The sequence below is a fragment of the Anopheles funestus genome, unplaced genomic scaffold (genome assembly GCF_943734845.2).
Source record: "Anopheles funestus unplaced genomic scaffold, idAnoFuneDA-416_04 scaffold_15_ctg1, whole genome shotgun sequence".
Lineage (NCBI taxonomy): Eukaryota > Metazoa > Arthropoda > Insecta > Diptera > Culicidae > Anopheles > Anopheles funestus.
In genome coordinates, this window is record NW_026045320.1 from 391,023 (window position 1) to 499,598 (window position 108,576).

The window sequence follows — 108,576 nt, forward strand, 5'->3', positions numbered from 1 at the left end:
TTAGCCAAGACACCTTAGCCAAGACACATTAGCCAAGACACCTTAGCCAAGACATATTAGCCAAGACACATTAGCCAAGACACCTTAGCCAAGACACCTTAGCCAAGACACATTAGCCGAGACACATTAGCCAAGACACATTAGCCAAGACACCTTAGCCAAGACACATTAGCCAAGACACATTAGCCAAGACACATTAGCCAAGACACCTTAGCCAAGACACATTAGCCAAGACACATTAGCCAAGACACATTAGCCAAGACACCTTAGCCAAGACACCTTAGCCAAGACACCTTAGCCAAGACACCTTAGCCAAGACACATTAGCCGAGACACCTTAGTCAAGACACCTTAGCCAAGACACCTTAGCCAAGACACCTTAGCCAAGACACATTAGCCAAGACACATTAGCCAAGACACATGAGCTAAGACACCTTAGCCAAGACACATTAGCTAAGTCACATTAGCCAAGACACATTAGCCAAGACACCTTAGCCAAGACACCTTAGCCAAGACACCTTAGCCAAGACACATTAGCCAAGACACCTTAGCCAAGACACCTTAGCCAAGACACATTAGCCAGGACACCTTAGCCAGGACACCTTAGCCAAGACACATTAGCCAAGACACATTAGCCAAGACACCTTAGCCAAGACACCTTAGCCAAGACACCTTAGCCAAGACACCTTAGCCAAGACACCTTAGCGAAGACACCTTAGCGAAGACACCTTAGCCAAGACACATTAGCCAAGACACATTAGCCAAGACACATGAGCTAAGACACCTTAGCCAAGACACATTAGCCAAGACACATTAGCCAAGACACCTGTGAGAAACCTCACGAAACCAGTCGTGCGAGATTGTTTCTTTCGCAGAATCTTTCCGGATTCCTTTAAATACGTGTAACGCGCGCGATGATCGGTTAGCTACTGTGTTTTCATTTGTCCTTAAGTTCATTTAAATCGAGTTCATTTCCTAATCCTAATTGTTTATTAATCATTGCCCTCGATCGGTTGTCATAATTACTCCTCTAGTGCAGTTTTTAGCTATGGTCTATATTGCATGTTAATATCCGTGAAATATTTCAACTTAATTTTAATTAATTCAGATAAATCTCAACATTCCGGCCACCAAAGAAAGTATTTCATTAACTTCAATATTGGCTTATCTATAATGATTACATGCAATTCACTGCTCTAAACCTATCATGTGTGATCGCTATCAATGTGATCTCATGCCAAGTGAAGTGTATGTGTATGTGTATGACACTTGTATTGTTTGTTTTGTTTTGTTTTGATCGAAACCGAATGATCCCTTGTGGCTAATTATCTTCAAAAAGATTTGGATTCGGAAGAATAGCTAATCTAGCTGCTGCACGTACTATTTCCTTCCCTGCACCTGTTCTCAAAGTGACAACTCGAACCGTATTATCTTTCCCTGGGTGTAATTTCGTTATTCTGCCCATTGGCCATAAGGTAGGTGGTATGTTGTCTTCCTTGATAATAACTAGTTGTCCCTCTTTCAGATCTACCGGTTTTGATGAAATATGTTTTGCACGGGCCTGTAGCTGTTGCAAATATTGTGGGTACCACCGTGCCCATATACACTGAAGGTGTTTTTGAACGAGTTCGTATTCTTTCAACCGATTTGACGGAGTGTTCGTACAATCAACCTGTGGTGGTGCTAACATGTTTGACCCTACTAAGAAATGACCCGGTGTCAACGGTTCCATATCAGTGGGCTCGCTCGATAACGGAACTAATGGTCGAGAATTAAGACATTGCTCAACCTGGGCCAACAATGTCAACCAGCCTTCTTGGGTGAGGCTCGCCGTCCCAATCGTCCGTATAATGTGATGTTTTGCGGACCGTACCGCAGCCTCCCACAGACCACCGAAATGAGGCGCCCGTGGTGGAATGAACTTCCACCGGATTTCGTTGATCGCGCACCAATTGAAAATTTCCGTCCGTTCCGTGTTCCTGCACTTCAGCATCTGGTACAGACGATGCAGCTCGTGTGCAGCCCCCTTAAATGTAGTCGCGTTGTCGGAGTGAATTTCCGTAACCAGACCTCTGCGAGCGATGAATCGTCGTAATGCGGCTAAAAATGCAAAAGTGGTTAGATCGTTGACCAATTCTATGTGCACCGCTCTCGTCGAAAAGCATACGAAGATCGCGATGTATGCTTTGGTTGCGCTTCGATTGCGTATGGCTGACTTGATCATTACGGGTCCGCAATAATCAACCCCGCACACTGCAAACGGCCTTGTCGGTGACACTCTAGATGTAGGCAAATCGACGGCAGCTTGTCTCACCAACGAAGGTTTACTCTTAAAACACCTGTGGCATCGATGGAAAATAGACTTCACTAAAGTGCGGCCTCCAATTATCCAAAACCGCTGACGAAGTGAAGCTAGCAAAAGTTGCGGTCCAGCATGCAACAGTTTGCGATGATACCAACAAACCAGTAATGATGCGAGCGGGTGTTTCGACGATAGCACAATCGGATGTTTCGTGGCGTCTGTAATCTGCGCGTTCCGAAGCCGGCCACCAACACGCAAGATTCCATCATGATCAATGAAAGGTGACAACCATTTTAGCCATGAGTGTCGTGGTGTCTCGTTACCACTCCTTATCGCATGAAGATCCTCCGGAAATGAATCTTGTTGCGCTAGTTTACACAAGCAAACCTCAGCGCGATGTAGTTCATCCTTGGATAGTGCTGAGATCAATGCGATAAGTTCTGCAACTGTTGTATTTTTTCTGCTAACTGCTGTTACCGAAGATACGCTATCCTTTAAGCATCGAAGATAGCGCAAGGCGTAGGCCGTCGTTCGAAGAAGTTTCAGGTAGCCAGAAAACCGTGCGAAATATTTGCTGCCAAAATCGTTCGTTGTAGATGTTGCAGCAACCAATTGTGTAGCTCTCTCCTCGTCATTGCAAACGATTTCTTCTGTGGTAGGGTTATGTGGCCAATCTGCCTCCTTGCTACTTAACCAATGTGGCCCATGCCACCAGCGATGAGAAGATAGTAGCTTGTCTGGAAGCAGCCCACGAGATATATCATCTGCTGGATTGTCCACCCCAGGAACGTGTCTCCAGCATTTGATCCGAGTTTCCTGTTGGATCTGTGCCACTCTGTTGGCGACAAATGGCTTCCAGCGACGTGGAGGTGACTTCAGCCAATATAACACCGTCATCGAATCAGTCCAACAGAAGTTGATGATGGGAGTGTTGAGTGACGTACTGATTCACGTAATCAATTGTATGGCCAACCGTGCAGCGCAGAGCTCGAGTCTGGCGATCGAGTGAGTGTTAGTTAGCGAAACAACCTTTGACTTTGTGGTCAACAGGTTCACAGAAATCCCGTGATGATTTTCTGCTCGGAAATAGCAACATGCTCCGTATGCTGCTTGAGAGGCATCCGCGAAGACATGTAATTGGGTGGTAGTTGCATTTTGAAGCGATACGAACCGTGGAATGTGCAACTCACGAAGAGAATGTAGCGATGAGTGAAACCTGTTCCACTCTTGTTGAAGATGCAATGGTAGCTCACTATCCCAACCCAGTGCAACACCATTTTCCTTAAGCGACCATAACTGCTGCATAAATAGTTTGGCAATAACTATCGTTGGGCCGAGTACTCCGAGGATGTCGAATATTTTAGCGATATACGATAAAACCAAGCGCTTTGTCAACATTGATGCGGAAGGAGGTAGTTCGATGCGAAACCGAATTACGTCTGCTGCTGGCTCCCAGATCAATCCCAAAGTGGACACAAATTGCGATTTGTTCCATTCATGGCATGTTTGCAATGCCAAATCCTCCTGAGGGATCCCGTGAAGCGCCTTAGGATTGTTCGATGCCCACTTTTTCAGCGCGAACCCAGCTGACTGCAACATGGATGAGATTTGTTTCTGCATCTCGATCGCGTCTGATATCTCATCTGTCCCCGTCAACAGATCATCAACGTAAAAATCTCGAAGCACCGGAACGACTGCTCGAGGATACTGTTCCTGATGATCGTATGCAGTTTGCTTCAATGTCCGTGTGGCTAAGAATGGCGCAGATGCGGTACCATACGTTACGGTTTGTAACTCGTAGGTTGCTATTGGTTCTGACGGATCCTTTCTGTACCGAATTCGAAGAAAGTTTTTATCTGCAGGGTGATGTCGGATTTGACGGTACATCTTTTCAACGTCAGCTGTGAGCGCAATAGCATGTGACCGAAATCGAAGCATAATAGTGTACAGATCTTGCTGAACGACAGGTCCAACCAGCAGGGAATCGTTTAAGGAATAACCTGACGTCGTCTTACACGAAGCATCGAATACTACACGAACCTTTGTCGATGTGCTGGATTCTTTTACAACAGCATGGTGCGGTAGGTAGTAATGTGGACATGATTCATCAATTGGCTCCTCGAGCCTTATCATGTGTCCCAAATGTTCATACTCATAAATGTTCATAGGATTAGCCTTCAGTCGCCGTTCCACCGCTAGCAAACGACGATCTGCTATCTGCCTTGGGGCTCCTAAAATGATATTCGGATTAGACTTGTGTGGCAAGCTAACGACATACCTTCCTGAACCATCCCGAGTTGTATTAGCGATGAAATGATTCTCACAGATGTCTTCTTCCACAGATAGAGCGGGTTCATCGGAGATGGTTTTGCTCTCCCAGAAACGTGTCATGATTGCCTCCAAAGGACTTTCGCTCGTTGCAACATGACATACACGTGGAGCTGGTGATGACTGCACTGTATTTCCGGAAACAGCCCATCCAAATCGGGTCTCCACTAGCCACGGCTTGCCTGCGCCTAACGATCGCTTACGTCCAGTATGAACCTCCCAGAATGGATCACTGCCGATGATGAGATCCACCTTACCAGGAACGTGATAAGTGGGATCAGCGAGGGTCACGTTCGGCATATCCCATGAAGAAACGTCTACCGGTTTGGTAGGAATGGCTGCGATTGGTGTGTCAAGGATGAAAAACTCCATCGGTGTGGTGAAGTGTAGGTCCTTAGATCGAACACTAGCGGTGATTGAACCTTTCACCTGCTGCCTTGCTGACCCGATGCCAGTAACGCACACATTCACCTTCGTACGAGGGGTGAGGAGTTTCTGAGCCAATGATTCCGATATAAAGTTTAACATCGAACCCGAATCAAGAAGCGCTCTAGCCTCGTGCTTAATTCCATAATCGTCTACGATGTAAACCATTGCCGTCTCGAGAAACACCATTTCATCGTCGGATTGAGCCGCCAGAGTAACTTTCGGTTGAATAGTTACGGATGAATGAGAAGCGTGATGAAGTAGGCTATGATGACGTTCACGGCATGATCGGCACGAGTAGTCTGATCTACAAGATTTCACTTGGTGTGAGCTGCTGAGGCAGTTCCAACATAGACCCTTTGCTTTGACAATGTCACGTCGTTGTTGTTTCTCCTTGTTGATGAATTCCGGACAATTGCGTAGTAGATGAGGTTCCGGACACTGCAACGGACATCTCTGTAGTTGTGGTGAAGTGGGGATGGATGCGTTCTTCTGCATTGCAGCTGCGCTCGTGATCGACTTCCGTGATGCAGGAAGACGATGTGCGCCGGCCACCTTGGTCGGTGCAATCTTTGCGCATGCAAAGCTCTTACTCGATTTCAATATTTGAACACGATCCTGCAGGAATTCAATCAGCTCACTGTACTTATCCCTTTTAAACTGCACGGAGTGTTTTTCCCACGCTAAGATGGTTTCGTTGTCCATCTTCATTAGAAGCATGTTGGACAGAGGTGTGTCCCACGAATCGACTGGTTCTTGTAGTTTCACCAATCCATTCACATGCCGCGTGAATTCATCCACCAACGATGTCAAACCGTCGACACTTTCTGCTTCTATTCCCGGAAGGAAATGAAGCTTCCGCCAATAATCGCGAATCAGCATCCGTGTATTGTCGTAACGCTTAAGAAGTGACGCCCACGTCACAGCGTTGTTCTCGGTAGTCAAAGCCACATGTTCAAAGGGCACCGCTGCGTCGCCCTTCAACGAAGAAAGCAAATATTGTAATTTTGCAATGTGTGGTAAGTCGGGTGAAGCGTCGATCATAGCGACAAAACGATCGCGGAATGACAACCACTTTGTCGAATCCCCATCGAACGTCGGCAGTTCGATTTTTGGCAACCGAAGATTGGGTGCGTTTGGCCGTCCAAACGCGAGCGTTGAATTTGCCAAAAGAGTGGATTCGTTTAGCGGGTTGGCGTCCTTCCGTTGGTTCTCTCTGAGAAATGATTTCAGCCGCCGGCACCGTTCTTCCATATCGATCCTGTCGTTGATACAGGATTGTATGGCCTCACTGCTGTCGTCGCATTCCTCCAGTTTCGCCACTGCGGTGAAAAACTCCTGCTTGTACTGCTCCAGCCCCTCCAAAGCCTCCGGAATTTGGCTTGCATCGTCGCTGCTGAACGCCTGTGTAAACCGCTCCAGCGATTTAATGTTCTCCAACGCGATTAGTTTTTGATGCTGGGCAGTTTTGATCTTTTTGTCCATTTTAGTCACTTTCACTGACTGATGATTCATGAAAATAACTACGACCGAAAGGACCGAAAAACACGATGACACAAATTAGAACGATGGCGCAATTTCGACCGTTGCCCTTTCCGTAGGGCGAATGAACTTTCACGCGCGAATTCGGAATGGCGCGTAAGATGATTTGCACCTTGCTCGTGATGCGGAGCGTACCGAATATACTGATGCTCTTGATGCAGAGCGAAGAAAGAAACAATTCACACTAATCCGTATCTATCCGGTTCGAAGGACCAAAAATGTGAGAAACCTCACGAAACCAGTCGTGCGAGATTGTTTCTTTCGCAAAATCTTTCCGGAATCCTTTTAATACGTGTAACGCGCGCGATGATCGGTTAGCTACTGTGTATTCATTTGTCCTTAAGTTCATTTACATCGAGTTCATTTCCTAATCCTAATAGTTCATTAATCATTGCCCTCGATCGGTTGTCATAATTACTCCTCTAGTGCAGTTTTTAGCTAAGGTCTATATTGCATGTAAATATCCGTGAAATATTTCAACTTAATTTTAATTAATTCAGATAAATCTCAACAACACCTTAGCCAAGACACATTAGCCAAGATACCTTAGCCAAGACACCTTAGCCAAGACACATTAGCCAAGACACCTAAGCCAAGACACCTTAGCCAAGACACATTAGCCAAGACACATTAGCCAAGACACCTTAGCCAAGACACCTTAGCCAAGACACCTTAGCCAAGACACCTTAGCCAAGACACATTAGCTGAAAGACATAAGCCGAGACACCTTAGCCAAGACACATTAGCCAAGACACCTCAGCAAAGACACATTAGCCAAGACACCTTAGGCAAGACATCTTAGCCAAGACACATTAGCCAAGACACATTAGCCAAGACACATTAGCCAAGACACCTTAGCCAAGACACATTAGCCAAGACACCTTAGCCAAGACACATTAGCCAAGACACATTAGCCAAGACACATTAGCCAAGACACATTAGCCAAGACACATTAGCCAAGACACATAAGCCAAGACACATTAGCCAAGACACCTTTGCCAAGACACATTAGCCAAGACACCTTAGCCAGGACACCTTAGCCAAGACACATTAGCCAAGACACCTTTGCCAAGACACATTAGCCAAGACACATTAGCCAAGACACATTAGCCAAGACACATTAGCCAAGACACATTAGCCAAGACACATTAGCCAAGACACATAAGCCAAGACACATTAGCCAAGACACATTAGCCAAGACACATAAGCCAAGACACATTAGCCAAGACACCTTAGCCAAGACACCTTAGCCAAGACACATTAGCCAAGACACATTAGCCAAGACACCTTAGCCAAGACACATTAGCCAAGACACCTTAGCCAAGACACATTAACCAAGACACCTTAGCCAAGACACCTTAGCCAAGACACATCAGCCAAGACACATTAGCCAAGACACCTTAGCCAAGACACATTAGCCAAGACACATTAGCCAAGACACCTTAGCCAAGACACCTTAGCCAAGACACCTTAGCCAAGACACATTAGCCAAGACACCTTAGCCAAGACACCTTAGCCAAGAATCATTAGCCAAGACACATTAGCCGAGACACCTTAGCCAAGACACATTAGCCAAGACACCTTAGCCAAGACACCTTAGCCAAGACACATTAGCCAAGACACCTTAGCCAAGACACCTTAGCCAAGACACCTTTGCCAAGACACATTAGCCAAGACACCTTAGCCAAGACACCTTAGCCAAGACACATTAGCCAAGACACCTTAGCCAAGACACCTTAGCCAAGACACATTAGCCAAGACACCTTAGCCAAGACACCTTAGCCAAGACACCTTAGCCAAGACACATTAGCCAAGACACCTTAGCCAAGACACCTTAGCCAAGACACATTAGCCAAGACACCTTAGCCAAGACACATTAGCCAAGACACATTAGCCAAGACACATTAGCCAAGACACCTTAGCCAAGACACCTTAGCCAAGACACATTAGCCAAGACACCTTAGCCAAGACACCTTAGCCAACACACCTTAGCCAAGATACATTAGCCAAAATACATTAGCCAAGACACATTAGCCAAGACACATTAGCCAAGACACATTAGCCAAGACACATTAGCCAAGACACATTAGCCAAGACACCTTAGCCAAGACACATTAGCCAAGACACCTTAGCCAAGACACATTAGCCAAGACACATTAGCCAAGACACATTAGCCAAGATACATAAGCCAAGACACATTAGCCAAGACACATTAGCCAAGACACATTAGCCAAGACACATTAGCCAAGACACCTTAGCCAAGACACATTAGCCAAGACACATTAGCCGAGACACATTAGCCAAGACACCTTAGCCAAGACACCTTAGCCAAGACACCTTAGCCGAGACACTTTAGCCAAGACACCTTAGCCAAGACACATTAGCCAAGACACCTTAGCCAAGACACCTTAGCCAAGACACATTAGCCAAGAGACATTAGCCGAGACACATTAGCCAAGACACATTAGCCAAGACACTTTTGCCAAGACACCTTAGCCAAGACACATTAGCCAAGACACCTTTGCCAAGACACATTAGCCAAGACACCTTAGCCAAGACACATTAGCCAAGACACCTTAGCCAAGACACATTAGCCAAGACACCTTAGCCAAGACACATTAGCCAAGACACATTAGCCAAGACACCTTTGCCAAGACACATTAGCCAAGACACATTAGCCAAGACACATTAGCCAAGACACATTAGCCAAGACACCTTAGCCAAGACACATTAGCCAAGACACATTAGCCAAGACACATTAGCCAAGACACATTAGCCAAGACACATTAGCCAAGACACATAAGCCAAGACACATTAGCCAAGACACATTAGCCAAGACACATTAGCCAAGACACATTAGCCAAGACACATTAGCCAAGACACCTTTGCCAAGACATCTTAGCCAAGACAAATTAGCCAAGACACATTAGCCAAGACACATTAGCCAAGACACCTTTGCCAAGACACATTAGCCAAGACACATTAGCCAAGACACATTAGCCAAGACACATTAGCCAAGACACCTTAGCCAAGACACATTAGCCAAGACACCTTAGCCAAGACACCTTAGCCAAGACACATTAGTCAAGACACATTAGCCAAGACACATTAGCCAAGACACATTAGCCAAGACACATCAGCCAAGACACCTTAGCCAAGACACATTAGCCAAGACACCTTAGCCAAGACACCTTAGCCAAGACACATTAGCCAAGACACATGACCAAAGACACATAAGCCAAGACACCTTTGCCAAGACACATTTGCCAAGACACCTTAGCCTAGACACCTTAGCCAAGACACATTAGCCAAGACACATTAGCCAAGACACATTAGCCAAGACACATTAGCCAAGACACCTTAGCCAAGACACATTACCCAAGACACATTAGCCAAGACACCTTAGCCAAGACACATTAGCCAAGACACATTAGCCAAGACACCTTAGCCAAGACACTTTAGCCAAGACACATTAGCCAAGACACATAAGCCAAGACACATTAGCCAAGACACATTAGCCAAGACACTTTAGCCAAGACACCTTAGCCAAGACACATTAGCCAAGACACCTTTGCCAAGACACATTAGCCAAGACACATTAGCCACGACACATTAGCCAAGACACATTAGCCAAGACACATTAGCCAAGACACATTAGCCAAGACACATTAGCCAAGACACCTTAGCCAAGACACCTTAGCCAAGACACATTAGCCAAGACACCTTTGCCAAGACACATTAGCCAAGACACCTTAGCCAAGACACATTAGCCAAGACACATTAGCCAAGAAACATTAGCCAAGACACATTAGCCAAGACACATTAGCCAAGACACCTTAGCCAAGACACATTAGCCAAGACACATTAGCCAAGACACATTAGCCACGATACTTTAGCCGAGACACATTACCCAAGACACCTTTGCCAAGACACATTAGCCAAGACACATTAGTCAAGACACATTAGCCAAGACACCTTAGCCAAGACACCTTAGCCAAGACACATTAGCCAAGACACCTTTGCCAAGACACATTAGCCAAGACACCTTAGCCAAGACACATTGGCCAAGACACATTAGCCAAGACACATTAGCCAAGACACATTAGCCAAGACACCTTAGCCAAGACACATAAGCCAAGACACATTAGCCAAGACACATAAGCCAAGACACATTAGCCAAGACACATTAGCCAAGACACATTAGCCAAGACACCTTAGCCAAGACACCTTAGCCAAGACACCTTAGCCAAGACACATTAGCCAAGACACCTTTGCCAAGACACCTTAGCCAAGACACCTTAGCCAAGACACATTAGCCAAGACACCTTAGCCGAGACACATTAGCCAAGACACATTAGCCAAGACACATTAGCCAAGACACATTAGCCAAGACACATTAGCCAAGACACATCCCGGTGTGCAGAGAGCGAGAGAAACGGACCAAAAAATGGTGGGAGAAATGGTCCGAAGCGCCATGTAAAAAATGGTCCGAAGGAAGACATGGTCGGACCATTTCCTATGTGCTAGCATAGGGCAAAAAAGAGAAACGGACCATTCCTAGCATTCCATTGCAGAGCGCGCTCTCCGTATTTCTGTCGTTGTGTGCGTGTAGGTTCAAGCAGTGATCTTCGGTTCCACGCACGAATGATGCCGAAGAGGATGACGAAAACACGATCCTTCGCTGCACATAGGAATACAGTGCATACGATACGGGCAAAACCCACAAGAAGAAGAAAACACAATCCTTCACTGCATGTACGAATGGGGTGAGCGAACGGCGAACGACGCCAGCAAGAAGCACAAAAGTAAGACAAAAACACGAGCATGTACTGCATAGAACCGCAGTGCCTGAGCGTACAGGATATTTGACATCATTTTTCACCAAATCAAATGCGAAAACTAATTTGCGGCTTAATGATCGTACGGCACAAGATCAACCAGAACAATAATCACTATTTCACACACAACACACAACACCAACTGTATTCATCGGCGTGTAAAAAAGCGAAGAAATTTCCACAACATGTACCGAAAGTTTTTTTCCTCACTTCAATTCAATGCGCTTGCCGAAGCAAGCACGGAGTGAAGGGAAAAAACTAACACCACACGTTAATGGTTTGAAAAGACATACAAATTCTAATTAAATCGCAACACTTGTTTAAATACTGCACTGCACAAAGCTAAAGCGCACATTTCCAATCCTCCGCGCAGCATACACGCACAGATTCAAAATTTTCTAAGTCCCACAACACGTCCGCCCTGGACTTAGCGCACAGCAAACTGAGCCTTTCACTATGTGGGTTTTACGCTAGAGGAAAGAGGCAGGATGAACAGTTCAGGACGAGATGCAAATAATTCTACCTTGAGCAAACTCTGTCGATTTACACATACAATCAAAGAACCCTTCTTTTTACACAGATCCGCTCTCAAAATAGTGAAGTTTTGGAGAGAAAACCCGTAGCGACCAACTTTGTCCTAAACTTTTACCGAAACTACACGTCAACGGACCAAAATGGTCCGTTCGTCTCGCTCTCTGCACACCGGGATTAGCCAAGACACCTTTGCCAAGACACATTAGCCAAGACACCTTAGCCAAGACACATAAGCCAAGACACATTAGCCAAGACACCTTTGCCAAGACACATTAGCCAAGACACCTTAGCCAAGACACATTAGCCAAGACACATTAGCCAAGACACATTAGCCAAGACACATTAGCCAAGACACATAAGCCAAGACACATTAGCCAAGACACATTAGCCAAGACACATAAGCCAAGACACATTAGCCAAGACACCTTAGCCAAGACACCTTAGCCAAGACACGTTAGCCAAGACACATCAGCCAAGACACCTTAGTCAAGACACATTAGCCAAGACACCTTAGCCAAGACACCTTAGCCAAGACACATTAGCCAAGACACCTTAGCCAAGACACCTTGGCCGAGACACATTAACCAAGACACATTAGCCAAGACACCTTAGCCAAGACACATCAGCCAAGACACATTAGCCAAGACACATTAGCCAAGACACATTAGCCAAGACACATTAGCCAAGACACATTAGCCAAGACACATTAGCCAAGACACATTAGCCAAGACACATTAGTTAAGACACCTTAGCCAAGACACACTAGCCAAGACACATTAGCCGAGACACCTTAGCCACAACACATTAGCCAAGACACCTTAGCCAAGACACATTAGCCAAGACACCTTAGCCAAGACACCTTAGCCAAGACACCTTAGCCAAGACACCTTAGCCAAGACACCTTAGCCAAGACACCTTAGCCAAGACACATTAGCCAAGACACATTAGCCAAGACACCTTAGCCAAGATACATTAGCCAAGACACCTTTGCTAAGACACATTAGCCAAGACACCTTAGCCAAGACACATTAGCCAAGACACATTAGCCAAGACACCTTAGCCAAGACACATTAGCCAAGACACATTAGCCAAGACACATTAGCCAAGACACCTTAGCCAAGACACATTAGCCAAGACACATAAGCCAAGACACATTAGCCAAGACACATTAGCCAAGACACATTAGCCAAGACACCTTAGCCAAGACACCTTAGCCAAGACACCTTAGCCAAGACACATTGGCCAAGACACATTAGCCAAGACACCTTAGCCAAGACACATTAGCCAAGACACATTAGCCAAGATACATTAGCCAAGACACATTAGCCAAGACACCTTTGCCAAAACACATTAGCCGAGACACATTAGCCAAGACACATTTGCCAAGACACATTAGCTAAGACACCTTAGCCAAGACACATTAGCCAAGACACCTTAGCCAAGACACCTTAGCCAAGACACATTAGCCAAGACACCTTAGCCAAGACACATTAGCCAAGACACATAAGCCAAGACACCTTTGCCAAGACACATTAGCCAAGACACATAAGCCAAGACACCTTAGCCAAGACACATTAGCCAAGACACATTAGTCAAGACACATTAGCCAAGACACCTTAGCCAAGACACTTTAGCCAAGACACATTAGCCAAGACACCTTAGCCAAGACACATTAGCCAAGACACATTAGCCAAGACACATTAGCCAAGACACATTAGCCAAGACACATTAGCCAAGACACATTAGCCGAGACACCTTAGCCAAGACACCTTGGCCAAGACACATTAGCCAAGACACCTTAGCCAAGACACATTAGCCAAGACACCTTAGCCAAGACACCTTAGCCAAGACACATTAGTCAAGACACATTAGCCAAGACACATTAGCCAAGACACATTAGCCAAGACACATCAGCCAAGACACCTTAGCCAAGACACATTAGCTAAGACACCTTAGCCAAGACACCTTAGCCAAGACACATTAGCCAAGACACATTAGCAAAGACACATAAGCCAAGACACATTAGCCAAGACACATTAGCCAAGACACATTAGCCAAGACACATTAGCCAAGACACCTTTGCCAAGACACATTAGCCAAGACACATTAACCAAGACACCTTTGCCAAGACACCTTAGCCAAGACACATTTGCCAAGACACCTTAGCCAAGACACATTAGCCAAGACACATTAGCCAAGACACATTAGCCAAGACACATTAGCCAAGACACATTAGCCGAGACACCTTAGCCAAGACACCTTAGCCAAGACACATTAGCCAAGACACCTTAGCCAAGACACATTAGCCAAGACACATTAGCCAAGACACCTTAGCCAAGACACTTTAGCCAAGACACATTAGCCAAGACACATAAGCCAAGACACATTAGCCAAGACACATTAGCCAAGACACTTTAGCCAAGACACCTTAGCCAAGACACATTAGCCAAGACACCTTTGCCAAGACACATTAGCCAAGACACATTAGCCACGACACATTAGCCAAGACACATTAGCCAAGACACATTAGCCAAGACACATTAGCCAAGACACATTAGCCAAGACACATAAGCCAAGACACATTAGCCAAGACACATTAGCCAAGACACATTAGCCAAGACACCTTAGCCAAGACACCTTAGCCAAGACACATTAGCCAAGACACATTAGCCAAGACACATTAGCCACGATACTTTAGCCGAGACACATTACCCAAGACACCTTTGCCAAGACACATTAGCCAAGACACATTAGTCAAGACACATTAGCCAAGACACCTTAGCCAAGACACCTTAGCCAAGACACATTAGCCAAGACACCTTTGCCAAGACACATTAGCCAAGACACCTTAGCCAAGACACATTGGCCAAGACACATTAGCCAAGACACATTAGCCAAGACACATTAGCCAAGACACCTTAGCCAAGACACATAAGCCAAGACACATTAGCCAAGACACATAAGCCAAGACACATTAGCCAAGACACATTAGCCAAGACACATTAACCAAGACACCTTAGCCAAGACACCTTAGCCAAGACACCTTAGCCAAGACACATTAGCCAAGACACCTTTGCCAAGACACCTTAGCCAAGACACCTTAGCCAAGACACATTAGCCAAGACACCTTAGCCGAGACACATTAGCCAAGACACATTAGCCAAGACACATTAGCCAAGACACATTAGCCAAGACACATTAGCCAAGACACATCCCGGTGTGCAGAGAGCGAGAGAAACGGACCAAAAAATGGTGGGAGAAATGGTCCGAAGCGCCATGTAAAAAATGGTCCGAAGGAAGACATGGTCGGACCATTTCCTATGTGCTAGCATAGGGCAAAAAAGAGAAACGGACCATTCCTAGCATTCCATTGCAGAGCGCGCTCTCCGTATTTCTGTCGTTGTGTGCGTGTAGGTTCAAGCAGTGATCTTCGGTTCCACGCACGAATGATGCCGAAGAGGATGACGAAAACACGATCCTTCGCTGCACATAGGAATACAGTGCATACGATACGGGCAAAACCCACAAGAAGAAGAAAACACAATCCTTCACTGCATGTACGAATGGGGTGAGCGAACGGCGAACGACGCCAGCAAGAAGCACAAAAGTAAGACAAAAACACGAGCATGTACTGCATAGAACCGCAGTGCCTGAGCGTACAGGATATTTGACATCATTTTTCACCAAATCAAATGCGAAAACTAATTTGCGGCTTAATGATCGTACGGCACAAGATCAACCAGAACAATAATCACTATTTCACACACAACACACAACACCAACTGTATTCATCGGCGTGTAAAAAAGCGAAGAAATTTCCACAACATGTACCGAAAGTTTTTTTCCTCACTTCAATTCAATGCGCTTGCCGAAGCAAGCACGGAGTGAAGGGAAAAAACTAACACCACACGTTAATGGTTTGAAAAGACATACAAATTCTAATTAAATCGCAACACTTGTTTAAATACTGCACTGCACAAAGCTAAAGCGCACATTTCCAATCCTCCGCGCAGCATACACGCACAGATTCAAAATTTTCTAAGTCCCACAACACGTCCGCCCTGGACTTAGCGCACAGCAAACTGAGCCTTTCACTATGTGAGTTTTACGCTAGAGGAAAGAGGCAGGATGAACAGTTCAGGACGAGATGCAAATAATTCTACCTTGAGCAAACTCTGTCGATTTACACATACAATCAAAGAACCCTTCTTTTTACACAGATCCGCACTCAAAATAGTGAAGTTTTGGAGAGAAAACCCGTAGCGACCAACTTTGTCCTAAACTTTTACCGAAACTACACGTCAACGGACCAAAATGGTCCGTTCGTCTCGCTCTCTGCACACCGGGATTAGCCAAGACATATTAGCCAAGACACATAAGCCAAGACACATTAGCCAAGACACCTTTGCCAAGACACATTAGCCAAGACACCTTAGCCAAGACACCTTAGCCAAGACACATTAGCCAAGACACCTTTGCCAAGACACATTAGCCAAGACACCTTAGCCAAGACACATTAGCCAAGACACATTAGCCAAGACACATTAGCCAAGACACATTAGCCAAGACACATAAGCCAAGACACATTAGCCAAGACACATTAGCCAAGACACATAAGCCAAGACACATTAGCCAAGACACCTTAGCCAAGACACCTTAGCCAAGACACGTTAGCCAAGACACGTCAGCCAAGACACCTTAGTCAAGACACATTAGCCAAGACACCTTAGCCAAGACACCTTAGCCAAGACACATTAGCCAAGACACCTTAGCCAAGACACCTTGGCCGAGACACATTAACCAAGACACATTAGCCAAGACACCTTAGCCAAGACACATCAGCCAAGACACATTAGCCAAGACACATTAGCCAAGACACATTAGCCAAGACACATTAGCCAAGACACCTTAGCTAAGACACCTTAGCCAAGACACATTAGCCAAGACACATTAGTTAAGACACCTTAGCCAAGACACACTAGCCAAGACACATTAGCCGAGACACCTTAGCCACAACACATTAGCCAAGACACCTTAGCCAAGACACATTAGCCAAGACACCTTAGCCAAGACACCTTAGCCAAGACACCTTAGCCAAGACACATTAGCCAAGACACATTAGCCAAGACACATTAGCCAAGACACATTAGCCAAGATACATTAGCCAAGACACCTTTGCCAAGACACATTAGCCAAGACACCTTAGCCAAGACACATTAGCCAAGACACCTTAGCCAAGACACCTTAGCCAAGACACATTAGCCAAGACACATTAGCCAAGACACATTAGCCAAGACACATTAGCCAAGAAACCTTTGCCAAGACACATTAGCAAAGACACATTAGCCAAGACACATTAGCCAAGACACATTAGCCAAGACACATTAGCCAAGACACATTAGCCAAGACACCTTAGCCAAGACACATTAGCCAAGACACATAAGCCAAGACACATTAGCCAAGACACATTAGCCAAGACACATTAGCCAAGACACCTTAGCCAAGACACCTTAGCCAAGACACCTTAGCCAAGACACATTGGCCAAGACACATTAGCCAAGACACCTTAGCCAAGACACATTAGCCAAGACACATTAGCCAAGATACATTAGCCAAGACACATTAGCCAAGACACTTTTGCCAAAACACATTAGCCGAGACACATTAGCGAAGACACATTTGCCAAGACACATTAGCTAAGACACCTTAGCCAAGACACATTAGCCAAGACACCTTAGCCAAGACACCTTAGCCAAGACACATTAGCCAAGACACCTTAGCCAAGACACATTAGCCAAGACACATAAGCCAAGACACCTTTGCCAAGACACATTAGCCAAGACACATAAGCCAAGACACCTTAGCCAAGACACATTAGCCAAGACACATTAGCCAAGACACATTAGCCAAGACACCTTAGCCAAGACACTTTAGCCAAGACACATTAGCCAAGACACCTTAGCCAAGACACATTAGCCAAGACACATTAGCCAAGACACATTAGCCAAGACACATAAGCCAAGACACATTAGCCAAGACACATTAGCCAAGACACATTAGCCGAGACACCTTAGCCAAGACACCTTGGCCAAGACACATTAGCCAAGACACCTTAGCCAAGACACATTAGCCGAGACACATTAGCCAAGACACATTAGCCAAGACACATTAGTTAAAACACCTTAGCCAAGACACACTAGCCAAGACACATTAGCCGAGACACCTTAGCCACAACACATTAGCCAAGACACCTTAGCCAAGACACCTTAGCCAAGACACCTTAGCCAAGACACCTTAGCCAAGACACATTAGCCAAGACACCTTAGCCAAGACACCTTAGCCAAGACACCTTAGCCAAGACACCTTAGCCAAGACACATTAGCCAAGACACCTTAGCCAAGACACATTAGCCAAGATACATTAGCCAAGACACATTAGCCAAGACACATTAGCCAAGACACATTAGCCAAGACACATTAGCCAAGACACATTAGCCAAGACACCTTTGCCAAGACACATTAGCCAAGACACATTAGCCAAGACACATTAGCCAAGACACATTAGCCAAGACACATTAGCCAAGACACATTAGCCAAGACACATTAGTTAAGACACCTTAGCCAAGACACACTAGCCAAGACACATTACCCGAGACACCTTAGCCACAACACATTAGCCAAGACACCTTAGCCAAGACACCTTAGCCAAGACACCTTAGCCAAGACACCTTAGCCAAGACACATTAGCCAAGACACCTTAGCCAAGACACCTTTGCCAAGACACATTAGCCAAGACACCTTAGCCAAGACACATTAACCAAGACACCTTAGCCAAGACACCTTAGCCAAGACACATTAGCCAAGTAACATTAGCCAAGACACATTAGCCAAGACACATTAGCCAAGACACATTAGCCAAGACACCTTTGCCAAGACACATTAGCCAAGACACATTAGCCAAGACACATTAGCCAAGACACATTAGCCAAGACACCTTAGCCAAGACACATTAGCCAAGACACATTAGCCAAGACACATTAGCCAAGACACATAAGCCAAGACACATTAGCCAAGACACATTAGCCAAGACACATTAGCCAAGACACCTTAGCCAAGACACCTTAGCCAAGACACCTTAGCCAAGACACATTGGCCAAGACACATTAGCCAAGACACCTTAGCCAAGACACATTAGCCAAGACACATTAGCCAAGACACATTAGCCAAGACACCTTTGCCAAGACACATTAGCCGAGACACATTAGCCAAGACACATTTGCCAAGACACATTAGCCAAGACACCTTAGCCAAGACACATTAGCCAAGACACCTTAGCCAAGACACCTTAGCCAAGACACATTAGCCAAGACACATTAGCCAAGACACATTAGCCAAGACACATTAGCCAAGACACATAAGCCAAGACACCTTTGCCAAGACACATTAGCCAAGACACCTTAGCCAAGACACATTAGCCAAGACACCTTTGCCAAGACACATTAGCCAAGACACATTAGCCAAGACACATTAGCCAAGACACATTAGCCAAGACACATTAGCCAAGACACATTAGCCAAGACACCTTAGCCAAGACACATAAGCCAAGACACATTAGCCAAGACACATAAGCCAAGACACATTAGCCAAGACACATTAGCCAAGACACATTAACCAAGACACCTTAGCCAAGACACCTTAGCCAAGACACCTTAGCCAAGACACATTAGCCAAGACACCTTTGCCAAGACACCTTAGCCAAGACACCTTAGCCAAGACACATTAGCCAAGACACCTTAGCCGAGACACATTAGCCAAGACACATTAGCCAAGACACATTAGCCAAGACACATTAGCCAAGACACATCCCGGTGTGCAGAGAGCGAGAGAAACGGACCAAAAAATGGTGGGAGAAATGGTCCGAAGCGCCATGTAAAAAATGGTCCGAAGGAAGACATGGTCGGACCATTTCCTATGTGCTAGCATAGGGCAAAAAAGAGAAACGGACCATTCCTAGCATTCCATTGCAGAGCGCGCTCTCCGTATTTCTGTCGTTGTGTGCGTGTAGGTTCAAGCAGTGATCTTCGGTTCCACGCACGAATGATGCCGAAGAGGATGACGAAAACACGATCCTTCGCTGCACATAGGAATACAGTGCATACGATACGGGCAAAACCCACAAGAAGAAGAAAACACAATCCTTCACTGCATGTACGAATGGGGTGAGCGAACGGCGAACGACGCCAGCAAGAAGCACAAAAGTAAGACAAAAACACGAGCATGTACTGCATAGAACCGCAGTGCCTGAGCGTACAGGATATTTGACATCATTTTTCACCAAATCAAATGCGAAAACTAATTTGCGGCTTAATGATCGTACGGCACAAGATCAACCAGAACAATAATCACTATTTCACACACAACACACAACACCAACTGTATTCATCGGCGTGTAAAAAAGCGAAGAAATTTCCACAACATGTACCGAAAGTTTTTTTCCTCACTTCAATTCAATGCGCTTGCCGAAGCAAGCACGGAGTGAAGGGAAAAAACTAACACCACACGTTAATGGTTTGAAAAGACATACAAATTCTAATTAAATCGCAACACTTGTTTAAATACTGCACTGCACAAAGCTAAAGCGCACATTTCCAATCCTCCGCGCAGCATACACGCACAGATTCAAAATTTTCTAAGTCCCACAACACGTCCGCCCTGGACTTAGCGCACAGCAAACTGAGCCTTTCACTATGTGAGTTTTACGCTAGAGGAAAGAGGCAGGATGAACAGTTCAGGACGAGATGCAAATAATTCTACCTTGAGCAAACTCTGTCGATTTACACATACAATCAAAGAACCCTTCTTTTTACACAGATCCGCACTCAAAATAGTGAAGTTTTGGAGAGAAAACCCGTAGCGACCAACTTTGTCCTAAACTTTTACCGAAACTACACGTCAACGGACCAAAATGGTCCGTTCGTCTCGCTCTCTGCACACCGGGATTAGCCAAGACATATTAGCCAAGACACATAAGCCAAGACACATTAGCCAAGACACCTTTGCCAAGACACATTAGCCAAGACACCTTAGCCAAGACACCTTAGCCAAGACACATTAGCCAAGACACCTTTGCCAAGACACATTAGCCAAGACACCTTAGCCAAGACACATTAGCCAAGACACATTAGCCAAGACACATTAGCCAAGACACATTAGCCAAGACACATAAGCCAAGACACATTAGCCAAGACACATTAGCCAAGACACATAAGCCAAGACACATTAGCCAAGACACCTTAGCCAAGACACCTTAGCCAAGACACGTTAGCCAAGACACGTCAGCCAAGACACCTTAGTCAAGACACATTAGCCAAGACACCTTAGCCAAGACACCTTAGCCAAGACACATTAGCCAAGACACCTTAGCCAAGACACCTTGGCCGAGACACATTAACCAAGACACATTAGCCAAGACACCTTAGCCAAGACACATTAGCCAAGACACATTAGCCAAGACACATTAGCCAAGACACATTAGCCAAGACACATTAGCCAAGACACCTTAGCTAAGACACCTTAGCCAAGACACATTAGCCAAGACACATTAGTTAAGACACCTTAGCCAAGACACACTAGCCAAGACACATTAGCCGAGACACCTTAGCCACAACACATTAGCCAAGACACCTTAGCCAAGACACATTAGCCAAGACACCTTAGCCAAGACACCTTAGCCAAGACACCTTAGCCAAGACACATTAGCCAAGACACATTAGCCAAGACACATTAGCCAAGACACATTAGCCAAGATACATTAGCCAAGACACCTTTGCCAAGACACATTAGCCAAGACACCTTAGCCAAGACACATTAGCCAAGACACCTTAGCCAAGACACCTTAGCCAAGACACATTAGCCAAGACACATTAGCCAAGACACATTAGCCAAGACACATTAGCCAAGACACATTAGCCAAGAAACCTTTGCCAAGACACATTAGCAAAGACACATTAGCCAAGACACATTAGCCAAGACACATTAGCCAAGACACATTAGCCAAGACACATTAGCCAAGACACCTTAGCCAAGACACATTAGCCAAGACACATAAGCCAAGACACATTAGCCAAGACACATTAGCCAAGACACATTAGCCAAGACACCTTAGCCAAGACACCTTAGCCAAGACACCTTAGCCAAGACACATTGGCCAAGACACATTAGCCAAGACACCTTAGCCAAGACACATTAGCCAAGACACATTAGCCAAGATACATTAGCCAAGACACATTAGCCAAGACACTTTTGCCAAAACACATTAGCCGAGACACATTAGCGAAGACACATTTGCCAAGACACATTAGCTAAGACACCTTAGCCAAGACACATTAGCCAAGACACCTTAGCCAAGACACCTTAGCCAAGACACATTAGCCAAGACACCTTAGCCAAGACACATTAGCCAAGACACATAAGCCAAGACACCTTTGCCAAGACACATTAGCCAAGACACATAAGCCAAGACACCTTAGCCAAGACACATTAGCCAAGACACATTAGCCAAGACACATTAGCCAAGACACCTTAGCCAAGACACTTTAGCCAAGACACATTAGCCAAGACACCTTAGCCAAGACACATTAGCCAAGACACATTAGCCAAGACACATTAGCCAAGACACATAAGCCAAGACACATTAGCCAAGACACATTAGCCAAGACACATTAGCCGAGACACCTTAGCCAAGACACCTTGGCCAAGACACATTAGCCAAGACACCTTAGCCAAGACACATTAGCCGAGACACATTAGCCAAGACACATTAGCCAAGACACATTAGTTAAAACACCTTAGCCAAGACACACTAGCCAAGACACATTAGCCGAGACACCTTAGCCACAACACATTAGCCAAGACACCTTAGCCAAGACACCTTAGCCAAGACACCTTAGCCAAGACACCTTAGCCAAGACACATTAGCCAAGACACCTTAGCCAAGACACCTTAGCCAAGACACCTTAGCCAAGACACCTTAGCCAAGACACATTAGCCAAGACACCTTAGCCAAGACACATTAGCCAAGATACATTAGCCAAGACACATTAGCCAAGACACATTAGCCAAGACACATTAGCCAAGACACATTAGCCAAGACACATTAGCCAAGACACCTTTGCCAAGACACATTAGCCAAGACACATTAGCCAAGACACATTAGCCAAGACACATTAGCCAAGACACATTAGCCAAGACACATTAGCCAAGACACATTAGCCAAGACACATTAGTTAAGACACCTTAGCCAAGACACACTAGCCAAGACACATTACCCGAGACACCTTAGCCACAACACATTAGCCAAGACACCTTAGCCAAGACACCTTAGCCAAGACACCTTAGCCAAGACACCTTAGCCAAGACACATTAGCCAAGACACCTTAGCCAAGACACCTTTGCCAAGACACATTAGCCAAGACACCTTAGCCAAGACACATTAACCAAGACACCTTAGCCAAGACACCTTAGCCAAGACACATTAGCCAAGTAACATTAGCCAAGACACATTAGCCAAGACACATTAGCCAAGACACATTAGCCAAGACACCTTTGCCAAGACACATTAGCCAAGACACATTAGCCAAGACACATTAGCCAAGACACATTAGCCAAGACACCTTAGCCAAGACACATTAGCCAAGACACATTAGCCAAGACACATTAGCCAAGACACATAAGCCAAGACACATTAGCCAAGACACATTAGCCAAGACACATTAGCCAAGACACCTTAGCCAAGACACCTTAGCCAAGACACCTTAGCCAAGACACATTGGCCAAGACACATTAGCCAAGACACATTAGCCAAGACACCTTAGCCAAGACACATTAGCCAAGACACATTAGCCAAGACACCTTTGCCAAGACACATTAGCCGAGACACATTAGCCAAGACACATTTGCCAAGACACATTAGCCAAGACACCTTAGCCAAGACACATTAGCCAAGACACCTTAGCCAAGACACCTTAGCCAAGACACATTAGCCAAGACACATTAGCCAAGACACATTAGCCAAGACACATTAGCCAAGACACATAAGCCAAGACACCTTTGCCAAGACACATTAGCCAAGACACATAAGCCAAGACACCTTAGCCAAGACACATTAGCCAAGACACATTAGCCAAGACACATTAGCCAAGACACCTTAGCCAAGACACTTTAGCCAAGACACATTAGCCAAGACACCTTAGCCAAGACACATTAGCCAAGACACCTTAGCCAAGACACATAAGCCAAGACACATTAGCCAAGACACATTAGCCAAGACACATTAGCCGAGACACCTTAGCCAAGACACCTTAGCCAAGACACATTAGCCAAGACACCTTAGCCAAGACACATTAGCCAAGACACCTTTGCCAAGACACATTAGCCAAGACACATTAGCCAAGACACATTAGCCAAGACACATTAGCCAAGACACCTTAGCCAAGACACATTAGCCAAGACACATTAGCCAAGACACATTAGCCAAGACACCTTTGCCAAGACACATTAGCCAAGACACATTAGCCAAGACACCTTAGCCAAGACACCTTAGCCAAGACACCTTAGCCAAGACACATTAGCCACGACACATTAGCCAAGACACATTAGCCAAGACACATTAGCCGAGACACATAAGCCAAGACACCTTAGCCAAGACACATTAGCCAAGACACCTTAGCCAAGACACATTAGCCAAGACACATTAGCCGAGACACCTTAGCCAAGACACATAAGCCAAGACACATTAGCCAAGACACCTTAGCCAAGACACATTAGCCAAGACACATTAGCCAAGACACATAAGCCAAGACACATTAGCCAAGACACATTAGCCAAGACACATTAGCCAAGACACCTTAGCCAAGACACCTTATCCAAGACACCTTAGCCAAGACACCTTAGCCAAGACACCTTAGCCAAGACACATTAGCCAAGACACCTTAGCCAAGACACATTAGCCAAGACACATTAGCCAAGACACCTTAGCCAAGACACCTTAGCCAAGACACCTTAGCCAAGACACCTTAGCCAAGACACATTAGCCAAGACACATTAGCCAAGACACATTAGCCAAGACACCTAAGCCAAGACACAATAGCCAAGACACATTAGCCAAGACACCTTAGCCAAGACACCTTAGCCAAGACACCTTAGCCACGACACCTTAGCCGAGACACATTAGCCAAGACACCTCAGCCAAGACACATTAGAAAAGACACATTAGCCGAGACACCTTAGCGAAGACACCTTAGCCAAGACACATTAGCCAAAACACCTTAGCCAAGACACATTAGCCAAGACACATTAGCCAAGACACATTAGCCAAGACACATTAGTTAAGACACCTTAGCCAAGACACACTAGCCAAGACACATTAGCCGAGACACCTTAGCCACAACACATTAGCCAAGACACCTTAGCCAAGACACCTTAGCCAAGACACCTTAGCCAAGACACCTTAGCCAAGACACATTAGCCAAGACACCTTAGCCAAGACACCTTTGCCAAGACACATTAGCCAAGACACCTTAGCCAAGACACATTAACCAAGACACCTTAGCCAAGACACCTTAGCCAAGACACATTAGCCAAGACACATTAGCCAAGACACATTAGCCAAGACACATTAGCCAAGACACATTAGCCAAGACACATTAGCCAAGACACCTTAGCCAAGACACATTAGCCAAGACACATAAGCCAAGACACATTAGCCAAGACACATTAGCCAAGACACATTAGCCAAGACACCTTAGCCAAGACACCTTAGCCAAGACACCTTAGCCAAGACACATTGGCCAAGACACATTAGCCAAGACACCTTAGCCAAGACACATTAGCCAAGACACATTAGCCAAGACACATTAGCCAAGACACCTTAGCCAAGACACATTAGCCGAGACACATTAGCCAAGACACATTAGCCAAGACACATTAGCCGAGACACATAAGCCAAGACACCTTAGCCAAGACACATTAGCCAAGACACCTTAGCCAAGACACATTAGCCAAGACACATTAGCCGAGACACCTTAGCCAAGACACATAAGCCAAGACACATTAGCCAAGACACCTTAGCCAAGACACATTAGCCAAGACACATTAGCCAAGACACATAAGCCAAGACACATTAGCCAAGACACATTAGCCAAGACACATTAGCCAAGACACCTTAGCCAAGACACATTAGCCAAGACACATTAGCCAAGACACATTAGCCAAGACACATTAGCCAAGACACATTAGCCAAGACACATTAGCCAAGACACATTAGCCAAGACACATAAGCCAAGACACATTAGCCAAGACACATTAGCCAAGACACATTAGCCAAGACACCTTAGCCAAGACACCTTAGCCAAGACACATTAGCCAAGACACATTAGCCAAGACACCTTTGCCAAGACACATTAGCCAAGACACATTAGCCAAGACACCTTAGCCAAGACACATTAGCCACGACACATTAGCCAAGACACATTAGCCAAGACACATTAGCCGAGACACATAAGCCAAGACACCTTAGCTAAGACACATTAGCCAAGACACCTTAGCCAAGACACATTAGCCAAGACACATTAGCCGAGACACCTTAGCCAAGACACATAAGCCAAGACACATTAGCCAAGACACCTTAGCCAAGACACATTAGCCAAGACACATTAGCCAAGACACATAAGCCAAGACACATTAGCCAAGACACATTAGCCAAGACACATTAGCCAAGACACCTTAGCCAAGACACCTTATCCAAGACACCTTAGCCAAGACACCTTAGCCAAGACACCTTAGCCAAGACACATTAGCCAAGACACCTTAGCCAAGACACATTAGCCAAGACACATTAGCCAAGACACCTTAGCCAAGACACCTTTGCCAAGACACCTTAGCCAAGACACCTTAGCCAAGACACATTAGCCAAGACACATTAGCCAAGACACCTAAGCCAAGACACAATAGCCAAGACACCTTAGCCAAGACACCTTAGCCAAGACACCTTAGCCAAGACACCTTAGCCACGACACCTTAGCCGAGACACATTAGCCAAGACACCTCAGCCAAGACACATTAGAAAAGACACATTAGCCGAGACACTTTAGCCAAGACACCTTAGCCAAGACACATTAGCCAAGACACCTTAGCCAAGACACATTAGCCAAGACACATTAGCCAAGACACATTAGCCAAGACACATTAGTTAAGACACCTTAGCCAAGACACACTAGCCAAGACACATTAGCCGAGACACCTTAGCCACAACACATTAGCCAAGACACCTTAGCCAAGACACCTTAGCCAAGACACCTTAGCCAAGACACCTTAGCCAAGACACATTAGCCAAGACACCTTAGCCAAGACACCTTTGCCAAGACACATTAGCCAAGACACCTTAGCCAAGACACATTAACCAAGACACCTTAGCCAAGACACCTTAGCCAAGACACATTAGCCAAGACACCTTAGCCAAGACACTTTAGCCAAGACACATTAGCCAAGACACCTTAGCCAAGACACATTAGCCAAGACACCTTAGCCAAGACACATAAGCCAAGACACATTAGCCAAGACACATTAGCCAAGACACATTAGCCGAGACACCTTAGCCAAGACACCTTAGCCGAGACACATTAGCCAAGACACATTAGCCAAGACACCTTTGCCAAAACACATTACCTAAGACACATTAGCCAATACACCTTTGCCAAGACACATTAGCCAAGACACCTTAGCCAAGACACATTAGCCAAGACACATTAGCCAAGACACATTAGCCAAGACACCTTAGCCAAGACACATTAGCCAAGACACATTAGCCAAGACACCTTAGCCAAGACACCTTAGCCACCTTAGCGGAAGTCGGTGGCAGTCAGACGTGAAACTGTTTGCTCTGTTGTTATTCACTAGTGACTCTTGTAAAAGTGACGCTAATACGCCGAATTGTTTTAAACCCTAAAGTTTGGGTCGTGAAGTCGAAGTTCCAGTAGTGGTTTCCTTGGTTCAGCGGATTGTGCTGTGATTTGGGCGTGATTCATTCCTGCGTCCCGGCGGTTACGCCCGGCGGACAGCATTGGTCAACCCAAACCAGCTGCCTAGCCGACAAGTGATCACCTGGAGATCTGTTAAGTTGGTGCTGTGATTGGTGCGCTCAGTCCGTAAACGTTTCGTGTTTTGTTTGTAAACAGACGGTGCGTGCTAGCAACAACAAAAGTGATCTTCCCTGTTTGGGTTAAGTGGCGTCGTTTTTCGCATATTGAGGCTCTGCTTCGCTACGTTCATGCGTTGGTGTTAGTGTGCTCGGCCTAGTGGTTCCACAAACATTAGTGAAGAGGAGTGCTTGTTTGGTTTAGTGAAGCTACACGATCGTCGCCTCCGATCCTGTTTGACTCCCGAGAGTGTGAGTGTCGTGAGTTACCGCGAGTTTCCCCTCAGCGTGGCTTGGCCGCTGTTAAGCTCCTTCTACACGTCTGCTACTTCATGTACTAAATGAGTGCGCGTGGAAAAAATGAGTGAGCACGACACAAGCCAATCAAATGCAGGCTTGGGCACGGCGCTGAAGGACTTCTTCCGTAAGAGCAGCAAGACTGTACGCTCACCCCCTAGTGGGAACGTACAGAACAATGAAGCTGATTGCAGAGAAGAAGAAGTAGTGGCAGGTAAGGAAGTTACTGCCAGTTATGCAGGAGTGGCGAAAAATATCGCCTGCAGCCAGGGAGCCGGAACGGGGTGTGATGAAACCCAACCAGCGGCGGAAACGGGTGGTTCCATGCAAGTAGGTAGAAGTAAGCTGAAAGAAGCCCTGGAGACAGCGAGGGAGTTGCATCTCTTCACCAAAGACCGCAACAATGTTCACGCACCCATCAAGAGGATGTCGGTCAAAATATTATCCGATCTCAGCAGCGTGGAACGCGAACTACTTACATGGAAGATGCGAGCAGAACGAGCAGAAAAGCTGCTTAGCGAGGCTAGATCGAGTTGCAGCGAGACGGTGACACCACTGACGCAAACCGCGGGTTCATCTAAACGGGGGAGAAGTGCGATAACCCCGGAAGCTGTACCATTGATGCAGAAGAAGCCTAAAAGTGACGCTTCGGGGAACCTCGTAACCGAAACTCCCATAACCGAAACGTCCGACGAACTGCCGTGGACCACCATCGTTAAGCGGAGGCAGCAAGAGCCCAAGAAGACGACTACCGAGCAAGCGGGTAAGGCAGCAGTCCTGCCAAAGATGGCCTCTCAAACGCGCCACAAAACGGAAGCGATAGTAGTGGGGCTCAAAGAAAAGGAGTCGTACGCCGACATTCTGCGAAGGGTGAAGGCGGATCCGAAACTGCAATCGCTTGGGAAGCAAGTTTCCAAGGTTAGACGCACGAGGGAGGGAAACCTGATTTTCGAGCTGAAGCGAGACGATGCAGTAAGCGGTAGCGACTTTAAAGACCTGCTGCAGGATTCCGTGGGAGAAGCCGGTCAGGTCACAGTGCGAGGAAATGTTGCGACACTTGAAATTCGCGACATAGACGAGGTGACAAGCCTGGAAGATGTTGAACGCGCGCTTAAAGCGAGATTCGAACTCGGTACTACTCGCCTCGACATCAACATAAAGCCGGCATTCAACGGAACGCAGACAGCCTGCATAAAAATGGCAGCCAAGCAAGCGCTGCTTATAGCGTCAGCGAGAGAGGTAGAAATTGACTGGTCAATTTGCCGAATCCGCATTCTGCCACAATCGCGAAGGTGTTTCCGCTGCTGGGAATACAACCATGTGCAGCGAGACTGCAAGGGACCGGATAGGAGAAACAAATGTCTGCGGTGCGGCGAGGAGGGCCACCAGGCTCGCACGTGCACCAAACCGGCAGTGTGCCTAGTATGTGCTCCAGGCAACAATGCTCACCAGGTCGGAGGAACGTATTGTCCAGCAGCCCAGAAAGCATGGAGATAGTGCAAGTAAACCTGAATCACTGCGAGGCTGCACAAGATCTTTTGTGTCAGGTAGTGGTTGAGGAAAAGGGCGATGTGGTCATTCTGTCGGAGCCGTATCAAGCACCGAAAGGCGGCAGCAACAACTGGGTTTCGGACAAAACAGGCAAGGCTGCAATCTGGGCTGCGGGAAGATTCCCGATTCAGAGAGTGGTTTCCTGTACATTCGAGGGTTTCGTGATCGCCGAAGTAAACGGAGTGTGCATCTGCAGCAGCTACGCACCGCCAAGCTGGGAGCTGAAAAGGTTCAACGAGATGTTGGACAACCTAGTCGCTGAACTCAGTGGGATTAGCGACGTGATCATCGCCGGAGACTTTAACGCATGGGCCGTTGAATGGGGGAGCATTCGCACGAACAACAGGGGAGAAGCGATACTGGAGAGTTTCGCCCGGCTGAACGTTGTCCTGGGAAACGTTGGCTCCACTCCTACATTCAGCAGGAACGACAGGGCGTCGATTATCGACATTACGTTCTGTAGTCCCGTCCTGGCGCAACACCTAAACTGGCGAGTGAGCGATACGTATACCCTGAGCGATCATCGAGTTGTCCGGTATAGCATCGGGAAAAAGCGCATAACACTGCAGGTTCCGTCAAACAATATGCGAGGCTGGAAAACCCGGATGTTCAACAAAGAACTTTTCTTGGAAGCGCTTAACTTCGGCGATTTTGGAATAGTTCGAAATGCTCCAGATCTTGTAGCTGCTCTGTCCACGGCGTGTGATGCCACGATGCCCCGTAGAAAGCCACCCCGTCATTCCCGCACTCCTGCCTACTGGTGGGACTCTACCATCGCGAAGTTCCGGTCTGATTGCTTGGCAGCCCGCAGAAAAATGCAACGTGAGAGGTGTCCGAAACGAAAACTTCAGCTGAGAGACGCCTACGTTACGGCTAGGTCGGTCTTAAAGAGAGAGATTAAGTCGAGCAAACGGCGTTACTTTCTTCAATTATGCGCAGCAGTCGCTCGGAAGCCATGGGGTTCTGCTTTCAAGGAGCTGATGGGGAAAGGCAGAACACATGAACCCGTCGAGCGTTGCCCTGTTGTGCTTAAAAGCATCATCGAAAGATTGTTCCCGACGCACAACCCTCCGGTACTAAACCCAGCGTTCACAGTCCCGGAGTCCGAACCTGAGCCGATTACAGTCGACGAGATCCTCAGGATCGCTGACCGCCTCAAACCAGGAAAAGCACCCGGGCCGGATGGACTTCCTAACGAGGCAGTCATGGTGGCCATGAAAGCGTATCCGGCAGTGTTCCAAACCGTGCTGCAGACCACTCTCCTGTCTGGGCAGTTCCCGTCGTTGTGGAAGAAGCAAAAGCTGGTTCTAATACCAAAGCCGGGCAAGCCACCGGGTGACCCGTCAGCCTTCAGGCCGTTGGGTCTCATCGACACCATGGCTAAGGTTCAGGAGATGACGCTTCTGGATCGTTTGGTTCAATACACGGAAGGCGAACACGGACTTTCTGAGCGCCAGTTCGGTTTTCGGAAGAAGCGCTCAACGGTTGACGCAGTACTGGCGGTGCTCGAGAAAGGCAACGCAGCGTTTCGTCGGAAAAGGTGTGGTGCTCGCTACTGTGCAGTCGTCACTATAGACGTCAAAAACGCATTCAACAGCGCTAGTTGGGAGGCGATAGCAGTTGCGTTGGAGAACATGAGGGTTCCCCCGTATTTGTGCAGGGTGCTGAGGAGCTACCTCCACGGCCGCGTTTTGCAGTACGAAACAGGCGAGGGGGTTAAAACGTCCACCATTACAGCCGGAGTTCCACAGGGATCAGTTCTTGGTCCCACCCTGTGGAACGTCATGTATAACGGAGTACTAATCCTCGCTCTTCCTCCAAAAACTGAGCTCACCGGCTTTGCAGACGACATTGCGTTAACAGTCACCGGCGAATCCATCGAGGAGGTTGAGATGTTAGCCACGGATGCTGTCGGTAGAATCGATGAATGGATGAAAGCAGCCTGCTTAGAAATTGCGCACGCGAAAACAGAGTTCATACTCATCAGCAGCCATAAGGAAGTGCAGAAGGCATCGATACTGGTGGGCTCAGAGCACATTGAGTCCGTCAGGAATCTCAAATACCTTGGGATTCGAATCGATGACCGGCTGAAATTCAAGCACCATCTAGATGATGCATGCAATAAAGCCATGAAGACCGCAAATGCATTGGCATCATTCATACCAAACATAGGTGGACCCAGCAGCAGCATACGACGTCTTCACGCAAGCGTTGCCATATCCGTTATAAGATATGGTGCGCCAGTCTGGGCGCATATTCTGTCGGAAAAGCAGCACCAGAATACTGTACGTAGAGTACATCGGCGATTGGCCATGCGTGTTGCTAGTGCTTACCGTACCATCTCGTACGATGCGGTTTGCGTGATATCGGGTATGATGCCCCTATGCATCATTCTTGAGGAGGACTTGGAGAATTTCCGGACGGCACGTGCGGGGGAACCTCTCACTGCAGCTGTGAAGAAACGCATCAGGGCAGAGACGACGCAGAAATGGCAGAGCAGCTGGTCAAGTTCAACAACAGGCAGATGGACCTATTCGCTGATTCCCGATGTTGCGGCATGGGTTGGAAGGACGCATGGTGACGTAGACTTCTTCGTCACGCAGATTCTTTCAGGCCATGGCTGCTTCCGGAGCTACTTGCATAGGTTTACGCACGCGTCTTCGCCGCGGTGCCCAGCTTGTCCGGACGCCGACGAGACGGCAGAACATGTCATGTTCGGCTGTCCAAGGTTCATCGCCGAACGTCAGCAGCTGAACGACATGTGCGATACGGAGGTTGGGCACTCAAACTTGGTGCAGCTGATGCTCCAGAACAGCAATATGTGGGAGGCTGTGTCGACGATGATGCGCCAGGTCGTTACAAAGCTGCAGCGGTGGTGGAGAGAAGACCAGATGCATGGTCTTGCCTGAGTGTTTAGTGTGAAGTGTTGTGTTGTTTGTGTGTGCGTGTGTGACCGTCCAGTGTAAAACCTACATGTGCTCGAGAGTGTTATATGTTGCTAGTACGTACCAAGTAGACTAAGTGCACAGCACTGCCCCTCCCATGAAGTAATACCGCGAGGTGATTCCGTGGGAGGGTGCACAGGGTTCAAGGAGAGTTTTTTACTGGGTAAAAATCCCATGTCCCCCACTGTGGGTGTCTTTCGAAGATTTTAAACTCCTTGTAAAAAAAAAAAAAAAAAAAAAAAAAAAAAAAAAAAAAAAAAAACCTTAGCCAAGACACCTTAGCCAAGACACATTAGCCACGACACATTAGCCGAGACACATTAGCCAAGACACATTAGCCGAGACACATAAGCCAAGACACCTTAGCCAAGACACATTAGCCAAGACACCTTAGCCAAGACACATTAGCCAAGACACCTTAGCCAAGACACTTTAGCCAAGACACATTAGCCAAGACACATTAGCCAAGACACCTTAGCCAAGACACATTAGCCAAGACACATAAGCCAAGACACATTAGCCAAGACACCTTAGCCAAGACACATTAGCCAAGACACATTAGCCAAGACACCTTAGCCAAGACACATTAGCCAAGACACATTAGCCAAGACACATTAGCCAAGACACATTAGCCAAGACACATTAGCCAAGACACCTTAGCCAAGACACCTTAGCCAAGACACCTTAGCCAAGACACATTAGCCAAGACACATTAGCCAAGACACCTAAGCCAAGACACAATAGCCAAGACACCTTAGCCAAGACACCTTAGCCAAGACACCTTAGCCACGACACCTTAGCCGAGACACATTAGCCAAGACACCTCAGCCCAGACACATTAGAAAAGACACATTAGCCGAGACACCTTAGCCAAGACACCTTAGCCAAGACACATTAGCCAAGACACCTTAGCCAAGACACATTAGCCAAGACACCTTAGCCAAGACACATTAACCAAGACACCTTAGCCAAGACACCTTAGCCAAGACACATTAGCCAAGACACATTAGCCAAGACACATTAGCCAAGACACATTAGCCAAGACACATTAGCCAAGACACATTAGCCAAGACACCTTTGCCAAGACACATTAGCCAAGACACATTAGCCAAGACACATTAGTCAAGACACATTAGCCAAGACACATTAGCCAAGACACCTTAGCCAAGACACATTAGCCAAGACACATAAGCCAAGACACATTAGCCAAGACACATTAGCCAAGACACATTAGCCAAGACACCTTAGCCAAGACACCTTAGCCAAGACACCTTAGCCAAAACACATTGGCCAAGACACATTAGCCAAGACACCTTAGCCAAGACACATTAGCCAAGACACATTAGCCAAGACACATTAGCCAAGACACCTTAGCCAAGACACATTAGCCAAGACACATTAGCCAAGACACATTAGCCAAGACACCTTAGCCAAGACACCTTAGCCAAGACACATTAGCCAAGACACCTTAGCCAAGACACATTAGCCAAGACACATTAGCCGAGACACAAAAGTTGAGACACATTAGCCAAGACACATTAGCCAAGACACCTTAGCCAAGACACATTAGCCAAGACACCTTAGCCAAGACACCTTAGCCAAGACACCTTAGCCAAGACACATTAACCAAGACACCTTAGCCAAGACACCTTAGCCAAGACACATTAGCCAAGACACCTTAGCCAAGACACATTAGCCAAGACACATAAGCCAAGACACATTAGCCAAGACACATTAGCCAAGACACCTTAGCCAAGACACCTTAGCCAAGACTCCTCAGCCAAGACACATTAGAAAAGACACATTAGCCGAGACACCTTAGCCAAGACACCTTAGCCAAGACACATTAGCCAAGACACCTTAGCCAAGACACATTAGCCAAGGCACCTTAGCCAAGACACATTATCCAAGACACCTTAGCCAAGACACCTTAGCCAAGACACATTAGCCAAGACACATTAGCCAAGACACATTAGCCAAGACACATTAGCCAAGACACATTAGCCAAGACACATTAGCCAAGACACATTAGCCAAGACACCTTAGCCAAGACACATTAGCCAAGACACATAAGCCAAGACACATTAGCCAAGACACATTAGCCAAGACACATTAGCCAAGACACCTTAGCCAAGACACCTTAGCCAAGACACCTTAGCCAAGACACCTTAGCCAAGACACATTGGCCAAGACACATTAGCCAAGACACCTTAGCCAAGACACATTAGCCAAGACACATTAGCCAAGACACATTAGCCAAGACACCTTAGCCAAGACACATTAGCCAAGACACATTAGCCAAGACACATTAGCCAAGACACCTTAGCCAAGACACATTAGCCAAGACACCTTAGCCAAGACACATTAGCCAAGACACATTAGCCGAGACACAAAAGTTGAGACACATTAGCCAAGACACATTAGCCAAGACACCTTAGCCAAGACACATTAGCCAAGACACCTTAGCCAAGACACCTTAGCCAAGACACCTTAGCAAAGACACATTAGCCAAGACACATTAGCCAAGACGCCTTAGCCAAGACACCTTAGCCGAGACACAAAAGTTAAGACACCTTAGCCAAGACACCTTAGCCAAAACACATTAGCCAAGACCAAGCCGAGACACATAAGCCAAGACACGTTAGCCAAGACACATTAGCCACGACACATTAGCCGAGACACATTAGCCAAGACACATTAGCCGAGACACATAAGCCAAGACACATTAGCCGAGACACCTTAGCCAAGACACATTAGCCAAGACACATTAGCCGAGACACCTTAGCCAAGACACCTTAGCCAAGACACCTTAGCCAAGACACCTTAGCCAAGACACATTAGCCAAGACACATTAGCCAAGACACATTAGCCGAGACACCTTAGCCAAGACACCTTAGCCAAGACACCTTAGCCAAGACACCTTAGCCAAGACACATTAGCCAAGACACATTAGCCAAGACACCTTAGCCAAGACACATTAGCCAAGACACATTAGCCAAGACACATTAGCCAAGACACATTAGCCAAGACACCTTAGCTAAGACACCTTAGCTAAGACACCTTAGCCAAGACACCTTAGCCAAGACACATTAGCCAAGACACATTAGCCAAGACACCTTAGCCAAAACACATTAGCCAAGACACCTTAGCCAAGACACATTAGCCAAGACACATTAGCCAAGACACATTAGCCAAGACGCATTAGCCAAGACACCTTAGCCAAGACACATTAGCCAAGACACATTAGCCAAGACACCTTAGCCAAGACACATAGCCAAGACACCTTAGCCAAGACACATTAGCCAAGACACCTTAGCCAAGACACATTAGCCAAGACACATTAGCAAAGACACATTAGCCAAGACACATTAGCCAAGACACCTTAGCCGAGACACAATAGTTGAGACACATTAGCCAAGACACCTTAGCCAAGACACCTTAGCCAAGACACATTAGCCAAGACACCTTAGCCAAAACACATTAGCCAAGACACCTTAGCCAAGACACATAGCCAAGACACCTTAGCCAAGACACATTAGCCAAGACACCTTAGCCAAGACACATTAGCCAAGACACATTAGCAAAGACACATTAGCCAAGACACATTAGCCAAGACACCTTAGCCAAGACACTTTAGCCAAGACACCTTAGCCAAGACACATTAGCCAAGACACCTTAGCCAAGACACATTAGCCAAGACACATTAGCCAAGACACCTTAGCCAAGACACCTTAGCCGAGACACAATAGTTGAGACACATTAGCCAAGACACGTTAGCCAAGACACCTTAGCCAAGACACCTTAGCCAAGACACCTTAGCCAAGACACATTAGCCAAGACACATTAGCCAAGACACATTAGCCAAGACACCTTAGCCAAGACACCAGCCATGACACATTAGCCAAGACACATTAGCCGAGACACCTTAGCCAAGACACCTTAGCCAAGACACATTAGCCAAGACACATTAGCCAAGACACATTAGCCAAGACACATTAGCCAAGACACCTTAGCCAACACACCTCAGCCATGACACATTAGCCAAGACACATTAGCCGAGACACCTTAGCCAAGACACCTTAGCCAAGACACATTAGCCAAGACGCCTGAGCCAAGACACATTAGCCAAGACACATAAGCCAAGACACATTAGCCAAGACACATTAGTCAAGACACATTAGCCAAGACACATTAGCCAAGACACCTTAGCCAAGACACCTTAGCCAAGACACCTTAGCCAAGACACATTAGCCAAGACACCTTAGTCAAGACACTTTTGCCAAGACACATTAGCCAAGACACATTAGCCAAGACACATTTGCCAAGACACATTAGCTAAGACACCTTAGCCAAGACACATTAGCAAAGACACATTAGCCAAGACACATTAGCCAAGACACCTTAGCCAAGACACTTTAGCCAAGACACCTTAGCCAAGACACATTAGCCAAGACACCTTAGCCAAGACACATTAGCCAAGACACATTAGCCAAGACACCTTAGCCAAGACACCTTAGCCGAGACACAATAGTTGAGACACATTAGCCAAGACACATTAGCCAAGACACCTTAGCCAAGACACCTTAGCCAAGACACCTTAGCCAAGACACCTTAGCCAAGACACATTAGCCAAGACACATTAGCCAAGACACATTAGCCAAGACACCTTAGCCAAGACACCTAGGCCATGACACATTAGCCAAGACACATTAGCCGAGACACCTTAGCCAAGACACCTTAGCCAAGACACCTTAGCCAAGACGCCTGAGCCAAGACACATTAGCCAAGACACATTAGCCAAGACACATTAGCCAAGACACATTAGTCAAGACACATTAGCCAAGACACATTAGCCAAGACACATTAGCCAAGACACATAAGCCAAGACACATTAGCCAAGACACATTAGCCAAGACACATTAGCCAAGACACATTAGCCAAGACACATTAACCAAGACACCTTAGCCAAGACACCTTAGCCAAGACACCTTAGCCAAGACACATTAGCCAAGACACCTTTGCCAAGACACCTTAGCCAAGACACCTTAGCCAAGACACATTAGCCAAGACACCTTAGCCAAGACTTATTAGCCAAGACACTTTTGCCAAGACACATTAGCCAAGACACATTAGCCAAGACACATTTGCCAAGACTTATTAGCTAAGACACCTTAGCCAAGACACATTAGCCAAGACACCTTAGCCAAGACACCTTAGCCAAGACACATTAGCCAAGACACATAAGCCAAGACACCTTAGCCAAGACACATAAGCCAAGACACCTTTGCCAAGACACATTAGCCAAAACACATTAGCCAAGACACCTTGGATAAGATACCTTAGCCAAGACAACTTAGCCAAGACACCTTAGCCAAGACACATTAGCCAAGATACATTAGCCAAGACACCTTTGCCGAGACACCTTAGCCAAGACACCTTAGCCGAGACACATTAGCCAAGACACATTAGCCAAGACACATTAGCCAAGACACCTTTGCCAAGACACCTTTGCCAAGACACATTAGCCAAGACACCTTTGCCAAGACACCTTAGCCAAGACACCTTAGCCTAGACACCTTAGCCTAGACACCTTAGCTAAGACACATTAGCCAAGACACATTATCCAAGACACATTAGCCAAGACACATTAGCCAAGACACCTTAGCCAAGACACATTAGCCAAGACACATTAGCCAAGACACATTAGCCAAGACACATTAGCCAAGACACATTAGCCAAGACACAATAGCTAAGACACATTAGCCAAGACACATTAGCCAAGACACTTTAGCCAAGACACCTTAGCCAAGACACATTAGCCAAGACATCTTTGCCAAGACACATTAGCCAAGACACATTAGCCAAGACACCTTAGCCAAGACACATTAGCCAAGACACATTAGCCAAGACACATTAGCCAAGACACATTAGCCAAGACACATAAGCCAAGACACATTAGCCAAGACACATTAGCCAAGACACCTTAGCCAAGACACCTTAGCCAAGACACATTAGCCAAGACACCTTTGCCAAGACACATTAGCCAAGACACCTTAGCCAAGACACATTAGCCAAGACACATTAGCCAAGACACATTAGCCAAGACACATTAGCCAAGACACATTAGCCAAGACACCTTAGCCAAGACACATTAGCCAAGACACATTAGCCAAGACACATTAGCCACGACACATTAGCCGAGACACATTAGCCAAGAAACATTAGCCGAGACACATAAGCCAAGATTCCTTAGCCAAGACACATTAGCCAAGACACATTAGCCAAGACACATTACCCGAGACAACTTAGCCAAGACACCTTAGCCAAGACACCTTAGCCAAGACACCTTAGCCAAGACACATTAGCCAAGACACATTAGCCAAGACACATTAGCCAAGACACATTAGCCAAGACACATTAGCCAAGACACCTTAGCCAAGACACCTTAGCCAAGACACCTTAGCCAAAACACCTTAGCCAAGACACATTAGCCAAGATACATTAGCCAAGACACCTTTGCCGAGACACCTTAGCCAAGACACCTTAGCCAAGACACATTAGCCAAGACACATTAGCCAAGACACCTTAGCCAAGACACATTAGCCAAGACACATTAGCCAAGACACATTAGCCAAGACACATTAGCCAAGACACATTAGCCAAGACACATTAGCCGAGACAAATTAGCCAAGACACATTAGCCAAGACACATTAGCCAAGACACATTAGCCAAGACACATTAGCCAAGACATATTAGCCAAGACACATAAGCCAAGACACCTTAGCCAAGACACATTAGCCAAGACACCTTAGCCAAGACACCTTAGCCAAGACACCTTAGCCAAGACACCTTTGCCAAGACACATTAGCCAAGACACATTAGCCAAGACACATTAGCCAAGATACATTAGCCAAGACACCTTTGCCAAGACACATTAGCCAAGACACCTTAGCCAAGACACATTAGCCAAGACACCTTAGCCAAGACACCTTAGCCAAGACACATTAGCCAAGACACATTAGCCAAGACACATTAGCCAAGACACATTAGCCAAGACACATTAGCCAAGACACCTTTGCCAAGACACATTAGCCAAGACACATTAGCCAAGACACATTAGCCAAGACACATTAGCCAAGACACATTAGCCAAGACACATTAGCCAAGACACATTAGCCAAGACACATAAGCCAAGACACATTAGCCAAGACACATTAGCCAAGACACCTTAGCCAAGACACATTGGCCAAGACACATTAGCCAAGACACCTTTGCCAAGACACATTAGCCAAGACACATTAGCCAAGATACATTAGCCAAGACACATAGCCAAGACACCTTTGCCAAGACACATTAGCCGAGTCACATTAGCCAAGACACATTTGCCAAGACACATTAGCTAAGACACCTTAGCCAAGACACATTAGCCAAGACACCTTAGCCAAGACACCTTAGCCAAGACACATTAGCCAAGACACATAAGCCAAGACACATAAGCCAAGACACATAAGCCAAGACACCTTTGCCACGACACATTAGCCAAAACACATAAGCCAAGACACCTTAGCCAAGACACATTAGCCAAGACACATTAGCCAAGACACATAAGCCAAGACACCTTAGCCAAGACACCTTAGCCAAGACACTTTAGCCAAGACACATTAGCCAAGACACCTTAGCCAAGACACATTAGCCAAGACACATTAGCCAAGACACATTAGCCAAGACACATTAGCCAAGACACATTAGCCAAGACACATTAGCCAAGACACATTAGCCGAGACACCTTAGCCAAGACACCTTAGCCAAGACACCTTAGCCAAGACACATTAGCCGAGACACATTAGCCAAGACACATTAGCCAAGACACATTAGTTAAGACACCTTAGCCAAGACACACTAGCCAAGACACATTAGCCGAGAAACCTTAGCCACAACACATTAGCCAAGACACCTTAGCCAAGACACCTTAGCCAAGACACATTAGCCAAGACACCTTAGCCAAGACACATTAGCCAAGACACCTTAGCCAAGACACCTTAGCCAAGACACCTTAGCCAAGACACATTAGCCAAGACACATTAGCCAAGACACATTAGCCAAGATACATTAGCCAAGACACCTTTGCCAAGACACATTAGCCAAGACACCTTAGCCAAGACACATTAGCCAAGACACCTTAGCCAAGACACCTTAGCCAAGACACATTAGCCAAGACACATTAGCCAAGTTACATTAGCCAAGACACATTAGCCAAGACACATTAGCCAAGACACCTTTGCCAAGACACATTAGCCAAGACACATTAGCCAAGACACATTAGCCAAGACACATTAGCCAAGACACATTAGCCAAGACACATTAGCCAAGACACCTTAGCCAAGACACATTAGCCAAGACACATAAGCCAAGACACATTAGCCAAGACACATTAGCCAAGACACATTAGCCAAGACACCTTAGCCAAGACACCTTAGCCAAGACACCTTAGCCAAGACACATTGGCCAAGACACATTAGCCAAGACACCTTAGCCAAGACACATTAGCCAAGACACATTAGCCAAGACACATTAGCCAAGACACCTTTGCCAAGACACATTAGCCGAGACACATTAGCCAAGACACATTTGCCAAGACACATTAGCTAAGACACCTTAGCCAAGACACATTAGCCAAGACACCTTAGCCAAGACACCTTAGCCAAGACACATTAGCCAAGACACATTAGCCAAGACACATTAGCCAAGACACATAAGCTAAGACACCTTTGCCAAGACACATTAGCCAAGACACATAAGCCAAGACACCTTAGCCAAGACACATTAGCCAAGACACATTAGCCAAGACACATTAGCCAAGACACCTTAGCCAAGACACATTAGCCAAGACACCTTAGCCAAGACACCTTAGCCAAGACACATTAGCCAAGACACATTAGCCAAGACACATTAGCCAAGACACATAAGCCAAGACACATTAGCCAAGACACATTAGCCAAGACACATTAGCCGAGACACATTAGCCGAGACACATTAGCCAAGACACATTAGCCAAGACACCTTAGCCAAGACACATTAGCCAAGACACATTAGCCAAGACACATTAGCCAAGACACCTTTGCCAAGACACATTAGCCAAGACACATTAGCCAAAACACCTTAGCCAAGACACCTTAGCCAAGACACCTTAGCCAAGACACATTAGCGACGACACATTAGCCGAGACACATTAGCCAAGACACATTAGCCGAGACACATAAGCCAAGACACCTTAGCCAAGACACATTAGCCAAGACACCTTAGCCAAGACACATTAGCCAAGACACATTAGCCGAGACACCTTAGCCAAGACACATTAGCCAAGACACATTAGCCAAGACACCTTAGCCAAGACACCTTAGCCAAGACACATTAGCCAAGACACATAAGCCAAGACACATTAGCCAAGACACATTAGCCAAGACACATTAGCCAAGACACCTTAGCCAAGACACCTTATCCAAGACACCTTAGCCAAGACACCTTAGCCAAGACACCTTAGCCAAGACACATTAGCCAAGACACCTTAGCCAAGACACATTAGCCAAGACACATTAGCCAAGACACCTTAGCCAAGACACCTTAGCCAAGACACATTAGCCAAGACACATTAGCCAAGACACATTAGCCAAGACACCTAAGCCAAGACACAAAAGCCAAGACACCTTAGCCAAGACACCTTAGCCAAGACACCTTAGCCACGACACCTTAGCCGAGACACATTAGCCAAGACACCTCAGCCAAGACACATTAGAAATGACACATTAGCCGAGACACCTTAGCCAAGACACATTAGCCGAGACACAAAAGTTGAGACACATTAGCCAAGACATATTAGCCAAGACACATTAGCCGAGACACCTTAGCCAATACACCTTAGCCAAGACACCTAAGCAAAGACACGTTAGCCAAGACACATTAGCCAAGACACCTTAGCCAAGACACATTAGCCGAGACACAATAGTTGAGACACATTAGCCAAGACACATTAGCCAAGACACCTTACCCAAGACACCTTAGCCAAGACACCTTAGCCAAGACACATTAGCCAAGACAGATTAGCCAAGACACATTAGCCAAGACACCTTAGCCAAGACACATTAGCCGAGTTACATTAGCCAAGACACATTAGCCGAGACACATTAGCCAAGATACCTTAGCCAAGACACATTAGCCAAGACACCTTAGCCAAGACACATTAGCCAAGACACCTTAGCCAAGACACCTTAGCCAAGACACATTAGCCAAGACACATTAGCCAAGACACATTTGCAAAGACACATTAGCCAAGACACATTAGCCAAGACACATTAGCCAAGACACATTAGCCAAGACACATTAGCCAAGACACATTAGTCAAGACACATTAGCCAAGACACCTTAGCCAAGACACATTAGCCAAGACACCTTAGCCAAGACACCTTAGCCAAGACACCTTAGCCAAGACACATTAGCCAAGACACATTAGCCAAGACACCATAGCCAAGACACATTAGCCAAGACACATTAGCCAAGACACCTTAGCCAAGACACCTTAGCCAAGACACATTAGCCAAGACACCTTAGCCAAGACACCTTAGCCAAGACACCTTAGCCAAGACACCTTAGCCGAGACACCTTAGCCAAGACACCTTAGCCAAGACACCTTAGCCAAGACACCTTAGCCAAGACACCTTAGCCAAGACACATTAGCAAAGACACCTAAGCCAAGACACCTTAGCCAAGACACATTAGCCAAGACACCTTAGCCAAGACACCTTAGCCAAGACACCTTAGCCAAGACACATTAGCCAAGACACATTAGCCAAGACACCTTAGCCAAGACACCTTAGCCAAGACACCTTAGCCAAGACACCTTAGCCAAGACACCTTAGCCAAGACACATTAGCCGAGACACCTTAGCCAAGACACATTAGCCAAGACACCTTAGCCAAGACACCTTAGCCAAGACACCTTAGCCAAGACACATTAGCCAAGACACATTAGCCGAGACACATTAGCCAAGACACATTAGCCGAGACACATAAGCCAAGACACATTAGCCGAGACACCTTAGCCAAGACACATTAGCCAAGACACATTAGCCGAGACACCTTAGCCAAGACACCTTAGCCAAGACACCTTAGCCAAGACACCTTAGCCAAGACACCTTAGCCAAGACACATTAGCCAAGACACATTAGCCAAGACACCTTAGCCAAAACACATTAGCCAAGACACCTTAGCCAAGACACATTAGCCAAGACACATTAGCCAAGACACATTAGCCAAGACACCTTAGCCAAGACACCTTAGCCAAGACACCTTAGCCAAGACACCTTAGCCGAGACACCTTAGCCAAGACACATTAGCCAAGACACCTTAGCCAAGACACCTTAGCCAAGACACCTTAGCCAAGACACCTTAGCCAAGACACATTAGCCAAGACACATTAGCCAAGACACATTAGCCGAGACACCTTAGCCAAGACACCTTAGCCAAGACACCTTAGCCAAGACACCTTAGCCAAGACACATTAGCCAAGACACATTAGCCAAGACACCTTAGCCAAGACACCTTAGCCAAGACACCTTAGCCAAGACACCTTAGCCGAGACACCTTAGCCAAGACACATTAGCCAAGACACCTTAGCCAAGACACCTTAGACAAGACACCTTAGCCAAGACACATTAGCCAAGACACATTAGCCAAGACACATTAGCCAAGACACATTAGCCAGGACACATTAGCCAAGACACCTTAGCCAAGACACCTTAGCCAAGACACATTAGCCAAGACACATTAGCCAAGACACCTTAGCCAAAACACATTAGCCAAGACACATCAGCCAAGACACATTAGCCAAGACACCTTAGCCAAGACACATTAGCCAAGACACCTTAGCCAAGACACATTAGCCAAGACACATTAGCAAAGACACATTAGCCAAGACACATTAGCCAAGACACATAAGCCAAGACACCTTAGCCAAGACACTTTAGCCAAGACACCTTAGCCAAGACACATTAGCCAAGACACCTTAGCCAAGACACATTAGCCAAGACACATTAGCCAAGACACATTAGCCAAGACACCTTAGCCAAGACACCTCAGCCATGACACATTAGCCAAGACACATTAGCCGAGACACCTTAGCCAAGACACCTTAGCCAAGACACATTAGCCAAGACGCCTTAGCCAAGACACATTAGCCAAGACACATTAGCCAAGACACCTTAGCCAAGACACCTTAGCCAAGACACATTAGCCAAGACACCTTAGCCAAGACACATTAGCCGAGACACATTAGCCAAGACACATTAACCAAGACACATAAGCCAAGACACCTTAGCCAAGACACCTTAGCCAAGACACCTTAGCCGAGACACCTTAGCCAAGACACCTTAGCCAAGACACCTTAGCTAAGACACATTAGCCAAGACACCTTAGTCAAGACACATTAGCCAAGACACCTTAGCCAAGGCACATTAGCCAAGACACCTTAGCCAAGACACCTTAGCCAAGACACCTTAGCCGAGACACATTAGCCAAGACACATTAGCCAAGACACCTTAGCCGAGACACATTAGCCAAGACACATTAGCCAAGACACCTTAGCCAAGACACATTAGCCAAGACACCTTAGCCAAGACACCTTAGCCGAGACACATTAGCCAAGACACATTAGCCAAGACACCTTAGCCAAGACACCTTAGCCAAGACACCTTAGCCAAGACACATTAGCCAAGACACATTAGCCAAGACACATTAGCCAAGACACATTAGCCAAGACACCTTAGCCAAGACACATTAGCCAAGACACCTTAGCCAAGACACCTTAGCCAAGACACATTAGCCAAGACACATTTGCCAAGACATATTAGCCGAGACACATTAGCCAAGACACATTAGCCGAGACACATAAGCCAAGACACCTTAGCCAAGACACCTTAGCCAAGACACATTAGCCAATACACCTTAGCAAAGACACATTAGCCAAGACACATTAGCCAAGACACATTAGCCAAGACACCTTAGCCAAGACACCTTAGCCGAGACCCAAAAGTTGAGACACCTTAGCCAAGACACATTAGCCAAGACACATTTGCCAAGACATATTAGCCGAGACACATTAGCCAAGACACATTAGCCGAGACACATAAGCCAAGACACATTAGCCAAGACACCTTAGCCAAGACACATTAGCCAATACACCTTAGCAAAGACACATTAGCCAAGACACCTTAGCCAAGACACATTAGCCAAGACGCCTTAGCCAAGACACATTAGCCAAGACACATTAGCCAAGACACCTTAGCCAAGACACCTTAGCCAAGACACATTAGCCAAGACACCTTAGCCGAGACACATTAGCCAAGACACATTAGCCAAGACACCTTAGCCAAGACACATTAGCCAAGACACCTTAGCCAAGACACCTTAGCCGAGACACATTAGCCAAGACACATTAGCCAAGACACCTTAGCCAAGACACCTTAGCCAAGACACCTTAGCCAAGACACATTAGCCAAGACACATTAGCCAAGACACATTAGCCAAGACACATTAGCCAAGACACATTAGCCAAGACACATTAGCCAAGACACATAAGCCAAGACACATTAGCCAAGACACATAAGCCAAGACACATTAGCCAAGACACCTTAGCCAAGACACCTTAGCCAAGACACGTTAGCCAAGACACATCAGCCAAGACACCTTAGCCAAGACAAATTAGCCAAGACACCTTAGCCAAGACACCTTAGCCAAGACACATTAGCCAAGACACCTTAGCCAAGACACCTTAGCCGAGACACATTAACCAAGACACATTAGCCAAGACACCTTAGCCAAGACACATCAGCCAAGACACATTAGCCAAGACACATTAGCCAAGACACATTAGCCAAGACACATTAGCCAAGACACCTTAGCTAAGACACCTTAGCCAAGACACATTAGCCAAGACACATTAGCCAAGACACATTAGCCAAGACACATTAGCCAAGACACATAAGCCAAGACACATTAGCCAAGACACATTAGCCAAGACACATTAGCCGAGACACCTTAGCCAAGACACCTTAGCCAAGACACATTAGCCAAGACACCTTAGCCAAGACACATTAGCCGAGACACATTAGCCAAGACACATTAGCCAAGACACATTAGTTAAGACACCTTAGCCAAGACACACTAGCCAAGACACATTAGCCGAGACACCTTAGCCACAACACATTAGCCAAGACACCTTAGCCAAGACACCTTAGCCAAGACACATTAGCCAAGACACCTTAGCCAAGACACATTAGCCAAGACACCTTAGCCAAGACACATTAGCCAAGACACCTTAGCCAAGACACCTTAGCCAAGACACATTAGCCAAGACACCTTAGCCAAGACACATTAGCCAAGATACATTAGCCAAGACACCTTTGCCAAGACACATTAGCCAAGACACCTTAGCCAAGACACATTAGCCAAGACACCTTAGCCGAGACACCTTAGCCAAGACACATTAGCCAAGACACATTAGCCAAGACACCTTAGCCAAGACACATTAGCCAAGACACCTTTGCCACGACACATTAGCCAAGACACATTAGCCAAGACACATTAGCCAAGACACATTAGCCAAGACACATTAGCCAAGACACATTAGCCAAGACACCTTAGCCAAGACACATTAGCCAAGACACATAAGCCAAGACACATTAGCCAAGACACATTAGCCAAGACACATTAGCCAAGACACCTTAGCCAATACACCTTAGCCAAGACACATTGGCCAAGACACATTAGCCAAGACACCTTAGCCAAGACACATTAGCCAAGACACATTAGCCAAGACACATTAGCCAAGACTCATTAGCCAAGACACCTTTGCCAAGACACATTAGCCGAGACACATTAGCCAAGACACATTTGCAAAGACACATTAGCCAAGACACCTTAGCCAAGACACATTAGCCAAGACACCTTAGCCAAGACACCTTAGCCAAGACACATTAGCCAAGACACATTAGCCAAGACACATTAGCCAAGACACATAAGCCAAGACACCTTAGCCAAGACACATTAGCCAAGACACCTTAGCCAAGACGCATTAGCCAAGACACATTAGCCAAGACACCTTAGCCAAGACACATTAGCCAAGACACATTAGCCAAGACACATTAGCCAAGACACATAAGCCAAGACACCTTAGCCAAGACACATTAGCCAAGACACATTAGCCGAGACACCTTAGCCAAGACACCTTAGCCAAGACACATTAGCCAAGACACCTTAGCCAAGACACATTAGCCAAGACACATTAGCCAAGACACATTAGCCAAGACACCTTTGCCAAGACACATTAGCCAAGACACATTAGCCAAGACACCTTAGCCAAGACACCTTAGCCAAGACACCTTAGCCAAGACACATTAGCCACGACACATTAGCCGAGACACATTAGCCAAGACACATTAGCCGAGACACATAAGCCAAGACACCTTAGCCAAGACACATTAGCCAAGACACCTTAGCCAAGACACCTTAGCCAAGACACATTAGCCGAGACACCTTAGCCAAGACACATTAGCCAAGACACATTAGCCAAGACACCTTAGCCAAGACACCTTAGCCAAGACACATTAGCCAAGACACATAAGCCAAGACACATTAGCCAAGACACATTAGCCAAGACACATTAGCCAAGACACCATAGCCAAGACACCTTATCCAAGACACCTTAGCCAAGACACCTTAGCCAAGACACATTAGCCAAGACACATTAGCCAAGACACCTTAGCCAAGACACATTAGCCAAGACACATTAGCCAAGACACCTTAGCCAAGACACCTTAGCCAAGACACCTTAGCCAAGACACCTTAGCCAAGACACATTAGCCAAGACACATTAGCCAAGACACCTAAGCCAAGACACAATAGCCAAGACACCTTAGCCAAGACACCTTAGCCAAGACACCTTAACCAAGACACCTTAGCCAAGACACCTTAGCCGAGACACATTAGCCAAGACACCTCAGCCAAGACACATTAGAAAAGACACATTAGCCGAGACACCTTAGCCAAGACACCTTAGCCAAGACACATTAGCCAAGACACCTTAGCCAAGACACATTAGCCAAGACACATTAGCCAAGACACATTAGCCAAGACACCTTAGCCAAGACACATTAGCCAAGACACATTAGCCAAGACACCTTAGCCAAGACACATTAGCCAAGACACCTTAGCCAAGACATCTTAGCCAAGACACATTAGCCAAGACACATTAGCCGAGACACAAAAGTTGAGACACATTAGCCAAGACACATTAGCTAAGACACATTAGCCGAGACACCTTAGAAAATACACCTTAGCCAAGACACCTAAGCAAAGACACATTAGCCAAGACACCTTAGCCAAGACACCTTAGCCAAAACACATTAGCCGAGACACAAAAGTTGAGACACATTAGCCAAGACACATTAGCCAAGACACCTTAGCCAAGACACCTTAGCCAAGACACCTTAGCCAAGACACATTAGCCAAGACACCTTAGCCAAGACACATTAGCCAAGACACCTTAGCCAAGACACATTAGCCGAGTTACATTAGCCAAGACACATTAGCCGAGACACATTAGCCAAGACACCTTAGCCAGGACACATTAGCCAAGACACCTTAGCCAAGACACATTAGCCAAGACACCTTAGCCAAGACACCTTAGCCAAGACACCTTAGCCAAGACACATTAGCCAAGACACATTTGCAAAGACACATTAGCCAAGACACATTAGCCAAGACACATTAGCCAAGACACATTAGCCAAGACACATTAGCCAAGACACCTTAGCCAAGACACATTAGCCAAGACACATTAGCCAAGACACATTAGCCAAGACACCTTAGCCAAGACACATTAGCCAAGACACATTTGCCAAGACACCTTAGCCAAGACACCTTAGCCAAGACACATTAGCCAAGACACATTAGCCAAGACACCTTAGCCAAGACACATTAGCCAAGACACATTAGCCGAGACACAAAAGTTGAGACACATTAGCCAAGACACATTAGCCAAGACACCTTAGCCAAGACACATTAGCCAAGACACCTTAGCCAAGACACATAAGCCAAGACACCTTAGCAAAGACACATTAGCCAAGACACCTTAGCCAAGACACCTTAGCCAAGACACCTTAGCCGAGACACAAAAGTTGAGACGGCTTAGCCAAGACACCTTAGCCAAAACACCTTAGCCAAGACACATTAGCCGAGACACATTAGCCAAGACACCTTAGCCAAGACACATTAGCCACGACACATTAGCCGAGACACATTAGCCAAGACACATTAGCCGAGACATATAAGCCAAGACACATTAGCCGAGACACCTTAGCCAAGACACATTAGCCAAGACACATTAGCCGAGACACCTTAGCCAAGACACCTTAGCAAAGACACCTTAGCCAAGACACATTAGCCAAGACACATTAGCCAAGACACATTAGCCGAGACACCTTAGCCAAGACACCTTAGCCAAGACACCTTAGCCAAGACACCTTAGCCAAGACACATTAGCCAAGACACATTAGCCAAGACACCTTAGCCAAGACACATTAGCCAAGACACATTAGCCAAGACACATTAGCCAAGACACCTTAGCCAAGACACCTTAGCCAAGACACCTTAGCCGAGACACCTTAGCCAAGACACATTAGCCAAGACACCTTAGCCAAGACACCTTAGCCAAGACACCTTAGCCAAGACACATTAGCCAAGACACATTAGCCAAGACACATTAGCCAAGACACATTAGCCAAGACACCTTAGCCAAGACACCTTAGCCAAGACACCTTAGCCAAGACACATTAGCCAAGACACCTTAGCCAAAACACATTAGCCAAGACACATTAGCCAAGACACATTAGCCAAGACACCTTAGCCAAGACACATTAGCCAAGACACCTTAGCCAAGACACATTAGCCAAGACACATTAGCAAAGACACATTAGCCAAGACACATTAGCCAAGACACCTAAGCAAAGACACTTTAGCCAAGACACCTTAGCCAAGACACATTAGCCAAGACACCTTAGCCAAGACACATTAGCCAAGACACATTAGCCAAGACACCTTAGCCAAGACACCTTAGCCGAGACACAATAGTTGAGACACATTAGCCAAGACACATTAGCCCAGACACCTTAGCCAAGACACATTAGCCAAGACACCTTAGCCAAGACACATAAGCCAAGACACATTAGCCAAGACACATTAGCCAAGACACCTTAGCCAAGACACCTCAGCCATGACACATTAGCCAAGACACATTAGCCGAGACACCTTAGCCAAGACACCTTAGCCAAGACACATTAGCCAAGACGCCTTAGCCAAGACACATTAGCCAAGACACATTAGCCAAGACACATTAGCCAAGACACATTAGCCAAGACACATTAGCCGAGACACATTAGCCAAGACACATTAGCCGAGACACATAAGCCAAGACACATTAGCCAAGACACCTTAGCCAAGACACATTAGCCAAGACACATAAGCCAAGACACCTTAGCCAAGACACATTAGCCAAGACACATTAGCAAAGACACATTAGCCAAGACACATTAGCCAAGACACCTTAGCCAAGACACCTTAGCCAAGACACCTTAGCCAAGACACATTAACCAAGACACATAAGCCAAGACACCTTAGCCAAGACACCTTAGCCAAGACACCTTAGCCGAGACACCTTAGCCAAGACACCTTAGCCAAGACACCTTAGCCAAGACACATTAGCCAAGACACATTAGCCAAGACACATTAGCCAAGACACCTTAGCCAAGACACATTAGCCAAGACACATAAGCCAAGACACATTAGCCAAGATACATTATCCAAGACACATTAGCCAAGACACCTTAGCCAATACACCTTAGCCAAGACACATTGGCCAAGACACATTAGCCAAGACACCTTAGCCAAGACACCTTAGCCAAGACACATTAGCCAAGACACATTAGCCAAGACACATTAGCCAAGACACCTTTGCCAAGACACATTAGCCGAGACACATTAGCCAAGACACATTAGCCAAGACACATTAGCTAAGACACCTTAGCCAAGACACATTAGCCAAGACACCTTAGCCAAGACACCTTAGCCAAGACACATTAGCCAAGACACATTAGCCAAGACACCTTAGCCAAGACACATTAGCCAAGACACATTAGCCAAGACACCTTAGCCAAGACACATTAGCCAAGACACATTAGCCAAGACACATTAGCCAAGACACATAAGCCAAGACACATTAGCCAAGACACATTAGCCAAGACACATTAGCCGAGACACCTTAGCCAAGACACCTTAGCCAAGACACATTAGCCAAGACACCTTAGCGAAGACACATTAGCCAAGACACATTAGCCAAGACACATTAGCCAAGACACCTTTGCCAAGACACATTAGCCAAGACACATTAGCCAAGACACCTTAGCCAAGACACCTTAGCCAAGACACCTTAGCCAAGACACATTAGCCACGACACATTAGCCGAGACACATTAGCCAAGACACATTAGCCGAGACACATAAGCCAAGACACCTTAGCCAAGACACATTAGCCAAGACACCTTAGCCAAGACACATTAGCCAAGACACCTTAGCCAAGACACATTAGCCAAGACACATTAGCCAAGACACCTTAGCCAAGACACCTTAGCCAAGACACATTAGCCAAGACACATTAGCCAAGACACATTAGCCAAGACACATTAGCCAAGACACCTTAGCCAAGACACCTTATCCAAGACACCTTAGCCAAGACACCTTAGCCAAGACACCTTAGCCAAGACACATTAGCCAAGACACCTTAGCCAAGACACATTAGCCAAGACACATTAGCCAAGACACCTTAGCCAAGACACCTTAGCCAAGACACCTTAGCCAAGACACAATAGCCAAGACATATTAGCCAAGACACCTAAGCCAAGACACAAGAGCCAAGACACCTTAGCCAAGACACCTTAGCCAAGACACCTTAGCCACGACACCTTAGCCGAGACACATTAGCCAAGACACCTCAGCCAAGACACATTAGAAAAGACACATTAGCCGAGACACCTTAGCCAAGACACCTTAGCCAAGACACATTAGCCAAGACACCTTAGCCAAGACACATTAGCCAAGACACATTAGCCAAGACACATTAGCCAAGACACCTTAACCAAGACACATTAGCCAAGACACATTAGCCAAGACACATTAGCCAAGACACATTAGCCAAGACACCTTAGCCAAGACATCTTAGCCAAGACACATTAGCCAAGACACATTAGCCAAGACACATTAGCCAAGACACATTAGCCGAGACACAAAAGTTGAGACACATTAGCCAAGACACATTAGCTAAGACACATTAGCCGAGACACCTTAGCCAATACACCTTAGCCAAGACACCTAAGCAAAGACACCTTAGCCAAGACACATTAGCCAAGACACCTTAGCCAAGACATCTTAGCCAAGACACATTAGCCAAGACACATTAGCCAAGACACATTAGCCGAGACACATTAGCCGAGACACAAAAGTTGAGACACATTAGCCAAGACACATTAGCCAAGACACATTTGCCAAGACACCTTAGCCAAGACACCTTAGCCAAGACACATTAGCCAAGACACATTAGCCAAGACACCTTAGCCAAGACACATTAGCCAAGACACATTAGCCGAGACGCAAAAGTTGAGACACATTAGCCAAGACACATTAGCCAAGACACCTTAGCCAAGACACATTAGCCAAGACACCTTAGCCAAGACACATAAGCCAAGACACCTTAGCCAAGACACATTAGCCAAGACACCTTAGCCAAAACACATTAGCCAAGACACATTAGCCAAGACACATTAGCCAAGACACCTTAGCCAAGACACATTAGCCAAGACACCTTAGCCAAGACACATTAGCCAAGACACATTAGCAAAGACACATTAGCCAAGACACATTAGCCAAGACACCTAAGCAAAGACACTTTAGCCAAGACACCTTAGCCAAGACACATTAGCCAAGACACCTTAGCCAAGACACATTAGCCAAGACACATTAGCCAAGACACCTTAGCCAAGACACCTTAGCCGAGACACAATAGTTGAGACACATTAGCCACGACACATTAGCCCAGACACCTTAGCCAAGACACATTAGCCAAGACACATTAGCCGAGACACATTAGCCAAGACTCATTAGCCGAGACACATAAGCCAAGACACCTTAGCCAAGACACATTAGCCAAGACACATTAGCCAAGACACATAAGCCGAGACACCTTAGCCAAGACACCTTAGCCAAGACACCTTAGCCAAGACACATTAGCCAAGACACATTAGCCAAGACACATTAGCCAAGACACATTAGCCAAGACACATTAGCCGAGACACATTAGCCAAGACACATTAGCCGAGACACATAAGCCAAGACACATTAGCCAAGACACCTTAGCCAAGACACATTAGCCAAGACACATTAGCCAAGACACCTTAGCCAAGACACATTAGCCAAGACACATTAGCCAAGACACCTTAGCCAAGACACATTAGCCAAGACACATTAGCCAAGACACATTAGCCAAGACACATAAGCCAAGACACATTAGCCAAGACACATTAGCCAAGACACATTAGCCGAGACACCTTAGCCAAGACACCTTAGCCAAGACACATTAGCCAAGACACCTTAGCCAAGACACATTAGCCAAGACACATTAGCCAAGACACATTAGCCAAGACACCTTTGCCAAGACACATTAGCCAAGACACATTAGCCAAGACACCTTAGCCAAGACACCTTAGCCAAGACACATTAGCCAAGACACATTAGCCAAGACACCTTAGCCAAGACACCTTAGCCAAGACACATTAGCCAAGACACATTAGCCAAGACACATTAGCCAAGACACCTTAGCCAAGACACATTAGCCAAGACACATAAGCCAAGACACATTAGCCAAGACACATTAGCCAAGACACATTAGCCAAGACACCTTAGCCAATACACCTTATCCAAGACACATTGGCCAAGACACATTAGCCAAGACACCTTAGCCAAGACACATTAGCCAAGACACATTAGCCAAGACACATTAGCCAAGACACATTAGCCAAGACACCTTTGCCAAGACACATTAGCCGAGACACATTAGCCAAGACACATTTGCCAAGACACATTAGCTAAGACACCTTAGCCAAGACACATTAGCCAAGACACCTTAGCCAAGACACCTTAGCCAAGACACATTAGCCAAGACACATTAGCCAAGACACATTAGCCAAGACACCTTAGCCAAGACACCTTTGCCAAGACACATTAGCCAAGACACATAAGCCAAGACACCTTAGCCAAGACACATTAGCCAAGACACATTAGCCAAGACACATTAGCCAAGACACCTTAGCCAAGACACATTAGCCAAGACACATTAGCCAAGACACATTAGCCAAGACACATAAGCCAAGACACATTAGCCAAGACACATTAGCCAAGACACCTTAGCCGAGACACCTTAGCCAAGACACCTTAGCCAAGACACATTAGCCAAGACACCTTAGCCAAGACACATTAGCCAAGACACATTAGCCAAGACACCTTAGCCAAGACACCTTAGCCAAGACACCTTAGCCAAGACACATTAGCCACGACACATTAGCCGAGACACATTAGCCAAGACACATTAGCCGAGACACATAAGCCAAGACACCTTAGCCAAGACACATTAGCCAAGACACCTTAGCCAAGACACATTAGCCAAGACACATTAGCCGAGACACCTTAGCCAAGACACATTAGCCAAGACACATTAGCCAAGACACCTTAGCCAAGACACCTTAGCCAAGACACATTAGCCAAGACACATAAGCCAAGACACATTAGCCAAGACACATTAGCCAAGACACCTTAGCCAAGACACCTTATCCAAGACACCTTAGCCAAGACACCTTAGCCAAGACACCTTAGCCAAGACACATTAGCCAAGACACCTTATCCAAGACACATTAGCCAAGACACATTAGCCAAGACACCTTAGCCAAGACACATTAGCCAAGACACATTAGCCAAGACACATTAGCCAAGACACATAAGCCAAGACACCTTTGCCAAGACACATTAGCCAAGACACCTTAGCCAAGACACATTAGCCAAGACACCTTAGCCAAGACACATTAGCCAAGACACATTAGCCAAGACACATTAGCCAAGACACCTTAGCCAAGACACATTAGCCAAGACACATAAGCCAAGACACATTAGCCAAGACACATTAGCCAAGACACATTAGCCAAGACACCTTTGCCAAGACACATTAGCCAAGACACCTTAGCCAAGACACCTTAGCCAAGACACATTAGCCAAGACACCTTAGCCAAGACACCTTAGCCAAGACACATTAGCCAAGACACCTTAGCCAAGACACCTTAGCCAAGACACCTTAGCCAAGACACCTTAGCCAAGACACCTTAGCCAAGACACCTTAGCCAAGACACATTAGCCAAGACACATTAGCCAAGACACCTTAGCCAAGACACCTTAGCCAAGACACCTTAGCCAAGACACCTTAGCCAGGACACATTAGCCGAGACACATTAGCCAAGACAGATTAGCCAAGACACATTAGCCAAGACACCTTAGCCAAGACACATTAGCCGAGTTACATTAGCCAAGACACATTAGCCGAGACACATTAGCCAAGACACCTGAGCCAAGACACATTAGCCAAGACACCTTAGCCAAGACACCTTAGCCAAGACACCTTAGCCAAGACACATTAGCCAAGACACATTAGCCAAGACACATTAGCCAAGACACCTTAGCCAAGACACATTAGCCAAGACACATAAGCCAAGACACATTAGCCAAGACACATTAGCCAAGACACATTAGCAAAGACACATTAGCCAAGACACATTAGCCAAGACACCTTAGCCAATACACCTTAGCCAAGACACATTGGCCAAGACACATTAGCCAAGACACCTTAGCCAAGACACATTAGCCAAGACACATTAGCCAAGACACATTAGCCAAGACACATTAGACAAGACACCTTTGCCAAGACACATTAGCCGAGACACATTAGCCAAGACACATTTGCCAAGACACATTAGCTAAGACACATTAGCCAAGACACCTTAGCCAAGACACATTAGCCAAGACACCTTAGCCAAGACACATTAGCCAAGACACATTAGTCAAGACACATTAGCCAAGACACATTAGCCAAGACACATTAGCTAAGACACATTAGCCAAGACACCTTAGCCAAGACACATTAGCCAAGACACCTTAGCCAAGACACCTTAGCCAAGACACCTTAGCCAAGACACCTTAGCCAAGACACATTAGCCAAGACACCTTAGCCAAGACACCTTAGCCAAGACACATTAGCCAAGACACCTTAGCCAAGACACCTTAGCCAAGACACCTTAGCCAAGACACCTTAGCCAAGACACCTTAGCCAAGACACCTTAGCCAAGACACATTAGCCAAGACACATTAGCCAAGACACCTTAGCCAAGACACCTTAGCCAAGACACCTTAGCCAAGACACCTTAGCCAGGACACATTAGCCGAGACACATTAGCCAAGACAGATTAGCCAAGACACATTAGCCAAGACACCTTAGCCAAGACTCATTAGCCGAGTTACATTAGCCAAGACACATTAGCCGAGACACATTAGCCAAGACACCTGAGCCAAGACACATTAGCCAAGACACCTTAGCCAAGACACCTTAGCCAAGACACCTTAGCCAAGACACATTAGCCAAGACACATTAGCCAAGACACATTAGCCAAGACACCTTAGCCAAGACACATTAGCCAAGACACATAAGCCAAGACACATTAGCCAAGACACATTAGCCAAGACACATTAGCAAAGACACATTAGCCAATACACCTTAGCCAAGACACATTGGCCAAGACACATTAGCCAAGACACATTAGCCAAGACACATTAGCCAAGACACATTAGCCAAGACACATTAGCCAAGACACATTAGCCAAGACACCTTTGCCAAGACACATTAGCCGAGACACATTAGCCAAGACACATTAGCCGAGACACAAAAGTTGTGACACATTAGCCAAGACACATTAGCCAAGACACCTTAGCCAAGACACCTTAGCCAAGACACCTTAGCCAAGACACATTAGCCAAGACAGATTAGCCAAGACACATTAGCCAAGACACCTTAGCCAAGACACATTAGCCGAGTTACATTAGCCAAGACACATTAGCCGAGACACATTAGCCAAGACACCTGAGCCAAGACACATTAGCCAAGACACCTTAGCCAAGACACCTTAGCCAAGACACCTTAGCCAAGACACATTAGCCAAGACACATTAGCCAAGACACATTAGCCAAGACACCTTAGCCAAGACACATTAGCCAAGACACATAAGCCAAGACACATTAGCCAAGACACATTAGCCAAGACACATTAGCCAAGACACCTTAGCCAATACACCTTAGCCAAGACACATTGGCCAAGACACATTAGCCAAGACACCTTAGCCAAGACACATTAGCCAAGACACATTAGCCAAGACACATTAGCCAAGACACATTAGCCAAGACACATTAGCTAAGACACCTTTGCCAAGACACATTAGCCGAGACACATTAGCCAAGACACATTTGCCAAGACACATTAGCTAAGACACCTTAGCCAAGACACATTAGCCAAGACACCTTAGCCAAGACACCTTAGCCAAGACACATTAGCCAAGACACATTAGCCAAGACACATTAGCCAAGACACATAAGCCAAGACACCTTTGCCAAGACACATTAGCCAAGACGCATAAGCCAAGACACCTTAGCCAAGACACATTAGCCAAGACATATTAGCCAAGACACATTAGCCAAGACACCTTAGCCAAGACACATTAGCCAAGACACATTAGCCAAGACACATTAGCCAAGACACATAAGCCAAGACACATTAGCCAAGACACATTAGCCAAGACACATTAGCCGAGACACCTTAGCCAAGACACCTTAGCCAAGACACATTAGCCAAGACACCTTAGCCAAGACACATTAGCCAAGACACATTAGCCAAGACACCTTAGCCAAGACACCTTAGCCAAGACACCTTAGCCAAGACACATTAGCCACGACACATTAGCCGAGACACATTAGCCAAGACACATTAGCCGAGACACATAAGCCAAGACACCTTAGCCAAGACACATTAGCCAAGACACCTTAGCCAAGACACATTAGCCAAGACACATTAGCCGAGACACCTTAGCCAAGACACATTAGCCAAGACACATTAGCCAAGACACCTTAGCCAAGACACCTTAGCCAAGACACATTAGCCAAGACACATAAGCCAAGACACATTAGCCAAGACACATTAGCCAAGACACCTTAGCCAAGACACATTAGCCAAGACACCTTAGCCAAGACACATTAGCCAAGACACCTTAGCCAAGACACATTAGCCAAGACACCTTATCCAAGACACATTAGCCAAGACACATTAGCCAAGACACCTTAGCCAAGACACCTTAGCCAAGACACCTTAGCCAAGACACCTTAGCCAAGACACATTAGCCAAGACACATTAGCCAAGACACCTAAGCCAAGACACAAGAGCCAAGACACCTTAGCCAAGACACCTTAGCCAAGACACCTTAGCCACGACACCTTAGCCGAGACACCTTAGCCAAGACACCTTAGCCAAGACACATTAGCCAAGACACCTTAGCCAAGACACATTAGCCAAGACACATTAGCCAAGACACATTAGCCAAGACACCTTAGCCAAGACACATTAGCCAAGACACATTAGCCAAGACACCTTAGCCAAGACACATTAGCCAAGACACCTTAGCCAAGACATCTTAGCCAAGACACATTAGCCAAGACACATTAGCCAAGACACATTAGCCAAGACACATTAGCCGAGACACAAAAGTTGAAACACAATAGCCAAGACACATTAGCTAAGACACATTAGCCGAGACACCTTAGCCAAGACACCTTAGCCAAGACACCTAAGCAAAGACACATTAGCCAAGACACATTAGCCAAGACACCTTAGCCAAGACACATTAGCCGAGACACAAAAGTTGAGACACATTAGCCAAGACACATTAGCCAAGACACCTTAGCCAAGACACCTTAGCCAAGACACCTTAGCCAAGACACATTAGCCAAGACAGATTAGCCAAGACACATTAGCCAAGACACCTTAGCCAAGACACATTAGCCGAGTTACATTAGCCAAGACACATTAGCCGAGACACATTAGCCAAGACACCTGAGCCAAGACACATTAGCCAAGACACCTTAGCCAAGACACCTTAGCCAAGACACCTTAGCCAAGACACATTAGCCAAGACACATTTGCAAAGACACATTAGCCAAGACACATTAGCCAAGACACATTAGCCAAGACACATTAGCCAAGACACATTAGCCAAGACACATTAGCCAAGACACATTAGCCAAGACACATTAGCCAAGACACATTAGCCAAGACACCTTAGCCAAGACACCTTAGCCAAGACACATTAGCCAAGACACATTAGCCAAGACACCTTAGCCAAGACACATTAGCCAAGACACATTAGCCGAGACACAAAAGTTGAGACACATTAGCCAAGACACATTAGCCAAGACACCTTAGCCAAGACACATTAGCCAAGACACCTTAGCCAAGACACATAAGCCAAGACACCTTAGCAAAGACACATTAGCCAAGACACATTAGCCAAGACACCTTAGCCAAGACACCTTAGCCGAGACACAAAAGTTGAGACACCTTAGCCAAGACACCTTAGCCAAAACACATTAGCCAAGACACATTAGCCGAGACACATTAGCCAAGACACCTTAGCCAAGACACATTAGCCACGACACATTAGCCGAGACACATTAGCCAAGACACATTAGCCGAGACATATAAGCCAAGACACATTAGCCGAGACACCTTAGCCAAGACACATTAGCCAAGACACATTAGCCGAGAAACCTTAGCCAAGACACCTTAGCCAAGACACCTTAGCAAAGACACCTTAGCCAAGACACATTAGCCAAGACACATTAGCCAAGACACATTAGCCAAGACACATTAGCCAAGACACCTTAGCCAAGACACATTAGTCAAGACACATTAGCCAAGACACATTAGCCAATACACATTAGCCAAGACACATTAGCCAAGACACCTTAGCCAAGACACCTTAGCCGAGACACATTAGCCAAGACACCTTAGCCAAGACACCTTAGCCAAGACACATTAGCCAAGACACATTAGCCAAGACACATTAGCCAAGACACATTAGCCAAGACACATTAGCCAAGACACCTTAGCCAAGACACCTTAGCCAAGACACCTTAGCCAAGACACATTAGCCAAGACACCTTAGCCAAAACACATTAGCCAAGACACATTAGCCAAGACACATTAGCCAAGACACCTTAGCCAAGACACCTTAGCCAAGACACCTTAGCCAAGACACATTAGCCAAGACACATTAGCAAAACACATTAGCCAAGACACATTAGCCAAGACACCTTAGCCAAGACACCTTAGCCAAGACACATTAGCCAAGACACCTTAGCCAAGACACATTAGCCAAGACACATTAGCCAAGACACCTTAGCCAAGACACCTTAGCCGAGACACAATAGTTGAGACACATTAGCCAAGACACATTAGCCCAGACACCTTAGCCAAGACACATTAGCCAAGACACCTTAGCCAAGACACATTAGCCAAGACACATTAGCCAAGACACATTAGCCAAGACACCTTAGCCAAGACACCTCAGCCATGACACATTAGCCAAGACACATTAGCCGAGACACCTTAGCCAAGACACCTTAGCCAAGACACATTAGCCAAGACGCCTTAGCCAAGACACATTAGCCAAGACACATTAGCCAAGACACATTAGCCAAGACACATTAGCCAAGACACATTAGCCGAGACACATTAGCCAAGACACATTAGCCGAGACACATAAGCCAAGACACATTAGCCAAGACACCTTAGCCAAGACACATTAGCCAAGACACATTAGCCAAGACACCTTAGCCAAGACACATTAGCCAAGACACATTAGCAAAGACACATTAGCCAAGACACATTAGCCAAGACACCTTAGCCAAGACACCTTAGCCAAGACACTTTAGCCAAGACACATTAACCAAGACACATTAGCCAAGACACCTTAGCCAAGACACCTTAGCCAAGAGACCTTAGCCGAGACACCTTAGCCAAGACACCTTAGCCAAGACACCTTAGCCAAGACACATTAGCCAAGACACCTTAGTCAAGACACCTTAGCCAAGACACCTTAGCCAAGGCACATTAGCCAAGACACCTTAGCCAAGACACCTTAGCCAAGACACATTAGCCGAGACACATTAGCCAAGACACATTAGCCAAGACACCTTAGCCGAGAAACATTAGCCAAGACACATTAGCCAAGACACCTTAGCCAAGACACATTAGCCAAGACACCTTAGCCAAAACACATTAGCCAAGACACATTAGCCAAGACACATTAGCCAAGACACCTTAGCCAAGACACCTTAGCCAAAACACATTAGCCAAGACACATTAGCCAAGACACATTAGCCAAGACACCTTAGCCAAGACACATTAGCCAAGACACCTTAGCCAAGACACATTAGCCAAGACACATTAGCCAAGACACATTAGCCAAGACACCTTAGCCAAGACACATTAGCCAAGACACATTAGCCAAGACACCTTAGCCAAGACACATTAGCCAAGACACCTTAGCCAAGACACATTAGCCAAGACACATTAGCAAAGACACCTTAGCCAAGACACATTAGCCGAGACACAATAGTTGAGACACATTAGCCAAGACACATTAGCCCAGACACCTTAGCCAAGACACATTAGCCAAGACACCTTAGCCAAGACACATTAGCCAAGACACATTAGCAAAGACACATTAGCCAAGACACATTAGCCAAGACACCTAAGCAAAGACACTTTAGCCAAGACACCTTAGCCAAGACACCTTAGCCAAGACACCTTAGCCAAGACACATTAGCCGAGACACATTAGCCAAGACACATTAGCCAAGACACATTAGCCAAGACACCTTAGCCAAGACACCTTAGCCAAGACACATTAGCCAAGACACCTTAGCCAAGACACCTTAGCCAAGACACATTAGCCAAGACACCTTAGCCAAGACACCTTAGCCGAGACGCAATAGTTGAGACACATTAGCCAAGACACATTAGCCCAGACACCTTAGCCAAGACACATTAGCCAAGACACCTTAGCCAAGACACCTTAGCCAAGACACCTTAGCCAGGACACATTAGCAGAGACACATTAGCCAAGACAGATTAGCCAAGACACATTAGCCAAGACACCTTAGCCAAGACACATTAGCCGAGTTACATTAGCCAAGACACATTAGCCGAGACACATTAGCCAAGACACCTGAGCCAAGACACATTAGCCAAGACACCTTAGCCAAGACACCTTAGCCAAGACACCTTAGCCAAGACACATTAGCCAAGACACATTAGCCAAGACACATTAGCCAAGACACCTTAGCCAAGACACATTAGCCAAGACACATAAGCCAAGACACATTAGCCAAGACACATTAGCCAAGACACATTAGCCAAGACACCTTAGCCAATACACCTTAGCCAAGACACATTGGCCAAGACACATTAGCCAAGACACCTTAGCCAAGACACATTAGCCAAGACACATTAGCCAAGACACATTAGCCAAGACACATTAGCCAAGACACCTTTGCCAAGACACATTAGCCGAGACACATTAGCCAAGACACATTAGCCGAGACACAAAAGTTGAGACACATTAGCCAAGACACATTAGCCAAGACACCTTAGCCAAGACACCTTAGCCAAGACACCTTAGCCAAGACACATTAGCCAAGACAGATTAGCCAAGACACATTAGCCAAGACACCTTAGCCAAGACACATTAGCCGAGTTACATTAGCCAAGACACATTAGCCGAGACACATTAGCCAAGACACCTGAGCCAAGACACATTAGCCAATACACCTTAGCCAAGACACCTTAGCCAAGACACCTTAGCCAAGACACATTAGCCAAGACACATTAGCCAAGACACATTAGCCAAGACACCTTAGCCAAGACACATTAGCCAAGACACATAAGCCAAGACACATTAGCCAAGACACATTAGCCAAGACACATTAGCCAAGACACCTTAGCCAATACACCTTAGCCAAGACACATTGGCCAAGACACATTAGCCAAGACACCTTAGCCAAGACACATTAGCCAAGACACATTAGCCAAGACACATTAGCCAAGACACATTAGCCAAGACACCTTTGCCAAGACACATTAGCCGAGACACATTAGCCAAGACACATTTGCCAAGACACATTAGCTAAGACACCTTAGCCAAGACACATTAGCCAAGACACCTTAGCCAAGACACATTACCCAAGACACATTAGCCAAGACACATTAGCCAAGACACATTAGCCAAGACACATAAGCCAAGACACCTTTGCCAAGACACATTAGCCAAGACACATAAGCCAAGACACCTTAGCCAAGACACATTAGCCAAGACACATTAGCCAAGACACATTAGCCAAGACACCTTAGCCAAGACACATTAGCCAAGACACATTAGCCAAGACACATTAGCCAAGACACATAAGCCAAGACACATTAGCCAAGACACATTAGCCAAGACACATTAGCCGAGACACCTTAGCCAAGACACCTTAGCCAAGACACATTAGCCAAGACACCTTAGCCAAGACACATTAGCCAAGACACATTAGCCAAGACACCTTAGCCAAGACACCTTAGCCAAGACACCTTAGCCAAGACACATTAGCCACGACACATTAGCCGAGACACATTAGCCAAGACACATTAGCCGAGACACATAAGCCAAGACACCTTAGCCAAGACACATTAGCCAAGACACCTTAGCCAAGACACATTAGCCAAGACACATTAGCCGAGACACCTTAGCCAAGACACATTAGCCAAGACACATTAGCCAAGACACCTTAGCCAAGACACCTTAGCCAAGACACATTAGCCAAGACACATAAGCCAAGACACATTAGCCAAGACACATTAGCCAAGACACCTTAGCCAAGACACCTTAGCCAAGACACCTTAGCCAAGACACCTTAGCCAAGACACCTTAGCCAAGACACATTAGCCAAGACACCTTATCCAAGACACATTAGCCAAGACACATTAGCCAAGACACCTTAGCCAAGACACCTTAGCCAAGACACCTTAGCCAAGACACCTTAGCCAAGACACATTAGCCAAGACACATTAGCCAAGACACCTAAGCCAAGACACAAGAGCCAAGACACCTTAGCCAAGACACCTTAGCCAAGACACCTTAGCCACGACACCTTAGCCGAGACACATTAGCCAAGACACCTCAGCCAAGACACATTAGAAAAGACACATTAGCCGAGACACCTTAGCCAAGACACCTTAGCCAAGACACATTAGCCAAGACACCTTAGCCAAGACACATTAGCCAAGACACATTAGCCAAGACACATTAGCCAAGACACCTTAGCCAAGACACATTAGCCAAGACACATTAGCCAAGACACCTTAGCCAAGACACATTAGCCAAGACACCTTAGCCGAGACATCTTAGCCAAGACACATTAGCCAAGACACATTAGCCAAGACACATTAGCCAAGACACATTAGCCGAGACACAAAAGTTGAAACACAATAGCCAAGACACATTAGCTAAGACACATTAGCCGAGACACCTTAGCCAAGACACCTTAGCCAAGACACCTAAGCAAAGACACATTAGCCAAGACACATTAGCCAAGACACCTTAGCCAAGACACATTAGCCGAGACACAAAAGTTGAGACACATTAGCCAAGACACATTAGCCAAGACACCTTAGCCAAGACACCTTAGCCAAGACACCTTAGCCAAGACACATTAGCCAAGACAGATTAGCCAAGACACATTAGCCAAGCCACCTTAGCCAAGACACATTAGCCGAGTTACATTAGCCAAGACACATTAGCCGAGACACATTAGCCAAGACACCTGAGCCAAGACACATTAGCCAAGACACCTTAGCCAAGACACCTTAGCCAAGACACCTTAGCCAAGACACATTAGCCAAGACACATTTGCAAAGACACATTAGCCAAGACACATTAGCCAAGACACATTAGCCAAGACACATTAGCCAAGACACATTAGCCAAGACACATTAGCCAAGACACATTAGCCAAGACACCTTAGCCAAGACACATTAGCCAAGACACCTTAGCCAAGACACCTTAGCCAAGACACATTAGCCAAGACACATTAGCCAAGACACCTTAGCCAAGACACATTAGCCAAGACACATTAGCCGAGACACAAAAGTTGAGACACATTAGCCAAGACACATTAGCCAAGACACCTTAGCCAAGACACATTAGCCAAGACACCTTAGCCAAGACACATAAGCCAAGACACCTTAGCAAAGACACATTAGCCAAGACACATTAGCCAAGACACCTTAGCCAAGACACCTTAGCCGAGACACAAAAGTTGAGACACCTTAGCCAAGACACCTTAGCCAAAACACATTAGCCAAGACACATTAGCCGAGACACATTAGCCAAGACACCTTAGCCAAGACACATTAGCCACGACACATTAGCCGAGACACATTAGCCAAGACATATTAGCCGAGACATATAAGCCAAGACACATTAGCCGAGACACCTTAGCCAAGACACATTAGCCAAGACACATTAGCCGAGACACCTTAGCCAAGACACCTTAGCCAAGACACCTTAGCAAAGACACCTTAGCCAAGACACATTAGCCAAGACACATTAGCCAAGACACATTAGCCAAGACACATTAGCCAAGACACCTTAGCCAAGACACATTAGTCAAGACACATTAGCCAAGACACATTAGCCAATACACATTAGCCAAGACACATTAGCCAAGACACCTTAGCCAAGACACCTTAGCCGAGACACATTAGCCAAGACACCTTAGCCAAGACACCTTAGCCAAGACACATTAGCCAAGACACATTAGCCAAGACACATTAGCCAAGACACCTTAGCCAAGACACATTAGCCAATACACCTTAGCCAAGACACCTTAGCCAAGACACCTTAGCCAAGACACATTACCCAAGACACCTTAGCCAAAACACACTAGCCAAGACACATTAGCCAAGACACATTAGCCAAGACACCTTAGCCAAGACACATTAGCCAAGACACCTTAGCCAAGACACATCAGCCAAGACACATTAGCAAAGACACATTAGCCAAGACACATTAGCCAAGACACCTTAGCCAAGACACCTTAGCCAAGACACATTAGCCAAGACACCTTAGCCAAGACACATTAGCCAAGACACATTAGCCAAGACACCTTAGCCAAGACACCTTAGCCGAGACACAATAGTTGAGACACATTAGCCAAGACACATTAGCCCAGACACCTTAGCCAAGACACATTAGCCAAGACACCTTAGCCAAGACACATTAGCCAAGACACATTAGCCAAGACACATTAGCCAAGACACCTTAGCCAAGACACCTCAGCCATGACACATTAGCCAAGACACATTAGCCGAGACACCTTAGCCAAGACACCTTAGCCAAGACACATTAGCCAAGACGCCTTAGCCAAGACACATTAGCCAAGACACATTAGCCAAGACACATTAGCCAAGACACATTAGCCAAGACACATTAGCCGAGACACATTAGCCAAGACACATTAGCCGAGACACATAAGCCAAGACACATTAGCCAAGACACCTTAGCCAAGACACATTAGCCAAGACACATTAGCCAAGACACCTTAGCCAAGACACATTAGCCAAGACACATTAGCAAAGACACATTAGCCAAGACACATTAGCCAAGACACCTTAGCCAAGACACCTTAGCCAAGACACTTTAGCCAAGACACATTAACCAAGACACATTAGCCAAGACACCTTAGCCAAGACACCTTAGCCAAGACACCTTAGCCGAGACACCTTAGCCAAGACACCTTAGCCAAGACACCTTAGCCAAGACACATTAGCCAAGACACCTTAGTCAAGACACCTTAGCCAAGACACCTTAGCCAAGACACATTAGCCAAGACACCTTAGCCAAGACACCTTAGCCAAGACACATTAGCCGAGACACATTAGCCAAGACACATTAGCCAAGACACCTTAGCCGAGACACATTAGCCAAGACACATTAGCCAAGACACCTTAGCCAAGACACATTAGCCAAGACACCTTAGCCAAGACACCTTAGCCGAGATACATTAGCCAAGACACATTAGCCAAGACACCTTAGCCAAGACACCTTAGCCAAAACACATTAGCCAAGACACATTAGCCAAGACACATTAGCCAAGACACCTTAGCCAAGACACATTAGCCAAGACACCTTAGCCAAGACACATTAGCCAAGACACATTAGCAAAGACACATTAGCCAAGACACATTAGCCAAGACACCTTAGCCAAGACACTTTAGCCAAGACACCTTAGCCAAGACACATTAGCCAAGACACCTTAGCCAAGACACATTAGCCAAGACACATTAGCCAAGACACATTAGCCAAGACACATTAGCCGAGACACAATAGTTGAGACACATTAGCCAAGACACATTAGCCCAGACACCTTAGCCAAGACACATTAGCCAAGACACCTTAGCCAAGACACATTAGCCAAGACACATTAGCCAAGACACATTAGCCAAGACACATTAGCCAAGACACCTTAGCCAAGACACCTTAGCCGAGACACAAAAATTGAGACACATTAGCCAAGACACATTAGCCAAGACACCTTAGCCAAGACACATTAGCCAAGACACATTAGCCAAGACACATTAGCCAAGACACCTTAGCCAAGACACCTTAGCCAAGACACATTAGCCAATACACCTTAGCCAAGACACATTAGCCGAGACACAAAAGTTGAGACACATTAGCCAAGACACGTTAGCCAAGACACCTTAGCCAAGACACATTAGCCAAGACACATTAGCCAAGACACATTAGCCAAGACACATTAGCCAAGACACATTAGCCAAGACACCTTAGCCAAGACACATTAGCCAAGACACCTTAGCCAAGACACATTAGCCAAGACACATTAGCCAAGACACATAAGCCGAGACACATAAGAAAAGACACATTAGCCAAGACACATTAGCCAAGACACATTAGCCAAGACACCTTAGCCAAGACACATTAGCCAAGACACATAAGCCAAGACACCTTTGCCAAGACACCTTGGCCAAGACACATTAGCCAAGACACATTAGCCAAGACACCTTAGCCAAAACACATTAGCCAAGACACATTAGCCAAGACACCTTAGCCAAGACACCTTAGCCAAGACACATTAGCCAAGACACATTAGCCGAGGAACAAAATTTGAGACACCTTAGCCAAGACACCTTAGCCAAAACACATTAGCCAAGACACATTAGCCAAGACACATTAGCCAAGACACCTTAGCCAAGACACATTAGCCAAGACACATTAGCCAAGACACATTAGCCAAGACACATTAGCCAAGACACATTAGCCAAGACACATTAGCCAAGACACATTAGCCAAGACACCTTAGCCAAGACACATTAGCCAAGACACATTAGCCAAGACACATAAGCCGAGACACATAAGAAAAGACACATTAGCCAAGACACATTAGCCAAGACACATTAGCCAAGACACCTTAGCCAAGACACATTAGCCAAGACACATAAGCCAAGACACCTTTGCCAAGACACCTTGGCCAAGACACATTAGCCAAGACACATTAGCCAAGACACCTTAGCCAAAACACATTAGCCAAGACACATTAGCCAAGACACCTTAGCCAAGACACATTAGCCAAGACACATTAGCCGAGGAACAAAATTTGAGACACATTAGCCAAGACACCTTAGCCAATACACATTAGCCAAGACACCTTAGTCAAAACACATTAGCCAAGACACATTAGCCAAGACACATTAGCCAAGACACCTTAGCCAAGACACATTAGCCAAGACACATTAGCCAAGACACATTAGCCAAGACACACTAGCCAAGACACCTTAGCCAAGACACATTAGCCAAGACACATAAGCCAAGACACCTTTGCCAAGACACCTTGGCCAAGACACATTAGCCAAGACACATTAGCCAAGACACCTTAGCCAAAACACATTAGCCAAGACACATTAGCCAAGACACCTTAGCCAAGACACATTAGCCAAGACACATTAGCCGAGGAACAAAATTTGAGACACCTTAGCCAAGACACCTTAGCCAATACACATTAGCCAAGACACCTTAGCCAAAACACATTAGCCAAGACACATTAGCCAAGACACATTAGCCAAGACACCTTAGCCAAGACACATTAGCCAAGACACATTAGCCAAGACACATTAGCCAAGACACATTAGCAAAGACACATTAGCCAAGACACATTAGCCAAGACACCTAAGCAAAGACACTTTAGCCAAGACACCTTAGCCAAGACACATTAGCCAAGACACCTTAGCCAAGACACATTAGCCAAGACACATTAGCCAAGACACCTTAGCCAAGACACCTTAGCCGAGACACAATAGTTGAGACACATTAGCCAAGACACATTAGCCCAGACACCTTAGCCAAGACACATTAGCCAAGACACCTTAGCCAAGACACATTAGCCAAGACACATTAGCCAAGACACATTAGCCAAGACACCTTAGCCAAGACACCTCAGCCAAGACACATTAGCCAAGACACATTAGTCGAGACACCTTAGCCAAGACACCTTAGCCAAGACACATTAGCCAAGACGCCTTAGCCGAGACACATTAGCCAAGACACATTAGCCAAGACACATTAGCCAAGACACATTAGCCAAGACACATTAGCCGAGACACATTAGCCAAGACACATTAGCCGAGACACATAAGCCAAGACACATTAGCCAAGACACCTTAGCCAAGACACATTAGCCAAGACACATTAGCCAAGACACCTTAGCCAAGACACATTAGCCAAGACACATTAGCAAAGACACATTAGCCAAGACACATTAGCCAAGACACCTTAGCCAAGACACCTTAGCCAAGACACTTTAGCCAAGACACATTAACCAAGACACATAAGCCAAGACACCTTAGCCAAGACACCTTAGCCAAGACAACTTAGCCGAGACACCTTAGCCAAGACACCTTAGCCAAGACACCTTAGCCAAGACACATTAGCCAAGACACATTAGCCAAGACACATTAGCCAAGACACCTTAGCCAAGACACATTAGCCAAGACACATAAGCCAAGACACATTAGCCAAGACACATTAGCCAAGACACATTAGCCAAGACACCTTAGCCAATACACCTTAGCCAAGACACATTGGCCAAGACACATTAGCCAAGACACCTTAGCCAAGACACATTAGCCAAGACACATTAGCCAAGACACATTAGCCAAGACACATTAGCCAAGACACCTTTGCCAAGACACATTAGCCGAGACACATTAGCCAAGACACATTTGCCAAGACACATTAGCTAAGACACCTTAGCCAAGACACATTAGCCAAGACACCTTAGCCAAGACACCTTAGCCAAGACACATTAGCCAAGACACATTAGCCAAGACACATTAGCCAAGACACATAAGCCAAGACACATAAGCCAAGACACCTTAGCCAAGACACATTAGCCAAGACACATTAGCCAAGACACATTAGCCAAGACACCTTAGCCAAGACACATTAGCCAAGACACATTAGCCAAGACACCTTAGCCAAGACACATTAGCCAAGACACATTAGCCAAGACACATTAGCCAAGACACATAAGCCAAGACACATTAGCCAAGACACATTAGCCAAGACACATTAGCCGAGACACCTTAGCCAAGACACCTTAGCCAAGACACATTAGCCAAGACACCTTAGCCAAGACACATTAGCCAAGACACATTAGCCAAGACACATTAGCCAAGACACCTTTGCCAAGACACATTAGCCAAGACACATTAGCCAAGACACCTTAGCCAAGACACCTTAGCCAAGACACCTTAGCCAAGACACATTAGCCACGACACATTAGCCGAGACACATTAGCCAAGACACATTAGCCGAGACACGTAAGCCAAGACACCTTAGCCAAGACACATTAGCCAAGACACCTTAGCCAAGACACATTAGCCAAGACACATTAGCCGAGACACCTTAGCCAAGACACATTAGCCAAGACACATTAGCCAAGACACCTTAGCCAAGACACCTTAGCCAAGACACATTAGCCAAGACACATAAGCCAAGACACATTAGCCAAGACACATTAGCCAAGACACCTTAGCCAAGACACCTTATCCAAAACACCTTAGCCAAGACACCTTAGCCAAGACACCTTAGCCAAGACACATTAGCCAAGACACCTTATCCAAGACACATTAGCCAAGACACATTAGCCAAGACACCTTAGCCAAGACACCTTAGCCAAGACACCTTAGCCAAGACACCTTAGCCAAGACACATTAGCCAAGACACATTAGCCAAGACACCTAAGCCAAGACACAAGAGCCAAGACACCTTAGCCAAGACACCTTAGCCAAGACACCTTAGCCACGACACCTTAGCCGAGACACATTAGCCAAGACACCTCAGCCAAGACACATTAGAAAAGACACATTAGCCGAGACACCTTCGCCAAGACACCTTAGCCAAGACACATTAGCCAAGACACCTTAGCCAAGACACATTAGCCAAGACACATTAGCCAAGACACATTAGCCAAGACACCTTAGCCAAGACACATTAGCCAAGACACATTAGCCAAGACACCTTAGCCAAGACACATTAGCCAAGACACCTTAGCCAAGACATCTTAGCCAAGACACATTAGCCAAGACACATTAGCCAAGACACATTAGCCAAGACACATTAGCCGAGACACAAAAGTTGAAACACATTAGCCAAGACACATTAGCTAAGACACATTAGCCGAGACACCTTAGCCAAGACACCTTAGCCAAGACACCTAAGCAAGGACACATTAGCCAAGACACATTAGCCAAGACACCTTAGCCAAGACACATTAGCCGAGACACAAAAGTTGAGACACATTAGCCAAGACACATTAGCCAAGACACCTTAGCCAAGACACCTTAGCCAAGACACCTTAGCCAAGACACATTAGCCAAGACAGATTAGCCAAGACACATTAACCAAGACACCTTAGCCAAGACACATTAGCCGAGTTACATTAGCCAAGACACATTAGCCGAGACACATTAGCCAAGACACCTGAGCCAAGACACATTAGCCAAGACACCTTAGCCAAGACACCTTAGCCAAGACACCTTAGCCAAGACACATTAGCCAAGACACATTTGCAAAGACACATTAGCCAAGACACATTAGCCAAGACACATTAGCCAAGACACATTAGCCAAGACACATTAGCCAAGACACATTAGCCAAGACACATTAGCCAAGACACCTTAGCCAAGACACATTAGCCAAGACACCTTAGCCAAGACACCTTAGCCAAGACACATTAGCCAAGACACATTAGCCAAGACACCTTAGCCAAGACACATTAGCCAAGACACATTAGCCGAGACACAAAAGTTGAGACACATTAGCCAAGACACATTAGCCAAGACACCTTAGCCAAGACACATTAGCCAAGACACCTTAGCCAAGACACATAAGCCAAGACACCTTAGCAAAGACACATTAGCCAAGACACATTAGCCAAGACACCTTAGCCAAGACACCTTAGCCGAGACACAAAAGTTGAGACACCTTAGCTAAGACACCTTAGCCAAAACACATTAGCCAAGACACATTAGCCGAGACACATTAGCCAAGACACCTTAGCCAAGACACATTAGCCACGACACATTAGCCGAGACACATTAGCCAAGACACATTAGCCGAGACATATAAGCCAAGACACATTAGCCGAGACACCTTAGCCAAGACACATTAGCCAAGACACATTAGCCGAGACACCTTAGCCAAGACACCTTAGCCAAGACACCTTAGCAAAGACACCTTAGCCAAGACACATTAGCCAAGACACATTAGCCAAGACACATTAGCCAAGACACATTAGCCAAGACACCTTAGCCAAGACACATTAGCCAAGACACATTAGCCAAGACACATTAGCCAATACACATTAGCCAAGACACATTAGCCAAGACACCTTAGCCAAGACACCTTAGCCGAGACACATTAGCCAAGACACCTTAGCCAAGACACCTTAGCCAAGACACATTAGCCAAGACACATTAGCCAAGACACATTAGCCAAGACACATTAGCCAAGACACATTAGCCAAGACACCTTAGCCAAGACACCTTAGCCAAGACACCTTAGCCAAGACACATTAGCCAAGACACCTTAGCCAAAACACATTAGCCAAGACACATTAGCCAAGACACATTAGCCAAGACACCTTAGCCAAGACACATTAGCCAAGACACCTTAGCCAAGACACATTAGCCAAGACACATTAGCAAAGACACATTAGCCAAGACACATTAGCCAAGACACCTTAGCCAAGACACCTTAGCCAAGACACATTAGCCAAGACACCTTAGCCAAGACACATTAGCCAAGACACATTAGCCAAGACACCTTAGCCAAGACACCTTAGCCGAGACACAATAGTTGAGACACATTAGCCAAGACACATTAGCCCAGACACCTTAGCCAAGACACATTAGCCAAGACACCTTAGCCAAGACACATTAGCCAAGACACATTAGCCAAGACACATTAGCCAAGACACCTTAGCCAAGACACCTCAGCCATGACACATTAGCCAAGACACATTAGCCGAGACACCTTAGCCAAGACACCTTAGCCAAGACACATTAGCCAAGACGCCTTAGCCAAGACACATTAGCCAAGACACATTAGCCAAGACACATTAGCCAAGACACATTAGCCAAGACACATTAGCCGAGACACATTAGCCAAGACACATTAGCCGAGACACATAAGCCAAGACACATTAGCCAAGACACCTTAGCCAAGACACATTAGCCAAGACACATTAGCCAAGACACCTTAGCCAAGACACATTAGCCAAGACACATTAGCAAAGACACATTAGCCAAGACACATTAGCCAAGACACCTTAGCCAAGACACCTTAGCCAAGACACTTTAGCCAAGACACATTAACCAAGACACATTAGCCAAGACACCTTAGCCAAGACACCTTAGCCAAGACACCTTAGCCGAGACACCTTAGCCAAGACACCTTAGCCAAGACACCTTAGCCAAGACACATTAGCCAAGACACCTTAGTCAAGACACCTTAGCCAAGACACCTTAGCCAAGGCACATTAGCCAAGACACCTTAGCCAAGACACCTTAGCCAAGACACATTAGCCGAGACACATTAGCCAAGACACATTAGCCAAGACACCTTAGCCAAAACACATTAGCCAAGACACATTAGCCAAGACACCTTAGCCAAGACACATTAGCCAAGACACATTAGCCGCGGAACAAAATTTGAGACACATTAGCCAAGACACATTAGCCAAGACACCTTAGCCAAGACACATTAGCCAATACACCTTAGCCAAGACACCTTAGCAAAGACACATTAGCTAAGACACATTAGCCAAGACACCTTAGCCAAGACACCTTAGCCAAGACACATTAGCCAAGACACATTAGCCAAGACACATTAGCCAAGACACATTAGCCAAGACACCTTAGCTAAGACACCTTAGCCAAGACACAAAAGTTGAGACACATTAGCCAAGACACATTAGCCAAGACACATTAGCCAAGACACCTTAGCCAAGACACATTAGCCAAGACACATTAGCAAAGACACCTTAGCCAAGACACCTTAGCAAAGACACTTTAGCCAAGACACGTTAGCCAAGACACCTTAGCCAAGACACCTTAGCCGAGACACAAATGTTGAGACACCTTAGCCAAGACAACTTAGCCAAAACACATTAGCCAAGACACCTTAGCCAAGACACATTAGCAAAGACACATTAGCCAAGACACCTTAGCCAAGACACATTAGCCAAGACACATTAGCAAAAACACATTAGCCAAGACACATTAGCCAAGACACCTTAGCCAAGACACCTTAGCCAAGACACTTTAGCCAAGACACATTAACCAAGACACATTAGCCAAGACACCTTAGCCAAGACACCTTAGCCAAGACACCTTAGCCAAGACACCTTAGCCAAGACACATTAGCCAAGACACCTTAGTCAAGACACCTTAGCCAAGACACCTTAGCCAAGGCACATTAGCCAAGACACCTTAGCCAAGACACCTTAGCCAAGACACATTAGCCAAGACACATTAGCCAAGACACCTTAGCCAAGACACATTAGCCAAGACACCTTAGCCAAGACACATTAGCCAAGACACATTAGCAAAGACACATTAGCCAAGACACATTAGCCAAGACACCTTAGCCAAGACACTTTAGCCAAGACACCTTAGCCAAGACACATTAGCCAAGACACCTTAGCCAAGACACATTAGCCAAGACACATTAGCCAAGACACCTTAGCCAAGACACATTAGCCGAGACACAATAGTTGAGACACATTAGCCAAGACACATTAGCCCAGACACCTTAGCCAAGACACATTAGCCAAGACACCTTAGCCAAGACACATTAGCCAAGACACATTAGCCAAGACACATTAGCCGAGACACATTAGCCAAGACACATTAGCCGAGACACATTAGCCAAGACACATTAGCCAAGACACCTTAGCCAAGACACATTAGCCAATACACCTTAGCAAAGACACATTAGCCAAGACACATTAGCCAAGACACATTAGCCAAGACACCTTAGCCAAGACACCTTAGCCGAGACACAAAAATTGAGACACATTAGCCAAGACACATTAGCCAAGACACCTTAGCCAAGACACATTAGCCAAGACACATTAGCCAAGACACATTAGCCAAGACACCTTAGCCAAGACACCTTAGCCAAGACACATTAGCCAATACACCTTAGCCAAGACACATTAGCCGAGACACAAAAGTTGAGACACATTAGCCAAGACACGTTAGCCAAGACACCTTAGCCAAGACACCTTAGCCAAGACACATTAGCCAAGACACATTAGCCAAGACACATTAGCCAAGACACATTAGCCAAGACACCTTAGCCAAGACACATTAGCCAAGACACATTAGCCAAGACACATAAGCCGAGACACATAAGAAAAGACACATTAGCCAAGACACATTAGCCAAGACACCTTAGCCAAGACACATTAGCCAAGACACATAAGCCAAGACACCTTTGCCAAGACACCTTGGCCAAGACACATTAGCCAAGACACATTAGCCAAGACACCTTAGCCAAAACACATTAGCCAAGACACATTAGCCAAGACACCTTAGCCAAGACACATTAGCCAAGACACATAAGCCGAGACACAAAATTTGAGACACATTAGCCAAGACACATTAGCCAAGACACCTTAGCCAAGACACATTAGAAAATACACCTTAGCCAAGACACCTTAGCAAAGACACATTAGCTAAGACACATTAGCCAAGACACCTTAGCCAAGACACCTTAGCCAAGACACATTAGCCAAGACACATTAGCCAAGACACATTAGCCAAGACACCTTAGCCAAGACACCTTAGCCAAGACACAAAAGTTGAGACACATTAGCCAAGACACATTAGCCAAGACACATTAGCCAAGACACCTTAGCCAAGACACATTAGCCAAGACACCTTAGCCAAGACACCTTAGCCTAGACACATTAGCCAATACACATTAGCCAAGACACCTTAGCCGAGACACAAAAGTTGAGACACATTAGCCAAGACACGTTAGCCAAGACACCTTAGCCAAGACACCTTAGCCAAGACACATTAGCCGAGACACATTAGCAAAGACACCTTAGCCAAGACACCTTAGCAAAGACACATTAGCCAAGACACGTTAGCCAAGACACCTTAGCCGAGACACCTTAGCAAAGACACATTAGCCAAGACAACTTAGCCAAAACACATTAGCCAAGACACCTTAGCCAAGACACATTAGCAAAGACACATTAGCCAAGACACCTTAGCCAAGACACATTAGCCAAGACACCTTAGCCAAGACACCTTAGCCTAGACACATTAGCCAATACACATTAGCCAAGACACCTTAGCCGAGACACAAAAGTTGAGACACATTAGCCAAGACACGTTAGCCAAGACACCTTAGCCAAGACACCTTAGCCAAGACACATTAGCCGAGACACATTAGCCAAGACACATTAGCCAAGACACATTAGCCAAGACACATTAGCCAAGACACCTTAGCCAAGACACATTAGCCAAGACACCTTAGCCGAGACACATTAGCCAAGACACATAAGCCGAGACACATAAGAAAAGACACCTTAGCCAAGACACATTAGCCAAGACACCTTAGCCAAGACACATTAGCCAATACACATAAGCCAAGACACCTTAGCCAAGACACCTTGGCCAAGACACATTAGCCAAGACACATTAGCCAAGACACCTTAGCCAAAACACATTAGCCAAGACACATTAGCCAAGACACATTAGCCAAGACACCTTAGCCAAGACACATTAGCCAAGACACATTAGCCAAGACACAGTAGCCGAGACACAAAAATTGAGACACATTAGCCAAGACACATTAGCCAAGACACCTTAGCCAAGACACATTAGCCAATACACCTTAGCCGAGACACCTTAGCAAAGACACATTAGCCAAGACACATTAGCCAAGACACCTTAGCCAAGACACCTTAGCCAAGACACATTAGCCAAGACACATTAGCCAAGACACATTAGCCAAGACACATTAGCCAAGACACCTTAGCCAAGACACCTTAGCCAAGACACCTTAGCAAAGACACATTAGCCAAGACACATTAGCCAAGACACCTTAGCCAAGACACCTTAGCCGAGACACAAAAGTTGAGACACCTTAGCCAAGACACCTTAGCCAAAACACATTAGCCAAGACACATTAGCCGAGACACATTAGCCAAGACACCTTAGCCAAGACACATTAGCCACGACACATTAGCCGAGACACATTAGCCAAGACACATTAGCCGAGACACATAAGCCAAGACACCTTAGCCAAGACACATTAGCCGAGACACATTAGCCAAGACACATTAGCCGAGACACTTTAGCCAAGACACCTTAGCCAAGACACCTTAGCCAAGACACCTTAGCCAAGACACATTAGCCAAGACACATTAGCCAAGACACATTAGCCAAGACACATTAGCCAAGACACCTTAGCCAAGACACCTTAGCCAAGACACATTAGCCAAGACACATTAGCCAAGACACATTAGCCAAGACACCTTAGCCAATACACAATAGCCAAGACACATTAGCCAAGACACATTAGCCAAGACACATTAGCCAAGACACATTAGCCAAGACACATTAGTCAAGACACCTTAGCCAAGACACCTTAGCCAAGACACCTTAGCCAAGACACCTTAGCCAAGACACCTTAGCCAATACACCTTAGCCAAGACACATTAGCCAAGACACCTTAGCCAAGACACATTAGCCAAGAGACCTTAGCCAAGACACCTTAGCCAAGACACATTAGCCAAGACACATTAGCCAAGACACATTAGCCGAGACACATTAGCCAGGACACCTTAGCCAAGACACATTAGCCAAGACACCTTAGCCAAGACACATTAGCCAAGACACATTAGCCAAGACACATTAGCCAAGACACATTAGCCGAGACACATTAGCCAAGACACCTTAGCCAAGACACATTAGCCAAGACACATTAGCCGAGACACATTAGCCGAGACACAAAAGTTGAGACACATTAGCCAAGACACATTAGCCAAGACACCTTAGCCAAGACACATTAGCCAAGACACCTTAGCCAAGACACATTACCCAAGACACATTAGCCGAGACACCTTAGCCAAGACACCTTAGCCAAGACACCTTAGCCAAGACACATTAGCCTAGACACATTTGCCAAGACACCTTAGCCAAGACACATTAGCCAAGACACCTCAGCCAAGACACATTAGCCAAGACACATTAGCCGAGACACCTTAGCCAAGACACCTTAGCCAAGACACATTAGCCAAGACACATTAGCCAAGACACATTAGCCAAGACTCCTTAGCCAAGACACATTAGCCAAGACACATTAGCCAAGACACCTTAGCCAAGACACATTAGCCAAGACACCTTAGCCAAGACACCTTAGCCAAGACACCTTAGCCAAGACACCTTAGCCAAGACACCTTAGCCAATACACCTTAGCCAAGACACATTAGCCAAGACACCTTAGCCAAGACACCTTAGCCAAGACACATTAGCCAAGACACATTAGCCAAGACACATTAGCCAAGACACATTAGCCAAGACACCTTAGCCAAGACACCTTAGCCAAGACACCTTAGCCAAGACACATTAGCCAAGACACATTAGCCAAGACACCTTAGCCAAAACACATTAGCCAAGACACATTAGCCGAGACACAAAAGTTGAGACACATTAGCCAAGACACATAAGCCAAGACACCTTAGCCAAGACACATTAGCCAAGACACATTAGCCAAGACACCTTAGCCAAGACACCTTAGCAAAGACACATTAGCCAAGACACGTTAGCCAAGACACCTTAGCCAAGACACCTTAGCCGAGACACAAATGTTGAGACACCTTAGCCAAGACACCTTAGCCAAGACACCTTAGCCAAGACACATTAGCCGAGACACATTAGCCAAGACACCTTAGCCAAGACACATTAGCCAAGACACATTAGCCGAGACACCTTAGCCAAGACACCTTAGCCAAGACACATTAGCCAAGACACATTAGCCAAGACACATTAGCCAAGACACATTAGCCAAGACACATTAGCCAAGACACCTTAGCCAAGACACCTTAGCCAAGACACCTTAGCCAAGACACCTTAGCCAAGACACATTAGCCAAGACACCTTAGCCAAGACACCTTAGCCAAGACACATTAGCCAAGACACATTAGCCAAGACACATTAGCCAAGACACCTTAGCCAAGACACATTAACCAAGACACATTAGCCGAGACACCTTAGCCAACACACCTTAGCCAAGACACCTTAGCCAAGACACCTTAGCCAAGACACATAAGCCAAGACACCTTAGCCAAGACACATTAACCAAGACACCTTAGCCAAGACACCTTAGCCGAGACACAAAAGTTGAGACACATTAGCCAAGACACATTAGCCAAGACACCTTAGCCAAGACACATTAGCCAAGACACATTAGCCAAGACACATTAGCCACGACACATTAGCCAAGACACCTTAGCCAAGACACATTAGCCAAGACACATTAGTCGAGACTCATTAGCCAAGACACATTAGCCGAGACACCTTAGCCAAGACACCTTAGCCAAGACACGTTAGCCAAGACATATTAGCCGAGACACATTAGCCAAGACACCTTAGCCAAGACACCTTAGCCAAGACACCTTAGCCAAGACACATTAGCCAAGACACATTAGCCAAGACACATTAGTCAAGACACATTAGCCAAGACACATTAGCCAAGACACATTAGCCAAGACAAATTAGCCAAGACACATTAGCCAAGACACATTAGCCAAGACACATTAGCCAAGACACATTAGCCAAGACACCTTAGCCAAGACACCTTAGCCAAGACACATTAGCCAAGACACATTAGCCAAGACACCTTAGCCAAGACACATTAGCCAAGACACATTAGCCGAGACACAAAAGTTGAGACACATTAGCCAAGACACATTAGCCAAGACACCTAAGCCAAGACACCTTAGCCAAGACACATTAGCCAAGACACCTTAGCCGAGACACCTTAGCCAAGACACCTTAGCAAAGACACATTAGCCAAGACACATTAGCCGAGACACCTTAGCCAAGACACCTTAGCCGAGACACAAAAGTTGAGACACCTTAGCCAAGACACCTTAGCCAAAACACATTAGCCAAGACACCTTAGCCAAAACACATTAGCCAAGACACCTTAGCCAAGACCCTTTTGCCAAGACACCTTAGCCAAGACACATTAGCCAAGACACATTAGCCAAGACACATTAGCCAAGACACATTAGCCAAGACACCTTAGCCAAGACACATTAGCCAAGACACATTAGCCAAGACACATTAGCCGAGACACATTAGCCAAGACTCATTAGCCGAGACACATAAGCCAAGACACCTTAGCCAAGACACATTAGCCAAGACACATAAGCCGAGACACCTTAGCCAAGACACCTTAGCCAAGACACCTTAGCCAAGACACCTTAGCCAAGACACATTAGCCAAGACACATTAGCCAAGACACATTAGCCAAGACACCTTAGCCAAGACACCTTAGCCAAGACACATTAGCCAAGACACCTTAGCCAAGACACATTAGCAAAGACACATTGACCAAGACACCTTAGCCAAGACACCTTAGCCAAGACACATTAGCCAAGACACATTAGCCAATACACATTAGACAAGACACATTAGCTAAGACACATTAGCCAAGACACATTAGCCAAGGCACATTAGCCAAGACACATTAGCCGAGATACATAAGCCAAGACACATTAGCCAAGACACATTAGCCAAGACACATTAGCCAAGACACATTAGCCAAGACACATTAGCCAAGACAAATTAGCCGAGACACATTAGCCAAGACACCTTAGCCAAGACACATTAGCCAAGACACATTAGCCAAGACACCTTAGCCAAGACACCTTAGCCAAGACACATTAGCCAAGACACATTAGCCAAGACACCTTAGCCAAGACACATTAGCCAAGACACATTAGCCGAGACACAAAAGTTGAGACACATTAGCCAAGACACATTAGCCAAGACACCTAAGCCAAGACACCTTAGCCAAGACACATTAGCCAAGACACCTTAGCCGAGACACCTTAGCCAAGACACCTTAGCAAAGACACATTAGCCAAGACACATTAGCCGAGACACCTTAGCCAAGACACATTAGCCAAGACACCTTAGCCAAGACACATTAGCCAAGACACCTTAGCCAAGACATATTAGCCAAGACACATTAGCCAAGACACATTAGCCAAGATACATTAGCCGAGACACATTAGCCGAGACACCTTAGCCAAGACACCTTAGCCAAGACACCTTAGCCAAGACACATTAGCCAAGACGCCTTAGCCAAGACACATTAGCCAAGACACATTAGCCAAGACACATTAGCCGAGACACATTAGCCAAGACACCTTAGCCAAGACACCTTAGATAAGACACCTTAGCCAAGACACCTTAGCCAAGACACATTAGCCGAGACACATTAGCCAAGACACCTTGGCCAAGACACCTTAGCCAAGACACATTAGCCAAGACACCTTAGCCAAGACTCATTAGCCAAGACACATTAGCCAAGACACATTAGCCAAGACACATTAGCCGAAACACATTAGCCGAAACACATAAGCCGAAACACATTAGCCAAGACACATTAGCCAAGACACATTAGCTGAGACACATTAGCCGAGACACCTTAGCCAAGACACCTTAGCCAAGACACCTTAGCCAAGACACATTAGCCAAGACACATTAGCCAAGACACATTAGCCAAGACACATTAGCCAAGACACATTAGCCAAGACACATTAGCCAAGACACATTAGCCAAGACACATTAGCTGAGACATATTAGCCGAGACACCTTAGCCAAGACACCTTAGCCAAGACACCTTAGCCAAGACACCTTAGCCAAGACACCTTAGCCAAGACACATTAGCCAAGACACATTAGCCAAGACACATTAGCCGAGACACATTAGCCAAGACACCTTAGCCAAGACACATTAGCCAAGACACATTAGCCAAGACACCTTAGCCAAGACACATTAGCCAAGACACCTTAGCCAAGACACCTTAGCCAAGACACATTAGCCAAGACACATTAGCCAAGACACATTAGCCAAGACACATTAGCCAGGACACATTAGCCAAGACACATTAGCCAAGACACATTAGCCAAGACACCTTAGCCAAGACACATTAGCCAAGACACATTAGCCAAGACACATTAGCCGAGACACAAAAGTTGAGACACATTAGCCAAGACACATTAGCCAAGACACCTTAGCCAAGACACCTTAGCCAAGACACATTAACCAAGACACCTTAGCCAAGACACCTTAGCCAAGACACATTAGCCAAGACACCTTAGCCAAGACACATTAGCCAAGACACATAAGCCAAGACACATTAGCCAAGACACCTTAGCCAAGACACATTAGCCAAGACACATTAGCCGAGACACATTAGCCAAGACACATTAGCCGAGACACCTTAGCCAAGACACCTTAGCCAAGACACGTTAGCCAAGACACCTTAGCCGAGACACATAAGCCAAGACACCTTAGCCAAGACACCTTAGCCAAGACACCTTAGCCAAGACACATTAGCCGAGACACATTAGCAAAGACACATTAGTCAAGACACATTAGCCAAGACACCTTAGCCAAGACACATTAGCCAAGACAAATTAGCCAAGACACATTAGCCAAGACATCTTAGCCAAGACACATTAGCCAAGACACATTAGCCAAGACACCTTAGCCAAGACACCTTAGCCAAGACACATTAGCCAAGACACATTAGCCAAGACACCTTAGCCAAGACACATTAGCCAAGACACATTAGCCGAGACACAAAAGTTGAGACACATTAGCCAAGACACATTAGCCAAGACACATTAGCCAAGACACCTTAGCCAAGACACATTAGCCAAGACACCTTAGCCAAGACACCTTAGCCAAGACACCTTAGCAAAGACACATTAGCCAAGACACATTAGCCAAGACACCTTAGCCAAGACACCTTAGCCGAGACACAAAAGTTGAGACACCTTAGCCAAGACACCTTAGCCAAAACACATTAGCCAAGACACATTAGCCGAGACACATTAGCCAAGACACCTTAGCCAAGACCCCTTAGCCAAGACACCTTAGCCAAGACACATTAGCCAAGACACATTAGCCAAGACACATTAGCCAAGACACATTAGCCAAGACACATTAGCCAAGACACCTTAGCCAAGACACATTAGCCAAGACACATTAGCCGAGACACATTAGCCAAGACTCATTAGCCGAGACACATAAGCTAAGACACCTTAGCCAAGACACATTAGCCAAGACACATTAGCCAAGACACATTAGCCGAGACACCTTAGCCAAGACACCTTAGCCAAGACACCTTAGCCAAGACACATTAGCCAAGACACATTAGCCAAGACAATTTAGCCAAGACACCTTAGCCAAGACACCTTAGCCAAGACACATTAGCCAAGACACCTTAGCCAAGACACCTTAGCAAAGACACATTAGCCAAGACACATTAGCCAAGACACATTAGCCAAGACATATTAGCCAAGACACATTAGCCAAGACACATTAGCCAAGATACATTAGCCAAGACACATTAGCCGAGACACCTTAGCCAAGACACATTAGCCAAGACACATTAGCCAAGACACATTAGCCGAGACACATAAGCCAAGACACATTAGCCAAGACACATTAGCCAAGACACATTAGCCAAGACACATTAGCCAAGACACATTAGCCAAGACACATTAGCCAAGACACATTAGCCGTGACACCTTAGCCAAGACACCTTAGCCAAGACACCTTAGCCGAGACACCTTAGCCAAGACGCATTAGCCAAGACACCTTAGCCAAGACACATTAGCCAAGACACATTAGCCAAGACACATTAGCCAAGACACATTAGCCAAGACACCTTAGCCAAGACACCTTAGCAAAGACACATTAGCCAAGACACATTAGCCAAGACACCTTAGCCAAGACACCTTAGCCAAGACACCTTAGCCAAGACACATTAGCCAAGACACATTAGCCAAGACACATTAGCCAAGACACCTTAGCCAAGACACATTAGCCAAGACACATTAGCCAAGACACCTTAGCCAAGACATATTAGCCAAGACACATTAGCCAAGACACATTAGCCAAGATACATTAGCCGAGACACATTAGCCGAGACACCTTAGCCAAGACACCTTAGCCAAGACACCTTAGCCAAGACACATTAGCCAAGACGCCTTAGCCAAGACACATTAGCCAAGACACATTAGCCAAGACACATTAGCCGAGACACATTAGCCAAGACACCTTAGATAAGACACCTTAGCCAAGACACCTTAGCCAAGACACATTAGCCGAGACACATTAGCCAAGACACCTTGGCCAAGACACCTTAGCCAAGACACATTAGCCAAGACACCTTAGCCAAGACTCATTAGCCAAGACACATTAGCCAAGACACATTAGCCAAGACACATTAGCCGAAACACATTAGCCGAAACACATTAGCCGAAACACATTAGCCAAGACACATTAGCCAAGACACATTAGCTGAGACACATTAGCCGAGACACCTTAGCCAAGACACCTTAGCCAAGACACCTTAGCCAAGACACATTAGTCAAGACACATTAGCCAAGACACATTAGCCAAGACACATTAGCCAAGACACATTAGCCAAGACACATTAGCCAAGACACATTAGCTGAGACACATTAGCCGAGACACCTTAGCCAAGACACCTTAGCCAAGAAACCTTAGCCAAGACACATTAGCCAAGACACCTTAGCCAAGACACATTAGCCAAGACACATTAGCCAAGACACATTAGCCGAGACACATTAGCCAAGACACCTTAGCCAAGACACATTAGCCAAGACACCTTAGCCAAGACACATTAGCCAAGACACCTTAGCCAAGACACATTAGCCAAGACACTTTAGCCAAGACACATTAGCCAAGACACATTAGCCAAGCCACATTAGCCAAGACACATTAGCCGAAACACTTTAGCCGAAACACATTAGCCAAGACACATTAGCCAAGACACATTAGCCAAGACACATTAGCCGAGACACATTAGCCGGGACACCTTAGCCAAGACACCTTAGCCAAGACACATTAGCCAAGACACCTTAGCCAAGACACCTTAGCCGAGACACCTTAGCCAAGACACCTTAGCCAAAACACATTAGCCAAGACACATTAGCCGAGACACATTAGCCGAGACACCTTAGCCAAGACACATTAGCCGAGACACCTTAGCCAAGACACATTAGCCAAGACACATTAGCCAAGACACCTTAGCCAAGACACCTTAGCCAAGACACCTTAGCCAAGACACCTTAGCCAAGACACATTAGACGAAACACCTTAGCCAAGACACATTAGATAAGACACCTTAGCCAAGACACCTTAGCCAAGACACATTAGCCGAAACACATTAGCCGAAACACATTAGCAAAGACACCTTAGCCAAGACACCTTAGCCAAGACACATTAGCCAAGACACATTAGCCGAGACACATTAGCTAAGACACATTGGCCGAGACACATAAGCCAAGACACATTAGCCAAGACACATTAGCCAAGACACATCAGCCAAGACACATTAGCCGAGACACCTTAGCCAAGACACCTTAGCCAAGACACCTTAGCCAAGACACCTTAGCCAAGACACATTAGCTAAGACACATTAGCCAAGACACATTAGCCAAGACACATTAGCCAAGACACCTTAGCCAAGACACCTTAGCCAAGACACATTAGCCAAGACACATTAGCCAAAAAACATTAGCCGAGACACCTTAGCCAAGACACATTAGCCAAGACACCTTAGCCAAGACACCTTAGCCAAGACAATTTAGCCAAGACACCTTAGCCAAGACACATTAGCCAAGACACATTAGCCAAGACACCTTAGCCAAGACACCTTAGCCAAGACACATTAGCCAAGACACATTAGCCAAGACACCTTAGCCAAGACACCTTAGCCAAGACACATTAGTTAAGACACATTAGCCGAGACACAAAAGTTGAGACACCTTAGCCAAGACACCTTAGCCAAAACACATTTGCCAAGACACATTAGCCGAGACACATTAGCCAAGACACATTAGCCAAGACACCTTAGCCAAGATACCTTAGCCAAGACACCTTAGCCAAGACACCTTAGCCAAGACACCTTAGCCAAGACACCTTAGCCAAGACACATTAGCCAAGACACATTAGCCAAGACACATTAGCTAAGACACATTGGCCGAGACACATAAGCCAAGACACCTTAGCCAAGACACCTTAGCCAAGACACATTAGCCAAGACACATTAGCCAAGACACATTGGCCAAGACACATAAGCCAAGACACATTAGCCAAGACACATTAGCCGAGACACCTTAGCCAAGACACCTTAGCCAAGACACATGAGCCAAGACACATTAGCCGAGACACATTAGCTAAGACACATTGGCCGAGACACATAAGCCAAGACACCTTAGCCAAGACACATTAGCCAAGACACATAAGCCAAGACACATTAGCCTAGACACATTAGCCAAGACACATTAGCCAAGACACATTAGCCAAGACACATTAGCCAAGACACGTTAGCCAAGACACATTAGCCAAGACACATTAGCCAAGACACATTAGCCAAGACACATTAGCCAAGACACCTTAGCCAAGACACATTAGCCAAGACACCTTAGCCAAGACACCTTAGCCAAGACAATTTAGCCAAGACACCTTAGCCAAGACACATTAGCCAAGACACATTAGCCAAGACACCTTAGCCAAGACACCTTAGCCAAGACACATTAGCCAAGACACATTAGCCAAGACACCTTAGCCAAGACACATTAGCCGAGACACAAAAGTTGAGACACATTAGCCAAGACACATTAGCCAAGACACATTAGCCAAGACACCTTAGCCAAGACACCTTAGCCAAGACACCTTAGCCAAGACACCTTAGCCAAGACACCTTAGCCAAGACACATTAGCCAAGACACATTAGCCAAGACACCTTAGCCAAGACACCTTAGCCAAGACACCTTAGCCAAGACACATTAGCCAAGACACCTTAGCCAAGACACATTAGCAAAGACACAAAAGTTGGACACCTTAGCCAAGACACCTTAGCCAAAACACATTTGCCAAGACACATTAGCCGAGACACATTAGCCAAGACACCTTAGCCAAGACACCTTAGCCAAGACACATTAGCCAAGACACATTAGCCAAGACACATTCGCCAAGACACATTAGCCAAGACACCTTAGCCAAGACACCTTAGCCAAGACACATTAGCCAAGACACCTTAGCCAAGACACCTTAGCCAAGACACATTAGCTGAAACACATTAGCCAAGACACATTAGCCAAGACACCTTAGCCAAGACACATTAGCCAAGACACATTAGCCAAGACACATTAGCCAAGACACCTTAGCCAAGACACATTAGCCAAGACACATTAGCCAAGACACCTTAGCCAAGACACATGAGCCAAGACACCTTAGCCAAGACACCTTAGACAAGACACCTTAGCCAAGACACCTTAGCCAAGACACATTAGCCAAGACACCTTAGCCAAGACACATTAGCCAAGACACATTAACCGAGACACAAAAGTTGAGACACATTAGCCAAGACACATTAGCCAAGACACATTAGCCAAGACACCTTAGCCAAGACACATTAGCCAAGACACCTTAGCCAAGACACCTTAGCCAAGACACCTTAGCCGAGACACAAAAGTTGAGACACCTTAGATAAGACACCTTAGAAAAACACATTAGCCAAGACACATTAGCCAAGACACATTAGCCAAGACACCTTAGCCAAGACACCTTAGACAAGACACCTTAGCCAAGACACATAAGCCAAGACACATTAGCCAAGACACCTTAGCCAAGACACATTAGCCAAGACACATTAGCCGAGACACAAAAGTTGAGACACATTAGCCAAGACACATTAGCCAAGACATATTAGTTGAGACACCTTAGCCAAGACACATTAGCCAATACACCTTAGCCAAGACACCTAAGCCAAGACACCTTAGCCGAGACACAAAAGTTGAGACACATTAGCCAAGACACATTAGCCAAGACACCTTAGCCAAGACACCTTAGCCAAGACACATTAGCCAAGACACATTAGCCAAGACACCTTAGCCAAGACACATTAGCCAAGACACATTAGCCGAGACACATTAGCCAAGACACATTAGCCAAGACCCCTTAGCCAAGACACCTTAGCCAAGACACATTAGCCAAGACACCGTAGCCAAGACACCTTAGCCAAGACACATTAGCCAAGACACATTAGCCAAGACACCTTAGCCAAGACACATTAGCCAAGACACATTAGCCGAGACACATTAGCCAAGACACATTAGCCGAGACACCTTAGCCAAGACACCTTAGCCAAGACACCTTAGCCAAGACACATTAGCCAAGACACATTAGCCAAGACACCTTAGCCAAGACACCTTAGCCAAGACACATTAGCCAAGACACATTAGCCAAGACACATTAGCCGAAACACATTAGCCGAAATACATTAGCCGAAACACATTAGCCAAGACACCTTAGCCAAGACACATTAGCCAAGACACATTAGCCGAGACACATTAGCCGAGACACCTTAGCCAAGACACCTTAGCCAAGACACATTAGCCAAGACACATTAGCCAAGACACCTTAGCCGAGACATCTTAGCCAAGACACCTTAGCCAAGACACATTAGCCAAGACACATTAGCCGAGACACATTAGCCGAGACACCTTAGCCAAGACACCTTAGCCAAGACACATTAGCCAAGACACATAAGCCAAGACACCTTAGCCAAGACACCTTAGCCAAGACACATAAGCCAAGACACCTTAGCCAATACATCTTTGCCACGACACATTAGCCAAGACACATTAGCCGAGACACCTTAGCCAAGACACATTAGCCAAGACACATTAGCCGAGACACATAAGCCAAGACACCTTAGCCAAGACACATTAGCCAAGACACATTAGCCAAGACACATTAGCCAAGACACATTAGCCAAGACACATTAGCCAAGACACATTAGCCAAGACACATTAGCCAAGACACCTTAGCCAAGACACCTTAGCCAAGACACCTTAGCCAAGACACATTAGCCAAGACACATTAGCCAAGACACATTAGCCAAGACACCTTAGCCAAGACACCTTAGCCAAGACACCTTAGCCAAGACACCTTAGCCAAGACACCTTAGCCAAGACACCTTAGCCAGGACACATTAGCCAAGACACCTTAGCCAAGACACCTTAGCCAAGACACCTTAGCCAAGACACATTAGCCAAGACACCTTAGCCTAGACACCTTAGCCAAGACACATTAGCCAAGACACATTAGCCAAGACACATTAGCCAAGACACATTAGCCGAGACACATTAGCCAAGACACATTAGCCGAGACACATAAGCCAAGACACATAAGCCAAGACACATTAGCCAAGACACATTAGCCAAGACACATTAGCCAAGACACATTAGCCAAGACACCTTAGCCAAGACACCTTAGCCAAGACACATTAGCAAAGACACCTTAGCCAAGACACCTTAGCCAAGACACATTAGCCAAGACACATTAGCAAAGACACATTAGCCAAGACACATTAGCCAAGACACATTAGCCAAGACACATTAGCCAAGACACATTAGCCAAGACACATTAGCCAAGACACATAAGCCAAGACACATTAGCCAAGACACATAAGCCAAGACACATTAGCCAAGACACATAAGCCAAGACACATTAGGTAAGACACATTAGCCAAGACACATGAGCCAAGACACATTAGCAAAGAAACATTAGCCAAGACACATTAGCCAAGACACATTAGGCAAGACACATTAGCCAAGACACATTAGCCAAGACACATTAGCCAAGACACCTTAGCCAAGACACATTAGCCAAAACACATTAGCCAAAACACCTTAGCCAAGACACCTTAGCCAAGACACATTAGCCAAGACACCTTAGCCAAGACACCTTAGCCAAGACAATTTAGCCAAGACACCTTAGCCAAGACACATTAGCCAAGACACATTAGCCAAGACACCTTAGCCAAGACACATTAGCCAAGACACATTAGCAAAGACACCTTAGCCAAGACACATTAGCCAAGACACATCAGCAAAGACACCTTAGCCAAGACACCTTAGCCAAGACACATTAGCCAAGACACATTAGCAAAGACACATTAGCCAAGACATATTAGCCAAGACACATTAGGCAAGACACATTAGCCAAGACACATTAGCAAAGACACATTAGCCAAGACACATTAGCCAAGACACATTAGCCAAGACACATTAGCCAAGACACATTAGCCAAGACACATAAGCCAAGACACATTAGCCAAGACACATTAGCCAAGACGCATGAGCCAAGAAACATTAGCAAAGACACATTAGCCAAGACACATTAGCCAAGACACATTAGGCAAGACACATTAGCCAAGACACATTAGCCAAGACACATTAGCCAAGACACATTAGCCAAGACACCTTAGCCAAGACACCTTAGCCAAGACACATTAGCCAAGACACCTTAGCCAAGACACCTTAGCCAAGACAATTTAGCCAAGACACCTTAGCCAAGACACATTAGCCAAGACACATTAGCCAAGACACCTTAGCCAAGACACATTAGCCAAGACACATTAGCCAAGACACCTTAGCCAAGACACATTAGCCAAGACACATTAGCCAAGACACATTAGCCGAGACACAAAAGTTGAGACACCTTAGCCAAGACACATTAGCCAAGACACCTTAGCCAAGACACCTTAGCCAAGACACATTAGCCAAGACACATTAGCCAAGACACCTTAGCCAAGACACCTTAGCCAAGACACCTTAGCCAAGACACATTAGCCAAGACACCTTAGCCAAGACACCTTAGCCAAGACACCTTAGCAAAGACACAAAATTTGAGACACCTTAGCCAAGAAACCTTAGCCAAAACACATTTGCCAAGACACATTAGCCGAGACACATTAGCCAAGACACCTTAGCCAAGACACCTTAGCCAAGACACATAAGCCAAGACACATTAGCCAAGACACATTAGCCAAGACACATTAGCCAAGACACCTTAGTCAAGACACCTTAGCCAAGACACCTTAGCCGAGACACCTTAGCCAAGACACCTTAGCCAAGACACATTAGCCGAAACACATTAGCCAAGACACATTAGCCAAGACACCTTAGCCAAGACACCTTAGCCAAGACACATTAGCCAAGACACATTAGCCAAGACACCTTAGCCAAGACACATTAGCCAAGACACATTAGCCAAGACACCTTAGCCAAGACACATTAGCCAAGACACCTTAGCCAAGACACATTAGCCAAGACACCTTAGCCAAGACACATAAGCCAAGACACATTAGCCAAGACACATTAGCCAAGACACCTTAGCCAAGACACATTAGCCAAGACACATTAGCCGAGACACAAAAGTTGAGACACATTAGCCAAGACACATTAGCCAAGACACATTAGCCAAGACACCTTAGCCAAGACACATTAGCCAAGACACCTTAGCCAAGACACCTTAGCCAAGACACCTTAGCCGAGACACAAAAGTTGAGACACCTTAGCCAAGACACCTTAGCCAAAACACCTTAGCCAAGACACATTAGCCGAGACGCATTAGCCAAGACACATTAGCCAAGACACCTTAGCCAAGACACCTTAGCCAAGACACATTAGCCAAGACACATTAGCCAAGACACATTAGCCAAGACACATTAGCCAAGACACCTTAGCCAAGACACCTTAGCCAAGACACCTTAGCCAAGACACAAAAGTTGAGACACATTAGCCAAGACACATTAGCCAAGACACCTTAGCCAAGACACCTTAGCCAAGACACATTAGCCAAGACACATTAGCCAAGACACCTTAGCCAAGACACATTAGCCAAAACACCTTAGCCAAGACACATTAGCCAAGACACATTAGCCGAGACACATTAGCCAAGACACATTAGCCGAGACACATAAACCAAGACACCTTAGCCAAGACACATTAGCCAAGACACATTAGCCGAGACACCTTAGCCAAGACACCTTAGCCAAGACTTCTTAGCCAAGACACATTAGCCGAAACACATTAGCCAAGACACATTAGCCAAGACACCTTGGATAAGATACCTTAGCCAAGACAACTTAGCCAAGACACCTTAGCCAAGACTTCTTAGCCAAGACACATTAGCCAAGACACATTAGCCGAGACACCTTAGCCAAGACACCTTAGCCAAGACACATTAGCCGAGACACCTTAGCCAAGATACCTTAGCCAAGACACCTTAGCCAAGACACATTAGCCAAGACACCTTAGCCAAGACACCTTAGCCAAGACACTTTAGCCAAGACACATTAGCCAAGACACCTTAGCCAAGACACATTAGCCAAAACACCTTAGCCAAGACACATTAGCCAAGACACATTAGCCGAGACACATTAGCCAAGACACATTAGCCGAGACACATAAGCCAAGACACCTTAGCCAAGACACATTAGCCAAGACACATTAGCCAAGACACATAAGCCAAGACACATTAGCCAAGACACCTTAGCCAAGACACCTTAGCCAAGACACCTTAGCCAAGACACATTAGCCAAGTCACATTAGCCAAGACACATTAGCCAAGACACATTAGCCAAGACACCTTAGCCAAGACACATTAGCCAAGACACATTAGCCAAGACACATTAGCCAAGACACCTTAGCCAAGACACATTAGCCAAGACACATTAGCCAAGACACATAAGCCAAGACACATTAGCCAAGACACCTTAGCCAAGACACCTTAGCCAAGACACCTTAGCCAAGACACATTAGCCAAGTCACATTAGCCAAGACACATTAGCCAAGACACATTAGCCAAGACACCTTAGCCACGACACCTTAGCCAAGACACCTTAGCCAAGACACATTAGCCGAAACACATTAGCCAAGACACATTAGCCAAGACACCTTAGCCAAGACACCTTAGCCAAGACACATTAGCCGAAACACATTAGCCGAAACACATTAGCCAAGACACATTAGCCAAGACACCTTGGATAAGATACCTTAGCCAAGACAACTTAGCCAAGACACCTTAGCCAAGACACATTAGCCAAGACACCTTAGCCAAGACACATTAGCCAAAACACCTTAGCCAAGACACATTAGCCAAGACACATTAGCCGAGACACATTAGCCAAGACACATTAGCCGAGACACATAAGCCAAGACACCTTAGCCAAGACACATTAGCCAAGACACATTAGCCAAGACACATAAGCCAAGACACATTAGCCAAGACACCTTAGCCAAGACACCTTAGCCAAGACACCTTAGCCAAGACACATTAGCCAAGTCACATTAGCCAAGACACATTAGCCAAGACACATTAGCCAAGACACCTTAGCCAAGACACATTAGCCAAGACACATTAGCCAAGACACATTAGCCAAGACACCTTAGCCAAGACACATTAGCCAAGACACATTAGCCAAGACACATAAGCCAAGACACATTAGCCAAGACACCTTAGCCAAGACACCTTAGCCAAGACACCTTAGCCAAGACACATTAGCCAAGTCACATTAGCCAAGACACATTAGCCAAGACACATTAGCCAAGACACCTTAGCCACGACACCTTAGCCAAGACACCTTAGCCAAGACACATTAGCCGAAACACATTAGCCAAGACACATTAGCCAAGACACCTTAGCCAAGACACCTTAGCCAAGACACATTAGCCGAAACACATTAGCCGAAACACATTAGCCAAGACACATTAGCCAAGACACCTTGGATAAGATACCTTAGCCAAGACAACTTAGCCAAGACACCTTAGCCAAGACATCTTAGCCAAGACACATTAGCCAAGACACATTAGCCGAGACACATTAGCCGAGACACCTTAGCCAAGACACATTAGCCGAGACACCTTAGCCAAGACACCTTAGCCAAGACACCTTAGCCAAGACACATTAGCCAAGACACCTTAGCCAAGACACCTTAGCCAAGACACATTAGCTAAGACACATTAGCCAAGACACCTTAGCCAAGACACATTAGCCAAGACACCTTAGCCAAGACACATTAGGCAAGACACATTAGCCGAGACACATTAGCCAAGACACATTAGCCGAGACACATAAGCCAAGACACCTTAGCCAAGACACATTAGCCAAGACACATTAGCCAAGACACATAAGCCAAGACACATTAGCCAAGACACCTTAGCCAAGACACCTTAGCCAAGACACCTTAGCCAAGACACATTAGCCAAGTCACATTAGCCAAGACACATTAGCCAAGACACATTAGCCAAGACACCTTAGCCAAGACACATTAGCCAAGACACATTAGCCGAGACACATTAGCCAAGACACATTAGCCGAGACTCATAAGCCAAGACACCTTAGCCAAGACACATTAGCCAAGACACATTAGCCAAGACACATTAGCCAAGACACATTAGCCAAGACACCTTAGCCAAGACACCTTAGCCAAGACACCTTAGCCAAGACACATTAGCCAAGTCACATTAGCCAAGACACATTAGCCAAGACACCTTAGCCAAGACACATTAGCCAAGACACATTAGCCAAGACACGTTAGCCAAGACACCTTAGCAAAGACACATAAGCCAAGACACATTAGCCAAGACACCTTAGCCAAGACACATTAGCCAAGACACCTTAGCCAAGACACCTTGGATAAGATACCTTAGCCAAGACACATTAGCCAAGACACATTAGCCAAGACACCTTAGCCAAGACACCTTAGCCAAGACACCTTAGCCAAGACACATTAGCCGAGACACATGAGCCAAGACACCTTAGCCAAGACACATAAGCCAAGACACATTAGCCAAGACACCTTAGCCAAGACACCTTAGCCAAGACACCTTAGCCAAGACGCATTAGTCAAGACACATTAGCCAAGACACATTAGCCAAGACACATTAGCCAAGACACATTAGCCGAGACACCTTAGCCAAGACACATTAGCCGAGACACCTTAGCCAAGACACATTAGCCAAGACACATTAGCCAAGACACATTAGCCAAGACACATTAGCCAAGACACATAAGCCAAGACACCTTAGCCAAGACACATTAGCCAAGACACATTAGCCAAGACACATTAGCCAAGACACATTAGCCGAGACACCTTAGCCAAGACACATTAGCCAAGACACATTAGCCAAGACACATTAGCCAAGACACATTAGCCAAGACACCTTAGCCAAGACACCTTAGCCAAGACACATTAGGCAAGACACCTTAGCCAAGACACATTAGCCAAGACACATTAGCCAAGACACCTTAGCCAAGACACCTTAGCCAAGACACCTTAGCCAAGACACATTAGCCAAGACACCTTAGCCAAGACACATTAGCCAAGACACCTTAGCCAAGACACCTTAGCCAAGACACATTAGCCAAGACACATTAGTCAAGACACCTCAGCCAAGACACCTTAGCCAAGACACATAAGCCAAGACACATTAGCCAAGACACCTTAGCCAAGACACCTTAGCCAAGACACCTTAGCCAAAACACATTAGCCAAGACACCTTAGCCAAGACACCTTACCAAAGACACAAAAGTTGAAACACCTTACCCAAGACACCTTAGCCAAGACACATTAGCCAAGACACATTAGCCAAGACACATTAGCCAAGACACATTAGCCAAGACACATTAGCCAAGACACCTTAGCCAAGACACATTAGCCAAGACACCTTAGCCAAGACACCTTAGCCAAGACACCTTAGCCGAGACACAAAAGTTGAGACACCTTAGCCAAGACACCTTAGCCAAAACACCTTAGCCAAGACACATTAGCCGAGACGCATTAGCCAAGACACATTAGCCAAGACACCTTAGCCAAGACACCTTAGCCAAGACACATTAGCCAAGACACATTAGCCAAGACACATTAGCCAAGACACATTAGCCAAGACACCTTAGCCAAGACACCTTAGCCGAGACACCTTAGCCAAGACACCTTAGCCAAGACACCTTAGCCAAGACACATTAGCCAAGACACATTAGCCGAAACACATTAGCCAAGACACATTAGCCAAGACACCTTAGCCAAGACACCTTAGCCAAGACACATTAGCCGAAACACATTAGCCGAAACACATTAGCCAAGACACATTAGCCAAGACACCTTGGATAAGATACCTTAGCCAAGACAACTTAGCCAAGACACCTTAGCCAAGACACCTTAGCCAAGACACCTTAGCCAAGACTCATTAGCCAAGACACATTAGCCGAGACACATGAGCCAAGACACATTAGCCGAGACACATAAGCCAAGACACCTTAGCCAAGACACATTAGCCAAGACACATTAGCCAAGACACATTAGCCGAGACACCTTAGCCAAGACACCTTAGCCAAGACACCTTCGCCAAGACACATTAGCCAAGACACCTTAGCCAAGACACATTAGCCAAGACACATTAGCCAAGACACATTAGCCAAGACACATTAGCCGAGACAACTTAGCCAAGACACCTTAGCCAAGACACCTTAGCCAAGACACATTAGCCAAGACACCTTAGCCAAGACACCTTAGCCAAGACACCTTAGCCAAGACACCTTAGCCAAGACACCTTAGCCAAGACACATTAGCCAAGACACCTTAGCCAAGACACATTAGCCAAGACACCTTAGCCAAGACACCTTAGCCAAGACACATTACCCAAGACCCCTTAGCCAAGACACCTTAGCCAAGACACATTAGCCAAGACACATTAGCCAAGACACCTTAGCCGAGACACCTTAGCCAAGACACATTAGCCGAGACACCTTAGCCAAGACACATTAGCCAAGACACATTAGCCAAGACACCTTAGCCAAGACACATTAGCCAAGACACATTAGCCAAGACACATTAGCCAAGACACATTAGCCAAGACACCTTAGCTAAGACACCTTAGCCAAGACACCTTAGCCAAGACACCTTAGCCAAGACACCTTAGCCAAGACACATTAGCCAAGACACCTTAGCCAAGACACATTAGCCAAGACACCTTAGCCAAGACACATTACCCAAGACCCCTTAGCCAAGACACCTTAGCCAAGACACATTAGCCAAGACACATTAGCCAAGACACATTAGCCAAGACACATTAGCCGAGACACCTTAGCCAAGACACATTAGCCAAGACACATTAGCCAAGACACATTAGCCAAGACACATTAGCCAAGACACCTTAGCCAAGACACATTAGCCAAGACACATTAGCCGAGACACCTTAGCCAAGACACATTAGCCGAGACACCTTAGCCAAGACACATTAGCCAAGACACATTAGCCAAGACACATTAGCCGAGACACCTTAGCCAAGACACCTTAGCCAAGACACCTTAGCCAAGACACATTAGCCAAGACACCTTAGCCAAGACACCTTAGCCAAGACACATTAGCCGAAACACATTAGCCGAAACACATTAGCCAAGACACATTAGCCAAGACACCTTGGATAAGATACCTTAGCCAAGACACCTTAGCCAAGACACCTTAGCCAAGACACCTTAGCCAAGACACCTTAGCCAAGACTCATTAGCCGAGACACATTAGCCGAGACACATGAGCCAAGACACATTAGCCGAGACACATAAGCCAAGACACCTTAGCCAAGACACATTAGCCAAGACACATTAGCCAAGACACATAAGCCAAGACACCTTAGCCAAGACACATTAGCCAAGACACGTTAGCCGAGACACATTAGCCAAGACACATTAGCCGAGACTCATAAGCCAAGACACCTTAGCCAAGACACATTAGCCAAGACACATTAGCCAAGACACATTAGCCAAGACACATTAGCCAAGACACCTTAGCCAAGACACCTTAGCCAAGACACCTTAGCCAAGACACCTTAGCCAAGACACATTAGCCAAGTCACATTAGCCAAGACACATTAGCCAAGACACATTAGCCAAGACACATTAGCCAAGACACCTTAGCCAAGACACCTTAGCCAAGACACATAAGCCAAGACACATTAGCCAAGACACCTTAGCCAAGACACATTAGCCAAGACACATTAGCCGAGACACAAAAGTTGAGACACATTAGCCAAGACACATTAGCCAAGACACCTTAGCCAAGACACATTAGCCAAGACACATTAGCCAAGACACATTAGCCAAGACACATTAGCCAAGACACCTTAGCCAAGACACCTTATCCAAGACACCTTAGCCAAGACACATTAGCCAAGACACATTAGCCAAGACACCTTAGCCAAGACACATTAGCCAAGACACATTAGCCAAGACACATTAGCCAAGACACCTTAGCCAAGACACCTTAGCCAAGACACCTTAGCCAAGACACCTTAGCCAAGACACCTTAGCCAAGACACATTAGTCAAGACACCTTAGCCAAGACACATTAGCCAAGACACCTTAGCCAAGACACCTTAGCCAAGACACATTACCCAAGACCCCTTAGCCAAGACACCTTAGCCAAGACACATTAGCCAAGACACATTAGCCAAGACACATTAGCCGAGACACCTTAGCCAAGACACATTAGCCGAGACACCTTAGCCAAGACACATTAGCCAAGACACATTAGCCAAGACACCTTAGCCAAGACACATTAGCCAAGACACCTTAGCCAAGACACCTTAGCCAAGACACCTTAGCCAAGACACCTTAGCCAAGACACCTTAGCCAAGACACATTAGCCAAGACACCTTAGCCAAGACACATTAGCCAAGACACCTTAGCCAAGACACATTACCCAAGACCCCTTAGCCAAGACACCTTAGCCAAGACACATTAGCCAAGACACATTAGCCAAGACACATTAGCCAAGACACATTAGCCGAGACACCTTAGCCAAGACACATTAGCCAAGACACATTAGCCAAGACACATTAGCCAAGACACATTAGCCAAGACACCTTAGCCAAGACACATTAGCCAAGACACATTAGCCAAGACACCTTAGCCAAGACACATTAGCCGAGACACCTTAGCCAAGACACATTAGCCAAGACACATTAGCCAAGACACCTTAGCCAAGACACCTTAGCCAAGACACATTAGCCAAGACACATTAGCCAAGACACATTAGCCAAGACACATTAGCCGAGACACCTTAGCCAAGACACATTAGCCAAGACACATTAGCCAAGACACATTAGCCAAGACACATTAGCCAAGACACATTAGCCAAGACACATTAGCCAAGACACATTAGCCAAGACACCTTAGCCAAGAAACCTTAGCCAAGACACCTTAGCCAAGACACCTTAGCCAAGACACATTAGCCAAGACACATTAGCCAAGACACCTTAGCCAAGACACCTTAGCGAAGACACCTTAGCCAAGACACATTAGCCAAGACACATTAGCCAAGACACATTAGCCAAGACACATTAGCCAAGACACATTAGCCGAGACACATTAGCCAAGACACATTAGCCGAGACACATAAGCCAAGACACCTTAGCCAAGACACATTAGCCAAGACACATTAGCCAAGACACATTAGCCGAGACACCTTAGCCAAGACACCTTAGCCAAGACACCTTAGCCAAGACACCTTAGCCAAGACACATTAGCCAAGACACATTAGCCAAGACACATTAGCCAAGACACATAAGCCAAGACACATTAGCCAAGACACCTTAGCCAAGACACATTAGCCAAGACACATTAGCCAAGACACCTTAGCCAAGACACCTTAGCCAAGACACCTTAGCCAAGCCACATTAGCAAAGACACCTTAGCCAAGACACCATAGCCAAGACACATTAGCCAAGACACATTAGCAAAGACACATTAGCCAAGACACCTTAGCCAAGACACATTAGCCAAGACACATTAGCCAAGACACATTAGCCAAGACACATTAGCAAAGACACATTAGCCAAGACACATTAGAAAAGACACATAAGCCAAGACACCTTAGCCAAGACACATTAGCCAAGACACATTAGCCAAGACACATTAGCCAAGACACATTAGCCAAGACACATTAGCCAAGACACATTAGCCAAGACACATTAGCCAAGACACATTAGCCAAGACACCTTAGCCAAGACACCTTAGCCAAGACACCTTAGCCAAGACACATTAGCCAAGACACATTAGCCAAGACACCTTAGCCAAGACACCTTAGCCAAGACACCTTAGCCAAGACACATTAGCCAAGACACCTTAGCCAAGACACCTTAGCCAAGACACATTAGCCAAGACACATTAGCCAAGACACATTAGCCAAGACACATTAGCCGAGACACATTAGCCAAGACACATTTGCCAAGACACATTAGCCAAGACATATAAGCCAAGACACCTTAGCCAAGACACATTAGCCAAGACACATTAGCCAAGACACATTAGCCGAGACACCTTAGCCAAGACACCTTAGCCAAGACACCTTAGCCAAGACACCTTAGCCAAGACACATTAGCCAAGACACATTAGCCAAGACACATTAGCCAAGACACATAAGCCAAGACACATTAGCCAAGACACATTAGCAAAGACACATTAGCCAAGACACATTAGCCAAGACACATTAGCCAAGCCACCTTAGCCAAGACACCTTAGCCAAGACACATTAGCCAAGCCACATTAGCAAAGACACCTTAGCCAAGACACCATAGCCAAGACACATTAGCCAAGACACATTAGCAAAGACACATTAGCCAAGACACATTAGCCAAGACACATTAGCCAAGACACATTAGCCAAGACACATTAGCCAAGACACATTAGCCAAGACACATTAGCAAAGACACATTAGCCAAGACACATTAGCCAAGACACATTAGCCAAGACACATTAGCAAAGACACATTAGCCAAGACACATTAGCCAAGACACATAAGCCAAGACACATTAGCCAAGACACATTAGCCAAGACACATTAGCCAAGACACATTACCCAAGACACATTAGCCAAGACACCTTAGCCAAGACACATGAGCCAAGACACATTAGCAAAGACACATTAGCCAAGACACATTAGGCAAGACACATTAGCCAAGACACATTAGCCAAGACACATTAGCCAAGACACATTAGAAAAGACACATAAGCCAAGACACATTAGCCAAGACACCTTAGCCAAGACACCTTAGCCAAGACAATTTAGCCAAGACACCTTAGCCAAGACACATTAGCCAAGACTGCTTAGCCAAGACACCTTAGCCAAGACACCTTAGCCAAGACACATTAGCCAAGACACCTTAGCCAAGACACCTTAGCCAAGACACATTAGCCAATACACATTAGCCAAGACACATTAGCCGAGACACAAAAGTTGAGACACATTAGCCAAGACACATTAGCCAAGACACATTAGCCAAGACACCTTAGCCAAGACACATTAGCCAAGACACATTAACCAAGACACCTTAGCCAAGACACCTTAGCCAAGACACATTAGCCAAGACACATTAGGCAAGACACCTTAGCCAAGACACCTTAGCCAAGACACATTAGCCAAGACACCTTAGCCAAGACACCTTAGCAAAGACACAAAAGTTGAGACACCTTAGCCAAGACACATTAGCCAAAACACATTTGCCAAGACACGTTAGCCGAGACACATTAGCCAAGACACCTTAGCCAAGACACCTTAGCCAAGACACATTGGCCAAGACACATTAGCCAAGACACATTAGCCAAGACACATTAGCCAAGACACCTTAGTCAAGACACCTTAGCCAAGACACCTTAGCCAAGACACCTTAGCCAAGACACATTAGCCAAGACACCTTAGCCAAGACACCTTAGCCAAGACACATTAGCCGAAACACATTAGCCAAGACACATTAGCCAAGACACCTTAGCCAAGACACCTTAGCCAAGACACATTAGCCGAGACACATTAGCCAAGACACCTCAGCCAAGACACATTAGCCAAGACACATTAGCCAAGACACCTTAGCCAAGACACATTAGCCAAGACACCTTAGCCAAGACACCTTAGACAAGACACCTTAGCCAAGACACATAAGCCAAGACACATTAGCCAAGACACCTTAGCCAAGACACATTAGTCAAGACACATTAGCCGAGACACAAAAGTTGAGACACATTAGCCAAGACACATTAGCCAAGACACATTAGCCAAGACACCTTAGCCAAGACACATTAGCCAAGACACCTTAGCCAAGACACCTTAGCCAAGACACCTTAGCCGAGACACAAAAGTTGAGACACCTTAGCCAAGACACATTAGCCAAGACACCTTAGCCAAAACACCTTAGCCAAGACACATTAGCCGAGACGCATTAGCCAAGACACATTAGCCAAGACACCTTAGCCAAGACACCTTAGCCAAGACACATTAGCCAAGACACATTAGCCAAGACACATTAGCCAAGACACATTAGCCAAGACACCTTAGCCAAGACACCTTAGCCAAGACACCTTAGCCAAGACACCTTAGCCAAGACACATTAGCCGAAACACATTAGCCAAGACACATTAGCCAAGACACCTTAGCCAAGACACCTTAGCAAAGACACATTAGCCGAAACACATTAGCCGAAACACATTAGCCAAGACACATTAGCCAAGACACCTTGGATAAGATACCTTAGCCAAGACACCTTAGCCAAGACACCTTAGCCAAGACACCTTAGCCAAGACACCTTAGCCAAGACACCTTAGCCAAGACACATTAGCCAAGACACATTAGCCAAGACACATTAGCCAAGACACCTTGGATAAGATACCTTAGCCAAGACACCTTAGCCAAGACACCTTAGCCAAGACACATTAGCCAAGACACATTAGCCAAGACACATTAACCAAGACACCTTAGCCAAGACACATTAGCCAAGACACATCAGCCAAGACACATTAGCCGAGACACCTTAGCCAAGACACCTTAGCCAAGACACCTTAGCCAAGACACATTAGCCAAGACACATTAGCCAAGACACATTAGCCAAGACACATTAGCCAAGACACCTTAGCCAAGACACATTAGCCAAGACACCTTAGCCAAGACACCTTAGCCGAGACACCTTAGCCAAGACACCTTAGCCAAGACACATTAGCCAAGACACATTAGCCAAGACACCTTAGCCAAGACACATTAGCCAAGACACCTTAGCCAAGACACCTTAGCCAAGACACATTAGCCAAGACACATGACCAAAGACACCTTAGCCAAGACACATTAGCCAAGACACCTTAGCCAAGACACCTTAGCCAAGACACATAAGCCAAGACACATTAGCCAAGACACCTTAGCCAAGACACATTAGCCAAGACACATTAGCCAAGACACATTAGCCGAGACACAAAAGTTGATACACATTAGCCAAGACACATTAGCCAAGACACATTAGCCAAGACACCTTAGCCAAGACACATTAGCCAAGACACCTTAGCCAAGACACCTTAGCCAAGACACCTTAGCCAAGACACATTAGCCAAGACACATTAGCCAAGACACCTTAGCCAAGACACCTTAGCCAAGACACCTTAGCCAAGACACCTTAGCCAAGACACATTAGCCAAGTCACATTAGCCAAGACACATTAGCCAAGACACATTAGCCAAGACACCTTAGCCAAGACACATTGGCCAAGACACATTAGCCAAGACACATTAGCCAAGACACATTAGCCAAGACACCTTAGCCAAGACACCTTAGCCAAGACACCTTAGCCAAGACACCTTAGCCAAGACACCTTAGCCAAGACACATTAACCGAAACACATTAGCCAAAACACATTAGCCAAGACACCTTAGCCAAGACACCTTAGCCAAGACACATTAGCCAAGACACCTTAGCCAAGACACCTTAGCCAAGACACATTAGCCAAGACACATTAGCCAAGACACCTTAGCCAAGACACATTAGCCAAGACACCTTAGCCAAGACACCATAGACAAGACACCTTAGCCAAGACACATTAGCCAAGATACATTAGCCAAGACACCTTAGCCAAGACACATTAGCCAAGACACATTAGCCGAGACACAAAAGTTGAGACACATTAGCCAAGACACATTAGCCAAGACACATTAGCCAAGACACCTTAGCCAAGACACATTAGCCAAGACACCTTAGCCAAGACACCTTAGCCAAGACACCTTAGCCGAGACACAAAAGTTGAGACACCTTAGCCAAGACACCTTAGCCAAAACACCTTAGTCAAGACACATTAGCCGAGACGCATTAGCCAAGACACATTAGCCAAGACACCTTAGCCAAGACACTTTAGCCAAGACACATTAGCCAAGACACATTAGCCAAGACACCTTAGCCAAGACACCTTAGCCAAGACACCTTAGCCAAGACACCTTAGCCAAGACACATTAGCCAAGACACCTTAGCCAAGACACATTAGCCGAAACACATTAGCCAAGACACATTAGCCAAGACACCTTAGCCAAGACACCTTAGCCAAGACACATTAGCCAAGACACATTAGCCGAAACACATTAGCCAAGACACATTAGCCAAGACACCTTGGATAAGATACCTTAGCCAAGACAACTTAGCCAAGACACCTTAGCCAAGACACCTTAGCCAAGACACCTTAGCCAAGACACATTAGCCAAGACACATTAGCCGAGACACATGAGCCAAGACACATTAGCCGAGACACATAATCCAAGACACCTTAGCCAAGACACATTAGCCAAGACACATTAGCCAAGACACATTAGCCGAGACACCTTAGCCAAGACACCTTAGCCAAGACACATTAGCCAAGACACATTAGCCAAGACACCTTAGCCAAGACACATTAGCCAAGACACACTAGCCAAGACACATTAGCCAAGACACATTAGCCAAGACACCTTAGCCAAGACACATTAGCCAAGACACATTAGCCGAGACACATTAGCCAAGACACATTAGCCAAGACACATTAGCCAAGACACATTAACCAAGACACCTTAGCCAAGACACATTAGCCAAGACACCTTAGCCAAGACACCTTAGCCAAGACACCTTAGCCAAGACACATTAGCCAAGTCACATTAGCCAAGACACATTAGCCAAGACACCTTAGCCAAGACACCTTAGCCAAGACACCTTAGCCAAGACACATTAGCCAAGACACATTAGCCAAGTCACATTAGCCAAGACACCTTAGCCAAGACACATTAGCCAAGACACATTAGCCAAGACACATTAGCCAAGACACCTTAGCCAAGACACCTTAGCCAAGACACCTTAGCCAAGACACCTTAGCCAAGTCACATTAGCCAAGACACATTAGCCAAGACACATTAGCCAAGACACATTAGCCAAGACACCTTAGCCAAGACACATTAGCCAAGACACCTTAGCCAAGACACCTTAGCCAAGACAATTTAGCCAAGACACCTTAGCCAAGACACATTAGCCAAGACACATTAGCCAAGACACCTTAGCCAAGACACCTTAGCCAAGACACATTAGCCAAGACACATTAGCCAAGACACCTTAGCCAAGACACATTAGCCAATACACATTAGCCAAGACACATTAGCCAAGACACATAAGCCAAGACACATTAGCCAAGACACATTAGCCGAGACACAAAAGTTGAGACACATTAGCCAAGACACATTAGCCAAGACACATTAGCCAAGACACCTTAGCCAAGACACATTAGCCAAGACACATTAGCCGAGACACATTAGCCAAGACACATTAGCCAAGACACATTAGCCAAGACACCTTAGCCAAGACACCTTAGCCAAGACACATTAGCCAAGACACCTTAGCCAAGACACCTTAGCCAAGACACATTAGCCAAGACACATTAGCCAAAAAACATTAGCCGAGACACCTTAGCCAAGACACATTAGCCGAGACGCCTTGGCCAAGACACATTAGCCAAGACACATTAGCCAAGACACCTTAGCCAAGACACATTAGCCAATACACATTAGCCAAGACACATTAGCCAAGACACATAAGCCAAGACACATTAGCCAAGACACATTAGCCGAGACACAAAAGTTGAGACACATTAGCCAAGACACATTAGCCAAGACACATTAGCCAAGACACCTTAGCCAAGACACATTAGCCAAGACACATTAGCCGAGACACATTAGCCAAGACACATTAGCCAAGACACATAAGCCAAGACACATTAGCCAAGACACATTAGCCGAGACACCTTAGCCAAGACACATTAGCCAAGACACATTAGCCAAGACACATTAGCCAAGACACATTAGCCAAGACACATTAGCCAAGACACCTTAGCCAAGACACATTAGCCAAGACACATTAGCCAAGACACCTTAGCCAAGACACATTAGCCAAGACACATTAGCCAAGACACATTAGCCAAGACACATTAGCCAAGACACCTTAGCCAAGACACCTTAGCCAAGACACCTTGGATAAGATACCTTAGCCAAGACAACTTAGCCAAGACACATTAGCCAAGACACCTAAGCCAAGACACCTTAGCCAAGACACCTTAGCCAAGACACATTAGCCAAGTCACATTAGCCAAGACACATTAGCCAAGACACATTAGCCAAGACACATTAGCCAAGACACATTAGCCAAGACACCTTAGCCAAGACACATTAGCCAAGACACATTAGCCAA

At 46.0% G+C, this 108,576-nt stretch overlaps 1 protein-coding gene and 1 long non-coding RNA gene across 2 annotated transcripts; both read right to left on the bottom strand.

The window, feature by feature from the left end:
- Positions 1–3,249: 3,249 nt before the first annotated feature.
- On the bottom strand, positions 3,250–5,775 carry LOC125774381 (uncharacterized). Its single transcript, XM_049444611.1, has one exon. The coding sequence runs from the start codon at positions 5,773–5,775 to the stop codon at positions 3,250–3,252; it is 2,526 nt and encodes an 841-aa protein (XP_049300568.1).
- A 38,858-nt stretch (positions 5,776–44,633) lies between these two features.
- On the bottom strand, positions 44,634–84,127 carry LOC125774378 (uncharacterized). The gene is made up of 3 exons (XR_007420863.1): positions 84,028–84,127; positions 45,515–45,584; positions 44,634–44,982 (listed from the first exon to the last, which is right to left on the bottom strand). It is a non-coding gene; the product is annotated as an uncharacterized LOC125774378 (long non-coding RNA).
- Positions 84,128–108,576: the final 24,449 nt, after the last annotated feature.

Excerpts from the sequence above, each read along its gene's own strand:
- LOC125774381 (XM_049444611.1), bottom strand. The coding sequence starts at position 5,775 with ATGCTTCTAATGAAGATGGACAACGAAACCATCTTAGCGTGGGAAAAA.